At 42.5% G+C, this 144,179-nt stretch overlaps 7 protein-coding genes across 9 annotated transcripts; 2 read left to right on the top strand and 5 right to left on the bottom strand.

Annotated features, from left to right (window-relative positions):
- Window positions 1-35,971: 35,971 nt before the first annotated feature.
- On the bottom strand, window positions 35,972-39,888 carry LOC311117200 (proteasome subunit alpha type-4-like). 2 transcript variants are annotated; one of them, XM_084192179.1, is made up of 9 exons: window positions 39,828-39,888; window positions 39,366-39,394; window positions 38,338-38,380; window positions 38,046-38,208; window positions 37,657-37,734; window positions 37,392-37,480; window positions 37,067-37,197; window positions 36,551-36,674; window positions 35,972-36,220 (listed from the first exon to the last, which is right to left on the bottom strand). In XM_084192179.1, exons 2-9 carry the CDS (start codon window positions 39,366-39,368, stop codon window positions 36,066-36,068), a joined length of 786 nt encoding a protein of 261 aa, XP_084048305.1. In that variant the 5' UTR covers window positions 39,369-39,394; window positions 39,828-39,888; the 3' UTR covers window positions 35,972-36,065. The 2 variants fall into 2 exon arrangements, with proteins under 2 accessions (XP_084048305.1, XP_084048306.1); XM_084192180.1 differs by having other exon boundaries at window positions 39,366-39,408; window positions 39,828-39,878.
- Window positions 39,889-43,310: 3,422 nt separating this feature from the next.
- LOC311117220 (solute carrier family 25 member 44-like) lies at window positions 43,311-47,829 on the top strand. The gene is given in 5 exon segments (XM_084192196.1): window positions 43,311-43,461; window positions 44,492-44,740; window positions 44,743-45,162; window positions 45,449-45,576; window positions 45,911-47,829. Coding segments are annotated over 4 exon segments (948 nt in total). The 5' UTR covers window positions 43,311-43,461; window positions 44,492-44,532; the 3' UTR covers window positions 46,103-47,829.
- Window positions 47,830-51,504: 3,675 nt separating this feature from the next.
- Window positions 51,505-58,590, top strand: LOC311117206 (cellular retinoic acid-binding protein 1-like; the record flags this gene model as incomplete). The annotated part of the gene is made up of 4 exons (XM_084192184.1): window positions 51,505-51,574; window positions 53,148-53,326; window positions 54,208-54,321; window positions 58,527-58,590. 4 exons carry the CDS (start codon window positions 51,505-51,507, stop codon window positions 58,581-58,583), a joined length of 420 nt encoding a protein of 139 aa, XP_084048310.1. The 3' UTR covers window positions 58,584-58,590.
- Window positions 58,591-59,151: 561 nt separating this feature from the next.
- On the bottom strand, window positions 59,152-83,216 carry LOC311117211 (paired amphipathic helix protein Sin3a-like). Of its 2 annotated transcripts, none has more exons than XM_084192186.1 (21): window positions 83,042-83,216; window positions 81,468-81,675; window positions 81,083-81,262; window positions 80,332-80,438; window positions 79,757-80,081; window positions 79,228-79,479; window positions 78,616-78,768; window positions 78,073-78,249; window positions 77,311-77,397; window positions 76,327-76,445; window positions 75,880-76,090; window positions 75,471-75,587; window positions 75,129-75,367; window positions 74,805-74,988; window positions 74,078-74,669; window positions 72,661-72,830; window positions 72,234-72,407; window positions 71,918-72,004; window positions 71,693-71,787; window positions 68,840-69,044; window positions 59,152-63,623 (listed from the first exon to the last, which is right to left on the bottom strand). In XM_084192186.1, the coding sequence occupies exons 2-21, from the start codon at window positions 81,651-81,653 to the stop codon at window positions 63,390-63,392; spliced, it is 3,894 nt and encodes a 1,297-aa protein (XP_084048312.1). In that variant the 5' UTR covers window positions 81,654-81,675; window positions 83,042-83,216; the 3' UTR covers window positions 59,152-63,389. The 2 variants fall into 2 exon arrangements, with proteins under 2 accessions (XP_084048312.1, XP_084048313.1); XM_084192187.1 differs by having other exon boundaries at window positions 78,073-78,228.
- A 102-nt stretch (window positions 83,217-83,318) lies between these two features.
- Window positions 83,319-94,340, bottom strand: LOC311117215 (uncharacterized protein; the record flags this gene model as incomplete). Its single annotated transcript, XM_084192192.1, has 14 exons — window positions 83,319-85,674; window positions 85,858-86,107; window positions 86,537-86,636; window positions 86,898-87,328; window positions 88,929-89,095; window positions 89,428-89,457; window positions 89,690-89,727; window positions 89,844-89,996; window positions 91,337-91,469; window positions 91,873-92,014; window positions 92,336-92,474; window positions 93,025-93,129; window positions 93,527-93,717; window positions 94,209-94,340. The coding sequence occupies 14 exons, from the start codon at window positions 94,338-94,340 to the stop codon at window positions 85,592-85,594; spliced, it is 2,094 nt and encodes a 697-aa protein (XP_084048318.1). The 3' UTR covers window positions 83,319-85,591.
- Window positions 94,341-102,429: 8,089 nt separating this feature from the next.
- LOC311117202 (transaldolase-like) lies at window positions 102,430-117,597 on the bottom strand. The gene is made up of 8 exons (XM_084192181.1): window positions 117,370-117,597; window positions 112,460-112,583; window positions 109,689-109,796; window positions 105,930-106,061; window positions 104,997-105,172; window positions 104,597-104,794; window positions 103,195-103,340; window positions 102,430-102,923 (listed from the first exon to the last, which is right to left on the bottom strand). The coding sequence occupies exons 1-8, from the start codon at window positions 117,467-117,469 to the stop codon at window positions 102,891-102,893; spliced, it is 1,017 nt and encodes a 338-aa protein (XP_084048307.1). The 5' UTR covers window positions 117,470-117,597; the 3' UTR covers window positions 102,430-102,890.
- Window positions 117,598-118,779: 1,182 nt separating this feature from the next.
- On the bottom strand, window positions 118,780-120,448 carry LOC311117207 (uncharacterized protein). Its single transcript, XM_084192185.1, has 2 exons — window positions 120,180-120,448; window positions 118,780-119,861 (listed from the first exon to the last, which is right to left on the bottom strand). The coding sequence occupies exons 1-2, from the start codon at window positions 120,373-120,375 to the stop codon at window positions 119,035-119,037; spliced, it is 1,023 nt and encodes a 340-aa protein (XP_084048311.1). The 5' UTR covers window positions 120,376-120,448; the 3' UTR covers window positions 118,780-119,034.
- Between the last annotated feature and the right edge of the window lie 23,731 nt (window positions 120,449-144,179).

Here is a 144,179-nt window from a genome sequence, read left to right as displayed (position 1 = left end):
ACAGGAGGGTAGCTCTCCAGGAACAGGGTTGGAGTTAAAACCTACAGGAGGGTAGCTCTCCAGGAACAGGGTTGGAGTTAAAACCTACAGGAGGGTAGCTCTCCAGGAACAGGGTTGAGTTAAAACCTACAGGAGGGTAGCTCTCCAGGAACAGGGTTGGAGTTAAAACCAACAGGAGGGTAGCTCTCCAGGAACAGGGTTGGAGTTAAAACCTACAGGAGGGTAGCTCTCCAGAAACAGGGTTGGAGTTAAAACCTACAGGAGGGTAGTTCTCCAGGAACAGGGTTGGAGTATAACCTACAGGAGGGTAGCTCTCCAGGAACAGGGTTGGAGTTAAAACCTACAGGAGGGTAGCTCTCCAGGAACAGGGTTGGAGTTAAAACCTACAGGAGGGTAGTTCTCCAGGAACAGGGTTGGAGTTAAAACCTACAGGAGGGTAGTTCTCCAGGAACAGGGTTGGAGTATAACCTACAGGAGGGTAGCTCTCCAGGAACAGGGTTGGAGTTAAAACCTACAGGAGGGTAGCTCTCCAGGAACAGGGTTGGAGTTAAAACCTACAGGAGGGTAGCTCTCTAGGAACAGGGTTGGAGAGCCCTGCTCTAGTGTATTCAGTCATATGAATGTGAGAGGACACTGAGTGGGAGTACAGGCATGGTTGTGAATCTACTAAAGAGTCAAGGGGTCAAGTCTGGGATTATTTGCTTGCCAGTGAGTTGTGGAGTGGAGTGTTATTTTTGTGTTATCTAGCTGGCCTAAGCATAAATGAAATGTGCTACATCTAGCAGGCAGGTATATAATTACATGGCATAAGACATACTAACTTGATGTGGTAAAAAATGCAGTATGTCTAAACTCTGGCTGCATAAATTGCTAGAGCAGAAACAGACCGGTTACAAAGCAAAACCATTTTCATCATGCTAGATAGTTTGAAATTGCCCCCCACACTGAGTTCATTTCAAGATCGAAATAATCATTTTAAATATTGCCAAAACGTTCTCCCAAGACATGATGTCAAAATAAGAAAACAGCTGCTACAGATGTATTTAATATATTTTTTCGTTCTTTCATTCTTGTACATTTAAGAAGCAAAACGTTATTCAGCAATAAAATACATTTGTAGTTCAATTGTCTGCCCCAACAAGACAAGAACAAAGCAGGTCTTCTTCCAGCCCAGAGAGGGATACCATACAATCCAACCATGTGATCGTGTGCCAAGAGACACAGAAGGTAGAAGGTTAATATATCTCCATAGAAGGTAATGTTTGCCCGTTCCTAATTATTGTTGACATCCATGAAAATGAACCCTTAATCATCCTCCATGTAAGGTGAACCTACGCACCAGAAGGCCTGTCTGTTATTGTAGTGATATTGTCAGGGCATCACAAAACCCTACTCTCTAATTCTGCTCAAATTCTGGTAATTACTCAAAGTAAGGTTTTGGATCATGGCCGAGCCACTGCAAGGTCAAACGAGGACACCATCAATATCAACCAAGTTATAGAGGAGTCAGTTAATTGTTTAGGCCTCTGTTGATAATAGTGTTTCTCTGTTTAGTCTCATGCCCAAATAAATTAAAAGAGATACATTAGATGCTGTGGTGAATTTATCATGGCCATAATGTTTAAAGAATAACTTCCATTATGTTTACATGTCAGACACCACTGGGCACACCACATCATTTCAGCGTGGAGAATTACGTCATATTTAGTATGTAGATATTGATCAATAAGATTCCAACTTATTTTCACCCACTCAAAAAGACAGCCAAAAGTTTGTTGAGTTCCCAATGTGTTATCACTATGATTTCAACGATTTAAAAGCACAACCAAATTCCAATGGAAAATCAATGTCTGATTTTTGCTTTAGTTGTCACCTAAATGTGTTATAACTCTGCTTTTAACCATTTTAAAACACACCAAAGTTCAAATGGGAATACAATGTCAGATATTTTATTTATTTATACAACAACTTCATGTGTTATCACTGTGCTTCATCTAATAGCACAACCAAATTACCTGGATTGCAGTTAGTTGAGATTACATTAAAGTACATGGCGCAAGTTTATTTTAGCCATTGTGAAGATTTCCACAGACCTGCAATCCTGAACATGCACGCTTTCTACATAAGAAGACATTTATTGTTACAGTAACCTCCAAATGTGGCCATGAATGTGTTACTCATTTTAAGGTTGAATGAATACTGTTACATTAGTTTGTAAAATAGCCTTAACATTAGGCTATTTACCATATTGCAAAAGTGATATTGAATTGTGTTTGGTTATTAACGCAACCAAATATCAACATTTGAAGGAGATAGCTCAGATAGCTCCATCTGCGCCACTGAGTCTGACTTTAATTCCAGTTTGTCTACAAATTAATAATTGATATGTTGGATTCACGTCTCCATTTCAACAAAAAATCTAAGTTAAAGAATAGGACTTTGTTTTTGGTTGAGATAGAGACGTGAATCCAACATATTTATCCAACATATTTATAATTAATTTGTAGATTCCATTTGAAATCAACCAAAGCTTGAAACCCCTAGGCCTATATGTATTGTGTATTTTTAGTTCAATCCTGGGCTGAATTTAAGCAATAGCTGTTGATGATATAAATAGCATCATTGATGATATATCATTATTAAAGTATGGTTGGTTACATTTCATTTTCTCTATTGAACGTACCCTTTTGAATTACTTCGATAGCAACAGTGAATCAATTAAGTGGAGATCTCTCAACAATCATTCTCATGATAGCACATTGGTACTAGTCAGTGACATCATAGCTAAGCAGCGCTGGGCTTGGTTAAAACCCGGATGGGAGAGCAAAGGGAAGCTGTAGATAGATCGACTCTCCAGTAGGAGGCGCTGCCCAGCCTATTGTTTTTTTCTTATAGTGGATATTACGTTGAAGATCTGACCTTATTTCAAAGGTACAAATTCAACATATTTTATACAAGGTTTGTCTATGTTGAAAATTGGTTACCATGATGACATACATAATCATGTGGTTGAAATTTTACCCTCAAAACAACAGTTGATTACTTTTTTCAAATCCAATGTATTTTCCACGTAAATTTCACGTCACTATAAGTTGACAAATTATGTTGAAACAAAGTCGATTTAACCTGTTTGTGCCCAGTGGGACATTAATATTGGTCAGACTCTGTAAAAACAAAAGGAGAAACAGACATCAGCTGACATCCCACTGGGCAAAAACTAGTTGAATCAACGTTGTTTCCACGTCATTTCAACCCAAAAATTCAATGTGATGACGTTGAATCAACGCGAACAACTGATTGGATTTGCAAAAAGTCATCAAGGTAAGGGAATTTCGTATTTTTTTCACCCAGGTTTGAACCTAAATCCAATGACAGGGTGACATTTTTGGTTGATTTCACGTTGAATTCAAGTTAGTTGACAACTCAACCAAAAGTACATCAAAACTAGATGTTGAACTGACGGCTGTGCCCAGTGGGATGGCACGTTCTTCTCCCTCGGTCTGTGTATCTTCAGTGTTCTCCTGCAATGTAAACCAGCTCTGATCTGCCCCGCCAGTGATTTGTGGCGTGTTCTCAAGATCAGTGGAGGACTGGAGGCCTCTGGATCAAGGGCTTATGGAAATGGCAACAGTCCTGTCTCATGTTCAGCCTCATGCACTAACGCTTGTTTTTCCCCTCTGGGATAGAGGACAGACCAGAGCAAATCAGAGCTGAGCCAGGAAGAAAAAGGCCTCCCCCTGATACTGGCTGTTGTCTATCTACCCCCCCGCTCCTCCTCTTTCTGTTCCTCCTTCTCCTAGCATCGCTAGCGCCCGTCTCTTGTTTGGATAAGTTAGTGGGGAGACGTCTGCTTGTTGCTGATGTACACCACCTGCCTTGGCCTCTCCCTGAACCTTCCTCCAGCTCCCACCACAGAGACATTCCACTGCCTTTTCTGGGCCTGTGTTTACACTGCAACAGATTACCCAGCACTCCCCTCTCTCTCTCTCTACTGGTTAAGGACAGGAGGACAAGGGGCTACTCCACCACCACTGCCTCGCTGCCAAGATCCTCCCACTCATAAAGACAGGAGGACAAGGGGCTACTCCACCACCACTGCCTCGCTGCCAAGATCCTCCCACTCATAAAGACAGGAGGACAAGGGGCTACTCCACCACCACTGCCTCGCTGCCAAGATCCTCCCACTCATAAAGACAGGAGGACAAGGGGCTACTCCACCACCACTGCCTCGCTGCCAAGATCCTCCCACTCATAAAGACAGGAGGACAAGGGGCTACTCCACCACCACTGCCTCGCTGCCAAGATCCTCCCACTCATAAAAACACTCATGTTTATTCAACTGAAAATGGACTGAAACAAGGAGATACTACATGGACTCTTCCAATAAGGAACTTTAATTTTAGTTTTTTGTTGCAAAATGTTTTTCAACGTTTTCCATTGCGTGCCCTCATGAACACAACCCAGAGCCGAGGAGGGGTCAAAACAATTGGGGCTCACTAGCGAACATGACCTCGTCGTTACTGACCTTTCAGCAGTTTAATGACTGTTGATTTACACTTTATGTTCATTGTAAGCAATGGAAAATCTAGTACTTTGGATGTGTGCGCACCTAACCATGGACGCATGGCGAATGAAAGTGATCCGTGGATGAAAGAGAATTCGTTCACACTGTCTTGCAGACTCAGTACTCCATGCAATAGCTCCATTTCAGTTTATCCCAAGCTCATTGATGTCTGTCATCAGGATCTGACAGACTGTAACATTGGCTCTGTGTTCAGTCGAGTTTAGTGGAGAAATCACAGTTCAAAGTGGGTAGGAGTTCCTTTTTAGTAATACAAGTATATGTGCTTAGCTAAATTAGTTTAAGTTGAGTATGTTAGGCCTACCGTCCTCCTTTCAGGGTAGCCATGTTTGCTGTGACCACTGAGTGGTTAATATAACCTTGTTAATATAATCATCACAGGAAAACCCACAAAATAATAGGCACACAAAACACACCATCCCAATTCAATCCCTGGGTATACGGTATACAGACAGTGTTTCTGTGTGGCACAGCCACAGCAGCAGCTGTTATCAATCGTGACCACCATCAGACTTTAATGGTCATTCGGTCTCCATTACTGACCACACACACTGATACACCACACATCAAATGCTTGGTCTTTACCAGAGAAGCACCACCTGGTGTTCGACCTCTCACCTATAGCCGAGGTTCTACTGCTACATTCTGAGTTAGATCTGGATTGTCCAAATGGTGGAACTGTCCCCAAAATGGGCTGCTTTTCTATGATCATTCAGAGCCTTCTCCCACTTTAAGGTCTCCCACTAAATCACCTTCTTTCACAGTATATAATTTAATATCTTCATTAACAGTATGTAATTTAATATCTTCATTAACAGTATGTAATTTAATATCTTCATTAACAGTATATAATTTAATATCTTAATTAACAGTATATTATTTCATATCTTCATTAACAGTATATAATTTAATATCTTAATTAACAGTATATCATTGAATATCTTTATTAACAGTATTTCATTGAATGTCTTCATTAACAGTATAACATTTAATATCTTCATCCGGTAGAGATGTCATTGTGAATTCTAAATGAACCCATCCTGTTGTGAACTGTTTTTCAACACCTCATAAAATAGTTGTGAGAGCATGTGCACGGGCCTCAACACTTGTCTAAGCAATGGTAGGAACACACACACAGGTACAACTGACTCTGATGCAATAGGCCTCTCCTTCCATTAAGACACTGAAGATAAGAACTTGACATTTATTTAAGGATCTCTTCAGTGTGTGGTCCTCTGTAGCTCAGCTGGTAGAGCACGGCGCTTGTAACGCAAAGGTAGTGGGTTCAATCCCCGGGACCACCCATACACAAAAATGTATGCACGCATGACTGTAAGTCGCTTTGGATAAAAGCGTCTGCTAAATGGCATATTATTATTATAGTTGCATTATAGTTTTTTTTTACATTTCTCCACAAGGAGTGATCGATTGTCCCACGTGTTAACAGGCAACTCAGCTAAATGGCCATGAAGTGATAGTTGCTACACAGCGCCACCAAGTGGCAGAACATAAAAACATTACACAAATTAAAGAATAGAAAGAACTGCACCACTAACCTAACTGTGGTAGCCTTAGGCATGGTGGATATCATACCCTTTGTTGTAGTGGTAAATTGAAAGAGTAAAGTACTTCATCTCCATCATTAATGTGGGCCTTTGACTCATAAACAACAACAAAACACCACATCGGTATTTATCCCGGATCCCCATTAGTTCCTGCCAAGGCGGCAGCTACTCTTCCTGGGGTCCAAACACATTAAGGCACTTACTTCACACATAAAACAAAAGATGAAACAGTACATCATGTAACATTATTACGCCAGTCCATATCTACAACACAAAATGTATAATACCACCATACAACAATTTTACAATGTACGTGTGTGTAGAGCGCGGAATCTCCTAGATCTCAGATTATGTAACAGTCTAATGTTATGCATGTGTAATATACAAAATCAATTTTAACATGCAGAAATTCAACTGGTTATTGACAAGAGTTTAATAGGAAATGGCCATGGATATTAATCTTAATTAGCTACACATGAAGTGTGCTATATTTAAGCAATAAGGAATGAGGGGGTGTAGTATATGGCCAATATACCACGGCTAAGGGCTGTTCTTATGCACGACGCAACACGGAGTGCCTGGATACAGCCCTTAGCCGTGGTATATTGACCATATACCACAAACCCCCGAGGTGCCTTATTGCTATTATAAACTGGTTACCAACGTAATTAGAGCAGTAAAAATTAATGTTTTGTCATACCTGTGGTTTACGGTCTGATATACCACGGCTGTCAGCCAATCAGCATTCAGGGCTCGAACCATCCAGTTTATAATCAAGTACAAACCCCAAAGAAATGAAGGCCTATTCCCTCTAGAAAATGTCAGTACAAATATCAGTTACATACAATTGTTAGCATACTTTAATAACCCAATGGGTGGGGTAACGTTAGTTCCATCATCATTTTCACCAAAAAGTGTAGGCTACAAGGCAGAAAGGCTACATTTTTGCTACCACTTTGTGTTTTAAGCATCTGTCTCCTCAATTTGCTGTTTGCGATAATCCCTCACCATTTTTCTCATGTCTTGGTATGGCTTGAGATCAGTTAATGTCAGTAACTTGTTTGTTTTGGGATCAGTCCCAATACATGTCCTGTAAAAGTTAGGAAGACAGTAAACCACTCTCAAAAAATAGTGGTCAAATAATTAATTTAATTAGTTAATTCATTTTAAAATGTTTACAGTTGGCGAACACTTTCCTGTTTGAAGAATTGTCAATCAGTCGGCTTTCTAAGCCTATTGCAATGTGACACAAAAAATACTGACACCGAATTGTCACATAGTTGCTAGCAATGTGTTATTTCAGTTCTGCACGTAAGGGAATACGAAAAATGTATTTTGTAAATAAACTAACAGTCATTTAGTAATATTTGAGCCCACGATTAATACATGAATGTGGCCTGTGTTTAAACAAACTCAGAAGCAGCCAATGAAACAACCACACAACAACATTAGCTGAATATTTTTGGATTACTTTATAAAAGTAACACGTTAATTATGAATCATAAATAATGACTTATCAATATGAATAATCCAGTAACACGCTTACTTCTTCAGATGTTTCCCAATGGCCTTTCGCTCGTACACGGTTCCCTCCTGGTTCTTCACTGGGTCAACAAACATCTTGTTGGTGAGGGGACAAATCAGGTGTGAGGGTATGAACTTCTCAGTCAACTCTTCACCCAACAATTTCTGTAAGTTTAAAAGGAAAGGATTATCATACCCTGAATAAACTGTTACACAAAAAGGCTTGCTGTTAAAAGAAATGTATCTGAGAAACTGGTAACGTAGACTCTGATATGTCAGTTTTACATGGACATCTCTGAAAAGTGAATCCACCTGTTTTTTACACACAAGAGCCCTTAATAAAATATGTAGCAGAGCTTACAAAAATAAGAACAATTAAATAAGTGCATTCACCTTCTCTCTGTCATCCAATGAATGGCCTGCAACTTCCTCTGTGTTTTTCTTGGCCTCTTCTTCATACTTGTATCTGCTGGTCAGGTATTCCTCTGCCAAAATACTTTTACAAGACATTTTAATTCAGATAAAATTAATGTAGGTATATGAATTCACTATACACTAATATATATAATACACTACTTTCATACTTTTCATTTTTTATTTTAGAATCAGAGTTAACACCACCCTTGTATACAGTGTGGTCATCAAACAACTTGAAGCCAACCTGTCCAGTGGATCTTGGGGTTCAGGAACGATGAGCTGATGAACTCCATCCACAGCATCCAAGATCTCTCTCATGGTTATGGGAGTGTTGTAGCTGCGACCAAATATGTTGTGCCAGATACGACCCACACTGTTTATGTTACAGCGGTACACCTTTGTCCACATTGAGGATTTTACATAACTGAAAAAAGCATCAATCAACTGGATAGAATTATAAAATGTATGACATAGGCAATAAGAATAAACACTGTCTTCCATGTTTTCATTGTGTAGAAGGATACAGGTGTGACAAAGCGCACAAGTGGAGGTTTGACTGGGTAGTCAGCCCCAAACTGACAGTACAACTCAAAGACTCCATCCTCATAAGGTGTATCAGGAGGACCTTGCATGAGAATCTTCCAAAATGCTGAAAGGTATGGAATCAGAGGGGCTAAATGTTTTAGACAATATTGTGCAAAATGATTCAAATAATAACCAACTGGTCATCTGGATGGGGGGTTGATTTGACCACTTTACAGTCAAGCAAACAAACCAATAACTTGAGGCTGTTACTGTCACGGTCCATATAGAGTATATCAAGCATTAACAATGTTATTATAAATCATTATGAAAAGTATATTTATACTAAGCGTTACCAGATCAATAACACTTAAAACAATACCCCAATAATGTTTACTTACTAAAGTCTGACTCTGAAGGCAAAACAGTGCAGAATGGGTGTGGGTCACAGTGCAGGCTCTTCAGCTCTTCCAGAAGGCGTTTGTCCTTCTCTAAAAAGCGGCCGCTCTTGGATTCCTGGATCTTCTTTTTCAATGCACTATTTTGTGACATATTAGTTTTGTTAGAGCAATAAAGTAGTGTACCTCAATTTCAACATTATATAAATGCTTCTTGAATAGTAGTTAGTAGTGGAAGTAAATGACAGTTTGCGATGGAATTGGATCCCAGAATTAAATGCTGATAATGGAATTGCACTTACCTCTCTGTCCCAGCCACTTTATCATTTAGTCGACTTGGCAGAGCAACCTCTGGCTTCTCATCATAACCTCGGTTGGCGAAGAGAGCAACTAGAACTTTCTGTAGAGGCAAATGAGCATTGTTCAGTACAATTTAATATCAATGTTATTAACTTCCATATTTAAATAAAATAAAAATGTATTTGTCACATGCAACTTTACCGTAAAATGCTTGCTTACGAGCCCTTCCCAACAGTGCAAAGTTTTAAAAATCATACAAATAGTAACACAAGAGGAATAAAATACACAATAATTAAGCTATATACAGGGAGTACCAGTACCAGATCAATGTGCTGCTATATACAGGACGTACCAGTGCCAGATCAATGTGCAGGTGTAAGAGGTATTTGAGGTAGATATGTACATGAAGGCAGGGTAAAGTGACTAGGCATCAGGATAGATAATAATAAGGTATTTGAGGTAGATACAGTGGGGAGAACAAGTATTTGATACACTGCCGATTTTGCAGGTTTTCCTACTTACAAAGCATGTAGAGGTCTGTAATTTGTATCATAGGTACACTTCAACTGTGAGAGACGGAATCTAAAACAAGAATCTAAAAAATCACATTGTATGATTTTTAAGTAATTAATTTGCATTTTATTGCATGACATAAGTATTTAATACATCAGAAAAGCAGAACTTAATATTTGGTACAGAAACCTTTGTTTGCAATTACAGAGATCATACGTTTCCTGTAGGTCTTGACCAGGTTTGCACACACTGCAGCAGGGATTTTGGCCCACTCCTCCATACAGACCTTCTCCAGATCCTTCAGGTTTCGGGGCTGTCGCTGGGCAATACGGACTTTCAGCTCCCTCCAAAGATTTTCTATTGGGTTCAGGTCTGGAGACTGGCTAGGCCACTCCAGGACCTTGAGATGCTTCTTACGGAGCCACTCCTTAGTTGCCCTGGCTGTGTGTTTCGGGTCGTTGTCATGCTGGAAGACCCAGCCACGACTCATCTTCAATGCTCTTACTGGGGGAAGGAGGTTGTTGGCCAAGATCTCGCGATACATGGCCCCATCCATCCTCCCCTCAATACGGTGCAGTCGTCCTGTCCCCTTTGCAGAAAAGTATCCCCAAAGAATGATGTTTCCACCTCCATGCTTCACGGTTGGGATGGTGTTCTTGGGGTTGTACTCATCCTTCTTCCTCCAAACACGGCGAGTGGAGTTTAGACCAAAAAGCTCTATTTTTGTCTCATCAGACCACATTACCTTCTCCCATTCCTCCTCTGGATCATCCAGATGGTCATTGGCAAACTTCAGACGGGCCTGGACATGCGCTGGCTTGAGCAGGGGGACCTTGCGTGCGCTGCAGGATTTTAATCCATGACGGCGTAGTGTGTTACTAATATTTTATTTGAGACTGTGGTCCCAGCTCTCTTCAGGTCATTGACCAGGTCCTGCCGTGTAGTTCTGGGCTGATCCCTCACCTTCCTCATGATCATTGATGCCCCACGAGGTGAGATCTTGCATGGAGCCCCAGACCGAGGGTGATTGACCATTTTCTAATAATTGCGCCAACAGTTGTTGCCTTCTCACCAAGCTGCTTGCCTATTGTCCTGTAGCCCATCCCAGCCTTGTGCAGGTCTACAATTTTATCCCTGATGTCCTTACACAGCTCTCTGATCTTGGCCATTGTGGAGAGGTTGGAGTCTGTTTGATTGAGTGTGTGGACAGGTGTCTTTTATACAGGTAACGAGTTCAAACAGGTGCAGTTAATACAGGTAATGAGTGGAGAACAGGAGGGCTTCTTAAAGAAAAATTAACAGGTCTGTGAGAGCCGGAATTCTTACTGGTTGGTAGGTGATCAAATACTTATGTCATGCAATAAAATGCAAATTAATTACTTAAAAATCATACAATGTGATTTTCTGGATTTTTGTTTTAGATTCCGTCTCTCACAGTTGAAGTGTACCTATGATAAATATTACAGACCTCTACGTGCTTTGTAAGTAGGAAAACCTGCAAAATTGGCAGTGTATCAAATACTTGTTCTCCCCACTGTATGTACATGAAGGCAGGCTAAAGTGACTAGGCATCAGGATAGATAATAATAAGGAATTTGAGGTAGATATGTACATGAAGGCAGGGTAAAGTGACTAGGCATCAGGACAGATAATAATAAGAGTAAAATAAAGTAAAGAGTAAAATAAAGAACAAGAATCGTATTATTTTATATAAAATACATGGAAACATTTGTCCTATTTGAATAGGTTTCATTTAATAGATCATACCTCGCTCCGAATGTAGGATGGGTCCAATTTCTTCTTCAGCTTCCTCATCTCCAAAGACAGAACGGTTTCCATTTCAAAGAGCTTCAGACCAGCTTTACTCATCTCTGGTTTGAAACAACACCCTCCTACTAGACATGGATGGTTTGAAACAACACCCTCCTACCAGAATACATGATGGATGGATTCAGTTGCTTCATTGTTATTACTTGAAGCAAATATGAATACAAATAGGCCATCGTTATGTAGGGGCTCAAAAAAACACCCAATGGCTGCATCACATTTTATTACACTGTAGACTGCTGTGTCATCTTAATTGAACCAAATGCAATTCAAACTTTCAAGAAAACGCACACTGGCTGTAAATGGATGCAACAAAATAAAAACTACACCACTAACGTTAGTGATTAAGAAACTAAGTACATCAAGATTTTAAACCCTTTACAACCCTGTTATAAAGTATCATTTAATGTCAATTGTCACCTATATTACGATAAACTGTAATATTAAGATATGCTTAAAAACATTTTTGATCACAACCGCAGTAAATTTCATGTTGAAACATTTGGAATGCTGCCTCCATTTTGCTTGTGTTCTTGTGTGCACTTTTGAGTGTCACTAGAACCGATGTGGATGTGGTGGAGGAGTCAGGCGCAGGACACAGAGGTTAAGTTCAACAGACTTTAATAGTCTAATGTTTACGAGAAAAAACCCCGACCTCAAAATACACCAAGAGGCGAGGGTAAATTACGCACACGCGTAAACACTAAACACAAAACAAACAGGGTGCAAACACGTAGCTCCGACACAGTGGCAGTCATAACAACACACAATCATTCTAGTGCAAAACAAGGAACTTATAAGACACGTAATCAACACACAAATGGACACAGGTGTAACAGACAGACAAAAGCAATCAAATGACGAAACATAGAGCGGTGGCAGCTAGTACTCCGGGGACGGCGAACGCCGAAGCCTGCCCGAACTAGGAGGAGGAGCAGTCTCGGCCGAAACCGTGACATTGAGTGAGGCCAAAATAATATCACAATGAGAAATAATTAGACAAAATGCATTCATTCTGATTTTGCGTCCATATTTCAACCACAAGAAGACATCATTATGATGACGTACGTCCTCTGCTGGGATATAAACCAGAATCACCTTCGACATTATACAGTACCTGTTGCATTGCTGATTCCACGCAGCACATTGTTGTCCACCTTTCCAACAATGATGGCATCAACAACAATGTTAAGGATCATCAGTTTGGTTGTGACAGCATCTGGTTCGGTCATTGACCTACGGATATAATTATTAACCAAACAATCAAATCTAACAATACCGTTTCGTTAAAGCAATGAATGTAACATCAAAATAGGCATAGCTCGTGCGCAAACTGTTTTACGCACTGAAAAAGTATCATTCTATTTACCCATCATCATTCCCATCTGTGAGACATATGATGCGAAGTCTGCAGTCTGGAAATTGCTCTCCAACTTTTTTCAGTTGTGACATGCCACGTTTCAAGGCATCATACAGCACAGTGCATCCATTGGCCTCCAGATTGTGTATGTGTTCCTGTAAGTGCCAAAAATATCTACATGTAAGTAATATTATATGACGTTTGCAGATGCATGCTAAAGAATTATATCATAAATGCCACACAATCCCTGACTGACCGGTAGCGTCAGCAACGCACACGTAAGATACAACATCTGGACAATTTGAAGCTCACCCATGCACATGCAGATACTCTGTGAGTGCATTTTAGTGCATCACACTCATCTGTAACATGTACAGTGCTGCTCGTGGCAACGTCATATCGCTGAGACTCAGTTTCAGTCTTGAAACAGGTTTGAGGGGAGTACGTATGTGATCTCAGTACAGTAAGTACTTGTATGGATCTTATTAAAATCACCCCCGTCGCCATTTTGCATTCATAAAATAGAAATGATCAAATATATTTACCTTGAAGGTCTCCAGAGTCTCTGTAAATGTGTGGAGAGTTTTAACTGATGAGTCAAACTTCACCAAGCCAATGACATTATGAAAATCGTACGCCATGCTTCTAGTTGCGAAGTTATCAAAGAGCTGTTTAACAGCATCCAACCGTGTTATTTTGTCATCAGAATCATAGCATGTCTCGTTCATGGAGGAGCTCGAATCCACTAGCACCTAAAAGGTTGGATGGAGAAGTATTATTTAGCTATAACAAAACGGAGGAGCTAACTATCTGTTATATTGTATACCTTTATTACACCAACATTGATCGTTTTTGGCTAGCATCTTTATCATTCAAGGTATCTATCTGTAAGACCATTGGCTGCTCCTTGGTGTTTGCCAACATCTCATAATTTGAGCCATAGTAGGGGGTCAAACTTGCCAAGTGTCAAAACTGACCTTAGCTTAGATGCAGAAATATAAATAGATGCAAATATAAATATAATTAATTATATATTGTGGCGTACCGCGGACAAGCCACCAGGCTGAGTCTACATCACGCGGCGGTGGCTCCCTCATGCTGGACGTGCCAGGTCTCAACGGGTCCTCCCGCCAGGACTAATTGGGGCCGATTGAGGCTGGTGAGTAATCAAGGGGCTGATTGCTCACCAGCCGCACGGGGCTGCCAGGAGGGAAGCACACGGGAGGGTTGGAGGTAGTGAGAGGTTGCTACCGGATAGATGTCCTCATGGTCTGCTAGAACCGAGGGGCTCGGTGTTCTACCCCAGAGGAGACAGCATTCCCAGAAGGCGGTAACCCGGAAGAGGTCTCCTGGAGGGGACCTGTTTCTTTTCTTTTCTTTATTGGTTTAAATAAACACCCTTGAAACTGAGGTGTCACACTTGTGTCTGATCTGTGTAGATCAAACCCCCTGGTCTGCCACAATATATATCATTAATTATCATAAATATGTATCATATATATCAGAATATCTTGAATTACCAGTATGGCCTCTTTAGGAGTCCTGGTGGTCATGAAGGTCAGGTCACTTCTGATGTCTCTCATTCTGGAGAAAAATTTAAAACATACAATCAGGAATAAAAGTGCCATGGAACATCACGTCTGGCATTATTTGACATTTACATTTTAGTCATTTAGCAGACGCTCTTATCCAGAGCCACTTACAGTTAGTGAGTGAATACATATTTGTTTATTTTTCATACTGGCCCCCCGTGGGAATCAAACCCACAACCCTGGCGTTGCAAGCGCCATGCTCTACCAACTGAGCTACACAGGGCCCACGGTGTACATTCAATACAGTGCAGTGTCCACTTATAACCTACTGTGATGTTGTCGAAATTAAACTGGCTCTGCAGGTTCAGACCTGATTTCTCAGACAGGGGAAAGAGACGAGCCAGGAACAGCTGGATCCGTCCACAGAAGACTGTGTTCTGAGACTTGGACAACCTCCTCAAAAGATCATTACACATCCTTAACAAGTAGTTCTTCCCAGCAGTGTAAAAGGAGTTAGACTTCCAGGTGGAGACATTCTCTTCAACAAAGGAGATCTTATCACACTGGTCCAGAGTAAGACAGTCCAGAACATCTCCCAACAGTAGGAAAGGAGTGGTGGCGGAGCAGATACCTTCAGTGACTCCATCAATGCTGAGATAGATGAGAGACAGGAAGTCATCGACGAGTGCTTTCTTTTCCACAATCTGCTCCTCCAGGACCTGCCTCAGAGCTTGGTCAAGGGTGGTCTTCTTCTCTGTGTAATTTCCAGTGATCTGGTTGAATGCGTTTAACAAAGGTTTGCTGGTTTTGTTGTCCAACGCACTTCTGTATCTTTTGCATCGTTGAAATTGAATAAAGTCAGTACAGACATCTTTCCTCTTCAACAATAAACGTGATGTTGACATCATGAGCTGTAGCTGCAACAATAGTCTACCCATAGAAATATAATTCACTTCTAGGAGTTTCCATAGGTAGAACTATATTATGGACTGGCTTTCCATAGGTAGAACTATATTATAGACTGGCTTTCAATAGGTAGAACTACATTATGGACTGGCTTTCAATAGGTACTATATTATGGACTGGCTTTCAATAGGTACAACTATATTATGGACTGGCTTTCAATAGGTAGAACTATATTATGGACTGGCTTTCAATAGGTAGAACTATATTATGGACTGGCTTTCAATAGGTAGAACTATATTATGGACTGGCTTTCAATAGGTACTATATTATGGACTGGCTTTCAATAGGTACAACTATATTATGGACTGGCTTTCAATGGGTAGAACTATATTATGGGCTGGCTTTCAATAGGTACAACTACATTATGGACTGGCTTTCAATAGGTACTATATTATGGACTGGCTTTCAATAGGTACAACTATATTATGGACTGGCTTTCAATAGGTAGAACTATATTATGGACTGGCTTTCAATAGGTAGAACTATATTATGGACTGGCTTTCAATAGGTAGAACTATATTATGGACTGGCTTTCAATGGGTAGAACTATATTATGGGCTGGCTTTCAATAGGTACAACTACATTATGGACTGGCTTTCAATAGGTACTATATTATGGACTGGCTTTCAATAGGTACAACTATATTATGGACTGGCTTTCAATAGGTAGAACTATATTATGGACTGGCTTTCAATAGGTAGAACTATATTATGGACTGGCTTTCAATAGGTAGAACTATATTATGGACTGGCTTTCAATAGGTACTATATTATGGACTGGCTTTCAATAGGTACAACTATATTATGGACTGGCTTTCAATAGGTACAACTATATTATGGACTGGCTTTCAATGGGTAGAACTATATTATGGACTGGCTTTCAATAGGTACTATATTATGGACTGGCTTTCAATAGGTACAACTACATTATGGACTGGCTTTCAATGGGTAGAACTATATTATGGACTGGCTTTCAATAGGTAGAACTATATTATGGACTGGCTTTCAATAGGTACTATATTATGGACTGGCTTTCAATAGGTAGAACTATATTATGGACTGGCTTTCAATAGGTAGAACTATATTATGGACTGGCTTTCAATAGGTACTATATTATGGACTGGCTTTCAATAGGTAGAACTATATTATGGACTGGCTTTCAATGGGTAGAACTATATTATGGACTGGCTTTCAATAGGTACAACTACATTATGGACTGGCTTTCAATAGGTACAACTATATTATGGACTGGCTTTCAATAGGTACTATATTATGGACTGGCTTTCAATGGGTAGAACTATATTATGGACTAGCTTTCAATAGGTAGAACTATATTATGGACTGGCTTTCAATAGGTAGAACTATATTATGGACTGGCTTTCAATAGGTAGAACTATATTATGGACTGGCTTTCAATAGGTACTATATTATGGACTGGCTTTCAATGGGTAGAACTATATTATGGACTAGCTTTCAATAGGTAGAACTATATTATGGACTGGCTTTCAATAGGTAGAACTATATTATGGACTGGCTTTCAATAGGTAGAACTATATTATGGACTGGCTTTCAATAGGTAGAACTACATTATGGACTGGCTTTCAATAGGTAGAACTATATTATGGACTGGCTTTCAATAGGTAGAACTATATTATGGACTGGCTTTCAATGGGTAGAACTATATTATGGACTGGCTTTCAATAGGTACTATATTATGGACTGGCTTTCAATAGGTAGAACTATATTATGGACTGGCTTTCAATAGGTAGAACTATATTATGGACTGGCTTTCAATAGGTACAACTATATTATGGACTGGCTTTCAATAGGTACAACTATATTATGGACTGGCTTTCAATAGGTACAACTATATTATGGACTGGCTTTCAATAGGTACTATATTATGGACTGGCTTTCAATGGGTAGAACTATATTATGGACTGGCTTTCAATAGGTACTATATTATGGACTGGCTTTCAATAGGTAGAACTATATTATGGACTGGCTTTCAATAGGTAGAACTATATTATGGACTGGCTTTCAATAGGTACAACTATATTATGGACTGGCTTTCAATAGGTACAACTATATTATGGACTGGCTTTCAATAGGTACAACTATATTATGGACTGGCTTTCAATAGGTACTATATTATGGACTGGCTTTCAGAAATGTCTAAGTAGTGCATTTACATTTTTGATTATGAAAGCAATTCAGCCCTGTACCCTACCTTTTAAATAATGAATGTGGTTATGCTGCCAGGTAACCTACATTATACAGCATTTCACAAGTCTGAAGAATAGTTAAGCACATTTAACTTTTCATGTCCATTACAATTTAACAGGATGAGGTAGATCAGGTTTAAAGCTAGAATCCTTAGTTGCTACATCCATTTTTGGACTTATAAATTAATGATATATACCCATTTATTCGTGAAAAATATAACTTATAAATGCCTCATGAGCTTAGTTCAACTGTCGTCATCTCATCTGAACCCAACATATAAACTTGTTTTACTCCAATGTTTGTAAACAAAGTAAATGTAAACAAACACTGTATAGCCTCAAAACATGGTTACAACTATAATTTTCATGTCATGGATGGTCAGTCCTACCATACATAGCGCTCGCTTTGAATTTGAGAATGGTTACATTACTCCAGGCCCATCCCTCAGCTTTGTTATTGTTTCAATTAAGGATTCCAGCTTTAAGGCCAGAAGTTTGATGGAAAAGATAGTTCAGTTCGTTAGTTGATCAAATGTTTTTCTTCATGAACAGCCCAACAGTTATTGTGATGCTTCATGTCATCGCAAACAAAGTATTTTCAGATGAGGTACTTACGCATTTGCCAATTCGTCCACATTAAACGTTTTGAATTTCATAGCTAAGCAATCAAAAACGTAGATATCCTGAGGAGATCCTTTTTGTTTACAGATGTAAACACCAAGGTTATCTGTCAAGGAGAGGCATTTGTTAAAATACAACAAACAAGTATTTCTCAAAAAACAACCTGCAACCAATCATTAGATGACAATCAAATGACAATAATAGTCCAGCATTTACAATAACTAGACAGCCGCGGCAGAACGTTTCTATTCTCCTAAAATGGATCATAACTCATAAGCAGAGCCCACTCAAAAATGAACATCTAAACACTACTTAAAGTTTCAAAAGTTTTTTGTGTGTTTTTGTTCTACTTTACTTTATTTTATAGAACTACTGATATTGATTACTGCATTGTTGGGAAAGAGCTTGCAATTAAGGCATGTCACTGTACTTGTGCACGTGACAATAAAACTTGAAATGACACCAACACAGACTATGTAGCATCCTTCAAGAGGCCTGGGTACAGTCCAAAATATCAACACATTGGACAACTTTAGTTCATTATTTCCCAATCATTATTTTAGATTCTCAAATGTATGCTAACATCCTTCTCCCTAAGGACATTTCAATAGATTTCATTGCAGGAATATCTAAAACATTGGTCAGATTCACACGGAATGTGCTTAGGGAGAAGGATCATAACAAATATTTTGGGAAACAAGGCACAGTAGCCTACTTTCTTCCAAGAGAACGAGACGTGGCCCATTCACTCCAACATCCTTCAACTGTAATGCTGGAGTCACCGTGAGATTAACGTATTCTTTCACTTTTTCGTTCATATTGGCAAATGTGTCATCGAGATCAATCTGAAAGCTTTAATTTTTATTCAACATTTAGCATTATTATCAACACATATATTTATATTGAACTTATTGTGTGATAAAAGCAATGTAAAGAGGAATCATGCTTTTGGCCAGTCACAAGTCCAGATGAAGCCCACTTAGGGAATGTTTTGATGAATGGAGGCAGACTGAGCAAAATCCTTTCAACATCAGAGGCTCTAGACATTGAAGTCTCTGTCAGGATCTCCACAGAGCAGTTTAGGATTTTCTCTCCATCTTAACAATGGGAAAACAGTATATAATGCAATTAGAGATCATGCTACATACAACTATTAAAAAACACTGAAGTTTGCTGATGTTTCATTTTACCTTTGACTTTCTGCAGAACATACTCTCTTTCAAAGACATCTGGTAACCCAGGTACTCGAACTGGGTCGCAGAAGCGCTCTCCTGGTCGAGAGGTCAAGTCTATCGGTACATAGACCTCATGTTGTGAACTCTCTTTCTAGGGTAGATAGAAAGGTCAAAAGTATTTATCACACACAGTGGTTTGTTTGATACAGTGGGGGAAAAAAGTATTTAGTCAGCCACCAATTGTGCAAGTTCTCCCACTTAAAAAAATGAGAGAGGCCTGTAATTTTCATCATAGGTACACGTCAACTATGACAGACAAATTGAGGAGAAAAAATCCAGAAAATCACATTGTAGGATTTTTTATGAATTTATTTGCAAATTATGGTGGAAAATAAGTATTTGGTCACCTACAAACAAGCAAGATTTCTGGCTCTCACAGACCTGTAACTTCTTCTTTAAGAGGCTCCTCTGTCCTCCACTCGTTACCTGTATTAATGGCACCTGTTTGAACTTGTTATCAGTATAAAAGACACCTGTCCACAACCTCAAACAGTCACACTCCAAACTCCACTATGGCCAAGACCAAAGAGCTGTCAAAGGACACCAGAAACAAAATTGTAGACCTGCACCAGGCTGGGAAGACTGAATCTGCAATAGGTAAGCAGCTTGGTTTGAAGAAATCAACTGTGGGAGCAATTATTAGGAAATGGAAGACATACAAGACCACTGATAATCTCCCTCAATCTGGGGCTCCACAAAAGATCTCACCCCGTGGGGTCAAAATGATCACAAGAACGGTGAGCAAAAATCCCAGAACCACACGGGGGGACCTAGTGAATGACCTGCAGAGAGCTGGGACCAAAGTAACAAAGCCTACCATCAGTAACACACTACGCCGCCAGGGACTCAAATCCTGCAGTGCAAGACGTGTCCCCCTGCTTAAGCCAGTACATGTCCAGGCCCGTCTGAAGTTTGCTAGAGTGCATTTGGATGATCCAGAAGAGGATTGGGAGAATGTCATATGGTCAGATGAAACTTTTTGGTAAAAACTCAACTCGTCGTGTTTGGAGGACAAAGAATGCTGAGTTGCATCCAAAGAACACCATACCTACTGTGAAGTATGGGGGTGGAAACATCATGCTTTGGGGCTGTTTTTCTGCAAAGGGACCAGGACGACTGATCCGTGTAAAGGAAAGAATGAATGGGGCCATGTATCGTGAGATTTTGAGTGAAAACCTCCTTCCATCAGCAAGGGCATTGAAGATGAAACGTGGCTGGGTCTTTCAGCATGACAATGATCCCAAACACACCGCCCGGGCAACGAAGGAGTGGCTTCGTAAGAAGCATTTCAAGGTCCTGGAGTGGCCTAGCCAGTCTCCAGATCTCAACCCCATAGAAAATCTTTGGAGGGAGTTGAAAGTCTGTGTTGCCCAGCGACAGCCCCAAAAAATCACTTCTCTAGAGGAGATCTGCATGGAGGAATGGGCCAAAATACCAGCAACAGTGTGTGAAAACCTTGTGAAGACTTACAGAAAACGTTTGACCTGTGTCATTGCCAACAAAGGGTATATAACAAAGTATTGAGAAACTTTTGTTATTGACCAAATACTTATTTTCCACCATAATTTGCAAATAAATTCATTAAAAATCCTACAATGTGATTTTCAGGATTTTTTTTTTCTCATTTTGTCTGTCATAGTTGACGTGTACCTATGATGAAAATTACAGGCCTCTCTCATCTTTTTAAGTGGGAGAACTTGCACAATTGGTGGCTGACTAAATACTTTTTTTCCCCACTGTATATGTACACCGTGTTATGGCTGTAAAGTCAAGGTGCAGTATCTCAATTCCCCATTTAAGTTATTTATTAACGTGTTTCATTAGGCTACAGCAGGAAGAGCTTTAATCAACAGCATCTCAAAACACAATGGGTATACCTTTGCTTCAGATAACAGGTAGGCCCAGCACACTGGTGCATTCTCAAAAACCTCAGTCTTCAATGATCTTGTCACCTCTTCTTTTGTGGAGGCTTGGCAACAGCTCTCTGAAGAGATTGTACAATCCTTCAACGATAGCAACCTAAAACAAATGTAAACATTTTATGAATCCATTTGTGGACGTATTAAATTATATTATATGTGTATGCTTTTGTGACAAAATATATATCACCTTCTGGGTCCTTGTTCCAATCTCATTTCTGCACAACATCTGATGCAGACTTTGGGCCAAAGGATTGCACCCACTGAGCTTTCGAATGTATGCAGTCACTTTGTTTAATCCATCTCCAGAACGTTGTTCTCTACTGTTCTGTAAAGATTAGGGGGAAAGCATCGAATGTATTATAGCAGGGGACGAAGTCCATGTCAGAACCAATGAGACAAAGGAACCCCATTGCACGGTTTGCCTGAGCATGGTCAAACATGACAAGACAGTGTAAATATTGGAATATCTCACAATGGTATATAGTGAAGAAAAGAAAGCACTGAGTCCTTTCTGGGTTTGTTCCACTGAGGGTACGACATCATTCAAGTAGAATTCCGTAGTGTCTGGACGCTCATCAGGGAAGGAGGACAAAGAAAATCCCACAGTTGACTCCTCAGTGATTCCACAATCTAGCAAAGTTTGTCCAACTCCACCGAGTTCACTTCTGCAGAAACATCAATACTGACTTAATAATGACGGCTTATCGTGGCTAGTGATGCTGTGTGAGAGAAAAAGTTGTATTGACACTATAGGTAGTCAAAACATTAGATGTGCAGAGGTTTTTTAATGTATGTGTTTTTTATGCTATCAAATGTATTACAAATTCCTTAACGATTAAATTAATGAATGAACATAAGATTACTTGTAATGGAGGACATGTGCTGGGATTCCACTTTCACCAGAGAGCTTCTGTCTCAGATCTCGTAGTGTGTCACTTGCCAAGTCCACCTTGACCTCAAAGTGTCCCATAGCTAACGCCTTGGTCCCGTAGCTAACGCCTTGGTCCCGTAGCTAACGCCTTGGTCCCATAGCTAACGCCTTGGTCCCGTAGCTAACGCCTTGGTCCCGTAGCTAACGCCTTGGTCCCGTAGCTAACGCCTTGGTCCCATAGCTAACGCCTTGGTCCCATAGCTAACGCCTTGGTCCCGTAGCTAACGCCTTGGTCCCGTAGCTAACGCCTTGGTCCTATAGCTAAAGCCTTGGTCCTATAGCTAACGCCTTGGTCCCGTAGCTAACGCCTTGGTCCTATAGCTAAAGCCTTGGTCCTATAGCTAACACCTTGGTCCTATAGCTAAAGCCTTGGTCCTATAGCTAACGCCTTGGTCCTATAGCTAACGCCTTGGTCCCGTAGCTAACGCCTTGGTCCCGTAGCTAACGCCTTGGTCCCGTAGCTAACGCCTTGGTCCCATAGCTAACGCCTTGGTCCCATAGCTAACGCCTTGGTCCTGTAGCTAACGCCTTGGTCCCGTAGCTAACGCCTTGGTCCTATAGCTAAAGCCTTGGTCCTATAGCTAACGCCTTGGTCCCATAGCTAACGCCTTGGTCCTATAGCTAACGCCTTGGTCCCATAGCTAACGCCTTGGTCCCGTAGCTAACGCCTTGGTCCCGTAGCTAACGCCTTGGTCCCGTAGCTAACGCCTTGGTCCCGTAGCTAACGCCTTGGTCCTATAGCTAACGCCTTGGTCCCATAGCTAACGCCTTGGTCCCATAGCTAACGCCTTGGTCCCGTAGCTAACGCCTTGGTCCTATAGCTAACGCCTTGGTCCCGTAGCTAACGCCTTGGTCCCGTAGCTAACGCCTTGGTCCCATAGCTAACGCCTTGGTCCCATAGCTAACGCCTTGGTCCCGTAGCTAACGCCTTGGTCCTATAGCTAACGCCTTGGTCCTATAGCTAACGTCTTGGTCCCATAGCTTCACCTTGAGCATGATGTGGCATCCAACATTATCCTCTCCTGTCATGTCAGTCATTTCTTGCAGTGTCTCTAGCAGGGCTGGTCTCAAGTTCTCCTTGGGTGTAAACATGGCATAGAGCTCACGTCCATTTTCAATGTGCCTGTCTTTCAAAGACCCTAATGGGTGAAATGTAAGATGGTCCACGTCATTACACAAGTTTATTTTCACTCAAATTATACTGAAGTAGACAATAATTGCCAACCCTTTCAAATGGACGCATCAGATCTTCCACTGTGTTTTGGACAGGATCCATGTCTGCATTCTAAATTGTACAAAAGGGAGTAAGGAAAGTTAGTGATGTGACGCTTTTGATTTCTCCCCTCTTTCCTATAAGGACTACATAAAGATGGTGTATGTCTATAAGGACTACATAAAGATGGTGTATGTCTATAAGGACTACATAAAGATGGTGTATGTCTATAAGGACTACATAAAGATGGTGTATGTCTATAAGGACTACATAAAGATGGTGTATGTCTATAAGGACTACATAAAGATGGTGTATGTATATAAGGACTACATAAAGATGGTGTATGTCTATAAGGACTACATAAAGATGGTGTATATCTATAAGGACTACATAAAGATGGTGTATGTCTATAAGGACTACATAAAGATGGTGTATATCTATAAGGACTACATAAAGATGGTGTATGTCTATAAGGACTACATAAAGATGGTGTATATCTATAAGGACTACATAAAGATGGTGTATGTCTATAAGGACTACATAAAGATGGTGTATATCTATAAAGGACTACATAAAGATGGTGTATATCTATAAGGACTACATAAAGATGGTGTATATCTATAAAGGACTACATAAAGATGGTGTATATCTATAAAGGACTACATAAAGATGGTGTATATCTATAAGGACTACATAAAGATGGTGTATGTCTATAAGGACTACATAAAGATGGTGTATGTCTATAAGGACTACATAAAGATGGTGTATGTCTATAAGGACTACATAAAGATGGTGTATGTCTATAAGGACTACATAAAGATGGTGTATGTCTATAAGGACTACATAAAGATGGTGTATGTCTATGAGGACTACATAAAGATGGTGTATGTCTATAAGGACTACATAAAGATGGTGTATATCTATAAGGACTACATAAAGATGGTGTATGTCTATAAGGACTACATAAAGATGGTGTATGTCTATAAGGACTACATAAAGATGGTGTATGTCTATAAGGACTACATAAAGATGGTGTATGTCTATAAGGACTACATAAAGATGGTGTATATCTATAAGGACTACATAAAGATGGTGTATGTCTATAAGGACTACATAAAGATGGTGTATGTCTATAAGGACTACATAAAGATGGTGTATATCTATGACTACATAAAGATGGTGTATGTCTATGGACTACATAAAGATGGTGTATATCTATGACTACATAAAGATGGTGTATGTCTATAAGGACTACATAAAGATGGTGTATGTCTATAAGGACTACATAAAGATGGTGTATGTCTATAAGGACTACATAAAGATGGTGTATGTCTATAAGGACTACATAAAGATGGTGTATATCTATAAGGACTACATAAAGATGGTGTATGTCTATAAGGACTACATAAAGATGGTGTATGTCTATAAGGACTACATAAAGATGGTGTATATCTATAAGGACTACATAAAGATGGTGTATGTCTATAAGGACTACATAAAGATGGTGTATGTCTATAAGGACTACATAAAGATGGTGTATATCTGTAAGGACTACATAAAGATGGTGTATGTCTCACCTGTGATCTCTTTTGGCTCAGGACAGTGAGGGTATGTGTAACGCAGTTGGAAAGCCTCCATTGGTTTTTGTACAGGCATCGCTTGTTGTGGCGCTCTGAGTCTTTGGATCAAATCTTTCATTTTCTCAAAGCGATTCTTCTCTACTTGACTGAAACCTGTTAGCAAATGATGGGCATTGGACAAGTTGAATGCATGTCTATGGTGAGACAACCTATTTTAGTTTTTTTAAGTGAATGTACATATGACCAAGCAGAACAGTTTATATATGACCAACCAGAACAGTTTAAAGTGGAATAATGCAGTTGTTGGCATGATGGGATACTTTAAATCACAGAGTCAGTAACCGGTCTGTGACCTTACCCATTTTGTCTAAATCTTCACCATTTACGCCGTCAGTGAAATCGCTCTCATCTTGGATACCCAAAATGAGGAATTTGTGGTAGTAGGTGTCCAGTCTGTGCTGCTGGAGAAGGTTGTATATGGTATCCATCTAGATAGAACAATCAGGTCAGACATCAAATATTTTGGGAACTTGTTTTGGCACAGGACTTTTCCTCTCTGCCAAATAATCCACTGCACCAAGAAGAAGAGATTGCGTTTGTTTGTAATTCACTTGAGAAAAACTAAGAAATAACGGGGATTGTATCATGTCGACGTCTATTTATTCTCTAGAGAACTGCCGTTTCTGTCACGCTCTGGCTCCGGGACTTTGTGTGTTGAGCCAGGGTGTGTTCGTTTCGTGGTGTTTTGTTTGGTTGGGTGGTTCTATGTGTTGTATTTCTTTGTTTGGTTCAGTGACTCCCAATCGGAGGTAACGAGTGTCAGCTGTCGGCTCGTTATCTCTGATTGGGAGCCATATTTAATCGGTACGTTTTCCTGTGGGTGTTGTGGGTTTATGTTCATTTCGGTTCGTGTGTAACCGTAGACGTCACGTTGTCGTTTTGATCATTTCTATTAATAAAAGATGTTCACATTCAACGCTGCGCCTTGGTCCTCCTCCTCTATGTCTGACGAGCGTGACAGAAAAACCCACCAAGATGGGACCAAGCAGCGTGTCCAGGAGCCGTCGCCAGGGAGATCCCTCACAGATCTCCTTCGCCTCCTGGACTGGGTCAAGCCGAGGGAGGAAGACAAGGGCTTGACGCTATGGCAGAAGGGCGAGAGGCTGGCGAGGTCTATGGAGACCTGGTCCACGGGTAGGAGAGACGCCCCGAAAATTTTTAGGGGGGGGCTCGAGACGTCGGACCAGCAGGAGGCCGCGATAGAGCGGCCCAGTGGGTTGCTGGAGAAGGCCGCCGGGTTACGGGGGCCACTGGTCAAAGAGGGGATGGAAGGTGTGGAGGCACGGCGAGAGGTACTGGCGTGTGTTGCCAGTCCGGTCCGGCCCGTTCCAGAGCCCGGTGTAGAACCAGTGGTGTGTGTCCCCAGTACGGTCCGGTCTATTCCTGCTCCCCGCATCGAACCTGCGGTGCGCGTCGCCAGCCCAGTCCGGCCCGTTCCTGCTCTCCGCGCCAAGTCTGTGGTGCGTCTCGTCAGCCCGGCTCTGCCCGTTCCTGCTCCCCGCACCAGGTCGGGGGTGCGCGTCGCCAGCCCAGTCCGGCCCATCCAAGCTCCCCGCACCAGGTCAGTGGTGCGCGTCGTCAGCCCGGTCCGGCTCATTCCTGCTCTCCGCGCCAAGTCTGTGGTGCGTCTCGTCAGCCCGGCTCTGCCCGTTCCTGCTCCCCGCACCAGGTCGGGGGTGCGCGTCGCCAGCCCAGTCCGGCCCATCCAAGCTCCCCGCACCAGGTCAGTGGTGCGCGTCGTCAGCCCGGTCCGGCTCATTCCTGCTCCCCGCACCAGGTCAGTGGTGCGCGTCGTCAGCCTGGTCCAGCCCGTTCCTGCTACTCGCACCAAACCAGGGATGCGAGTCGTCAGCCTGGTCCAGCTCGTTCCTCCTACACGCACCAAGCCAGGGGCGCGTGTCGTCAGTCCGGCTCCGACCAGCGGGGCTAGACAGGACCAGGGGTACTTTGGGGGGTTGAAGAGGAGGTGGGGATCAGGGCCGGAGCCAGAACCACCGCCGAGGAGGTATGCCCACCCAGCCCTCCCTTGTTTAGCCTTATTGAGGCGCGGTCGCAGTCCGCGCCTTTAGGGGGGGGTACTGTCACGCTCTGGCTCCGGGACTTTGTGTGTTGAGCCAGGGTGTGTTCGTTTCGTGGTGTTTTGTTTGGTTGGGTGGTTCTATGTGTTGTATTTCTTTGTTTGGTTCAGTGACTCCCAATCGGAGGTAACGAGTGTCAGCTGTCGGCTCGTTATCTCTGATTGGGAGCCATATTTAATCGGTACGTTTTCCTGTGGGTGTTGTGGGTTTATGTTCATTTCGGTTCGTGTGTAACCGTAGACGTCACGTTGTCGTTTTGATCATTTCTATTAATAAAAGATGTTCACATTCAACGCTGCGCCTTGGTCCTCCTCCTCTATGTCTGACGAGCGTGACAGTTTCTTCACAAACTAAAATGTTTTTTTTATTAGTGTTATTTTAAATGTATGAGTATGAACATGCCTCCAACCTGCACTGCATACCTTAAATCACTGGATTTGTACTTAGTAATGGCTGTGACAATAGCTTTGACTGTTTGTTGGCCTTTTAAGTCCTCCGGCCTCATGTTCTGGAGTAGCCTTGGAAAACTGAGTTTTTTAAAGACATTACACATATAGGTCTGAAGCAGCTCACACACCTGGGGTGTATTCACTAGGAACCAAACAGAACCTAATAGAACCAAACAGAAGCAAACAGAAGTAAATGGAACAAAACGGGGAGGGACCTACCTGAATTGGTCCAATAGAAACTCTTATTTTTCGTTGCAAAACGTTTTGGACTAATGATTACACAACTGATTAAACATATTGCATTCTAAACTGAAGTCCATGATAAGGAGATTTTTGGAGTCAAGTGTGTTAGTAGTGTGTGGGACAAAAGTGTGTCAATCAGACCCCTGGGGACGGTTTTCCAAAAGTTACCAGATCGGATTACCCCTATCGGATAGGATTAGAATAGGTTTTTTTTAAACTGAAAAATAGGATTCTGATCCACCGGAGAGGGATAAGGATTTGGTCATCCAATCTGACCTTTAATCAGGGATTGTAGGTCGTTCTGTGTTTTTCAAAACTCAAAGGTAGTGATTAGGATAGTTTTGATCCCAAAAATCTGGATTATCTTGATTCCACTAGAAGGGTGGATTTAGAAAGGTGAAAGGTACCACAACCAAGAAATGTCAATGTAACTATGGAGAGGTTGAAAAAACATACATCTGAAAACCAAAGGTTCATGATGTTAAATTGCCCGCAGTATAGGTAGGCCAATGTGGTCAGTTGTTATATTGAGAAGTGTCAAATAAATGCATCTATTTACTTATAAGTGATATGCAGGCTCTATTATTTTTAATCAAGGTACCTTATTCATGTAGTTTACTCATTTCTGTTTCCTTGACAGTGAAGAAGTAGTACCACAACCTGTCCAGTAGATGGCAAGGTGTAGGCCTGTTCAAAGCACTGAAAATCTGGATTGTGATCTTGATATTGTGGTATCTGGATCAGAATGATCCTATCCAATTATTTTCTGGAAAAACGGCTCAAAAACGGACATATCGATCTTGTCCTGGATAGCAAAAATGAGGATTACAGAATCCGGATCATTCTGATCCCCTAAAATGTTTTGAAAAACCGGCCCGAGGACTGTAGTTGCTCATCCCTGGCCTGGAGTATGCCAGGCTATGCCTTAACCAGGCCTTACCTTGGTCTGGTGTGCATTAGTATTACAGGCCTATATTACATGTCATTATTTTTCATGTTGACATTATGAATCAATGATATTAAATGTGTGCATTTTTACAGTGAGTTTAGCTAGATAAATGTGACCACTTTGAGCGCGCGATAACGTTAGCTAGCTGCGCACCGTCAGGCCCAGCCAGGTAATAATGGACAACTTTTTCAGGAACTATGCAATAATACTCACCTTTACACACTGAAGGCCTGCCATTGGGTCTCTATCATAAGTGACAGGAGTTATATAGCTATGCCTACTCAGTCGGCTACGTTTACACTACGGAGACGAAACGTTTGATAGCTGGGTTCAGCAGGTGCTCGTCTTCAACACAGTATCAACGTTTTGGGGGATTTTATTTTGTAACTACGTTTTCATTTCCGGATTTCTACACTTGTTTTTACTGTTGGAAATCTGTCGGATTGATCACCAGGGAACTCCTGTCATGATTCCAGTGCGTCTTTGCACGGTGCACACAGGCGAGTCGGAGAGCAGTTCTGTCCTAACTGCGCTGCACTGCAACTGAAAAATCGGAGAGCAGTTCTGTCCTAACTGCGCTGCACTGCAACTGAAAAACAGGACGGTCCTTAGGACTAGTTTGCACTTCACGGATGGTGAATTATTCTGCCGAACGTCTATTGAATAGCTATTGTTTTGGTTTTAAGGAAATTCCTTTTTCATTCTATTTTATTTTCTCATAATGTCAGCCGCTGAAGAGAGGTAAGTATTCCTGATATTGTTGATGGTTTAATTTGTGGAGCAGATTGATTTCATGATTTGGACAACATTGAGTAAATATATTAATTAATATTGCAAACATAATTTATGGTAAAATATGCTGCTGTCTAAAAACACGAATATCTTACTTTCTAGAGAGCAACAACACTTTTACAGCTATTCTGTTGGTGTAGTTCCTACAATAATTCATGCAGTTTTTTGAAGGGTGCGATTGTGCGCTCCTTCAACAGATTCCTCTATTACAGATAGCGAGCTACTTAAAGTGATTGTTATTTGAAGTTTTTAAAAAATGGATCCTGTGACTGGTGTATCTGATAATATTGACTCATGTAGGTCACCAGGTATAATTTCCAATTTGTGAAAAGTGCATGCATTCAAAACAGAGATAATGCCAATGTAGACAGACTAGCTGTCTGAAACCCGTGTTGCCCATTGTTCCTCAAAAGAGTGCATCATGCATTCTTCAGTAATCACTTTTATTGACTAATGGCTCAACAGCTTAATTTTAATGATTAATGAACCACTATCCAATGACAAAATACCAATGGCAAATCCAGCTCCATTTTACATCACTGTAACATAATGTTGTCATTTGCATGGAGCAGTTTCTTTGCATCATTTTTTCTTCAACCTCCTTCCAAGCACATAGTAGGGCTATGAGAATCTCTGCCTCAGCACAATTCCTGCCACCTGATCTGTCCCTGTTACACAACCCCTGCTTTATGCAGACTCCCCCCAGAGGATTAGATAAGACACTCGGAAATAGTACCCCTACTTGAATGGATAGTAGACCCTCTTTCTCCCACAGTGCAGCAAACGGAGATGCAGATTATAATAAGTGGGTGGTCAGTAAGGTAGCTAGGTGGACCTGAGGCCTACTTTTCTAGAAACAGTTCTATATGTGTCTTGTTGTGATGTGTTCTCAGTATACAGCACAGGAGGTTGGTGGCACCTTAATTGGGGAGGACGGGCTCGTGGTAATGGCTGGAGTGGAGTTAGTGGGATGGTATCAAATACGTTTGTTTGATGCCATACCATTTGCGCCGTTCCAGACATTATCAAGAGCCGTCCTCCCCTCAGCAGCCTCCACTGGTATATAGGTCAGGTTAGAGGTGACGTCCACTAGCCCACACTAGGTCATGGTTTCCTACCAAGGCTCTTAATTCCTGACCTAATTCCCTCTCTGCCAGTGAGCTGTAAATAATGAGTTTTTTTAAAGGTTGGTTTAGTACAACAATAGAACCTTGGAACAGTTTTGAGTGTGCGTTCAAATGTGGGGTGTTTTGAGTGAACAAACTCTGCAGACATTTTTCATTAAATGTTTCATTGGAAGTACAATAGGCTACGTAGCTTTAATCCCAGCCTGCATATACAGTACAATGGCACTCTGAGGTGAAATGCTTTTTCTCAGGCTAGTTCCTCTTAACATGTCTCTACTGATGTTATTTGAACTGGTACCCTATGCTAACTGACCCTCCTATCCAAAGCCACTTATATTACAATAACTTTAGCTTGACTTACCCAACCTCACCTTGTTGCTCTGTGTACCTCCAGTCCCATGTTGGTGTCGTATATGGGCTGCTCCAAACACCAGCCTCCAGGGCCTCTGTGTACCTCCAGTCCCATGTTGGTGTCGTTTATGGGCTGCTCCAAACACCAGCCTCCAGGGCCTCTGTGTACCTCCAGTCCCATGTTGGTGTCGTATATGGGCTGCTCCAAACACCAGCCTCCAGGGCCTCTGTGTACCTCCAGTCCCATGTTGGTGTCGTATATGGGCTGCTCTAAGCACCAGGCCCCAGGGCCTCTGTGGTGCTCCTGATGCCCCTCACTCACCGCTGAAGATCCCAGGTGGGCGAGGGACTGGCAGGGATCCCTCTCTCCATGTGCTCCTTCACAAAGTGAGTCCCTATAGGGCCCCATCCCAATAGCCAAACAATGCATTCTTCCTTCATTGAAGTTATCAATCAAAGATCTGAGATAATTGGATTGGTTAAAGCAATGGGGTTGGAAACCTGAATTTCACTTATCCAAACACACAGGTCATAAGGGAAGAAATTAGGAAGGATGTCTGTTTTTATAACCATGAGGACTTTCCGAAGATTAATGGTAAAAATGTGCTAATGTTGTCAAAAGATACATTGCATCTTACTGTTTAGCTTTATAGTCATAAGCCTACAGGCCTTTCATTTGATCTATGCTCCATCTATCATTTGAGAGACTACAGTCTATTTACATGGTTTGTTTAGCTACTTGTTAACATGTTCAGGGATGTGGGTCACTGTGTCAGGCGCCAAAACCCACTCTCATTAACCCAGAAAGCTACTGAACCACAAAATGACACAAGCCCAAATACACTCAACATTCCTGCACATACCCAAAAGCATGCTCTTAAAGTTAGGTTAATCCTTGCTACTTTCATAGTGAAAAGTGACCCTTGTACACAAGGACAAGTTTCACCCAAGACTGCCTGTAATGACTCAACATTTGAGAAAAGGCAGAGAATGGCTTGAATATTGCTATGTGTATAGGTTAATGTCGGTCACTGTATTGATCAAACAGCAATGGTGAAGAGAGTAATTCTGCTGGAGGTCCATTGGTTTGAAAATATTATGCTCATAGGCAAATCATAACAACAGGAATCCCTTATTTAAGATAGATGCTAGATCAGGCTAAAGTGTAACCTACCTAGTTCCTAGATTAATAGCTGACAAAGACCTATGTTATGGGTCGAAACCTTGTCCATCTAATAACTGTGGAAGTTCTGTATCGAACAGTGTGCCAATACGTTTTGCTTTCCTCTCTCAGGATGGAAGGCTGACAGTGACCCAGGTGACCTCTGTTCGTGGAGCTCTCCCCATCCTGCACTTTCACTACCAGCTGAGCGAGCACCGCAATGCATGCTGGGAGACTGTGTTCACCTCAGACAGCCTCTTCCTGGAGATCCCAGAGGGGTCACTCCCTGAGGGCAGCAAAGAGGGGTGAGGAGGAACTGCCGTCTATCCTCGCTGGCTTTATAATCATGCATACATACACCTGTTATAACCATGCATTATGCCATCGGGAAGGCTGGAATTAAGTCTAAAAAATACATTTTAAAGATTGCCAGTGAAGGGAAATATATATATATATATATATATAAATCATTTCAAACAACAACAAATTCTTATTTACAATGACGGCCTACCAAGCGACAGAAGGCCTCCTGCAGGGACTGGGGCTGGGATTAAAAAATAAAAATGTAGGACAAAACACACATCATGACAAGAGAGACACCACAACACTACATAAAGAGAGACCTAAGACAACAACACAGCATGACAGCAACACATGACAACACAGCATGGTAGCAACACAACATGACAACACAGCACGGCAGCAACACATGACAACACAGCATGGTAGCAACACAACATGACAACAACATGGTAGCAACACAACGTGACAACAACACGGTAGCAACACAACATGACAACAACATGGTAGTAGCACAACATGGTACAAACATTGTTGGGCATAGACAACAGCACAAAGGGCAAAAAGGTAGAGACAACAATACATCACGTGAAGCAGCCACAAGTGCCTGTAAGAGTGTCCATGATTGAGTCTTTGAATGTAGCGATGGAGATAAAACTGTCCAGTTTGAGAGTTTTTTGCAGCTCGTTCCAGTCGCTAGCTGCAGCGAACTGAAAAGAGGAGCGACCCAGAGATGTGTGTGCTTTGGGGACCTTTAACAGAATGTGACTGGCAGAATGGGTGTTGTATGTGGAGGATGAGGGTTGCAGTAGGTATCTCAGATAGGGGGGAGTGAGGCCTAAGAGGGTTTTATAAATAAGCGTCGGGTATACAGAGATGACCAGTTTACAGAGGAGTGTAGAGTGCAGTGATGTGTCCTATAAGGAGCATTGGTGGCAAATCTGATGGCCGAATGGTAAAGAACATCTAGCCCAGGGTTCTTCAATTCCGGTCCTGGAGGGCCGAAACACCTCTGTTTTTCATCCTCTCCTTCTAATCAGGGGCTAATTCAGACCTGGGACACCAGGTGAGTGCAATTAACTACCAGGTAGAAATAAAAAACAGAAGTGTTTCGGCCCCCCAGGACCGGAATTGAAGAACCCTGATCTAGCCGCTCGAGAGCACCCTTACTGCTGATCTATAATTTACATCTCCGTAATCTAGCATGGGCAGGATGGTCATCTGAATCAGTTTTAGTTTGGCAGCTGGGGTGAAAGAGGAGCGATTACGATAGAGGAAAGCAAATCTAGATGTAACTTATCTTGGATATGCACTGTACTGGGTGGAGCTCCAGAGGACTACTTTGGGAGAATCCTGCATATTACAGTGTGCATGAATATGTAAGGGAATACAAAGGAGCAACACTTACATTATTTGAGATACACCCCTCTCTTCTTTCCTCTCTTCTCTTTTATCAGACTCACCAGTCTCCTCATGTTCTCCGAAGAAAAGTTAGGAGTCAGCCATGTGTTTCTGTGGTTCTCCAAAAGCAGAGGGGATCAAGGTATGTCTAAGTCTAGACGTGTTCTTTCATGCGCTTTATATTAGACAAATTATTAAATTAGTTGAATTATTTGTTTATTGATCAAATTAATGTCACTTTAGTAACCTCTAACCGTACTGGTGTTAAAAAAAACAATCAGGAATAATGCAAAGTGCACACTAAAATTGAAAAAGGGAAACATAATTTAGATACTGTCTGAACAGTCACGTTAACAATCCTACGGTTTCTACATCTTTCCAGCGCTCCTTACCAGGACTTTCCACTACATAGGCTTTGAGATTATGAAACCAGGCCACCCTCTGATACCGCCCCGAGCAGATCTTGTGTTTTTGGGCTACTCCATGAGTCCAACATGTCCGGAGTCAGAAGATTAATGCCCTCCTGATCAACCCAAACATCACTAATCTATTGCTCTGGCCCAATAGTCTCTTTTCCATGCCCACCTGACCTTTGTTGTTGTTTTTTTCTATGGTGGGGATAGGAAACAAGGAAAGGAAGCTATTTAAGCATATTGGGACAAGACCCATCTCTCTCTTCCCATATGTAGTGCTGTAGTCGTGACGGAGAGCAAGCCCTTCATTCTGTAGACCTCTTTGGTGATTGAACCTTCAAGGCTTGAACTAAAAAGATTGATCCTGTTAGGTGGCTGCGTTCTTGACCTCTTGCATGTTGTGTCGCCAGTTGCCACAGCTTCTACTGCAAGTGGGACACTCAGTGCTAAAAATACTAACTTATTATTTTAAACTCCACAGTGCAGCTAAAGGTGAGGGACTCTAATAAGACTCTAATAAAACTACAGTATACCGGAAGAGGGGGCTAAGGGCAATATGGCACATAACATTGGAATCCAGATGTCTGGATAATGAAATCATGGGTATGCGTTCAGGACTCAGTAACCCTGGTAGATCTTTTTGTTTTACTGAACCGCTGCAACAAATGTATTTTACAATGCAAATGTCTCCGTTGTCTTGGATTGAGTGAATGATCTTTGTAAACTCCCATTATTGACATGCAGACTTCAAAGACTCGTTAAGTCAGTGACAATACATCGCTTAACTGTAATGTTGCTCACACTTAAGAGGTTTATCTTAGGTCAGGGGAGCACTAAATACATACATACTGTGTACTAGACTCACTTGACATTCTTCTTGTGCATTCAGTTGAGAAGATTAGGCTGCATGTGTGAAAGCAAGCGCCTACATTCCCCTGTAGCTGATCCAACATACTATACACACATCCCCTTCCTACTTTCTAAACTATTGTGTTCTAGAATTTCTATATACACACACATTTCAGATTTCCATTTTCATGTAATGACACTACAGATGGAATAAAAGTCCTGTTATACCTCTGTTCTTGTCGGTATTGTGTTTTGGCACCAGTTAACAGCCCATGTGTAATGATGTGAATCAAATTATATTGCCTACAAGTATATTGGTTCTTCTTAAGAGAAACAAGGAGATACTACCTGAACTTAATAACAAGTGTTTTGCTACGGTGTACGCTACTGAACATGACCCAGTTCACAACACATTGAAATTCTGTAAACAATCAGGACATACCCTGTGGCCTTAATCTTTCCCTTGCCTTGGCGGGTTACTGAAGTCTTCAAAGTATTTCTGAGAAGTCTGCCTGGATACACAATAATGGTTATCACAACATAATGAAACTAGAGATTCTATCAGTACATTTGGTTTCAATGTTTTAATAAAGAAAAAGACTAACAAGAGCGTAACACGTTACGGGTGTTTTAGGAAAGTATGAATTTGAAACGAGTGTTTATTTGTCCTTCTCCTTCTGTTCTTTGTCTTTCTTGTCTTTCTCTGCCTTGGCCTCTTCGGCCTCGTGTCGTTTGATCAGCTCCTCCACCTCTTTCTGTTTCAGCACCTTGATCTTGGTCTTTCCGTCTTCTCGCGTCAGGGTGGCTATTTCCACTGGGGAGGTCAAGATATCCATGAGTCATAACGTCTATGTTCATATCTCAGGCTGCATTACAGACGTATAGCTTACTATATACATCTCTATACAACATATTCATTATATACAGTATTGTGTGTATAATGTACAACAGCTGATGATGTCTAATGTTTTAGACATCATCATCTTCATCATTTCTAGCCTACTCTCCATAGAACAGCTGTGGATTAGGATAACACCGTCCCACTCTACACAAGACCATCTACAGTCTGGGTTTACGCAGTGTGTTCCAAGGCAGGAGAGGCTCAGTAGTTGTTTAGAATGGTGATGTCCGGTGTGGATCTTACCTTTCTCCGCCGAGAGCTTGCTGACGTCCATGGTCTTGTTCAGGACTTTGACGGCCAACGCCAGGGCAGAGGACAGTGACATCTCGCCCTCTTTGAAATCCTGCTTCAACATGGACACTGCAGCCTGGGGAGGAGAAGATACAACATGATGATTTAGACAACAGGTGGGTCTAATCCTGAATGCTGATTGGTTAAAACCGCATTCCAGCCGGTGTCTATTCCACAGTTAACACCGGCTAAATCTATGACGTTAATGATATAACACCTCAGTACCACTCAATTAGATAATTGTGTCTATTTTCATTGAGATGTAGTATGCCAGTTAGGCAGCCATAAGTCTGATATCCAGCCAAGGGCTGAATTGTTGAAATATTATGCCACAAAAGTGTATATTTTCAAGTCCCAGTCAACACTGTAGCACCATCTACTGTGACGTTTCACGTCTTTACTTTGTGGCAATGCTACTGCCAAAACAATGAATGTGCATTGTGCCAACGTTGACGACAGCAGGCTTACCGCGCTGTTGTTGCCGATGCAAGTAGCCTTCCATCCTCCATAGTTTCCACTGGGGTCACTCTGGTAGAGCTGGAAGCCGTAGTGTTTGTCCCAGCCCATGTAGAGCAGAGACACTCCAAACGGCCTCTTCCCTGAAGACACACAACACATCAAACACAATCAAAACTTGTGCTGACCCTAACTGTACTCTGCTGCCTCTGGTCTGTTCTTTTCACACAGCCCTTTGGTCCAGTATGGTTCCAGCAACTATGGTGGAAGTGTAACCAGGGTGGCGTTTACGAGAGAACCCAACGGAGGTGTTTGTGGCCTCTGTCTATTAGCTAACCTCCAAACTGTGTGTAGGCCTGTTTGATGTCACACAACGCGGTCACCAACTGCTCACAGGGGATTGGCTCCTGGTACTGCAGTAGATATCTGTGTGAATTAAATAACACATACACATTATCTGTCAGATAGACACAGTGATAGATTACTAGGGGTGCCTTGTTGATCTTGCACTAACACAAACTAACACCATACATGGCTTTGTATATGAATTAATGAACAAATGTGTCACAGGTAGAGACCGTGGACTTTACTACCCTACATACCTCTGTGCTATTAGCCTCAGCTCATTGGTTAGCACGTTAGCATCGGAGGTGATACCGGCAACACTGCAAGCCATGTCTCTGAAACGATACGACACCAAATCAAATCACAGAGCAGTCCATGGGTATAATGTAGTAGCATGGCTGACATCTACTAACAACTGGATGGTGAGGGAGCAAAGCATCCCAGCTTCAGAGTAGGAGTGTTGATCTAGGATCAGTTTAGCCTTTTAGATAATAATGAATACGATTACAGGGACAGGGCAGACCTGATCTTAGATCAGCACTCCTAGTCTTGAGACGCTTTATGAGCAGGTCCTGATCTGTCTTGTTGGCATGCTTATAGTAGTGCTACATATAAGCCTGGCAAGGGAGACTATGGTCATACTCACTCATTGAGCTTGTAGATCTTCTCCGAGAAGAAAACCTCATCAAGCAGCTTGTGGATGTTCCGCCTCTCTGCAGCCAACAGTACACCGTCATTTGCTAAAATCCCAAGACATGAGCCGGCGTGGCCAATAGCCTCCATGGCATACTCCACCTGATATAAGCGTCCTGTAAAGCAGCAACTATAAATTGTTGTGTCTGACATGGTTGGTCAGAGAACACTTGACAGTAGAGTCTTGAATGTGATGATAACATTCATTATGGACAGTAACTCGTTATTGGAAAGATAACACTTGCCTTCAGGTGAGAAAATGGTAGTCCGGGAATCATATCTACGAGACTACAAAAATAAATAAGTGTTATCAATTTCCGAAGAAAGCACCCAAGTAAAGGCTGAAAGGTAGTCAACTGCATCATATTAAACATGTACAGGTAACTGCCAAAATAAAGGAAACACGTGAGTAAATGAGGGATATAAGATATATTGAAAGGAGGTGCTTCCACACATTTGTAGTTCCCGAGTTAATTAAGCAATTAACATTCCAGCATGCTTTGGGTCGTTTATAAAAAGTACCCAGTTGCCAATTTTTTTGGCTACCATGGCTTGAAGAATAGATCTCAGTGACTTTGAAAGAGGGGTCTCAAAGGAACATACGGGGTTTAAAGGGTGTGTGTCTCAGTCACCAGATCTCAACCCAATTGAACACTTACGGGAGATTCTGGAGAAGTGCCTGAGACAGCGTTTTCCACCACCATCAAACAAAACACCAAATGATAGAAGTTCTCGTGGAAGAATGGTGTCACATCCCTCCATTAGAGCTCCAGACACTTGTAGAATATATGCCATGGCGCATTGCAGCTGTTCTGGCGGCTCACCGCCCTATCAAAGTTGCACTTTACCGAAACCGTTCCGCCATTTCCTGTTTGGTAAAACTCTAATAGTTTGCCTAATTTCAGTTTGTGACAAAATAAGCTAGTATAGTGTAGAGAATCATTGTATCATCTAAACCGCTATGAAATATATTTTCCATAACCAAAAAAATTATATTTTCAGCTGTTTGAAGCTGGTGTACAAAACAGAAAGTAAAAGATGCAAAAACAAAACTTAACAGGGAGTATAGAAATAGCGCACATAGAACATATATACCGCTTCTTAGTCTTGCGTTCACGTAGAATTATAGATCTATATCTACATTTATGTGAATTTTGTCGGGTCGCCCAAAAAGTGACATATTGCCACTTTAAGACACTATGTTGGTGTTTCCTTTATTTTGGAAGTTACCTGTACATTACAGATAATAACATTAACGTAGCTAGCTACTTACCATGATTCAGCCTGCCTGTAAAATAAAACCTGCGAAACCAACACTTCCAATAATATTAATGAAGGTCCATAATACAAATCTCAAAACAATAAGAACTGCTGGTTAACTCGCTAACGTGAGCTATATTATTTGATTACAAAGAATATCTAGCTAGCCAATTAGAAAGTTAACATATAGCTACAGTAGTAGCTGAATTAGCTAGAGTAGTGAGAAAACGTTAGCGAAGTCACGTTAGTTCATTCATACAAGGCAAATGTGTTACAAACAGAAATATGCTAGCTAGCCAGCCAGCATGCTAACCTTAGCTAGCTAACTTTACAATGCCTGGAGAGGCTAGCTGACTTTTGGGGCCATTTTAACAACAGGTCACGTATATGCAATTTATAAGATATGCCCCCAATGTTTTACTTTTATAGTAAACGTGTGGCTAAACAGACAGTAATATAAAACATCGCTATTTACCTTAGCTAGCCTGATGTAGTAGTTTGTTGCTGACACACACTGCTGCGAAGTAGACAAGAATAACTAAGCACTTCCGGGTCCCGGATTTTTTGGAATCCTTCAGAATAAAAGTTCCGTCCTGTATACATTGTAAATTAATAATTAGGGTTTAAAATGTTGTAAATGTTCACAATTATCAATATATTTTATACTAGTTATCATACAAAGAATAATTAAAAGTATTTCTATACGAGATGCCCCGTGTAGCTCAGTTGGTAGAGCATGGCGCTTGCAACGCCAGGGTTGTGGGTTCGTTTCCCACTGGGGCCAGATTGAAAATGTATGCACTCACTAACTGTAAGTCGTTCTGGATAAGAGCGTCTGCTAAATGACTTAAATGTCATTTATTGGTTTATTTTTTCAAGCCTAAATGGTCAACAATATTTTGTGTGTGTGTACTATCATTTATTGCACCATTCAACATTATCTGTACTTTATGTTGCAGTAAAAGGGGGGTCCATTCTACTCAGGAGCCCTTTTAGTTTCCAAATCCACAAAGTTTACACCCAGAGGAGCGCCACTGCTCATTTGGCGGCCCTTATAGTGTGGCCCATCAACTTAAATCCAATTGTTTTTTCATATTGTACATATATATATTGCACCATACAACATTATCTGTAGGTTGTGTCGCAGTAAAAGGGGGGTCCATTCTAGTCAGGAACACTTCTAGTTTCCTCTGGGTGTAAACCAGTGGAGGCTCTTCAGAGGAGGAAGGGAAGGACCATCCTCCTCAGTGAATTTCATTAAAATAAAAATAGTGAAACATTAAAAAAGTTATCCTTTTTAGATAAAACTATACTAAATGTATTCACGTCACCAAATAATCTATTAAAACATAGCCTCAGCAGCACTCTGCAGGGTAGCACCATGGTGTAGCCGGAGGTCAGCTAGCTTCTGTCCTCCTCTGGGTACATTGACTTCAATACAAAACCTTTGAGGCTCATGGTTTTCACCCCCTTCCATAGACTTGCACAGTAATTATGACAACTTCTGAAGGACGTCCTCCAACCTATCAGAGTTCTTGCAGCATGAACTGACATGTCCACCCAATAAAAGGATCAGAGAATGAATCTATACTGAAAGCATAAGATACAGCTAGCTAGCACTGTAGTGCATAAAATGTGGCGAGTAGTTGACGCAAAGAGAGAAAAAGACAATAGTTTAAAAGTTTTGAACAAATTAATTTATTCCAAAATTAAGGAGAAGCAAGAGAGAGAGAGAGGGAGCTATATTTCATTATATATATACTCTTTATTTGTACTATTTTCTACATTGTAGAATAATAGTGAAGACATCAAAACTATGAAATAACACATATGGAATCATGTAATAACCAAAAAAGTGTTAAACAAATCAAAATATATTTTAAATTTTAGATTCTTCAAAGTAGCCACCCTTTGCCTTGATGACAGCTTTGCACTTTGATGCAGTGCCTTAGACCGCTGCACTTCATAGTTTTGATGTCTTCACTATTATTCTACAATATTCTACAACAACAAAAAATCACTTTTACTTACTTAACTAGTAATGCAGCTAGCTAGTTTAGCCTACTCAAACACCCGGTTCAAACAGAGAGGGATTCTATGTTAGCTAGCTGGCTTTGTCTATCCAACACTGGAACTCTTCCAAGTCACGGTAAGCTTTTGGTTTTAGTAATTTATTGCGACCGGGCCCGCCTGTGTAACTGCTAAACAGCTTGCTGTACACTGTGCTGCATGATTGGGTTAAAAATGCGTTGTAGTAGCTATGTTGACTATGACGTTAATATGGTGAAAAGGATGTAGCCTGTGTGTAGCCGTTAGCGGTTTTGATATGAAAGTTTAGCTTGGGAAAGGTTTTTTCGGCTGGTCACAGACAGCTGTTGTATTGTGCACTGAAGTCCACAAGCGAAGGGAAAAGGTGAGAGGAGGAGAGAGCGTAGATGCGAGAAGGAATTATATATACAATGAGAAAAGTGATCATGTGGTTTAGATGTGGCTGGTAGTTTGTGTGTGTGTGTGTGTGATCAGGGGTGTATTCATTCCGCCGATTCGGTTGAAGAACGTTTCTTAAACGGAAGCAAACGGAACAAACATACCTGAATTTGTCCAATAGAATCTCGTTTGCAACTGTTGGACTAATGATTACAACCTAGCTCAGCTAGATGCAGGCAAGAATGTGCAAGGCGGTATTGAATGTGTAACTGTCTGTCACCTAGATTACGCAAATTTCTCTCGACCTGTGCACTTACGTTGTAAAATTTCATTCGTAGGCCAGGTTGTAGCAACCTCATGATGGGTATAGGGAAACTTGTGAGTATCATGTAGTAACCTAAACCTATCGATGTTACATTGAGCTGGGTGAATGGAATATGAATGACAGTCATCCAATATGCTGTAATAGAAATAAAGCCATGCTCATAAAATAAAATTAAAAAACGTCCTCCCTCATCTTAAAGGACCGACCACACTGCACTGTAAAGTCTGTGGATGGGGAAACTAGAAGTGCCCCTGAGTAGAATGGACCTCCTTTTTACTGCAACACAACGTACAGATAGTTGTGTACGGTGCAATATGTATTTCCAGTATGAAAAAAACGATTGGATTTAAGATGATTGGCCACTTTAAGGGCCAAATTAGCAGTGACGCTCCTCTGGGTGTGATGCTGCGTTCAGAACAACTGGGAACTCTGAAAAAAACGTGGTCAAATCATGAAGTCAGTGATCTTCAGATTGGAAAGTCGGAGCTCTAGAAAGAGGCCCGAATTCCCGAGTTGGAATTCTGAGTTGGATGACTGTTTAAAACGATTTTTCCCAGTCTGAGCAAATTTTTCCCCGAGTTCCATTTATTTTGAACGTTCGGAAGTCGGAGATTTCCGAGTTTCCAGTTGTTTTGAACGCGGCACAAACGGTGGATTTGGAAACTAAAAGTGTTCCTGAGTAGAATGGACCCCCCTCCCTTTTACTGCGACACAATGTACATGAAGTTGTGTACTACGGTGCTGAATGTTCAATATGAAAAACATACTGAACATCATGCAATACAAATAGGCTAATTAACAATGGGATTTTAAAGTGTTTTCTAAAGTTGATTATTATTATACAAAAATTATTAACATTTCCTCATAAAATGTTACGAATTTCGACCATTTGTATTATTTTTCATTGCGGGACTTTCATTTTGAAGGAAAATCGTCGAGGTCACGGCCTTATTCTTGCTTAGTCTTGCTTATTCTTGGTCTGACACACGGGCCATAGAGTTTAGAAAATGCCTTCTCATTGGCAAAGAACTGGTCTAAGAAAATACTGTAGCGCTATCTATCGTCAAGGTGGTGTCTCTCTGTGGTAGCGCAGTACAGTGGAGGAGAAAAGTTGAATTATTACAAAACCCCCTCGCTTGGTGAGCTAAAAAAACGCCACCTGCTGGAGCAGACAAATGTTTTGCTCAGTTATCCCTCTCGCTTCGCCTCTTCCTCTCTGGTTTAGTTTGACAACATAAAATCGAATCATAACCCGGACAGATATCTCTAAATTCGATATCGCTTTACTCACTTGCGGATATGACATTACTATGTCTGACTATGGACATAATATTTTGATAGACATTTGTCCAACGAGGTAAGTTAACGTTTGCTTGTTTAAAATAGTTCACTGTTAGCCTGCTTGCTAGCAAGGACATCAACCAACGCATAGCTGGCTAGCTAGCGATAGCAAGTGACTGGCTGCATTATTATTAGCTAACTAGCTAATTTGTGACTACCTACAGTCTAACGTACTGTTTACACATGCACACGTATTCAACCTATGCATTGTTAGTTAGCATTGTTATTTCCGGATTGCGCGATTGACAATAGGCTTTGGCGTAGGGAACATTGTGTCCTGTGACCTGCAACTAGCAGTATCTTGTAATGTTAGCGCATAGCATAGCTACTTCAGCTGTATAGAGCACATTGAAGCTCCCCCCATCAATGTACGACCTGTTTTTACCTTGTCAGGCATTTGATAACATGGTCATGACTGCTACGAAGCAGTACAGTGTATGTTTGACCTTTGATCCTTCCTAACACAAACCCAGTCAGTTTAGACATCGCTCAGGCCTTGTTTTCTGATGTAGTAGTTTGTGAACCATTGTCATGATACTGGTACAGACTTCAGACATTTTACATTTTAGTCATTTAGCAGACGCTCTTATCCAGAGCGACTTGCAGTTAGTGAGTGCATACATTTTCATACTGGCCCCCCGTGGGAAACGAACCCACAACCATGGCGTTGCAAGCGCCATACTCTACCAACTGAGCTACAGGGGACTAGTGCCATCTAGAATTCATTACAAGTCGATGCACATTCAATATATAAAATGTATTGGGTATATGCTGTGAAATTATTGGGTATATGTATTGGGTATATGTTGTGAAATTGTTAGATATTACTTGTTAGATATTACTGCTCTGTCGGAGCTAGAAGCACAAGCATTTCGCTACACCCGCAATAACATCTACTAAACACGCATATGTGTCAAATAACATTTGATGTTGTACTACGTTGTGGAGAAACGGTTGACAAATTGGAGTACATTCAAGACTTCCAATGTTGTGCAACCTCGTGGAAGAAAACCTCTGACAGTGTTGTGTGGTCTGTATTTCCCCAGGTAGAGGCTAGTCTGATGAGGGGGCTCTCCAGAGAGGTAGAATGCAACAGAAGAGGAACATCCAGATCATTGAATGGGAGGACCTGGACAAGAGGAAGTTCTACTCCTTCGGGGTATTCATGACCATGACCATCCGGGCCACCGTCTATCCGGCCACCCTCATCCGCACCAGACTGCAAGTGCAGAAGGGCAAGTCGCTGTACAACGGGACCTTCGATGCCTTCTTCAAGATCCTGCGGACCGAGGGCGTGCGGGCCTCTACCGTGGCTTCATGGTCAACACCTTCACCCTCATATCGGGCCAGGCTTACATCACCACCTACGAGCTGGTGAGGAAATATGTCTCCAACTATTCCAAGGACAATACCGTCAAGTCTCTGGTGGCGGGTGGCACGGCGTCCCTGGTCGCCCAAACCATCACTGTCCCCATAGACGTGATTTCCCAACAGCTGATGATGCAGGGCCAAGGGAAGCACCTGACTCGCTTCCGGGTCAAGCTGAAAACGGAGGCCGACGGGAAGACCAAAATGGCGTTTGGCCAAACCAGGAACATGATTGCTCAGATCTTTGCGGCCGACGGCTTCCGAGGCTTCTACAGGGGATATGTGGCCTCCCTTCTAACATACATCCCAAATAGTGCGGTCTGGTGGCCTTTTTATCACTTTTACGCAGGTATAAAGGAGTGTTTGTTTACAAGGATATTTATCCCAGGACTGGTTTCCCGGACACAGATTAAGCCTAGTCCTGGACAAAAGCACTTCATTGAGCATGCTTTGAGTCCTGGAGGAGGCTTAATCCGGGAAACCTGTCCTTAATGTTATTATTACTATTTTCTTCAAGAAGGGTTGGAGATTAATCATCTCTTATAATAATTATAGTCCATATACAGTCCATATAGTCAACATACATTGTCTATAAGGAGCATTTCAAAGCACAAATCTTCCACAACGTTTCACAGAACAGCTATCCAAAATGGCGCCCAGTGACTGCCCTCATCTACTACTCCAAGCCATGGCCGGACCACTAGCTGCTGCGACTGCATCCACTGTCACCAACCCCATGGATGTGGTCAGAGCTAGAGTGCAGGTAGAGTGCAACTTCAGCTAAATGTACTGGTGGAATGTAAAGGGTCTGTTTGGATAGCCACATGTGGCCATCATTGGGTCCACTTTTTTCTCTAATAGATTTTAGTGGCACACTGGCACAGTGTATAATCAGGGATAGGCAACCCTGGTCTTGGAGTGCCACAGGCACATTATATATTTTTTTGATTCAATAAAATCCTTCAGTGTCTGTTGCACTCCACGACCAGAATTGCCTACCCAGGGTCTAAATCCTGGAATAGCAAATAGAATTTTACAAAAAAAAAATGTACATGGATAAATACCTTTGTAACAACAGCCTTGTATGTGTGTGACAGGTTGAAGGCAGGACCTCCGTCATCGAGACGTTCAAACACCTGCTGGCAGAGGAAGGATTCTGGGGGATGACCAAAGGGCTGTCTGCACGCATCATATCCTCCATTCCCACCGCCATCGTTATGGTCGTGGGCTACGAAACCCTCAAGAGAGTGAGCTTGCGACCGGAGCTGGTCGACTCTAGACACTGGTAGAGGACATTAGCACCCAATCCCAAACCCACCCCTAACCCATACCCTCTATGCCCTGGTGAGGGGATTAGGGGATAGGTGTTAACAATATGGTAATAGCTACACATTTCCCACTTGAATTTTCACCACATTATATATACAATCATAGGGGGTAAGGGACACGGATTGATTTGGGATTGGACATTGTTGCTGCGGCCCTGGTTCCAATTCGGCCTCTTGACCTCCCCTGACCTCACCACTGCATAGGTGATAGCAATAGAGCACAATATTGGCCCAGGGACTGAAATGGAACTGGGCCAATAAGATCTGCCTTCTCCTATTCCTTAATGGCTTCCTTGTCCTAATTATTTTGTTTGCCTTTTAAACTACTGTTGCCTTTTAGTGTGAATTGGTGGGGATTTTTATCTTACGTTGTGAGTGAATGAAGGAACAGTAGTTTGAGATTTGATGTCATTAGAATGTGTAATTTGTGACTGGTACACCCTCATGTTGGTTCTAGTGCCGAGCGATTAACCGAAATGTCGGTTATTTTTCGTTTTTTAAACAACTAATTGATCGATGTCTGTTCAATTATTTGAATTCCATTTTGTTCGTTTTTGTCTGAGCGCTATATGCAGTTTCTCTAGAGATAAATCAGATCAAGCCCAAACTGTGCGATTTTGCAGTATCCAACAGGCCAATATTCTACATAGTTTAGCGCAGAAAACATGGTAATTAACTACAGTGACCATAATCCACTGCGCGCCTACTTGTCCGGTGTGAGAGGGAGAGAAGAGACAGAAGAACGTGATTGGGAGGAATAGAGAGCAGTTGCGTAGTGAGGCATCTACCTGGAAATAAATGATCTAAGATTTATAGTTGGTATTCAGCAGTCATAAAAGTATGCCTTATTTACTTTGAAGAACTACTGAAATAGTGATTTAGTCAGACAGCATAGGCAGCAGCTCTATAGAGATGAGATGACTTGGAATGAAATAATAAAGTCATCAAATAAAACAAATGAAATATACACAACAACTGAAATATTTCATTAAAGTAATGTGAATAAATGATGGTTAATACGTGATAAGCAGTAATTGGCAGTCACTACCATCATGGGACTTTTAATTGTTTTATTCTGTGTTAAAGCATTCAACCCACATAATGCGTAGATTTTTTTATTATCGAACCGACCTCAAAAAGCACTAATCGCTCAGCACTAGTTGGTTCCTTCAGGGATTCGTTGTCATTTGTTTTTCAACAGGCATAAACACTGAACTGATCCATCACTCCTAATGTATTTCTACTGTCTTAGTAATAGGATAGATCAACTTAAATCTGTTTAAAGCTCCCTCTAGCCTTTATCAGGTTTAGTCCTAGGAGGTAGCAACAGCAAATTGCATACATAATTTCAGCTCAAACACACATGACAAAACAACCAATTAGGGCACATGTTCCTCTTCTTTGACTTTGCACTTGCGAAGACCCTCCCCTTTAGTCCTCCCAACCTAATCTCGTCCACCCAGCCAGCTCTCTAGCAATTGAGCCTGGGGTCGGACAAGGTTACTCCGAGTACAAAATAAAGAAGTTGGTAGAGTCACACTATTTAACAGAAATCCAGGCTATGGAGGGTAGATTTAAATGATAAAATGATTATATTAGTAGTACATGTAACTGTGCTGTGTTTAGGGCAGCCATCTTATTGTGAATAAAAAAAGACGTGATGCTGTAAATTATACTGTTAAAGCACATTGTTTCCAATTAATGTCTTCACCTCAACTCCAGTATTCAATAGTTTGAACCCTGGTATTTAGCATTGCTGCTGTGACAATATTAGCAATATTCAACTAATATTGCACTGAACAATCAAGGTTGTTGGCCAATTGTGAAATGCTAACTGTTGTAGTTTTAAAATATTCAGTAAATTAATTTTTTGATGGTTTCAGGGCTGGTACTTTGGGAGGGATTTGTTTTTAGTGTGCTGGACCAGCAGTAAACTGCTCTTTAAAGGAAGTGATGTGAGATGAGGACTCCAGGCAGAGAACAAGACAAGGCATGTCACTTTGTGTATTGTGGTAGTAAACCTCTGAGTGTAATCTGTGTATTAACTTAATCACTTCCAGCTCAAACGTGTAGTTGCACAATGTACATTTCTTTGAATTTCTCAATATTATTGTCTTAAAAGAAAATGTTCTGATGTTATTTATTGAAAAAAGATTTTCACATTCATATTTCTCTGGACAATAGCAAAGCAAAGGTTCAAACTATACTGAAGAAAAATATAAACTCAACAATTTCAAAGATTTTACTGAGTTACAGTTCATATAAGGAAATCAATCAATTGAAATAAATTCATAAGGCCCTAATCTATGGAGGCCAATTGGAGATACTGCCAAATTCTCTAAAACGATGTTGGAGGCTTATGGTAGAGAAATTAACATTAAATTATCTGGCAACAGCTCTGGTGGACATTCCTGCAGTCAGCATGCCAATTGCGCGCTCCCTCAAAACTAGAGACATCTGTGGCATTGTGTTGTGTGACAAAACGGCACATTTTAGAGTGGCCTTTTATTGTAATGATCATGCTGTTTAATCAGCTTCTTGATATGACACACCTGTCAGGTGGATTGATTATCTTGGCAAAGGAGAAATGCTCCGTAACAGGGATGTAAAGAAATTTGTGCACAACATTTTAAAGAAATACACTTTTTGTGTGTATGAAACATTTCTGGGATATTTTATTTCAGCTCATGAAACATTGGACCAACACTTTACATGTTGCGTTTATATTTTTGTTCAGTGTAGTTTAGATCTTGCCTTCTAGGTTAATTTATGTACATTGTAGGCCTCCTGTAGCTCAGTTGGTAGAGCATGGCGCTTGCAACGCCAGGGTTGTGGGTTCGATTCCCACGGGGGCCAGTATGAAAAAATGTATGCACTCACTAACTGTAAGTCGCTCTGGATAAGAGCGTCTGCTAAATGACTAAAATGTAAAATGTACATTAGTATTTCTGTCTCAAATACTCTGTCATGTATTGGGCGGCAGGTGGTTAAGAGCGTTGTGCCAGTAATCGAAAGGTCACTGGTTCTAATCCCCGAGCCGACTAGGTGAAAAATCTGTCGATGTGCCCTTGAGCAAGGCACTTAACCCTAATTGCTCATGTAAGTCGCTCTGGATAAGAGCGTCTGCTAAATGACAAAAAAAATAAAAAATGTATTGGAAAGGGCACTTCATATGGGAAATAAGGCTACCCTCTTTAGAGGCTTGTTTTGTAAATCCATACCCCCCTAGGGTGAGTAGGGACTGTCATCGGACTTCAAAGAAGGCAATAAGCAAGCACATTCAAAATATATAGGCTACTGCCTGGAATGTTAATATCCAACTTTATCAGAAAAACTATAAAAAAGGAATCCAGGCAGCACACAGGCTTGCTGTTTAACAAAGTGTGTTCTGTTGTCTACACAGTGACAGCCGAGTGGCTCGTTTAAAACATCAGCTATGGTCACATCACATGGCTCCAACATAATGGACATTCACTTGAAACCAAATGGAAGGAAAAAGGACAGAAATATGGAGAGACTACTTGCATTAATGAATACGAGCCAAGTTTCTCTGATGGTTTTATGTGGCAGTGTTTCACTAACTTGGGTAATTACAACATCCCGATTGGATGCCACTCACCTTGCGTTGTTCTGCCATGACTAAGGTTACGCATGAGAAATTACCATTAAGAGAATGATGGAGGGGGTCTTTAAGATAGTCCTTTAGGAGTCCGTAGAAAAAGCCCCAGGGTTTTAAAAGGGTCCACGTTGGGCTAGCAGACATTTTGGGAGAGGACAATGCGATTCACTGCTCTGAATGGCTAATGTCTCCTAGATGTTCTTATGACTGGGGGGCCTTAGCATGTCTATTTGGAGGTGACGTTCTGACACACAAGGTCATGTATCTTTGTTGCTAGTTGGTCGGTGAGATGGATAGGGTCCATTTCGTTTAAATCCAATATACAGTCTTAGGAAAAAAAGGTTCTATATAGAACCAAAAAGGGTTCTATTGCGCCCCTAAAGGTGAAGCAAGTGATATAACCCTTTTGGGTTCTTAACCTTTTTTCTTTTTTTAAGAGTGTGGTTAACTACTTCATAGTCCAAAGTGTGCAACATGGCTAGCGTATCTGTAACAGTGAGGCAGATATGAAAGTGATACAGATTTCAGAGGGGATGAACATCTTGACTAAACTGTCACCCATACATTTAAAAAATATATTTTGTCATTCAAATGTCTATGGATTGTCTCGTCACGACCAGCAGAGTACTTTCAAAGTTAGAAAATGTTTATCAAAGAATGGAAAATCAGTTAACTATCCCTTTAATGTGTATTTTTCCCCTCACAGCATGATAGTAATAATGAAATAAGTTCACTCACTAAAAAAACTAAAACAAAGCTGCATCACGAACCTCGTGAAAGGATCATTCATTCAACGCTTAACACAAAATCAAACCATCTCTGTTTTTCTTTCCCCTACCGCTCTCTGTGTGTTCAAAGAAAAACACCACCCAAAGACTAAAGACAAATCTATTGATTGATGAGACAAACTGTGGTGGACGAGCATGCATAGGGAACTAGATGGGAGCCTTTTTAACGCGACACTTCCTGGAGGGATGACAGAGTGCTCCCTGCTCTGCTCTATACATTAATTATCCACCGCTGTCTGGAAGCCACTTTGTCAAAGAGATTGATGAAGAGCCATCAGAAAGAGAACAAATCAGACGTGATGGGAGGGGGTGTGAGTGAAGCTATCGGGGCCTCTCATTCTGTGTTGGGGGGCTGTTTCAGTGAGTTTCTTGCTTGGGATGAATTGAATGCATGTTTAGTCTGATCCTTAGCTGTAGCCAGGGAGAGAGAGGGCTTGTCAATGGGATGAACGTCTATATCCACCCTCAAAGAGACGGTTCCCTAGGAATCCCATCTTTAGATGGACATTGACTCCCATCGTTTATCGAAGAAAGATCTTAGATCTTATCCCAACTACAATATTGGTTTATATTGGAAACCATAATTGCATTCAACACATTATTGTATTGCTGTGATGGTGACATCCATGGTTCTCTTCTATGGAGTTGTTCCATTTAAATGCCCTATTTGTCCTATTTATTTTGCAGGCTTGAAACTGGACCACCTGAACCCCTGTCCATCTGTCATTTACAATGGTCATTAAGAGGAGGACATTTCACTGACTCTCTTTCAGGACTTGAGAGAGAGAGAGGAGCATGCTGTGATGGGTTATTACAGAGAGAGAGAGAAAAGGAGGGAGGGTGAAAGGGAGAGTGTAGGGGAGGGATAGTGGGACAGGGAACTGAGGAGAAACAGAGGAGACAGAGCATATCAAGAGGCAGAGAGAGACCGGTATACGCCGAGCCTTCCCAAGAAAATGACCAATTTCGCAGGCACTTGGAAAATGAGAAGCAGTGAGAATTTTGACGAACTACTCAAAGCCCTTGGTAAGACATCTATAGTTCTTACCTGCTATCATTAAGAGCTATTTGATAGAATTAATACTTCAAAATCCTAACTGTTGTTTCCCTATTGTGTCTCACCACCAAACCCATCATTATTTTGATCTGTGATCTATTATTTGGGGAAATATTTGAGAAAACAATTATTGGGAAAGGCCACAGGGTGTGACACATCTTGATCATCTTTGAGTTTTGCCTATATCCTCAGTTTTAGGATCATTCCATCATGTATTTTTGCCATGTACCTTGTTCATTTGAGCTGCATTTTATGTTGTCATGGGTTGATATTCCGAAAGTCATTTTCACATCAGTTTTCAAAAACATATATATACAAAAAAATGGAGTTGGGCATGTATAAAACATAATAGAAAATGTACACCAGGTGCACATGTAATACATATTACAAATCACTTATTGCATGTAAGCTTGATCTTGCGTGTAGCTTCCTGCCTTAGAATAGTCCTATTTCCAGTGAAAGCAGTGTGGGTGGATCAGCCCAATGCAGCACAGTTGAGCCCAGCTGGTGTGGAACAGATGAGACAATTCACTGTGTTTGTTTTCTCAAATACGTCTCCTGTGACTGCACTGAGATCTCACTTAATCTGAGGTCTAGATATTGGCTTGGACAGAACTTTGGCTTTTGTTGCCATTGTTTTGTTTTTTCATCGTGGAACAAAGAGATGAGAGGAGGAAAAAGGAGGAAAGATTGACCTCTCTTCTGGGAAACGCAAGTACACAGATTGTAATTTAAATGAGAGCAATCAGACTCATAGTACTGAAGGATACAGTATTTGAGAAAGAGAGAGAGAGCAGCTCGGAAAACATATGCATGTTGGGAATTAATGGAAACAGCCAGACATTTTCTCATCCAACTGTTTGTACTGTAACACTGGGACAGAAGAGCCAACTAGCTCCACAATTTTTTTTCTCGGAGGAATCCATCAGTCTGCAGGAGAGCTAAACAAAGCTAATGACTCCAGCATTCCTTGTTTTCATCACCTTGTCATAGCGTCCCCCCCATATTTGCAACATCTGCTGATAACCATCTCATTTGCGGTTGCTTGCCTTGAGAACTCTGTATATAAAAACCTGAATACCTACAGCGCACTATTGATATCTTCTCTCACTCCAATAACTTCCAGTCTACCATGACTTTGCCACAAATAGGTAACACTGCCACTATTCATTCCTCTTGTAAATAAGCACCACATACACCTTTGCAAGTGGAATTCATGATTGTTTTCCTTCTCCTATTAATGGCGCCAGGAGGAGACAGAAATTTAACTGTACTCATCCTTGAATTAAACAAATGGGAGATGAGGATCTTATGAAATCTGCTAACATGACATACCAGATGTCAGTAAAAGTCAAACGGTAGCCCTGTGAAGCCGTATTGTCACCATGGGTTCAACCCAGTGGCATGTCATGGTTGTGTCCAGTCAGTTGCCATAACCTGACAAAGTTAAAACTGATCAATGACACATTCTGACATGCAATTGGTTATGCAGCGCTTATGACCGTTAAAGTAAGCGTAATGACAGGTGTTATTTGCCCACAGGCGTCAATGCTATGTTGAGGAAGGTCGCTGGCGCCGCGGCGTCCAAACCTCACGTGGAGATCAGGCAGAATGATGAGCAGTTCTACATCAAGACCTCCACCACCGTGCGCACCACCGAGATCAACTTCCTCATTGGCCAGGAGTTCAACGAGGAGACAGTAGATGGCAGGAAGTGCAAGGTAAAGTCTCTGAGTCTGCCCCAATACAATGTAAAGGGAGTGTCTCTGCCCCAATACAATGTAAAGGTAGTGTCTCTGCCCCAATACAATGTAAAGGTAGTGTCTCTGCCCTTATAGAATGTAAAGGTAATGTCTCTGCCCTTATAGAATGTAAAGGTAATGTCTCTACCCTTATACAATGTAAAGGTAGTTTGCCCCCATACAATGTAAAGGTAGTCTCTGCCCCTATACAATGTAAAGGTAGTCTCTGCCCCCATACAATATAAAGGTAGTCTTTGCCCCTATACAATGTAAAGGTAGTATCTGCCCCTATACAATGTAAAGGTAGTCTGCCCCCATACAATATAAAGGTAGTCTTTGCCCCTATACAATGTAAAGGTAGTCTGCCCCCATACAATGTAAAGGTAGTCTTTGCCCCTATACAATGTAAAGGTAGTCTGCCCCCATACAATGTAAAGGTAGTCTTTGCCCCTATACAATGTAAAGGTAGTCTACCCTCATACAATGTAAAGGTAGTCTCTGCCCCTATACAATGTAAAGGTAGTCTGCCCCCATACAATGTAAAGGTAGTCTCTGCCCCCATACCATGTAAAGGTAATCTGCCCCTATACAATGTAAAGGTAGTCTCTGCCCCCATACCATGTAAAGGTAGTCTGCCCCTATACAATGTAAAGGTAGTCTCTGCCCCCATACAATGTAAAGGTAGTCTTTGCCCCTATACAATGTAAAGGTAGTCTGCCCCCATACAATGTAAAGGTGTTCTGCCCACATACAATGTAAAGGTAGTCTGCCCCTATACAATGTAAAGGTAAAGATGGCCAGGACAGGAAAGTACATGGCTGTATTGACATGGACCCTCTTCATTTGCATCCTATCAACAGAGCCTGGTCACATGGGAGACTGAGAGCAAAATGTACTGCAGGCAGACTCTACTGGATGGCAACGGCCCAAGAACCTTCTGGACCAGAGAGCTGAGGGGAGATGAACTCATACTGGTGAGGATCAATACCAACAAGTTTGGGACTAGAGAAAGGTAGTAGGCAAGGCTGTCATGTCAGGCCCCCCTCAGTTTGATCTATTTGTATACTGAAAATATAGATTGTTCCTTTCACAAAGAATTCATTCAAAGATCTCAAATTTGTCTATCAAATTAGTTTTATGACGTTCATGTTAGAATGTATACAGATCAAATATTATTTGTCACATGCTTCGTAAACAGGTGTAGATTTTAATGGTAGGTTTATTTGAACAGTGAGAGACAGAATAACAACAACAAAATCCAGAAAAATGCATGTCAAAAATGTTATAAATTGATTTGCATTTTAATGAGGGAAATAAGTATTTGACCCCCTCTCAATCAGAAAGATTTCTGGCTCCCAGGTGTCTTTTATACAGGTAACGAGCTGAGATTAGGAGCACACTCTTAAAGGGAGTGCTCCTAATCTCAGTTTGTTACCTGTATAAAAGACACCTGTCCACAGAAGCAATCAATCAATCAGATTCCAAACTCTCCACCATGGCGAAGACCAAAGAGCTCTCCAAGGATGTCAGGGACAAGATTGTAGACCTACACAAGGCTGGAATGGACTACAAGACCATCGCCAAGCAGCTTGGTGAGAAGGTGACAACAGTTGGTGCGATTATTCGCAAATGGAAGAAACACAAAAGAACTGTCAATCTCCCTCGGCCTGGGGCTCCATGCAAGATCTCACCTCGTGGAGTTGCAATGATCATGAGAACGGTGAGGAATCAGCCCAGAACTACACGGGAGGATCTTGTCAATGATCTCAAGGCAGCTGGGACCATAGTCACCAAGAAAACAATTGGTAACACACTACGCCGTGAAGGACTGAAATCCTGCAGCGCCCACAAGATCCCCCTGCTCAAGAAAGCACATATACAGGCCCGTCTGAAGTTTGCCAATGAACATCTGAATGATTCAGAGGAGAACTGGGTGAAAGTGTTGTGGTCAGATGAGACTAAAATCGAGCTCTTTGGCATCAACTCAACTCGCCGTGTTTGGAGGAGGAGGAATGCTGCCTATGACCCCAAGAACACCATCCCCACTGTCAAACATGGAGGTGGAAACATTATGCTTTGGGGGTGTTTTTCTGCTAAGGGGACAGGACAACTTCACCGCATCAAAGGGACGATAGACAGGGCCATGTACCGTCAAATCTTGGGTGAGAACCTCCTTCCCTCAGGGCATTGAAAATGGGTCGTGGATGGGTATTCCAGCATGACAATGACCCAAAACACACGGCCAAGGCAACAAAGGAGGTGGCTCAAGAAGAAGCACATTAAGGTCCTGAAGTGGCCTAGCCAGTCTCCAGACCTTAATCCCATAGAAAATCTGTGGAGGGAGCTGAAGGTTCGAGTTGCCAAACGTCAGCCTCGAAACCTTAATGACTTGGAGAAGATCTGCGAAGAGGAGTGGGACAAAATCCTTCCTGAGATGTGTGCAAACCTGGTGGCCAACTACAAGAAATGTCTGACCTCTGTGATTGCCAACAAGGGTTTTGCCACCAAGTACTAAGTCATGATTTGCAGAGGGGTCAAATACTTATTTCCATCATTAAAATGCAAATCAATTCATAAAATCTTTGACATGCGTTTTTCTGGATTTTTTTGTTGTTATTCTGTCTCTCACTGTTCAAATAAACCTACCATTAAAATTATAGACTAATCATGTCTTTGTCAGTGGGCAAACGTACAAAATCAGCAGGGGATCAAATACTTTTTCCCCCTCACTGTATGTGGTGAGTGTGAAAGTGTGTGTGTGTATGTGTGTGTTGGGGTGTCAGTGTAAGTATGTGTGAATGTGTGATAGAGTCCAGTGTGTGTGCATAGAGTCAGTGCAAGAGAGTTGGTGCAAAACATAAAAAATGGGTCAATGCAGGTAGTCTGGGTAGCCATTCGATTAGCTATTTAGCAGTCGATTGGCTTGGGGGTAGAAGCGGCGTCCTGTTGGTTCCAGACTTGGTGCACTGGTACCCCACACTGTTAGTGATAACACTTCATTCTGAACCCAAAAGAGAGTAGGCCTGCAACTCATACTATGCCCCAAGAGATTATACTGTAAATTCAAACAGACGCTTGATGTCAAAGCTAAGATAAGCTTTTCCACCAGAGCACTCCATATGATGAATTTAGCTCTGCACAGCCCAACTCAGAAACTATTGTCACTGTTATGAACACCTCTGAAAGGGTTCCTAAGGGATTTCAAATCTTTCTCTTTGATGTATTGCTACTGGCTGATATTATACTGCACAAACATACGTTTGTTGTTAAGCTCCTCACATACCAGGTCCTTACATCCGTCCAAAACACTTCTTGATGACTTCACGACACTGACTTTCATATTAAAAAGAAAATGTGCTTTCTGTAAACTTCTGGCCTGTTTTAATTTTATAGACCAGATTGACAACAATAAATGGTGCCAATAACCTTAGATTCCAGTTTATAAGTGATGAGGATAACCTCTTTATTGACTCTTACAAAGCCCAGAGGGAAATCAAGGGGAAAACCTCTAAGTAAGGGACTCCTTTCTGGATAGCATGCTTGGACTTTGCAACAGGAGATGCTTTGAGCAAACATGAAATGTGTGTGTTTCAACTCAAGGGTGTGTAGTTCTGTGCATATTGAACCGATAAGCCATATGATAGGTCAGTGAGACACGTGTGTTTTTTAAAAAGTCAAACATATTTCCCGCTAGGCACACATCATCTTGTGTTTTACTGTGGAGGAAAATACTTTTCGCTATGGCGTGGTGTTGTCAACAAATGCTCAACTTGGTAGGGTCTCAAAGGTGGGAACCATGACTTTTTCTTATTGAATTACCGCAATATGGAGAAAGCCACCAATGCACTGCATCTGCCCATCCATATGCGGCAAAACCTATTGATGACAAACAAGGTGCCACGATACACTTCTTCCCAGGTCCCACAAATCGAAACACAAACCTCTTGAAAGGTTGATCCCCCACATACCTCCAGAATGTTGTACTCACAGGCTAAGTTAGAGTTTTTTTCCATCATCAACGGATCTACATTTCAGAATACGTCACCCGTGAACAATTTGTTTATTAACTCCAGGGAGCTAATGGGCAGCACCTCATCCTCCACTAAAACAAGCCTGCTCTCCTTCCGGTGACAAAGGAATCTGGACCTGGCCAGTAAAACGGAAATGCAGGTGGCTCACGTCAAAGCATCTATGAGCAGATGAAGAAATGAAGCTTTCAAGGAGGGGGGAAGGAAGGAGGGATGGAGGGGAGGAGAGGGTTGTTGGGGGAAAGAAAGTAATGAAGACCGTATGTTCTGGCTTTACTGTCTCCAGTGATGGAAGACGGATGGAGTCCAGGATGGGTTCATTAGCTTGGCGAAATCTCGGGGGGCTAGTTTAGTTTAATAGGACGGGCAGCAGGGAATGTGCCTTCAGTTATTCTGATACTGCATGTGTTCGTGACTGACACACTGAACTCTTATCTACCCTGCTGTTGTACTGAAGAGTATCCCCTAGGTAAGAGGGGGGCTTTTCCTTCTCCAGTGCAGGCCTTTACCGCCAGAGAGGTGTGTGTGGAGGGGGGTTAAATGCTACTGGCTGTCTGCCTGCTCCTGCTCGCAATAATGTGCCTCATTGATCATGTTGTGTTGGAAAACGCCAATGGTCCCTGACGCATCACACGTTAATGTCTCCCTGGACACTCGCTGCACACGGCAGATGGCCCAATCTTAACGCCATTCTTTAAACCCGAATGATACTTACTTTCCTCCCTCCCTCCCTGGCTGCTGGGGTAATGATGATCTGTGGTGCTGACACAAGTTCGGTTGCAGTCTTGCTGCACCTCTGAAAGTACCATAAATCTTTGGGGCTCGATGCGCCTCCGCCACCCACACAGCTCTATCATTTCCCCCCATTCATTCACTGATACTGTAGCAGCTGCCACATGCCAAAATGACTAAAGTCTTTGGACAGGAAATCTCAGCCAGTTGTGTGCTAAAGCAGTCTTCCATTCTGTCACAATGAGAGTTTGAACAATAAATATTTTTTTTATCCCACTTCTGGACACCAGTTGTCGTATTTGAGATTAACATAAAATCGTCCTGTGTTCTTATCTGAAGGTTCAAACACTGATCTACAACAGCAAGAAACACTTGTGTTGAGATAATTGGAGTGTTTTTCCCTCTCCCTTCTTTTTCAGACCTTTGGGGCAGACGACGTGGTTTGCACACGGATTTACGTACGAGAAATTAAATAGAACGTAGCATGAGGACCGACCAGGACCATCATAATGGGCTGCACCCTCCTTGGTACAGCTGCAGTTTCAGATCAATATTTCCTAACATAGCATCATATATCGGATTAAACAGACATTAGAGATTTACCATGCTTCATGTAACTAGACCAAACACGCAATTGTATCTAGACATTGTTTCTCACGCCAACTGCCTCTTTAATAAAACAAATGTTTTTGATCATCCATCGTCCTTTTTGTATTTACAGTGTTTTGTCAGTATTGTCAATAAAAGAGCAAGACAATATACGTATAATTTATTTCAACATTTGTATAATTTGTCTGGTGACAAAGAAATGTCTAAAAGAAACACATCTGCTTGTATCAAGACAAACATCAGGTAGGAAAATTATTAAAACTTAATTGTAAGTTTAGGTGACCTATCGCTTTAATATGCAGAAATGCCACAGCCAGGATGCAGAAACGGGCATCAGATTTGACCAATCAAAACAGATGCAGACCATATTTCTCGTGTTCAAGCAACTTGAACGCCACCTAGAGGATTAAAAGGAAACTACGGACAAGGCTTCAGTCTATTCAAATGAGAGTTTAATGCCAAACACCATTACTACACAACATCATAGAAGTCAAAGAAGAGGTGACAAAGGGACACAGAAAATGGACTACAAATGTAGTCTTTGTAGTTTGTATGTACAATTCAGCTGCCCGGTAGTCCTCCTGTACTCCATGTTCAACACAGTAAATAGAAAAATGAAAATCAGTCCAAAGATAGAAACAGTCCAAAGATTGTCTTTAGCTGGTTACAGCACTGACAGAGTAGCCTTGTTGGGACAAATGTTGATGGGGAAACGTTTCCTGTTTGGGTTGTTAAAATGTCCTCCTTCCAGATAAATTGGTGGCAGTTCAACTTCACACACACTCCCACGACTTACAACTCCCCTCAAAGTATTGCCTGCTGTAGCTGCGTCAATATATTCCAGGAGATGGTTCCATTGGTAGTGTAGGAGCGATACGTCAGTCAGGTGGATCTGAGTATCATTCATGCTCTGGTTGATGTCCATATCCAAAGTGTCTTTGTTGTTTAAATCTTTTCATGTAAATCGGAATGCCCAGTTTCTCATGTAAGATCAGAAGTAACATCCAGAATCTACAGGCTTTGCTGGACAGAAACAGAACCGGATGAGAAGGTTCTGGTCAGGGGTGAAGAGGTACCGAGTGGTGCAACATGTGGTTAGACAAAATGAAACTCAAATTCATACAGTGGGGAAAACAAGTATTTAGGTCAGCCACCAATTGTGCAAGTTCTCCCACTTAAAAAGATGAGAGGCCTGTAATTTCATCATAGGTACACGTCAACTATGACAGACAAATTGAGAGAGAATCCAGACAAAAAATCCAGAAAATCACATTGTAGGATTTTTTATGAATTTATTTGCAAATTATGGTGGAAAATAAGTATTTGGTCACCTACAAACAAGCAAGATTTCTGGCTCTCACAGACCTGTAACTTCTTCTTTAAGAGGCTCCTCTGTCCTCCACTCTTTACCTGTATTAATGGCACCTGTTTGAACTTGTTATCAGTATAGAAGACACCTGTCCACAACCTCAAACAGTCACACTCCAAACTCCACTATGGCCAAGACCAAAGAGCTGTCAAAGGACACCAGAAACAAAATTGTAGACCTGCACCAGGCTGGGAAGACTGAATCTGCAATAGGTAAGCAGCTTGGTTCGAAGAAATCAACTGGGGGAGCAATTATTAGGAAATGGAAGACATACAAGACCACTGATAATCTCCCTCGATCTGGGGCTCCACGCAAGATCTCACCCCGTGGGGTCAAAATGATCACAAGAACGGTGAGCAAAAATCCCAGAACCACACGGGGGGACCTAGTGAATGACCTGCAGAGAGCTGGGACCAAAGTAACAAAGCCTACCATTAGTAACACACTACGCCGCCAGGGACTCAAATCCTGCAGTGCCAGACATGTCCCCCTGCTTAAGCCAGTACATGTCCAGGCCCGTCTGAAGTTTGCTAGAGTGCATTTGGATGATCCAGAAGAGGATTGGGAGAATGTCATATGGTCAGATGAAACCAAAATAGAACTTTTTGGTAAAAACTCAACTCGTTGTGTTTGGAGGACAAAGAATGCTGAGTTGCATTCAAATAACACCATACCTACTGTGAAGCATGGGGGTGGAAACATCATCCTTTGGGGCAGTTTTTCTGCAAAGGGACCAGGACGACTGATCCGTGTAAAGGAAAGAATGAATGGGGCCATGTATCGTGAGATTTTGAGTGAAAACCTCCTTCCATCAGCAAGGGCATTGAAGATGAAACGTGGCTGGGTCTTTCAGCATGACAATGATCCCAAACACACCGCCCGGGCAACGAAGGAGTGGCTTCGTAAGAAGCATTTCAAGGTCCTGGAGTGGCCTAGCCAGTCTCCAGATCTCAACCCCATAGAAAATCTTTGGAGGGAGTTGAAAGTCTGTGTTGCCCAGCGACAGCCCCAAAACATCACTGCTCTAGAGGAGATCTGCATGGAGGAATGGGCCAAAATACCAGCAACAGTGTGTGAAAACCTTGTGAAGACTTACAGAAAACATTTGACCTGTGTCATTGCCAACAAAGGGTATATAACAAAGCATTGAGAAACATTTGTTATTGACCAAATACTTATTTTCCACCATAATTAGCAAATAAATTCATTTTAAAAAAATCTCATTTTGTCTGTCATAGTTGACGTGTACCTATGATGAAAATTACAGGCCTCTCTCATCTTTTTAAGTGGGAGAACTTGCACAATTGGTGGCTGACTAAATACTTTTTTCCCCCACTGTATACAATGATGATGGAACACTATGGGAAAAGTGAAGTATTACCACCAACCCTAAAAAACTAGAGGCTCAACTTTTCTGGGGACAGTATTTCTCAACAACAAAAAAAAAAAACATTTATCTTCTGTATTTGAAAAAAATATAAACTAATAGCTTGTCAAATGCAGTGTGCTTGTTGCTTGGTTGTTGATGATAAAACTGTAGCGGTTGAATGATATACATTCACATATACTCATATGGTTGTCAATGTTTATCTTATTATGGACATGGACCAGATTTGGGGATCATAATACAATTTCACAAATCATTGTATTTGTGTCTACACCTGCACCTTCTGAAAGTGTACAACATGCCACTATAAAACAGTACTGTTTATGTTTGGGGGCCAATACCGTTTTCTTTTATATTGAGACATTATCAATACCTTGTAAAGGAGGCAGAACTACATCTCATCTGGACTGGTTTTAATGGAGCATGATTGTGCATCAGAAACGGACTCAGGAGTCTTAGTCTGAGTCATCTTTAAAGTGACATTTGGCAGAAAGTTGAGATGGGGATGATGCATGTGGCTGATTGGTCCTGTGGAGGTGCCATGACTGATCCCTCGACTTTAGCCCTGGAGAGGAAACTGTGATCAAGTGGGAATCTTAACGCGCAACAACATGGCCGCTACAAAATGGCAACTATCATCATGACCACAATAAGATTACATGGGATTTATGGGATTAGCTGTTCCATATTTCATGACTGATCCAGAAATTCTGATGGATATATTAAATGGAGAATTGGTCTCGGGGAAACAAACCGTTTACATTATGTACAGGGAAAGCGTAAATAGTTTCTAGGCTACATTCATTGTTCAGAAATTCCGAATGGGAACTGGTGCCAATGACTTGAGTGAAAAACCAGATAGACAATACTGTCTTGAAACATTTTGTATAAAATTGTCACATTTTAAGACAATGAAAAAGTTATATTTTGCTAAATGAAGGCTTACATGACATAACACGAAAAAAACAGAACACAAAGGAAAAAGGCTCTAATAAAGTTCCTTTGGTAAAAACAGTTGTTAAAATTTTTAGCATTTTCAATATAGGCTATTTCTCTTCAGCAACGTTTGACCGAGGTCTATACTAAGTTTGTTAGGGTACACATCAATGCACATCTCTGACAAAAAGGACGACTATCAACAAGCTATTTACAAATCAGCAGTATGTGGGTAGTCTGATGTTACTATACTTGACTGACTGGGAAAAACCTGCTATATTAGCATTTATCTGCCCAATATCTACACCATGGTTGCCAGAGATGTTTGTGGACACACGGCATACATTCCTGTACCACTGAAAAAAGAAACATTCACAGGCTATACAATTATACAAAATCCAAAACCCATCTTGTGGCCTGGATGAAATACATGTTCATAGTCCATACCTGTATGCTAATCTTCCTACTCACAGTGGTTGTGAGAGACTTCTGTGGTTCCCCTTAGCAGTTCTGTACACCGGGATGTGTGGTGCACCTCAACCACTTCAATGGGTGTATATTGCTTCATTCTGTATGGCGTGCTCTTTCTGCGTGGCTCTCAACAGTATCCTTCAGTCTGAGGATCGGTCCAGCCAAGGATCAATAGCTGTTTAACTACAATGACACGTCTTGCTTCCTTTCTTGCAGTCATAGCATATTCGGTCGCAGCATATCTTTTCTGCTGTATTCAAAGGTGACATAAGACAGGCTGGTAGGGGTGGGTGGGGGTTTAGGGGACTGATGGACAACTGGCCGGTGGCCACCTAAGAAATTTGGCTTTTTTTGTGCTGCAAAAATAGGGAGGGTCCATTTTAAAAGTCCTTATAAAAACAAATCTAAAGTAATCTCCGGAAGTTTCCGGAATCCAGCAATTTGCTGCCACGCTGATTTAGTAAAATGACGATAAGTAATACCCTCCCATCATCTCTTCACCCGGTTGAGCTAAGGTGCCCCTGACGAGGTGCCATGATACTTCACGTGGTATCTGTTGATGTTCAGGTAATGGAGGACCTGGGGATCCCGGGTGGTGGTGCACGGCAACAGACCCTCGCGACGCTCTCCCATCAGCCACTTGCGCGTATCAGTGGCCATGTCGCTGGTCACGTGTTCCTTGGCCCAGGTGTCCACCAAGCCTTGGAAGCGGCGGTGCAGGCGAGTGTGGACTCTCTGGTGGGACTGGGGAAAAGAGGGACAACGGGGTTAGCTGTAGTGAAAGCTTTTTGCACAGAACACCCCACATCACGATCATATCAGCACTCTAACCAAGACTATGTTGGTTGAAACGTCAGTAAGCGGCCATTATGTTTCTTTTTTTTTCGCAGAAGGAGCTCTATTTAGGTGGCCTATGGTACATTCTAATGCCTTGATTCCATCTGAAATACACAGCTAAATTATTGAATACTTTATCGAGTTTACCCCCCAAATTGGAAAAAAAGTGTTGTAGAAAGACATTACTGAACATGTATGAATTCAGTGTATTGTCAGTTGTTTTGGATATTGTCTACGTCTAGGCCTATATGATCAGGATCATTTTCTAAGAGAACATTAAACCCTTTAACATATACCCTGTCTTCTTTTGAGATTAAAGTCTTATTTACAGTTGTACTGCAAGATATGAATTGCCACGGTTTGTGTTCTTCAAATTATGTATTTTATTAAAACAGAAAAATGAAGTAAATAGCCTACATTATCTAGAAAAATAAAATGTTTCGTTTTTTCAGGTTTTCGCTCTCAAAACCACACTTTTTTAAAAATAGAAAAACAACATTGGATGCTATAAGTCCTCAACAATGCTTAAAACCACATCAGGGGACCACTCAAGGTCTGGGAAAAATCTGAGAAATGTAGATTTGTGGGTGTAGTTACCCTTTAATTCATGTGTGCACCTAGCAAGAGCCAGTTGTTTAGCAGCGTTTTTGTAGCGCACATGTGATGGTAGAGTTTGCAAAACAAATACCCACTGGAAAGATGAAAAATAATCATGATATCATTCTGCCAGGTAAGCATAGGCTACTTTGTAGTTAACGTTTAATTGAGAGCAGGGGTGCAACTTTAGTTTTAGAAGTGAGGGGGGACATAACTTTTTTGTTGTTGTCAGATAAACACTCCAAAACAGCCTACCCGACCGCTCAGAGGCGTCCGCATGGTCCTAAAGCACACTGTTGCCTCGTTTTGTATCACATTCCAATGATAAAACTGGGCGGGACAAAAATGCAATTTCAGAATGTGGGGGGAGGGGGGAGTTGTGCCCCTGATTGAGAGGGTTTTTGAGTATGCCTTTCCATATACCAGAAGACTGTTTTTATTAGCATAATCGCTAATGGCTACACAAAGTGGTAGACTGCACACACACAGACAGGGGCATTCTCCTTGCCTCTTCAGAAAGTTACAGGAAATGCGAATCAATGATGCATTATGTTCATGTCTTATGATAAACTTGGGGTAATTAATTAATTTGATACATGTAGTTGATTCCCTACTAAGGTTAATACATTTTAGAATATTGTTGAATTCCGTTTTAATGCCTGGATTCCGTGAGGGCCCTAATGATCATATTTAGACCCGAATGAGGAGCTCCACTAATAATAATAATAATAATATGCCATTTAGCAGACGCTTTTATCCAAAGCGACTTACAGTCATGCGTGCATACATTTTTGTGTATGGGTGGTCCCGGGGATCGAACCCACTACCTTGGCGTTACAAGCGCCGTGCTCTACCAGCTGAGCTACAGAGGACCACACCCCCACTACTTACTGTTCCTGCAGTGATGATTCACCATCCTCATCGAATGTTTTCATCATTTTTCTACAGATAATAGCCAAAAAGCCTACCAAAATTAGGGCGCCAAATGAAAGGCTCTCTCACCGATGCTACACTGACTGACGAGACCCACTCACTTTAGCGTCACTGTCTGGCAAGCCCCGACATCCTAGGAAAGGAAACCCTTTGGTTTTCTTGTCCCGATGCGATGCCATGAACATATAACCACGTTGCATGATTTATTAATGGCAAAGGGATATAGCAGTCAGTTTGACCAACCACAGCGCACACAAATTGTACCAGACAGACAGCAGACTGCGATTCCTTGTCAACGCTCGCTTTGAGACTGACATCCTATAAATTTATATTTTTTACCTTTATTTAACTAGGCAAGTCAGTTAAGAACAAATTCTTATGTACAATGACGGCCTACACCGGCCAAACCCGGACGACGCTGGGCCAATTGTGCGCCGCCTTATGTGACTCCCAATCACGGCCGGTTGTGATACAGCCTGGAATCGAACCAGGGGGTCTGTAGTGACGCCTCAAGCACAGATGCAGTGCCTTAGACCGCTGCGCCACTCGGGAGCCCCAATAGATCGCTAGAAGATGCATATCGTTCATTTAAATGAAAAAGTAGCCTAGTGGAAAAAGTTGCTGGCTGAAAATGAGTCTGTAACCTAATGGAAAACACTATCTTTACATATTTGGATATCTTTACATATTCCTATATCTTTACAGATTTTTCAACAATGTCCTACATATCATCAAGTGGTAAAGTCAGTGAGGTAATACAATATCATTGAATGTCATTTAAACAATGTCTGAGCAGTTGGTGGCAATGTTCCCCTCTAAACTCCCCCAGGACTGCTGGGCAGAAGAAATATCAGCCCACAGAGAGAAGCACGAGATTGAACTTCACTCAACTTTCTAGAGCAGTGGTCACCAACCGGTCGATGGCGATCGACTGTTGGATCTCCAAGGCATTCCTAGTCGATCGCCAAATATTTCTGTAAAAAAACAACGATAAAGCCTTGTGCTCCTCATTTATTTTATTGGTCTCGGGCTGTTCACGGTAGGTGCACCCGATTCATCTGCCCTGCGCGCCAACTGTTGCCATTTTGAACCGCTTCATGTGTCTGAAGGTACAAACTCTGCCTTACCGGTAGGCCCGGAGTGCAAATCAAGTGCACTATATTCCTACCGCTGGCCAATCGGATGGCTCAGATGACCGTGTCTGCAGTAACGTAGCAGGCATAAAATAAAGCTACAGCAAAGTTGATACTGTGAGATTTCAAAACGTTTAGAACCATGACTAGAGAGAGGCTGTCAACGAATACAGCAAAGAGATGCTGCTTTTATGAGTGAGTTCAAGTTCTTACACTTTGTATTCAACACTTTTATCAGCCATAAAATGCGGGTTCTTCCTATTTCCACTCAGCGCTGCAACAAGCACTGCAGCAGTAATAAATGAGTAGGAAAGTGTATCTATAGGCTTGTGTTATTATTATTACCAGTTTGGGTCTTTCTTAATGTCGAGGAATATTTCCCTTTCTCTGTTCATAGGAGTAACAACATGAATTTGTGCATGAGAACAGAAATAATGCGGTGCGCTTTGAGTTTCCCCATCAGCTGGAAGACGATGTCTCTTTTTGGTCAGTGTCAGTGGAGGAAAGGGAGAGCAGAGGGATGTTGAGAGGCAGTGGAGGAAAGGGAGAGCAGAGGGATGTTGAGAGGCAGTGGAGGAAAGGGAGAGCAGAGGGATGTTGAGAGGCAGTGGAGGAAAGGGAGAGCAGAGGGATGTTGAGAGGCAGTGGAGGAAAGGGAGAGCAGAGGGATGTTGAGAGGCAGTGGAGGAAAGGGAGAGCAGAGGGATGTTGAGAGGCAGTGGAGGAAAGGGAGAGCAGAGGGATGTTGAGAGGCAGTGGAGGAAAGGGAGAGCAGAGGGATGTTGAGAGGCAGTGGAGGAAAGGGAGAGCAGAGGGATGTTGAGAGGCAGTGGAGGAAAGGGAGAGCAGAGGGATGCTGAGAGGCAGTGGAGGAAAGGGAGAGCGGAGGGATGTTGAGAGGCAGTGGAGGAAAGGGAGAGCGGAGGGATGTTGAGAGGCAGTGGAGGAAAGGGAGAGCAGAGGGATGTTGAGAGGCAGTGGAGGAAAGGGAGAGCAGAGGGATGTTGAGAGGCAGTGGAGGAAAGGGAGAGCAGAGGGATGTTGAGAGGCAGTGGAGGAAAGGGAGAGCAGAGGGATGTTGAGAGGCAGTGGAGGAAAGGGAGAGCGGAGGGATGTTGAGAGGCAGTGGAGGAAAGGGAGAGCAGAGGGACGTTGAGAGGCAGTGGAGGAAAGGGAGAGCAGAGGGATGTTGAGAGGCAGTGGAGGAAAGGGAGAGCAGAGGGATGTTGAGAGGCAGTGGAGGAAAGGGAGAGCAGAGGGATGTTGAGAGGCAGTGGAGGAAAGGGAGAGCAGAGGGATGTTGAGAGGCAGTGGAGGAAAGGGAGAGCAGAGGGATGTTGAGGCGGACCCTCTGTCTGCTGCTCTCTCCCTTGCTGAGACTGACCATCAGATCCAGGCATCATCAGCCCAGTACAATAAAAAGCAAATGATTTAAATGTATGTTCACTCAGCTGTGCGTCACAAGTAATACAACAACGGATCTATTAGCGGTGTGGTCATATAGCCTACCTCAAATTTTGAAATGTATATATTTTTTAAATGGCCCGAACAACAATGCATTGGCAGGGCAATTCAAGCAAAGCCAATATGCGGTGATATAGCTTACTGAACAAACCTCATTACTACAGTACTGTTTTTCATTGGTTAATGTTGCATAGGCTTACGTTTTTTAAGTCCTGCTAAAAATAAATCTGAGCGGTAGATCTCAGCTTGCATTTAGACTCAGAAAGTGATCTTGGCTCAGAAAAGGTTGGTGACCACCGTTCTAGAGTATTCCCTGCATGTAGCCAGGTGTGCACATTTTGTTCATACCCTTTGCTAGTTAGTGAGTTATTAGTCCAGTTACACATCATTTGTAGTCTTCAATAGGGGAGTGATTGCTTCCTACAAGAGCACAAAACGTGTACATTTCTAGACATCTTTGAAAAGCCAGTCAGGTAAATACTTTTTATTTGGTCTTAAAGAGGCAGTGTTGTATTTTGAGACAGGCTTGAATAAGCTAAGTAGCCAATAGGCAGAGGGTAGCATCATTTGTCTGATTCTCTGTAATAATGGTATGGGAATAATAACGCATTTTATTTTGTAAAGTGGTTTCTTGCATCAAACAACAACGTTTTCAGTCACCTACTTGTCTGAAGGACAATTGTATAAACAGGTTAATGTCAAGCCCTGCATGTTTTTTTCAAAAGTCTCATGGAATGTAGGCCTACATTGAACACACATTGGCTGCTACTGAAGGCTGAATGATAGAACAGCTATTTCCATGTTAAAATGTTATGGGATCCATTCTATCCATTGTTTTTGATGAAAAAGCCACAGTCACCTACTCAGTGTTCACAGTAAACGTGCACTGGAAGTTGCACAGAATTTTCACAACGTTCAAGTTTGCACTCAGCAGACCTGAAATTTGCTCAGTGACAAAAAATATTTGAGGGAACGTTGGTTGGTGGTGTTGCCTACCTGGTGAGCCCGGGTCAACGCAGTGCGTCTGTACATGTAGTCCTCCGACTTGAAGACGTACACCATCTTGTACGAGTTGAGCTTGAACATGCACTCCATCTTCAGGTCCTCAGCGCTGTGGGACTTCTCCGATATCCCCGTAGCCGCCTTCGCCTGCTGCAGCTGCTCCCACCCTCTCTGGCACTTACGTATCCGCCGGAGGTTCCTGATTGGAAGAGGAGAAAGATTGGCATTAGACCAGAGCCAGTAACGACGCCTTGCTTACTTGTGCCCTCTACCCACATAGCAATTCAGTTTACAAGGACAGTTCACGCAAATTTCGGTCAAATCGAGAGTAGTTTGACTGCAATGCACTACATCCATACCATTTGTAACATTGGTTGAGCACAGGATGTCTAACATATGGCTAAATGACAGGACACATGGTTCCCAAAAATAACAGACGAATGCTAATGCTATTTAGAGGTCAAAATACTCAGTCATTTAGGCCAGTGTTTTCCATTTCTGACTCCAAGTTGTAACAAGTCTAATAAATCAGAAAATGTGTGAAATTTGAGCGGGCCGTCCCTGTAAAGCCTTGTCTTGATAAACCCACGCGTAGCAACTCACCCAATAATAAGAGTTGAACTGGGACACAAATGATTAGGGGAAGGGTAGCTCTATTGCAGTAGCAGCAGTCTTCCTGTACAGTGCACTTCCGTTTGACATTCATATGATGATTCTCTTGTTAGTCTTTAATATCCTTGGCAAACAATATTTTGGTCAATCAAATTGAATCCAGATTTAAATTTAATTTTGCAAGCATTAAAAATGCAATTATTCACCCCGCTTTAATGAAAGGTTTAAATGTGTACTTACCACACAGGGTAGAGGTGAGCGAGGACTGAAACCGTGAAGCATATTTTGTCAATGCCACTTAAAAGACATTGCCGTTAGAGTAGCCAATTTCCAATAGAATGGGAGAAAGGGCACTTTTTTTTTTTTTTTTTTTCTCTCACATTGCCGCCAAAAGGGTTAACAAGCCAGGATATGGGTTGAAAGATACTTTGATGTGCACATACAGTACTTCCACTGACAATGTACAGAGCAGTTATGACCATGCAATGAGGATAACATTTAACTGAAAAGAAAACCTGCTGGTTGCCACTGCTGTTGAAGGTACTTGTTTGGGTGGAAAATAAGAGAATCATGCCTATTGACTTTTGTACGAACCTCTCATATTCTTAATATGAGAAACAGACTAAATGTGGGTGAGAGCACTGATAAATCATATCCAGTCAAGACAAGTACCAAATATATGCAATGGGTAAAAAAAAGTGAGGGGGGGAACTGAGGCCAATTTTTTGTCCTGTTTTGCATAGGTCCTTCCAGCCCATTGAAATGTATATGATACATTATGGACAGCCATTTAGAGAAATGGCAACAAGCACTGAAAACCAAAGACAGACAGGCTTGATGTGCAACACTCATCTCAGGGCTTAATAGAGGACCCAACCACCCTTCCATGCAATGCTCAGAGACGTCTGGAAAGAAATACACCAACATTTGAGCATACAATTCAGACCATTTTATTCACAAGCCCCTCTCTTTTGTACAAGTGTTGCAGATGCTGTGCTTGACCAGGTTTTCATGAGTTATTAGCACTAGTCTTGGTCAACTCGTATAAAAACCTCACCCACAACAAAAAGATTGCAACGGGAGTGCACTGTATCCTTAAATAGTTTTACACATTATAATAGAGTATGCTGAACACCCCAAATCTCAATTCGTACAACATTTACATGTATCTAAACAGGGATTAGAAGAAGTCACATACAGAATGTTTTTACAGGAAACACAGGGTAGCTGATAAGGTTGATAAAAAATAAATCATTTTCTCTAGACCGACAAAAGGGGCCTTTAGCCTCTCACCAATGCCACAACAAAAAAAATGGCCATCGTGACAATGCAATTAAAGACACTGTACATATAGAATGTCTGCTCAACCAAATGGTTATCCTCCAACAGAGAAAATTATTGTACAACAGAACACTAATATATGCGCGATGGTATAGAAATACTTCCTTCCCTTAGATACATTAGCACTGTGAAAAGTAAACTCATGGTCTTGGCTTTTTTTTCCTCCTTTCAGTTTATATCAAACTGCTATTGTAGCCTTATTCTCATAATAAAAAAAGCAAACTAAATGCTTTTTTTTTTTACCCAATGATTTGATGACTAGTCTGTTGAGTGGGAAAGTTGAAATAAATACTAGCCTACTAATATCATCTAAAAATTGCAATATTCATAAATAAAAAGGGCCCCGTTTTAAAAAAAGAGACTGAATAAATGCATAAATAATTAGTCCCCTCTATTTAAAAAGACAGCAGGGTAAAGTGCAATCTTTGTGAGATAAAGGCAGGGGGGCAGAAAGGGAGAGAAACAAGTTGCTTTTCGAGTGGACAGCCAATTACATTTTCTCCAACAAAAACAAGACAGGCACTGTCAGCATTTCTACTAAACATCTGATTTTGTTGCACTTAGGCCTACCTTTCTGAGGAAAGCAAACACAAAAATGACCTAGCGCACTTACAGTTCAACTGGTGTGTGTATTCATCACTATTGGCAGAGCTTTTTGAAACAAGTGCTTCATGGATAAGACTCGGGACCCATTTAGTTTGAGACTACGGGGAGAAAGCCCTGAAAGTTTGGTTTGTGCAAAAAACACTGACCTGGAACTTTTCTCAAAATGAGCCGTTTTTGTCAGCTGGTTTTGGCTTGTGAAACAGTGCCATGGCCTGTCTTAGAGCGAGCCTTTAGGGGGTAGATGCTTTTAGCTGTGCAGACAGGGGGGGACACAGCCAGAGGCCTCACCTGGGGAGGAACACAGGCTTTTGGGCCAGGTGCTCACGCAGCTCTGGAGACGCAGAGTCTGAGTTCAGGTAGCGTCCCACGTAGTCGGACCACCGCTGTTTAAAGAACCAGGAGGGAACAACCGTCACCACACAAGAATCTGACTAATCTGAATCTGTTCTAATGTAATGTGGCGATGCATTAGACTGGTGTCACCACCGGCCCGCCATATACACTAACACACACCTCTGCGGGTTCGTCTGAGTTCTCCTCCTCCGTGTCAAGCAGCTCCAGGGTCAGGGTCACGCTGCCTTGGCTCTTCACAAACATCAGCTGGACCACAAACAAACCAGTCAAACCAGGAGACAACCAACAAGACAGACAGCAAAGGTCAGAGAGAACGTACCATAATGAGAGAAAGGGGACATAAGAAGATAAAAATGAAAGCCAGAGAGCTAGACAGAGAGAGAGAGTACACATGAAAGTTCAAATGCTGTATTTTGCTGAGACACCATAACATCCCAGGTGGGACAGTCATCCACCCCACCCACACACGCTATACCTTGAAGCAGTTCTCGTCGGACATGAGCTGCTCCGCCTTGCGCTGGTATGCCCCCTCGGCGGTGGCTCTGGAGGCCTGGGTGGACAGAGCGCCGCCGGTGGCCTTGTTGGTGCTCTGGCTCAGGTAGAGGTCTGTCACGCGCACGCAGAGCTCATCACTCACAATGTGCTGGAGCTGGTGACACAGACAACGCCAGGTGTGAACACAGTCATTAAGTCAGCCATCAAAGTTACCATTGTTTAAGCAGGGTGGGCCCGCATCTAGCTCTGTTGCTGCCCCCCCCCCCCCCCCCCCCCGCCCCGCCTGAAAGAGATTGGCCTCAACGGATTTCAATCGACAATTTTGGTGCTAAGGTGCCTAGATGTTCCTCAAGGTTTGCTTTTTTCTCGCCGTCTGGAACCCAACGGAGGGAAAAGACTGTACTGACCTGTCTGACAATGCTCTGGATGAGCTTGTCCATGGTGAAGGCAGTGTAGGCATGGATGGTGAACATCTCCCTGAGGGAGTCCTCGTACTGGGTCGGCTCCATGTTGCCGTCCAGGAGGTTCCGCACCATCTCCAGGAAGGCAGAGTAGTAGTCCTCCACTTCAATGTCCACTGTAAAAGGTAAATGCAAGGATTTAAAGTGATATTACAGAGGTTTTGTATAATTTCAGCAAGTCGTTTTTGAAAGCAGTGTTCACGAGCCAAAACGGATCCTGGAAAATTGTGTACGTTACGTGTGTATCAGTTAATTGTTCTGGTGCCCTGATCCCGCCTCCCACTTTTACCTTGCAACCTCATTGGACATCATTCCACCTGCCAATCAATATTGTCCATCAGGGGCACATTCAGCAAGATGCAACGTTTTGAAACGTTCAGATACATATAATCTATGTGGAACAAACATGCCTTTTCTGACACGTAGCCTAGATTAGAATAAGGATGCAACGGACTATTCGTGGCATTTTTTCGGCAACATTTGGCTACTGAACGTGGCCCAGGTAAGATTTTTGTAGGCTACTAAATGTATATCCCTTGTAGCACAGTGTGATCAGATCATTATGGCAAAATATAACCTACTGAAATGAGGAAGAGGGTGTGTGCAACAACCTCATAGTATGACACTATGGGCTATAAGGAATTTCTATTTTTAGTTTTAAAATGTTTTTTATTGTTACTTATGTAACGAATGTCTCACCCCCATTTGTCATTAGATTGTAACTTCTGATCTGATGCATCGATTTGACCGATGTATTAGATTTATTCTCACAGTTATCAAAATAACTAAGCATTTACAGGTAATCCGTGTTGCTTCACAAGTGCCCGTTCACTATGAAAGAGACGATCAAAGCTCACATGCATGAAATATTTGAAGCATTAAAATGTAAGGATTGTGTGGCTTTGATTACAGATGGTATCCTGTGCATGAATGAGCCATACATTGGCAAAACATTGTCGAAATCGATCCCGGTTAGCCTATTTAAGTGATTAGGAAAACATTTGGAGGGAAAATCTCCCCCTGGTTGTGGTATAGGAAGAGAATATATGTGCAATTGGAGCACCCCAAGGGTCTGTGTTGGAACCATTGACATTATCAAAAAACACATGCTCCTGGAGATGTTTGCATGTGCATGTCATATTTTTGAGCAGCTATGAAAGTTAAAAACAATGTGACCGACCAGACTTTTTCAGAGGAAGAGCTTTGCCGATATAAATTCCATGATGAAGGTAAAGTACATTTACTCCATAGAAAATGGATGCAACAGGGTGCAAAACAAATGGTGATCCTTTGATCTAAACCTTAAAATGGCAGTGGGTACACAGTTTAATGGAGTTTGGTTTCAAAGGATGTCTGGACTTACTGGGCTCCTTCAGTCTCAGCTGGACGGCAGGATTCTCATTCTTTTCCCGTTTGACGCCCAGAACCTCCCTCTCCCACTCCCGTTCCCTGCAGTCCTCCTCGATCTGCCTCTCCGCCTGCCCGTAAATGCGCAACAACCGCAAACAGAGGATCTGGTGCAGGCGCTGGAAGATGTACCAGTTGTTGTTGACGTAGTAGAGGTTGTAGGCGTCGTCTAGGCCACGCAGTTTCTGCGCCCCCGTGTTGCCGTAGAGCAGCTTGGACTTAGCGGAGCCGCCACTGCCGGCCAATCCGTTGTGCTTCTTTGACCCGTCTTCATCTGGCCCGGTTTCGTCTTCCTCCTCCTCCTCATCGTCTTCCTCTTCCTCCACATCTGACAGCTCCCCGCGCCGAGCGAACAGCATGTCCGGGATGAAGTGGTGGATGACCTGTTTGATCTTGTACTTGTCCTCCTTCTGGATGCCGGCCTGCCTCTTGACGTGGTGGATGATGAGCGCGGCGGCGTCCTCCAGAATCTGGCTGTCCTGGTAGGTCAGGGTCATGTGGGGCCCGCCAGGCACGATGGCCGCGTCCTCGGAAGCCTGCTCCTGTCGCTAAAGGGAGGCAAAAAAACCACAGGCTAGAGTTTCTTTTTTTATGCCTTTAAATCAATACAGGGAGACGTTAACACATAGATCAGATCAAGTAAGTGGTGTGTATATATACACACACACACCACTGCCTCTTACCTCATCGTATATGGTCTCAATCTCATTGAGCAAGTTCTTTGAGCGGAACACCTTGGTGTCATTCTGCTTGAAGTTGATGCCTTGGTGGTCCAGGGACTTCAGGTAGTACTTCTCATTTTGCTCCCTCCAGATCTTGTTGAATCCTCTCTGGGCTTCCCTCCACTCTTCCTCTTTCATCTTTAACCTGGAACGAGGCCATTCAGAACACACACTGTGGTTAACATGGGAAAAGCAACATGTTTTCTGGAAGCTGTTTGCTTAGACCGCTTTACATTTCTCAAATTTACATTTATTTCCCCATCATATAACCTCTTCATATCACACCTCTTGAGTACTATGGGGACGGACACAGACGGGTTCCTCTTGAGCCCGTCGATGATGTCAGCGGCCTTGTCGCCGTATATCCTCTGGATGGCCTTGCGGTGGATGACCTCGGAGCAGCCGCCCATGGTGTTGTCCAGCCGGAACTTGACCTGCTCCTCGGCCGTCATGCGCGACAGCCTCCTCTGTACCGCCTCCAGGGCTCTTATGGTGGCCAGGTTGGTCTCCAGCACCACATCCAGCTGCAAGGGGAAGGAGAGTATGGAACATGGCAGTACATCACTTCAGGCATATTTTGGTTTGTACTATTAGAATACAACTACCATGAGAGGGGGACAGTCTCACCTCAAAGCGCTCGTCCTCGCATCTGTAAATATGCTCTTCATACTGGGTCTTCTTGGAGCTGACAAAGGTAGAATCCTCCGACCACGAAGGGAACGATACCCACGTGTCATTCAGTACCTGAAACGGACCATACTGTTAGCTCTGCTCGACTTGATTCACTTGCCAAGATGAGCACTTGAACAACAACCACGCTTCAATATCTCAGTACTAACTAATTAAACCCCGGTGATCGACTTTACTGGCTGGATGATGCATGCAAAAGTGACTTAAAATTGTATTTTCATTGCTCTTTACTTTTCCTGTACACAAACATGTATTTCAGTAATTCCTCAGATTTGTATTGATCCTCTATGTCAATTTGGTTGACTTTGAAGGGTAACATTTTACTGTCAATAACTGCTGCTCTCACCTCTTTACACAGTGGGGTCCTCCCTGTACACTTGGGCTGTGTGTAGCTCTTGGGTAGCGCCCTGTAGCTGGATCCCAACCTCTTACAGGAAGCGTAGTCAATCTCCATGGCCATGCCCTCGGTGGTCCTCTCCTTGGGAAAGCTCTCAATGTGGCTGGACTCTCTGTAGCCCAGGAAGTTTTTGAACCAGGAGAACAGTTCTGGGAATTTTCTGCGGATCACATTCCAGAATGGGTGTTAGATGGGCGGCAAAATATCAGGATGAATTACAAAGAAAAAAGCTTTTATTTTCACATGCCGTTAACAAACAACCTGTAGCAAGGCCATCTATGCATAGGAGGCCAATATTACGAATAGAGAAGAATGCTTGACCGGTAGTCTGGCTGATAAATTGTGCAAAGTTTTTAACTGGTTGTTTGTCGCAGGTGATAGCTGCTTAAAGCTTACCCCAGGAACGGTAGCACTAGCTGCACAAGCTCTGCACGAGAAATCACTTCCTGGTTAAAGATGAGCAGACATCGCAGGAAGTTGTCATAGGCCTCGGAGCTCCGGAGGGCTTTCCTCACCTGTGATTAGAAAGCAGCTCTGTAAATACACACTACTTGGTGTCCACATCACCAACAAACTAACATGGTCCAAGCACACCAAGAAAGTCGTGAAGAGGGCACGACAAAACCTATTCCCCCTAAGGAGACTGAAAAGATTTGGCATGGGTCCTCAGATCCTCAAAAGGTTCTACAGCTGCACCAGAGACTCCAGCCACCCTAGTCATAGACTGTTCTCTCTGCTACCGCACGGCAAGCGGTACCGGAGTGCCAAGTCTAGGTCCAAGAGGCTTCTAAACAGCTTCTACCCCCAAGCCATAAGACTCCTGAACATCTAATCAAATGGCTACCCAGACTATTTGCATTGCCCCCCCCACCCCTCTTTTACGCTGCTGCTACTCTCTGTTTATTATCTATGCATAGTCACTTTAATAACTCTACCCACATGTACATATTACCCCAATTACCTCGACTAACCTGTACCCCCGCACATTGACTCGGTACCGGTACCCCCTGTATGTAACCTCGCTATTGTCATTTTTACTGCTGCTCTTTAATTACTTGTTACTTTTATTTTTCGTATTATTTTATATTGTGTTTTTTGTGTTTTTTGTTGGTATTCATTCTTAAAACTGCATTGTTGGTTAAGGGCTTGTAAGTAAGAATTTCACTGTAAGGTCTACACCTGTTGTATTCGGAGCATGTAAGAAATAAAATTTGATTTGATTTGAATGACTTTACAATTGGGTTAGAGGGACAGCGTCTCATCACAACCAGGCAATTATTTAATTCAAATCATGTTCAGTTGGAACGGAATAAATTATTTCTATAGATCACATTAGGTTTAACATTCACATTAGGTTTTTTTTTTTTTATGTAGACTGACCTTTTCAAAGAAAAGAGATTCTGTGCCGATGCTATGTTTGCTGGCCTCAGCCATGGCATGGTCTTTCCCCAACATCTTGGGTTTCTTCTGCAAGGGTGGGAAAGAGAGAGGAATTGAGCGTAAATAAGTACTCCATTACCATTGACATGGTAGACCAATGAACTGATCCAGGGACAGAGGTTTCAGCAGTATATTACAGTTCTACATTACCACTGACATGGTAGACCAATGAACTGATCCAGGGACAGAGGTTTCAGCAGTACATTACAGTTCTAGGGTTAGTAAATAAGGTACAAATCCCACATTTAAAGAGTTTACAGATCTATGGGATGCTCTAGTCAAACATATACCATTCTAAGCTGTATGAACAGTACTACAACTGTTACTGTTACTACTGATAAATAGTTTCTTAATAGCCGCATGTCTGACAAATATGGTTGCAAAACTACCGGTAATTTACCAAAGTTACCGGAATCTTCTGTAATTTTGGTAATTAACAGGTAATCTATGATAATTTTGGTAATTTATACTTGAATAACTTCTTTTTTTTTTTAAAGCATTAATATATAGTATTAATTTCTTATATCGGTATCCATATTGTCCATGAGTCTCTAGTGGATAGATCATATGGTTCAAGAGAAAATATAATTATTTTCAATCAACTCTTCCAACTAGACTTTTTCACAACTGCCATCAGTTTGGCGGCAAAACATTTACATACAAAGACTTATTGACACTGTCAACGACAGGGCGCTAGTTTACCTTGACGGGAGGCGTGGCGCCCGCTCCGGAATGCCTCCGGATTGGACAGCCATTCTGGTTGAGCCGCTGCTTGTTGTTCATCAGGGGCCTCTTGACCGTGGTGCCGTGGTCGTTGCGTACCGACTCCGCCCGGTCGGCTGTGGTCTTGCTCAGCAGCTGGAGAAAAGGGGGACAACTCTGGATCAGAGATAAACGTGAGTGTTTAAGATAGGCAAGGTCTGAGTAGATCTGCACAGAATATACAGTTATTACATCAAACTGAAAGGCATTATCAGTGCATCTTGACCATGAACCCTGTTGTCTGAGTCATATGATGTAGTAAATAAAAAAACAGGTGGTATTAGTCATATCAAAACAATAATATGATATGACAGCGGTCAAGTTTGTATTTCAATGTCCTCACATAGTTTAAACTCAACTTCTATCATTCTGAAATAACATCTCAGGTGAAGGAAGCATTACTTGAATCTAGTTTGGCAACCAATGGAGCCAAATGCATCTCTTGCAATAGAGGACGTTTTAGCGTCAATGTGAAACACTCACCACTGAACTGTTGGCGTCTGGTAAGAACTGTCCGAACTCCGAGAGCAGGTCCTCCTGGTTCTTGAAGAGCCGGGCCACCTGAGCGTACACCTCCTGCTCTGTCAATGCTGGGGTGTAGTTACCCCCCGCCTCCTTCGCGTTTCGCTGCTCCTTCTGCAAAAGCAGCAATCAGACCACTGGTTAAAGACTATACCAAAAACTTCAAAATCAGACCACTGGTTATAGACTATACCAAAAACTTTTACCAAGGATGACATTATAGGGTAAATGTAAACAAAATTATATAATTAATTATCAGAATTTCCTTCCTCTAAAGTTTCTTTCTGCAATTATTATCCAGTGCACCTCTGGTTCTTGTAGCCATGTTCCCAGAAAGTGACAAGGGAGACCACACAAAGGGCACCACTGCCCTGTCTGCAGTTTCATTGTAGAGCTGGCATGGAACCTTAAGTTCATATTGAATGGTGAACCAGGTTACGAACAGAAATCTGTGTGGACACTGTCATTTTATAGCTTGTTGTTTATACTGAAAATAAAATCACCCTTCAGAAAGAAGCCAGATTTATTGAATGCAATGCTTTGTGTGGGGCAGCCCTCTCGCTGTGTTTTTACCTGGTACGTGTGCAGGATCTCCAAGAAGGCTTTGTAGATGTCGGGCTGGCCCTGGAAGCGGTTCTTGATCTTGTTGACGTAGTTGATGGCGTGGTTGAACTCCACGGGCTGGTTGTTCTGCAGGGGAGGCCCGCTGGAGGGGGTGCTGCTCACCGGGGTGTGGGACTGGACCGAGGGGGAGCGTGGGGAGGCGTAGGAGGGGATCGACGGGTTGGGCTGGCTAGTCGGGGTCAGGGCTGGAGACTGCATCGGCTATGGGGGGAAACAGAGAAGGGCAATGAGTTTTGCCTCCAACTTCCAAGTACACATCAGCATGTCACAAGGATAAAACAGTAGAATTATATCTTTACATACGTAACTATACAGTAATAAGTAAATCAATACATGTTTACATAACAAATGAATAAATAAGCCAATGACTTGGGGTTCAAATCTCCAATAGGAAACTCAACATGCAGAAACAGAACTCGAGAAGAGGTTCTCGCACAGAATGACACGACAAAGGAAAAGGGTCTTAGTGAGCTGGGACCTTGCTGGTCTTGGCTGGTGTGGGCTGGGTGGGTAGAGCGGGGTTGGCTGTGGCGGTGCTGGTGGGGGGTCCGCTGGGCAGCTGCAGGGCCTGGTGATGATGCGGCACCGGCTGGCTGGGAGGGCCCGTGACGGGGAGGTTCTGGACCGAGATGCCGTGCGGGGTGATGTAGTGGATCTGACCCGGCGTGGTCACGTTGACCTGCTCGTTGGTCTGGACCTCAATCTTGTAGCCCGGCGGCAGGAAGGTGTTGAAGCCCATGATGAGGTCTGGGTGGCCCTTGAAGAGCTGGGAGACGCGGCTGATCACGCCCGGAGTGTCGATGCTATGAAAGTCAATGTGCGTGTTTAAGATTGACTACATCGCAGTCAGACTGTGCAGAATCACTGATCTACAAATCACCTTGCTTCTCAAATAACTACTAATTATATGATCAAGATTAGCGACTCCACGCCTCGCCTTGCTCAAACTGATCCCCTCAAACATATTGAATATATTCCTATAGCACAAGAGTTAATTGCTTATGTGGATGTTTACAGTGTCTGCTTAGAAAAACTAACTAAATTGAAACTGACCTCTGTGACTTGAACTCCTTCATGATGTCGAGGAAGTCGTTGTAGACTTGAGGCTGATTCCCAAACTGCAGTTTCACTTGGTCCAGGTAGGACAGAGCATCTTCAACCTACAAACACAGTTATGCCAGTTAAACCACATTTTTTCAAAGGTAAAAAGAAGTTGATGAAGTGATGAAGATAATGAAAACATCACAACAAGCTCCATACTTTAATTGTTGACTAATCTCATTGCTGCATTATCTACTAGTGATGGGGGGGGGGGGATCAATACAGTTACATATAGGGATATTATTTTGGACGATATATCCTATCATTTTGACAATATCTCAATATTATTTTTGCACTATTTGGCTGTACCAACTAAACTCCAGTATTTTTCTTTCATAGCTTGTTTTCCTTTTTGGGAGCCAATTTGTTTTCAGCAATTTTATTTCCATAACTGATCAAAACTCATTTTCTCATGGCTCTCGTCCCTCTGCAGCAGACATATGGTGAGCAATGTTTGTAACATGGAATAAATAAAATGACAGAGTACATATAGAATCGTGAGAATCACAATAATATCGGTACCTAAGTATGGAGATAATATCGTATCCCTGGCAACTCCCAGCCCTACTATCTTCCATGCTTTGAAATCAACAGGTCCTAATTGAGTCCATTATACCTCCACTATATTCTGCATTTAGTACATGTGCTTGTTTTTAAATCTCTTTTGTACGTTCAATAAAATGTAAACAAATGAAAAACGCACCTTGAGTCGCTGGAACTGTGCACCCTGTGAGGGGGCCATAGGGGTCAAAGGATGGACATGGCTCTGGACCACCGCAGCCCCTTGTGATTGGACAGCTGGACTGTGGGGGTGGGGCCCGACAAGTGCAGCGGGACTAGAGGCGTGTCCATGACCACTGGAGTTCTGGGGCATTGTGGGAACCTGGAGGTCAAGATTCAGTCAAATATCAGCATTCTGCCTGTGATAAAATAGTAAACAAGGCCTCGGAAAAGGCCAATGCAGAAACTACAGTTTGCTGGTTAGTTGGTACTTATAAATTAATGCATTGTAGAATCTAGTAAAAGTATTATTTTCTGTGCAACATGCTCTCATCTAGATTCAAGAGAGATGGCAACAGTTCCCATACCTGGTAACCCTGGGGGATGGAGTATTGGATGCCGGGGGATGGCTGCATGTTGTCGGTGACAGCCTCGTACACGGCTGGGGCTAGGACGCGGTGCTGGAAGCCCTCCGCAGTACCCGGGACTGGGGGGCGACGCTGCTGCTGCTGGGACGCAAATACTGGTTCCTGATCCTCCGCACGCCTCTTCATTGTATATTCATACTCAAAAGCGCTAGGATGCACAGGTACAACACAGTTAACATTTAGGCATACTTGAGTGGTTGATAATTGATAGTCACCCTGACACAACTGCTCATTTGAAGTTGGATACTTGGTATTCCATTCATTTAGCACATTTCAGACTCTGTGGCACACATTTATGGGATTCTCCAGTATCTCCCACAACTAGTGGCTATATTTCCAAAAAGTTGATGATATGAACGTTACTGTGATCACTTTGGAGGGATAAGGAAGGATGTTTGGCCAGAATATGAGCTAGAATTTATATTGACTGCTTTAGTGGACGATATATAGATAACTATGTAGCTAGCTACAGTGTGATGGGACGCATTGGCTAACTACCGACTGGACGAACGTTACTCAACCATTTATCTTAGCAACCACGCTAGCTAAATAACTAGGAAGTCACGTTACTCTCATCGCTCAACGTGGTAAACCGCCATAAGGAATATGGCTAGGGAACACATCCACAAGTCTAATCCAATTAATGTATGTTTCTTATTTAGCGGGGACGACACGTCCCAAAGACAATCCACAAGCTAACAGTGAGATGTTAACTGGCTAGCTGACTGTTAGCTTCTAAACCAGCAATAAGACCTGCCCATTCCCCTCCCCCTCTGCCAAGAGAGGGCCTGACGCCATCCACTGCTAGCGGAGTCGTGCGCGCCCGAACTTGTGTGGCTAAATGTACGAGCGTGTCAGGTCAAATATGTATAGAGCACTGTTAACTAGTTCTCCAGTTAGCCTTTTCAAATAACAAGTTAGCCTTAACTGTCGTAGTAAGAAAAATGTAGATGAAAAACAGATTTCGTTCAGTTAACGTTAGCTAATAAGGATGGTTGACTTCCCGGTGGTCTTTTTAGTAAGCTACTGCTAGCAACACATTGTGGCTAACGCTAGCTAGCCATGTTCGAACGTCATCATCGTGAAACCCAGTGATATGACTAACGTTAGCTAGCACAACAACTGTTCTTGCTATCATTATTTCAATACTGTAGCAAATACTGTGTATTTTTATGAGATCGTTAATTTGTTCGAACCCTATCCAAATGTTTAGCTAGCCTAACTACTGTTGTACGATGCTGTTCACATGCTCATGTAACTACTGTAGTTAGCTAATCGTGAAAAACACATTAGCCAGCGAATATTAGCGATATTTTCTACATGCTAAAGGCATCGTGAATGTTTAAGGACTCAGTCTGCCAGCAGAAATATAACCTTTTCTGAGATGTATTGATGCATCTGTCTGACAAGGTTATGTAGCAACTTGATGTAACACCACGTAGCTAACGCCATTTAGTTTTGCTTCAAATGGGCTTAGTTAGCTAACCAGCGTTAGCTAGGTAGATAAAACTCACCTCAACCGACTGCGACCAACAACAACTTGTCGAACCAAATTTTGATTTACTCAGTCAAATGACATAAATAATGCAACAAAGATTCGCCAGTTGAACAGTATCAAGATTGAGGGTGCATATTCCAATTGAAATGTCAAACAAGAACTGCCCCTGCTAGCAAACCCGCTAACAACAATCCCTGTGGCTAGTACGTTCCTTGAACAGAGGCGTGGTTCCAATGAGGTCGGGCTAGTCTCCTCCCATTCTAAATGACAATTGGCAACTCATCAACAGAGGAAACAATAGCAACATCACTTTATTGGTTAGATTTCCAATCACTCAGATCAGACAAAAAATAGTTACTTAGGCATTTTCAGACCTCGGCAAACTTTTTACCATTGAATACAAAATATAATCTATAGAACCATAAACTCGATGATAATGTAATAAATATAGCTACTGTACCTGTATGAGCATATTAAACCACCTTGTGCCCTGTCGTATCTAGACACAGAGGGATACAGCACACCCACATAAATACACCAATACAGGCATAGGTATTATTATAGTGTTCAACGACTTCATAAGCACTACAAATAATATTTATGAACCAGAATATAGGTGCTTCACAAATCATTTATAACCAAAGTCATACTATAAAAGGTGCTTACTTCTGGTGCTTTTCCAAATGGTAAATTACATGTTCTTATGAATGACTTCTGAAGAATCTAGTAGTCAGTCAGAGGGTTTATGTTTCATGGGTATAAAATGTTTGAATTAAGTGAAATCCATGAAGAGTATCACTATTTTAGAGGTAGTAGAAGACCAATATGCCTTTTTTTGTGACCAATTGCGTACCAAACCTGGTTTGTCCTTGCACCTTAAGACTGTGATAGACAGATGAACTAAAGCCCCAGCAGGAGTCGTCTTAGTGCTTACATAAGCACGATCTATGTTTGTAGTAAAAGTGGAGCGGGAGTAGTATCAATAATACTGATTAGTTAAGGCTGGGTTACTGTAAAGATGTGACAACTGTTGATGTAAAAAGGGCTTTATAAATACATTTGATTGATCGAATTTGATTGGTTCAATGTTGAAGATTTCACTGTGAGTTATTAGAGAGGTTGCTATAACAAGAAAAACAATGTTGAAAACCTTTCAATTTCACTTATCAGTGGAGGAACCTCTTGTAAATATGTGTCAACAGCAGTTAAAAAATATATAAAATCGAGTATAATTTGCTAATTGCATGATCATTTTTGGAGCTAAGTTTGGGGCAACTTTATATATTTTTTGTTCAGGTAACACTTGGACCGAAATATTGAGTAAACAAAAAAGATTGTCTGGTAAGATTGTCAAACATTTACCTGCCGACAGTATTTAGCAACTCTAAACAGTGTCGGCAGTCACTGTTTTGTGATCACACAGCAAAGACCTTGGAAGTCGTCACCCACTCAGCCTTTTAAAATACTCCAAACCAGAAGGTGGCAGTAGCGTTGTTTGACAATGCATATCCGTGCGTCTTGTTTATGGTCTAGATTACAAGATATCTGTGTTTATGTTGCTACTAGCCAGATGGCCACAGCTAGAGAACTACCTAGCAAGGTGACGAAGAAACAATTTTATTCACTCTCCATAATCCCACAGTGCCAGCCCATAGCCAAATGTTTAGCTAGCTAGCTAATGTTAGCATATTCACTAGCTAGCTAAGGAAACTGCACAACTCGGCAACTAACACAGGCAGCTATTTCATGGAAACTAGCAAATCCATTGTGATTTACATACAATGTCAATACTAGCTACAGTGGTTAGCTAGCTTGGAGGAATAATTTAGTATTGTGTCTGTGCACTTAGCTAGTTACTATCACATAGCCTACATTGCATATGAAGTGTGACTGGCTCATCGGTGGATGTGCGGAGACATGCCCTCTTATTTCCTTTTTTTGTTGTTGGCTCCCAGGGGGTTCGTGCTCTCTGATTGAGTTACCGCAAAGTCCAAAATTGTCTATATCATGAAAACAAACATTTGCTTTATGGTCTTAATTTAAGGTTATGGTTAGGAACAAGGTTAGCAGTGTGGTTAAGGTTAGGTTTAAAATCACATTATAAGAAGATCAATTGTGGTTTATGACTTTGTGGCTGTGGTAACTAGTGACGACCCCTCAGATTGGCTCAAAATCAAGTTGTTGGCCACTGACGACTAGAACCGGTAGGCTCGTCGCTACAAGGTTGGCATGCAGCAGGTACCGCTTTTGTTCAAGCAAGAGAAGGAACGGCCTCCCACTGTGATAAGTACCTATCAGCAGTGAGATTCTCAGTGTTTCATGCTTTACATGCACAAATTTCATACTAATGTCCTCTGGGGAAATGTAGAAACCATCATGGGGAGTATACTGTACAAAAATAAGTATCTTGAAAAATATTCAAAAGGCCCATTCAAAGTAAGAAGTGTGTCATATCACTAATTCCATTGGCTTCTTGTTATGTGTGCTTTAAATGATGTCAATTAGTATGCAGAAATCCACATGAGAGCTACAATTTAACATCATAGGTATTCTAAGCCTTGTTTCTTCAGTGATGAAGTAGGCCTTGAAGAAAGACATGAACGACAGCCAAGACCACGCCCACTGCCATGGTTGAGTCCTCAGCTGGAGCTAGAGTAGGGGAAAGTGGAGGAGAGAATCCAATTGAGGGTAAATATCACTGGATAGTTATACTTTATTGGTGAGCGCTGGTCGTCTTTTCCATATCGGTTGGGTTAATGCTGGGCTACAGCCCCTAAAGATGAATTTAAGCTACGGGACTGAGTAAGAGCTGAGCATGTCTACAAGTCCTACCATTTGAGGCTGTGGTAGTTGGTGCTGCTGTGGTACTAGTGGCGGTGGGGATGGTAGTTGTGAACACAGTGGTGGTTGCCAGTGCAGCGGTGGTGGGTACGAGTCTAACGGGGCCGGAGCGGACGCTATAGCTCCTGGTCAGCATGTTGTCAACCGTTACCTGGTTGCTGCTGTCCCTGTCACACAGATCAGGACACTTCTGAGAGGGCCTCGTGGTGACACAGAGATACACTGTACACTCCACGTACATCTGCAGAGGACAAGAGACACAATCAACTACACATACAACACTTGTACTACTGATTGTTACAATATTGTGATCATATAGGCTAATGTCATTAGAGAGAGTCAGACCCAAGACCAAAAAATCTCGGAGAAACATATTGTGAGAATTTGAAATAAGCATTATACAGATGGACATATACTGTTATTCAAACAGAGCTGAAAGGGACAAACACATAGTGACAGACTGACACATTGATTGAAGTGGATAAATCAGTAATAACAATAATAAAACATGTTGTAAATAAACAGTATGGGATATAGGCGCTAGTTAGTCTATTTTAGTCGCTGGGCTTTTGCTCAACTGGATAATCATGTGGCCGTTCCGGATGTCTGAGAGATCAACGGGAGCACCCTCCATATCCCTGAAGAGAGGTACATGGACAGAAATACACACCGTGGTTCCTTTAGTGTTGATAGTGCTCAGGTCGATTCGGTAAACCCTGGCAGTGGAGGTTGAGGTCAGAATCTCCAGGGTTCCATTTCCAGCCGTACACCTGAGAAAGAAGGAAGACATTTAATGTTTTTAATGTACGTGAGAGATTGGGTTCCAAAACAGCGGAAATCTCAGTAAACAATCAATTTCATAACAACGTGACAAATTGCTGCCACCTCAACTGAGTTAAAAGGACAGCTTTCCGTAGAGCTTGTAATAAAAACCCAAGTACCCCATTTGGGGTAAGAAAACAATCCAGATTGGGTAAACATTTCAGAAAACTATCCCTTTAAGCAGGCTTGGTTCCCTGGCCTGCACTGACCCCTGTTCCAGGATATAGAAGCTGTCAGCCATGTCTTCTGTCTCGGACTCCATGCACTTGCCCACCATCAGCTCTGCCCTGTCCAGAGAGGTGTTGGAGAACACATGCAGGTCCAGTGTGTCCAGCCTGCTCGCGGTGCGGACCGACGTCTCTCGGCGGACACGCTGGGAGGGAGGGAGGAGGTGTCGGAACATGGGGAATTTGGTGCTTTTAGCCATGGGCCCCTCCCCAGGCCGGTAGAACTCCAACCAGAACTTGACGATGCCGAAGGTCTCCTGCTCCGACGGCATGTTGATGGCGTACCGCGGGCCCTTGGCCTCGACCCCGGGGAAACGGCAGGCGAGCGGCATAATCAAGGTGGGCAGCCGACTGATGACGGTGGTGCGCACGCTTCGCAGGGTGTTGGTGTACACCATCTCTGAACCAGAGTGCTGTGGAGAAAAGGGACGGGATCATGTGTGAATATTCTGGTTCATTCACACATCACAGCAGACAGTCTGTTCAACCTGCTTTATGGACGGAGCAGTGGCGTGCATTCATGTATGCCAAGGGAAGCCAGGCTTCCTAATAAAATTAACCAAGAAAAAAAAAGAAAACAACATATAAAAGAATGTATCTTTCATCTCTCTGTGTTTCATCATTTTCCTTCAATTGGCAAGAGGCTGAATGTACTGTATCTCACCAGTGAAAGCAGCCGCGCGAGTGAAACAGCACCTATCTGACTCTGTATGTGCAGCCAATCTACCTGATGCTGTCTGGTCAAAAAGAGTGTGACATTGTTGCCGCCCGTAGCATTAAACACAAGGGAAGCCAGCGAGCATTTGGCCTCCCTTGATTAAAAAAAGTATAAAATAATAGCCAATCAGTGTTGGGCTAAACTGAGTGAGCTCAAAACTGTGAATGGTCCTGGCATACCAAAACAAAGTGTCAAGAGAAGCCAGTTTGGATTCACACCAATCACATCACATCGAGAGCAAAACGTTATTGGCAGAAAAAACTTGATTTGTTGCATCTCGTTGTGTTGTTGTCTGCCGGTGGCTAGCTAGCAGGCTAAAATTGGCCCTTTCTTAGCCATGGATGGAGATAGGGATTTCATTAATTAGTTAATTCTCCTTACTGGCCAATGATTATAACGGCGATTTTGATCCAACCATAAATTCATACATTGTGCCCCTGGCCTGAGAGGATGGATGTTCAATATGTAGCTAGATGTAGTAGGCTAATATTAACTAGCTTGCTCATTATTACCCATGAAAGTTAGGCTAGCGAGCAAGCATTTTAGCCAGGTAGCCTAGGACAACAAAACTAAAAGTATGTACTGTATGACAGAGTCATAGACCGTTTCGTCAACATGAGAGGAGGATGGCATTGGCATTTCTCAACATGTAAACATGTTTTTCCTACTTGCAAGAATACACACACACACACACACACACACGCAGAGAAAGCAGAACCATGGACAGCCACATCATATTTAGCTTACGTTGATTGGACTAAATTGTTTTTGGTATCTTTTAGTTGTCACTGTATTAGACTAAGCAGAGGTAATGTTGAAATGTTGAAGTTGAAATGGTGCTGGAATAGTGGAGCCAGCTACTATTTTGTTTGTGACTTGCGGTAACTCTCAGTGGTTCTAAATCAATAGTTGTTTAGTAGTCAGAAAATGTCGGAAACATTAACTTGCTTGACCATGCTGTAGGTCATTGTACCTGTTTGTTACATGCAATATGCTTTGTGGACTTCACCGGACAGAGGTTGCTCTCCGGTTTTGTGATGAAACAAAAGTGTGGTTGAATTTATTCTGCCACTGTGTCTTCTTATTGTCTCGGCCTTGGGCCTATACAGCATATCATGGCCTCAAGGCATATGAACTAACAGGTTATAGAGCGAACAACGCAATTATCACAACACATAGGTTGTAATATGGCTTTATTTCTGGCTTGGCGTCCCCAGTTTTTTTTACTCAGGCACCACTACTGGGAAGGAGCCAATGTAAGTTTTGCATTTGATACAGTGGGCAGAGTCTCGTACCACTCTCTTAGTGCCGCAGCCAGTCAGAGAGATGCGGGCCATCACATGGGTGGAGTTGGAGGTGACACTACAGGAAGGGTGGTTGAGCTGGAGCTCTGACACAATCAGGTTCTTCAGGGTGGAAATGGGGAGAACCAGATTCATCTCAGTCTTCCCACATGTCAGCTCTGGGAGGAGAGAAATAATAGAAATAATCGGTGGGACTTCTAGCGCTTTTCAAGGACCCAAAGTCGCTTTACAAATTGTATAAATGAAAAGAAAAACCAAACTACAGGAGTCCAAACTAAATATCAGACTAAACCAAAACATGAATAAAGAAGGGAAGAGTGTGATGTATCAGTGTATGGGGAGGGGAGGGATCTGGATACGAACCCAGTTTAGGGAGGGAGGGAGGGAGGGAGGGAGGGAGGGAGGGAGGGACGGACGGACGGACGGACGGACAGACAGACAGACAGACAGACAGACAGAATATCAACTACATACACAGTGTGTTATATACCTGTTCCAGTGGGAATGGTCTCCATCTGTCCTGGAAAAGACAAATAGAGACTTCCAACATTTTATGAACATGTTTTGAAAATATTGCACCTATGCTGTACCTCACCCCGCTTTCACCACTGTAAACAACTAAGAAACGACCCTTTCATCATGCTTACTCTTGGACACACACACACACACACACACACACACACACACACACACACACACACACACACACACACACACACAAAACAGAGTGGAAGAACTGTGATTGTTCTTACTTTGGTAAAGCCACACACATCTTGGTTCAGACTGCAAACTGTGAGGACAAGAGGTTGTATACATCAGACAGGTTGGTTCTAACAGATGCTAAAACATTGGTTGTTGACGAAATGTCAACCTAACATTTATTGTTCTCCTTCACCGAAAAGTTACCTGTTGGTGTTGGCCATGAAACAAAGTGGCAAAAGAGGAGGCAGGTTATTGGGGCCCCGGATCCATGTGAGATTCATGGTGGCCAGGGAACCCTTGGTTTCCAGCGCTGTCCTGAAGAGGCCAGGGGGACCAACCACCACTATCTCTGACACGCTGAAGAAGAGAGATACCGCAAACCCAGTCAAAACAGTAGAATGATGCACAGAAACGGACTAACTTCTCCAATAGAAATCCATGATGAAAGTTTGGAAAACAACCCGTTTGTAACTTTTACACACAACTGAGAGCGAGAGAGAGAGATAGTTGAGAGAAACATGACACAAAAGGAGGGAAACTCAGTATAACACACCTCTAGGTTGAGTAGTATAACACACCTCTAGGTTGAGTAGTATAACACACCTCTAGGTTGAGTAGTATAACACACCTCTAGGTTGAGTAGTATAACACACCTCTAGGTTGAGTAGTATAACACACCTCTAGGTTGAGTAGTATAACACACCTCTAGGTGGAGTAGTATAACACACCTCTAGGTTGAGTAGTATAACACACCTCTAGGTTGAGTAGTATAACACACCTCTAGGTGGAGTAGTATAACACACCTCTAGGTTGAGTAGTATAACACACCTCTAGGTTGAGTAGTATAACACACCTCTAGGTTGAGTAGTATAACACCTCTCTAGGTTGAGTAGTATAACACACCTCTAGGTTGAGTAGTATAACACACCTCTAGGTTGAGTAGTATAACACACCTCTAGGTTGAGTAGTATAACACACCTCTAGGTTGAGTAGTATAACACACCTCTAGGTTGAGTAGTATAACACACCTCTAGGTTGAGTAGTATAACACACCTCTAGGTTGAGTAGTATAACACACCTCTAGGTTGAGTAGTATAACACACCTCTAGGTTGAGTAGTATAACACACCTCTAGGTTGAGTAGTATAACACACCTCTAGGTTGAGTAGTATAACACACCTCTAGGTTGAGTAGTATAACACACCTCTAGGTTGAGTAGTATAACACACCTCTAGGTTGAGTAGTATAACACACCTCTAGGTTGAGTAGTATAACACACCTCTAGGTTGAGTAGTATAACACACCTCTAGGTTGAGTAGTATAACACACCTCTAGGTTGAGTAGTATAACACACCTCTAGGTTGAGTAGTATAACACACCTCTAGGTGGAGTAGTATAACACACCTCTAGGTTGAGTAGTATAACACACCTCTAGGTTGAGTAGTATAACACACCTCTAGGTTGAGTAGTATAACACACCTCTAGGTTGAGTAGTATAACACACCTCTAGGTTGAGTAGTATAACACACCTCTAGGTTGAGTAGTATAACACACCTCTAGGTGGAGTAGTATAACACACCTCTAGGTTGAGTAGTATAACACCTCTCTAGGTTGAGTAGTATAACACACCTCTAGGTTGAGTAGTATAACACACCTCTAGGTTGAGGACCAAGTTTGGAAAACCCTGCTATAACACACCTCTCTAGGTCAGAACGAAAGGTGACAGACACGTTGATCTGCTCGTAGGGCAGAACGGAGATGGTGGCTCCACCTGTTGGTGTTAGTCCTGTAGTGACCAGCTCGGAAATGCAGCTTGAGGACGCCTCCTCCACTGAAACCAAGAACAAGACAAAAGTTAAGGATCTTTAGTTTTAAACCACTTTCTTTTTAACCTGGCTTCAGGTATCATATATAACCAATATAATTCAAGTCTTTCTGTTGCTCCTTTTCAAGAACTTTGGATGTATCTCAATGTAAAATGTTGTTACTGGTACATAAATATGGGAAACTCATCCATTACTACTGTGTTGAAATGTTAATTTTCAAGAGCGCTTGATAAATCAATCCCAAGGTGCCTCATATCAAGACTGAATAACACAGCTACATCATACTTAGTATAGTATGTATAGTTATTGAGAACAGACCAGCAGAATATACCTGATTCACTTTTCCCTAAAACAGGCCCATCAATAAAGAGGAGACAGCGTGAAATGGTTTGTGTGTGTCAGTCTCACCTGTAAGGGACAGGTGCAGTGGGATGGAACTGAGTGCTTTGGGTTTGGCGGTTTGGGTTTGACTTGGAAAGTCCTCCACCATCAGCTGCACAGAGTATTGGCCAGCGGACGATTTACCATTGTACAACAGCGTACACGACTCCTATGAAATAGCAATTAAAACAAATGTATTACAATTTATTTGAAAACACATTTTCTTTGTTTCCCACAGAGCGCATGCCTGAAGACGAAAGCCTAACTCTCAAACCAAACAAGTCCAACAAATAACTCTCAATTCATTTAACCTTCCCGCACAATTAGATGGTGCATGATGCATCCATAATGGCCAATTAATAATATTTGTTATTTCTCTGTATAAGAAACAAAAATGTCTCTTTCTTGCACCTTTTCTTGGAGGTTTGGGGGCATCTTACAGTCACTGCTGTGTGGACTAAAATATAGACACAAATAAGTTAAGACCCACCTCCTCCATCTTCAGAAAATTGTGCTGGGGGCAGTCAAGGCATTCTCCAAGGTCAGCCCGGGCAAAGCGACAGCGCACCGTGTCCCCATCCAGGTCCTTCACCGTCAGTGGGAAGTGATGTGGGCAGTTCACGCGAGCCCTGACACAAGAATACACATTCAGTTAACAATCATATGCAACTTAAAGAGTTTTTTCTCCCCACTTTATTATATATATATTTTCTCCTGCACCTTTTTTTGAGCCTATTGGTCAGGTGTGCGGCAGATCACCTCATTATCACAAGACTACACATATCTCACAAACAGTAAGTCAGACGGACAGGCAGTTTGAGGACTGGGACCCTGTTCTGAGAGACTTGAAGAGGCTATAGCGAAACTGAAGAGCTCGACAATGGGAAGAGATACGGAGGAGAAAGGAAAAGTATGGAAAGGGAGAACGGGGCTGAGGAAGGAAGGAAGGAAGGAAGGAAGGAAGGAAGGAAGGAAGGAGAAAACGAAAGAGGAGGAAAAGGGAGAGAAGGAGGAAGAGGAGAGAAAAGGGTGAAAACGTATCAGTCGTCATGACCAAATAAAGAAACACTACATATCAGCAGTCAAAACTGTAAGAATGTGTAGACTAGAGTAAACAGAGGTGTAATGTTTGTATGCTCAGTACAAGACTCATGTCCAGGTTAGAGTGTGTTGAGTTACCTGAGAGGAGGAGGCAGGCTGCAGTAAGGTGGCTGGTTTAGTCTCAATGGGTTAGACTGGTTGGAGGGTCCAGCCCACAAGGACAGAAACACATTCACGTTGGACCTAATTCACAGTTACAGGGGAGTGAAATAAACATGTTTGTTTTTCACTTTTCCTGAGTTGGTATGGCATAACCTGCATAATGGTTGCTTTATAACATGTAGACAACATAATGCATTTGATATAAAGTAAGAATGATCAGTCATGGAACTGCATTATACAGTAATGTTCTGAATTGTGAGGACTGAGGAGGTCTAATGTTCAACTGCTTTAAAGCAAGTTTGTATGACATTTTCACCATTATGAAACCAACTCATTCAACTTTACAGTCTTAAATGTTGCGGAAGCTAGCGCTGAACATGACCAGTCAGTGTGTATTGATTCTGTAGATGTTCTACAAAAGCACATCAAATGGGCATGGTGTGATAATAAATGACAGGTCTCTCAGCAAATCACATACCCCACATTCACGTTGGCCTTGTAGTTGCTGGGAATGGTCCTCTGCCATTGGCGGACGCACCAGCCTGAGGCGGGCTTCTGTCCTGTGTAGGGTAACGGGGTGGTATGCACGACACAGTCTTCCCCTGTCTGACACACTCCGGAGAACGTAGGACAGGGAAGGGCCGAGATCACGGTGTAGTGGGCTCTCACCTGCCAAAGGTCAAAGGTGGCGTGAGGTCAGGAGGTCATGTAATTAATTACATGGTAACAATGAGAAACTTGCTTTTAGGAATTCAGCACAATCATTGTAAGTCGCTTTGGATAAAAGCGTCTGCTAAATGGCACATTATATTATATTATACCTGTTGTTGGTGCCTAAACCACAATGTAACTATTGGCTATTTACCATTTTATCAAGTAAATTGAAACAAACAAAAACAATGAAAACAACAACAGATAAATAGCAGAGACTGTAAAATACCAGCGTAGTAAGTAACCTTGAGGGGCTGTGTATTGACAGCTGAGAGGTACAGCAAGAACCAATAAACATGGATTGTAATTCATTTGAATGCTGCTCACATGTGCATCGTAACATAGAAAGCCTATCATTATCGCATCGCATATTTTAGGTCAATCCTGAAATTCCTAACGTACGTTGTTAAAAGCTGACACCATTGGTCATTGACAATGTGTAACCTCACCATATTTCCTCCACTCTTCTCTAGAGGGACAACATTGACCACTGCACCCAGGGAGGTGGCCTCACAGACAGGGTAGGACAGGAGCAGGCCTAGGGCCACAACCAGGAGCCCCAGAAAAACTTGGATCCACATCAGAGCTTTTCACACAGGGACGTGTGTCGAAGGAAGCTTGGACCTCTGGAGACAGAAATGGAGGCCATCAGAGGGACATCACAAACATGAAACACAGACAAACACACTCACTCTTATTTTACAGAGCAGGATCAATATTGAGACAATGACCAAACATTCGTAAATGTGCTAGTAGTAACACAACTTAAATTATTGCATTCTTAGTAAAAGTCAACAGGACATCAACACATCAAGGTTAGAATGTTATGAATGTGGACATCCCTGTTGTTCTTGCACAATGTCCCTTTCTCTTCCAAAGTTCCAACACACATGGTTCTGGAGACTTCTCTGTCAATAACAGCTAGTTTTCAGATTTCCCCTCCCCACTCAGACCACTCCCAGACAGTCCTAGAAAAGTTCTTGCTTGAGAAATATTATTCTGGTAAAAGCAGTTTTTGCCCATTTTAATGGATCATCTATTACAGTAAGGTACATAAATGTTACCCAGAAATGTGGTATTGATGTAAAAACGACTGCATTGGGCCTTTAAGAAATAATTCCAAGCCTGAGGAATTTCAAGACTAATCTAACTTACCCTCATTGCGTTTCAGTGTAACAGGGTGAAAACAATGACCTGTTCATTTGTATGGGGGGATGGTGTGCAAAGAAAATCTATTATACGAATTCAGCTCTAAAAGTTACTAACACTGTACTGTATAACTTCTAAATGTGCTGATCTTATTGACTGTCTCTCATTTAATCCATAGCTCCATCAATGAATGAGATCTTACATTTCTCCAGCCCTATCCCTCTGCTTTATAGAAAACCAAGTGGTGGGGCTGCCATTGACTGACAAACTAATTAGGCCTTGCTCAAGGGCACATCAGATTCCTGAAAGTCTATGGGAGATTGCATAGACCTTGTGTCCTCTCTTCTCGGTTCCTTCTCAAAAGCTATTGGATGAGAAAGCCAGTGGTCCTGCCCCTCTGACCTTCTCCTCCAATGGGTTTTGAGAAGGAAACGAGGAGAGAGGACAATTGAGATCTTCCCCAAGGCTGCGTTTTCACAGACAGCCATATTCTGATCTTTTGCCCAATTATTGGTCTTTTGGACAATTATTGGTCTTTTGACCAATCAGATCAGATCTTTTGCCAATAATTGGGCAAAATGATTAGAATTGGGCTGCCTGTGCAAACTAAGCTACAGAACTGTTTCACCAGCACAGACTGGAATATGTTCCGGGATTCATCTGATGGCATTGAGGAGTTTATCACATCAGTTACCAGCTTCATTAATAAGTGCATCGACGACGTCGTTGCTGCCACAGTGACCTACATACATATCCCAACCAGAAGCCATGGATTACAGGCAACATCCTCACTGAGCTAAAGGCTAGAGCTGCAGCTTTCAAGGAGCGGGACACTAATCCGGACGCTTATAAGAAATCCCTCTATGTTTTCCGACAAGCCATCAAACAGTCAAAACGTCAAGACAGGACTAAGATCGAATCCTACTACACCGGCTCTGACGCTCGTCAGATGTGGCAGGGCTTGCAAACTATCACAGCATACAAAGGGAAACCCAGGGATGCTGCCCAGGGACGCAAGCCTACCAGACAAGCTAAATGCCTTCTATGCTTGCTTCGAGGCAAGCAACACTGAACCATGCATGAGAGCACCAGCTGTTCCGGACGACTGTGTGATCTCACTCTCTGTAGCCAATGTTATTAAGACCTTTCAACAGGTTAACATTCTGATTACCAGGATGTGTACTCCGAGCATGCGCTGACCAGCTGGCAAGTGTCTTCAATTACATTTTCAAACGTTCCCTGACCCAGTCTGTAATACCTACATGTTTCAAGCAGAACACTTTAGTCCCTGTGCCCAAGAACGCCAAGGTAACCTGTCTAAATGATCATCGCTCCGTAGCACTCACATCTGTAGCCATGAAATGCTTTGAAAGGCTGGTCATGGCTCACATCAACACCATCATCCCAGACACCCTGGACCCACTCCAATTTGCACACCGCCCCAACAGATCCACAGATGACACAATCTCTATTGCACTCAACAATGCTCTCTCCCACCTGGACAAGAGGAATACTTATGTGAGAATGCTGTTCATTGACTATTGCTCAGTGTTCAACACCATAGTTCCCTCCAAGCTCATCACTAAGCACAGGACCCTGGGACTGAACACCTCCCTCTGCAACTGGATCCTGGACTTCCTGATTGGCCACCACCAGGTGGTGAGGGTAGGCAACAACCCATCTGCCACGCTGACCTTCAACACGGGGGCCCCTCAGGATTGCGTGCTTAGTCCCCTCCTGTACTCCCTGTTCCCCCACGACTCCACGACTGTGTGGTTGCGCATGACTACAACATCAGCATTAAGTTTGCTGACGACACAACGGTGGTTGGCTTGATCACCAAAGATGATGAGACAGCCTATAGGGAGGAGGTCAGTGACATGGCAGTGTGGTGCCAGGACAACATCCTCTCCATCAATGTCAGCAAGACAAAGGAGCTGATCCTGGACTACAGGAAAAAAAGTGCCGAGCATGCCCCAATCCACATCGACAGGGCAGTTCCATCACTAAGGAATTACCATGGTCCACACACACCAACACAGTCATGAAGAAGGTACGACAACGCCTCTTCCCCCTCTGGAGGCTGAAAAGATTCGGCATGGGCCCTCAGATCCTCAAACAGTTATACAGCTGCACCATTGGGAGCATCTTGACTGGCTGCATCACCGCTTGGTATGGCAACTGCTTGGCATCCGAACGCAATGTGCTACAGAGGGTAGGGCGTACGGCCCAGTACATCACTGGAGCTGAGCGCCCTGCCATCCAGGACCTCTATACCAGGCGGTGCCAGAGAAAGGCCCTAAAAATGGTCAAAGACCCCAGCCACAGTCATAGACTGTTCTCTCTGCTACCACATGGCAAGCGGTATCAATGCACCAAGTCTGGAACCAGCAAGACCCTGAACAGTTTCTACCCCCAAGCCATAAGACTGCTAAATTGTTAGTTAAATAGACCCCTGCATTTACCCTCTTTTTGAATGAACTCTTGACTCATAACATACGCTGCTGCTGTTTATTATCTATCCTGTTGCCTAGTTACTTTATCCCTACCAATATGTACATATTTGTATTTGTATTTTGTATTTATTAGGGATCTCCATTAGCTGCTGCCAAGGCAGCAGCTACTCTTCCTGGGGTCCAAACACATTAAGGCATTTACATTACACATAAAACAAAAGATAAAACAGTAAATCATATACAGTGGGGAAAAAAAGTATTTAGTCAGCCACCAATTGTGCAAGTTCTTCCACTTAAAAAGAGGAGACAGACAAAATGAGAAAAAAAAATCCAGAAAATCACATTGTAGGATTTGTAATGAATTTATTTGCAAATTATGGTGGAAAATAAGTATTTGGTCAATAACTAAAGTTTCTCAATACTTTGTTATATACCCTTTGTTGGCAATGACACAGGTCAAAAGTTTTCTGTAAGTCTTCACAAGGTTTTCACACACTGTTGCTGGTATTTTGGCCCATTCCTCCATGCAGATCTCCTCTAGAGCAGTGATGTTTTGGGGCTGTCGCTGGGCAACACAGACTTTCAACTCCCTTCAAAGATTTTCTATGGGGTTGAGATCTGGAGACTGGCTAGGCCACTCCAGGACCTTGAAATGCTTCTTACGAAGCCACTCCTTCGTTGCCCGGGCGGTGTGTTTGGGATCATTGTCATGCTGAAAGACCCAGCCACGTATCATCTTCAATGCCCTCGCTGATGGAAGGAGGTTTTCACTCATAATCTCACGATACATGGCCCCATTCATTCTTTCCTTTACACGGATCAGTCGTCCTGGTCCCTTTGCAGAAAAACAGCCCCAAAGCATGATGTTTCCACCCCCATGCTTCACAGTAGGTATGGTGTTCTTTGGATGCAACTCAGCATTCTTTGTCCTCCAAACACTTTTTGGTTTCATCTGACCATATGACATTCTCCCAATCCTCTTCTGGATCATCCAAATGCTGCTAGAGTGCATTTGGATGGCCTGGACATGTACTGGCTTAAGCAGGGGGACACATCTGGCACTGCAGGATTTGAGTCCCTGGCGGCGTAGTGTGTTACTGATGGTAGGCTTTGTTACTTTGGTCCCAGCTCTCTGCAGATCATTCACTAGGTCCCCCCGTGTGGTTCTGGGATTTTTGCTCACCGTTCTTGTGATCATTTTGACCCCACAGGGTGAGATCTTGCGTGGAGCCCCAGATCGAGGGAGATTATCAGTGGTCTTGTATGTCTTCCATTTCCTAATAATTGCTCCCACAGTTGATTTCTTCAAACCAAGCTGCTTACCTATTGCAGATTCAGTCTTCCCAGCCTGGTGCAGGTCTACAATTTTGTTTCTGGTGTCCTTTGACAGCTCTTTGGTCTTGGCCATAGTGGAGTTTGGAGTGTGACTGTTTGAGGTTGTGGACAGGTGTCTTTTATACTGATAACAAGTTCAAACAGGTGCCATTAATACAGGTAACGAGTGGAGGACAGAGGAGCCTCTTAAAGAAGAAGTTACAGGTCTGTGAGAGCCAGAAATCTTGCTTGTTTGTAGGTGACCAAATGCTTATTTTCCACCATAATTTGCAAATAAATTCATAAAAAATCCTACAATGTGATTTTCAGGATTTTTTTCTTCTCAATTTGTCTGTCATAGTTGACGTGTACCTATGATGAAAATTACAGGCCTCTCTCATCTTTTTAAGTCGGAGAACTTGCACAATTGGTGGCTGACTAAATACTTTTTTCCCCCCACTGTACAGTGAGGGAAAAAAGTATTTGATCCCCTGCTGATTTTGTACATTTGCCCAGTGACAAAGACATGATCAGCCTATAATTTTAATGGTAGGTTTATTTGAACAGTGAGAGACAGAATAACAACAACAAAATCCAGAAAAAGGCATGTCAAAAATGTTATCAATTGATTTGCATTTTAATGAGGGAAATAAGTATTTGACCCCTCTGCAAAACATGACTTAGTACTTGGTGGCAAAACCCTTGTTGGCAATCACAGAGGTCAGACGTTTCTTGTAGTTGGCCACCAGGTTTGCACACATCTCAGGAGGGATTTTGTTCCACTCCTCTTTGCAGATCTTCTCCAAGTCATTAAGGTTTCGAGGCTGACGTTTGGCAACTCGAACCTTCAGCTCCCTCCACAGATTTTCTATGGGATTAAGGTCTGGAGACTGGCTAGCCATTCTGAAACTAACTGCAGCTCTTTGTTAAGTGTTGTAGTCATTTCAGTCGCTGTAGTAGCTGACATGTATAGTGTTGAGTCATCCGCATACATAGACACACTGTCTTTACTCAAAGCCAGTGGCATGTCGTTAGTAAAGATTGAAAAATTAAGGGGCCTAGATAGCGGCCCTGGGGAATTCCTGATTCTACCTGGATTATGTTGGAGGGGCTTTCATTAAAGAACACCCTCTGTGTTCTGTTAGACAGGTAACTCTTTATCCACAATATAGTAGGGGGTATAAAGCCATAACACATACGTTTTTCCAGCAGCAGACTATGATCGATAATGTCAAAAGCCGCACTGAAGTCTAACAAAACAGCCCCCACAATATTTTTTGGGCCAGTAAAGGGGGCTTTACTATTCTTAGGTAGCAGAATGACTATTGCTTCCCTCCAGGCCTGAGGGTACACACTTTCTAGTAGTCATATCTACCTCAATTACCTTGTACCCCTGCACATCAACTCAATACTTACCCCGTGTATTTAGGCAAGTTATCATTACTCATTGTGTATTTATTCCTTGTGTTATTATTTTTCTCTCTGCATTGTTAGGAAGGTCCCATAAGCATTTCACTTTTAGTCTACACCTGTTTATGAAGCATGTGACAAATACAATTTGATTTGATTGAAACGCAGTCTCAGGAGCATAAGGAAATAAATGACCTGTTAGACGGCAGTTCAATGGGCTTGATGGTAAGTTGGTAAAGATACATTGAATTAGGGCGTCTCAGCAGGATCAATAGGTTAGCCAGCTAAATTGCTCACATATTCTGAAGTAACTTTAAATTTTTTTGTAAGATAAGCTTCAAATGGGCTTGGTCTAAAGGACTCAACAACCAAAAACACATATCTAAGTTCAGCATCATGAACCAGAAAATCAATAGTTATGTCTAGTGGTTTATCAAATTCAGCTGGTTAACTCATTGAGCCTGCTTTGTAGTATACCCCCCAGCTCTCCTACTCCAAGAGGCTTTGTGAATACAGGCCCAGGTGTGAAGATCTCTAGGACCAGGATTGACACTGGTTTAATGAAACTCTACTGCAGGGCTGGGGAACCCCGGTACTAGAGGGCTGCAGTGTGTGCAGGCTTTTGTTCCAGCACAACTCTAGCATACCTGACCAGTGGCCATGTACCTGACACAACCACCAGGGCCTGAACTATGTAAGCTGACCAGGGAAAACTCAGCGCCCCAACAATGACTGGAGAGAACATTGTGTAGTGCATGTTTACATCATGGTACTGTGGAAAACAAACTTTACTTCCTTTAATGGGGCAATCTGCGGTTGCTACATCCATTTTTTGACTTAAGTTCATTATAGACAATACACATTGATTCTTTAAGAGTATCACGTAACTTATGCCTCATGAGCTTAGTTCAACTGTCTTACCCCATCAAAATATAAGCTTGTTTTACCCGTTTGTGTAAACAATTGTAATTAAACTGTATAGCTTTAAAACATGGTTAAAATTCTAGATGGTCAGTCCTAGCATTCATAGCTCTGTCTATGAATTTGAGAGTGGTTACATTTTTCCAGCCCCATGCCTCAGCTATTTACCAAATCAGTGGTGGCCATTTTGTTGTTTGAAATGCAGATTGCCCCTTTAAAACAACTAATGCACTACTTATACCATTGACACACCATCCCTTCTCTTTCCTAAACACCAGGACGTGTTTGAACATTTATGGAATCCAGAAGATGTTTTGACCATTGGTCTAATGCTGGTCTGTGCCAAGTACGAAGAGACTGACTGTCACAGGTTGCATTTACACCTGCAGCCCAATTCAGATCTTCTGCCATTTATTTTATACCTACTGCCCCATATCTGATGTGACATGGGTCACATAAAACTGAGTGTGGACAGTCAGAAAAACCATCAGATATGGAAAACAAATCACAATTGGGTTCTCAGGGTAGCGGTGTAAACAGCCATAGAAGCTCAAATCCCATAACACCTTGTCACAGCCGAGAAGTATAGTAATGTTTATCAGGGAGAAGAAGCCCAACCTCATGAAGAAATTAATTTTACCTGTAATAAAACTATAGTCCTTTAGGAATCTTTGTAGCTTCCCGCCAATAACCAACTTAGTCACTCAACCAAGGGTCTCTCGGTGTAGTCGGACAGCTGTCTGCAACAAGTTGAGTTGTCCTGTGTGGTTCGGTTGGAAAGCCTTTGAACCTCCTACATCTCCACTTTCATTTTCCCTAGTACACTGCTGGGAAAGCAATTAAAATTGTAGAATGATGCTAAACTGGCTGGACCAGTGCAACTGGCTAAGAGGAGAATAGTATGACTAATTACAATGAGTGACGTATTTTCAGCACAAACTGAAATTAAGCCAAGCATTTTGTAGTTTTTTTTATTATTACGGCTTAAGCTATTGGGAACAGCATATCTCACTAGGATGACATCCAGCAGGACTAGAAACCAAATGTTGAGGTGTAACATTGACCGGTTTCTTGTCACATTAAAGGAATAGTTGAGATTACATATTTACAAAGATTTGTTCCCTTGCCTCAAAAAGGTAGTCTAGGGACAGTGACTGCAATCCACCCTTGCTTTTAATAAACTAGCCACTACCAACAAATACTAATATTAGCATATTTTCACCAAATCACATGCAAGTCAATCGCTCACATTTAGCATGTGTTAAATGTCATGCCCAAATCATCTCTTAAATGGGGAGATTCATACAACGTTGCAAGTCAACAAGTGAGCCAGAGGAAGAGCTAGAAAATAGAGAAGCTTCATGTAACGTTACAGACAACCCACTTCTGGCTTAATGAAACATTCAGGACAGAACACCGGTTCACTGAGGAAAGACTTTAATTGGTGAAACCGTTAAATCATTATTTTTTAATAATTTCCTGAGGAATGTTCATAATTGTTACAGTTTGAAGTTGTTTTTCTAGAGCATCGCTAAAAGGACTGATGAGTAAAAAAGGCTGGACTGAACCTGACCGTTGTGCATTCGCTCCTCTGACCAAATCTGCAGTGGGGCAAGTAGCAGTAATTTACAAAAAGAGCATTGCATCAGTGCTGGAGTAACAATTGAAATCAATCTCTGCATTGACTACGCTCAAAGTCAAGACAAAAACACAGTAAATCATAGTCAATCCAAGCCTACAGTGGCGAGGTGTTCCGTTGTTGAGGGGGTCCCACTTTGGGGTCAGGGGAGGTGGGCGAGTTTGGTCCCTTGGGCCCCCAGTGGTGGTTGTCGTACAACCATCACCATTTCCTGCGGGGAGGGCTGAACGTCTGGTCCCGCTTTACTGGCCGTTCTTCACGTTCAGCATCTTCTCCTGTGGAGGGGGAAAGCAACCGTATGAAAAAGGGAACAGACAAACAAAAGGCAAGGGGATGTAAACTTAAAACTGTCAAAGTATCACCAGCAGGACACCATGACAGAATTTCCAGCATTCCTTTGTTCCAAACAAGTCTTAAATGTTCAAGATTGGGCAGTACGGTTGCTGTTCATAAATGCACTTTCTTCACATGTGCACCATACTCCAACTCCTGATACTTTACAGGGAATTCAGAAATACATTTACAACCGCAGTGCTCCAGTCTCACCTTGATCATAGTCTCCAGCTTGATGGCGTCGGCGGCGAACTTGCGGATGCCGTCAGAGAGCTTCTCCACGGCCATGCGGTCCTCGTTGTGTTGCCAGCGGAATTCCTTCTCATCCAGGTGAACCTTCTCCAAATCACAGGCCTTGGCTAAACAGGGGACAGAGTTTGAGCTGTTAAGAGTTGCATTTAGTTTATTCATCCTTGGTCCAAGGTGATTACGTAGTCCCAGTCCTCATCCCCAGGCTTTTGAAGGACTGGTAATATGGCTGCAATCCACCAGAATGCTTTTCCCTATCGAGGACCTCTCATATTTTCCCCATCAATGGTTTCAGGTGTTTAATGAGGAAGGAAACAATTTGTATGCATTGGGATACAGGCTAAATATACCCCTTTTTAATGCAGACCTGGCCCAGGGGAAGACACAAGCATCAATTTAAAGACATTTGAGAAGCCTCAGATTAACCAGGCATTGAAATACACAGGAGCTCCTAAATACATGGCAATCAATTGGTTTTGCTCTGTAGGTTTGTGAAGTACAGCCATTTTGTTGGGCTCGAGGTTCAAATTCTTGGGACTAGACAGATGGTTAAGAGACATTCCTACTCATAAGTGATTGCATAACCAATGTTCAAGTGGCCTCAGCAAGTTCTCCTTAGGTGTCTAACCAACATCTTTACAAAAAATAAAATATATATTTTTAAACTTGTCTTTGACCTGCTTTGAGGTTAAACTATGGGGCTCAGATTCTACTCAAGGGGTCTTTGAAGTACACCGATTTTACCAGCTTTCCTTGAACTGCATGACGATTCTCACCAATTCAAATTATATATATATTTGTCTTGAAATAGTGCTGATTCATACAGTACATTTTTAACCTCTGCTTTCTGTGTATGGTCAATTACTGAGAAAACATTACGTTTGGTACATGACACACATCATCAGCCCTATTTCTGTCACTGGTTGGTGCCAGAAGGTCTGCGTGCCAAGATAGCTTGGGGGCCAATTGTGCTAATCTTAGAAGGAGTACATGATGGAATATCCTGGCTAGGGTGCCACACGATACCATGTAGGGGGATCCTATTGTAAGAGATGAGTGAAACTCAATAATGGTTGGCAACTGTTGGATGGAATTAGCTCAGAAAGCATTATATAAACAGAGCTTTTCTATGCAAGTCATTCGGATGACAATAGGCTACGCCCGTACCGCTTGTCATGTGAATCCAGTACTGTAATATTAAATAACTATGAATCAACTCTCCATCTAAGGGTTTAACTATTCTCTTACATCCTGAAGTACTCGATACCAGAGAAACTCATCATAACACTTCCTAACGGTTATAGGGAGGGGCAGTGTGAGCTCATTATACTAGTGTCCGGTAAGGGGTAGCAATGAGTCCCATTACCTTTCTGAACCGTGAGCATTGGCGTGATGGCGCTGTGGTCCTTGCTCAGCTCTCCCAGCAGGCTGGGGGAAATGGTAAGCAGGTCACAGCCGGCCAGGGCCTTGACCTCCCCAGTGTTCCTGAAGGAAGCTCCCATCACCACCGTGGTGTAGTCATACTTCTTGTAGTGGTTGTAGATCTTGGTCACACTGATCACACCTGAGTGAAGAGAATAATAAAATAAATAGGTTTATGGTTAATAAAGCCACTCCAGAGCAGTAATGAAGTCAATAAATACCTCTAACTCGTCAGGCATCTTATTTAATTATATTCGTACGGTCTGGGACTGTTGAGTCCAACTTAAAGTTGCTAGCATGAGTGTTCGGTTGTCCTATCAAACGATGGATCAGTCAGCCCATACCTGGGTCCTCATGGGGTTCGTAGCTCTTCTGGGCCGTGTTCTCCTTGTACCAGTCCATGATGCGCCCCACAAAGGGTGAGATGAGGGTGACCTTGGCCTCGGCGCAGGCCACTGCCTGGGCGAAGGAGAACAGCAGGGTCATGTTGCAGTGAACCCCGTGCTTCTCCTCCAGCTCCCTGCAGGTACACACATTCAGTCGGGCACATTAAAGCACAGTCTTAACAGCAGAGCTTCACTAAGCTACCATGGCTGTCAAAACCAACATTTCCTATAGACTGACACCAAAATAAGTTATAGGTTAGATGTAAACTGACAGAACATAGCAGGTAAATTTAACCATTTGCTGTTTACCATTTGTATTATCAAATTACACCAGTTTTGGCAAAACAACAAACCAAGTCAAAAGAACAGGATGTTTGGAAAACATTCCACTTTTTACTGTGTACCAACAGAAGACCTAACATTATCATGTTTGTTTGTCTACATTCTGCCAAGATTTGCATATTTTACATTTTAGTCATTTAGCAGACGCTCTTATCCAGAGCGACTTACAGGAGCAATTAGGGTTAAGTGCCTTGCTTAAGGGCACATCGACAGATTTTTCACCTAGTCGGCTCGGGGATTAGAACCAGCGACCTTTCGGTTACTGGCACAACGCTCTTAACCACTAAGCTACCTGCCGCCCCCGGCATATTACACACAGCTACAGTAGTCATCATTTCATCATCTCGGCCCAGTTTTTCAAAAGTTATCTAACTGGATTTCGCCTATCGGTTAGGATTAAATGCATATAAATACTTTTTTCTACTATCCGATAGGCGAAATGCAGTTAGATAACTTTTGAAAAACTGGGCCCAGATGACAGGTGAAGAAATGCCCCTATAAAAAGGTAGATGACGGATTTCCTTCCCTCCCTCTCCATCTCACACACACCTGCCAGCCTGGATGCCTTCCCATGTGGAGGAGAGCTTGATGAGAACACGGTCCTTCTTGATACCGGCCTCTTCGTACAAGGCAATGATCCGCAGGGCCCGAGCCACCATCTCATCCTTATCGTACGAAAGCCTAATGTCAAGTGGGAGGGGGGGGGGGTGAGTTAGTCCATCTAAATATTAACACTATGAATGATTCCTATTCAGTAGAGCCATTTTATGTGGACTTGAAATACTTTGTTCAGTCAGATATTGGAGTCAACAAGTTAAAGGATCAATTTGCTACCCTGATCTATAAAGGCTCCAGGATGCATTTGAGGCATGCAGAAAAAACACATCTTTGTTAAAGTGTACATATTTTTGTCACAACTGCAATTTCACAAGAACCATTAACCTCCCCATAGCCATGATCAATTATTCTATTTTTTGAGGGGTTGGGTCTTGTCTCACTCCAAAAGTAAGAATCCCTGAAACTCCTATGTTCAGACGTTCATATTGGTAGCTGGTATCGGCAGGTACAAAGCCATGAGCCACTTACAGTGAGGGAAAAAAGTATTTGATCCCCTGCTGATTTTGTATGTTTGCCCACTGACAAAGAAATGATCAGTCTATAATTTTAAAATGGTAGGTTTATTTGAACAGTGAGAGACAGAATAACAACAAAATCCAGAAAAAAAGTTATAAATTGATTTGCATTTTAATGAGGGAAATAAGTATTTGACCCCATCTCAATCAGAAAGATTTCTGGCTCCCAGGTGTCTTTTATACAGGTAACGAGCTGAGATTAGGAGCACACTCTTAAAGGGAGTGCTCCTAATCTCAGTTTGTTACCTGTTTAAAAAGACACCTGTCCACAGAAGCAATCAATCAGATTCCAAACTCTCCATCATGGCCAAGACCAAAGAGCTCTCCAAGGATGTCAGGGACAAGGTTGTAGACCTATACAAGGCTGGAATGGGCTACAAGACGTCGCCAAGCAGCTTGGTGAGAAGGTGACAACAGTTGGTGCGATTATTCGCAAATGGAAGAAACACAAGACTGTCAATCTCCCTCGGCCTGGGGCTCCATGCAAGATCTCACCTCGTGGAGTTGCATTGATCATGAGAATGGTGAGGAATCAGCCCAGAACTACACGGGAGGATCTTTTTAATGATCTCAAGGCAGCTGTGACCTTAGTCACCAAGAAAACAATTGGTAACGCTACGCCGTGAAGGACTGAAATCCTGCAGCGCCTGCAAGGTCCCCCTGCTCAAGAAAGCACATACAGTGGGGGAAAAAAAGTATTTAGTCAGCCACCAATTGTGCAAGTTCTCCCACTTAAAAAGATGAGAGAGGCCTGTAATTTTCATCATAGGTACACATCAACTATGACAGACAAATTGAGAAAAAAATAAAATCCAGAAAATCACATTGTAGGATTTTTAATGAATTTGCAAATTATGGTGGAAAATATGTATTTGGTCACCTACAAGCAAGATTTCTGGCTCTCACAGACCTGTAACTTCTTCTTTAAGAGGCTCCTCTGTCCTCCACTCGTTACCTGTATTAATGGCACCTGTTTGAACTTGTTATCAGTATAAAAGACACCTGTCCACAACCTCAAACAGTCACACTCCAAACTCCACTATGGCCAAGACCAAAGAGCTGTCAAAGGACACCAGAAACAAAATTGTAGACCTGCACCAGGCTGGGAAGACTGAATCTGCAATAGGTAAGCAGCTTGGTTTGAAGAAATCAACTGTGGGAGCAATTATTAGGAAATGGAAGACATACAAGACCACTGATAATCTCCCTCGATCTGGGGCTCCACGCAAGATCTCACCCTGTGGGGTCAAAATGATCACAAGAACGGTGAGCAAAAATCCCAGAACCACACGGGGGGACCTAGTGAATGACCTGCAGAGAGCTGGGACCAAAGTAACAAAGCCTACCATCAGTAACACACTACACCACCAGGGACTCAAATCCTGCAGTGCCAGATGTGTCCCCCTGCTTAAGCCAGTACATGTCCAGGCCATCCAAATGCACTCCAGCAGCATTTGGATGATCCAGAAGAGGATTGGGAGAATGTCATATGGTCAGATGAAACCAAAAAGTGTTTGGAGGACAAAGAATGCTGAGTTGCATCCAAAGAACACCATACCTACTGTGAAGCATGGGGGTGGAAACATCATGCTTTGGGGCTGTTTTTCTGCAAAGGGACCAGGACGACTGATCCGTGTAAAGGAAAGAATGGGGCCATGTATCGTGAGATTATGAGTGAAAACCTCCTTCCATCAGCAAGGGCATTGAAAATGGGTCGTGGATGGGTATTACAGCATGACAATGACCCAAAACACACCGCCCGGGCAACGAAGGAGTGGCTTCGTAAGAAGCATTTCAAGGTCCTGGAGTGGCCTAGCCAGTCTCCAGATCTCAACCCCATAGAAAATCTTTGGAGGGAGTTGAAAGTCCGCGTTGCCCAGCGACAGCCCCAAAACATCACTGCTCTAGAGGAGATCTGCATGGAGGAATGGGCCAAAATACCAGCAACAGTGTGTGAAAACCTTGTGAAGACTTACAGAAAACGTTTGACCTGTGTCATTGCCAACAAAGGGTATATAACAAAGTATTGAGAAACTTTTGTTATTGACCAAATACTTATTTTCCACCATAATTTGCAAATAAATTCATAACAAATCCTACAATGTGATTTTCTGGATTTTTTTTTCTCATTTTGTCTGTCATAGTTGACGTGTACCTATGATGAAAATTACAGGCCTCTCATCTTTTTAAGTGGGAGAACTTGCACAATTGGTGGCTGACTAAATACTTTTTTTCCCCCCACTGTATATAGGGCCGTCTGAAGTTTGCCAATGAACATCTGCATGATTCAGAGGAGAACTGGGTGAAAGTGTTGTGGTCAGAGACCAAAATCGAGCTCTTTGGCATCAACTCAACTCGCCGTGTTTGGAGGAGGAATGCTGCCTATGACCCCAAGAACACCCAATCCCCACAGTCAAACATGGAGGTGGAAACATTATGCTTTGGGGGTGTTTTTCTGCTAAGGGGACAGGACAACTTCACCGCATCAAAGGGACGATGGATGGGGCCAGGTACTGTCAAATCTTGGGTGAGAACCTCCTTCCCTCAGCCAGGGCATTGAAAATGGGTCGTGGATGGGTATTCCAGCATGACAATGACCCAAAACACAGCCAAGGCAACAAAGGAGTGGCTCAAGAAGAAGCACATTAAGGTCCTGAAGTGGCCTAGCCAGTCTCCAGACCTTTAATCCCATAGAAAATCTGTGGAGGGAGCTGAAGGTTCGAGTTGCCAAATGTCAGCCTCGAAACCTTAATGACTTGGAGAAGATCTGCAAAGAGGAGTGGAACAAAATCCCTCCTGAGATGTGTGCAAACCTGGTGGCCAACTACAAGAAACATCTGTCTCTGTGATTGCCAACAAGGGTTTTGCCACCAAGTACTAAGTCATGTTTTGCAGAGGGGTCAAATACTTATTTCCCTCATTAAAATGCAAATCAATTCATAATATTTTTGACATGCATTATTCTGGATTTTTTTGTTGTTATTCTGTCTCACTGTTCAAATAAACCTACCATTAAAATTATAGACTGATCATGTCTTTGTCAGTGGGCAAACATACAAAATCAGCAGGGGATCAAATACTTTTCCCCCCCCCTCACTGTAGGTAGAAAAGACAAGAGTAGCCACATCACTCCGGCTCCCGTGGGCCCGAGCGGAGCAGGGGGCTTTCCTCGTACCTGGCGTCCACCTCCGTGGAAACCCTGCCTGGTATCTTCTTGAGGATCTCCAGGCCGAAGCTCACAAACAGCTTGTCCATGGTGTTGGTCACCTGCTCCTCCTCAGGTCTGGTGGACAGAGAAACAGGATACTAGTGAGGTGCAATAGCTCAAGCACAGCACAAGTGTGATCATAGCTTTCAGCAGTAGACCAAGGCTTTATTTATTAAGCAAGTAAATCACTTACAGAGTATACCAAACATTAGGAACACCTTCATAATATTGAGTTGCACCCCCCCTTTGCCCTCAGAACAGCCTAAATTCATTGAGCCATGGACTTGACAAGGTGTCAAAAGCTTTCCACAGGGATGCTGGCCCGTGTTGACTCCAATGCGTCCCACAGTTGTGTCAGGTTGGCTGGATGTCCTTTGGGTGGTGGACCATTCTTGATACACATGGGAAACTTGAGCGTGAAAAACCCAGAACCATTGCAGTTCTTGACACAAACCAGTCCGCCTGGCACCTACCCCAGTATGACTAAGTAAAAACAGGTTTTGAAATTGTTGCAAAAAACTGAAATATCACATTTACATAAGTATTCAGACCCTTTATTCAGTACTTTGTTGAAGCACCTTTGGCTGCGATTACAGCCATGAGTCTTCTTGGGTATGACCCTACAAGCTTGGCACACCTGTATTTTGGGAGTTTCTCCCATTCTCTGCAGATCCTCTCAAGCTCTGTCAGGTTGGATGGGGAGCATTGCTGCACAGCTATTTTCAGGTCTCTCCAGAGATGTTCGATCGGGTTCATGTCCGGCCTCTGGCTGGGCCACTCTGACTTGTCCCGAAGCCACTCTAGCGTTGTCTTGGCTGTGTGCTTAGGGTTGTTGTACTGTTGGAAGGTGAACATCCCCACTGCATGATGCTGCCACCACCATGCTTCACCGTAGGGAAGGTGTCAGGTTTCCTCCAGACGTGACGCTTGGCATTCAGGCCAAAGAGTTCAATCTTGGTTTCATCAGACCAGAGAATCTTGTTTCTCGTGGTCTGAGTCTTTAAGGTGCCTTTTGGCAAACTCCAAGCGGGCTGTCATGTGCCATTTACTGAGGAGTGGCTTCTGTCTGGCCAATACCATAAAAAGGCCTGATTAGTGGAGTGCTGCAGAGATGGTTGTCATTCTGGAAGGTTCTCCCATCTCCACAGAGGAACTCTAGAGCTCTGTCAGTGACCATCGGGTTCTTGGTCACCACCCTGACCAAGGCCCTTCTCCCCCGATTGCTCAGTTTGGCCGGGCGGCCAGCTCTAGGAAGAGTCTTGGTGGTTCCAAACTTCTTCCATTTAAGAATGATGGAGGCCACGGTGTTCTTGGGGACCTTCAATGCTGCAGAAAAGTTCTGGTACCCTTCCCTAGATCTGTGCCTCGACAGACAATTCCTTCAACCTTGTGGCTTGGTTTTTGCGCTGACATGCACTGTCAACTGTGGGACCTTATATAGACAGGTGTGTGCCTTTCCAAATCATGTCCAATCAATTTAATTTACCACAGGTGGACTCCAATCAAGTTGTAGAACCATAAAGGATGAACAATGGAACTATGATGCACCTGAGCTCAATTTCGAGTCTCATAGCAAATGGTCTGAATACTTACGTAAATAAGGTATCGGTTTTATTTGTAATACATTTGCCAAAAAATATAAAAACCTGTTTTTGCTTTGTCATTATGTGATATTGTGTGTAGATCGATTTAGATTTTTTTTTTTTTACTTAACCCATTTTAGAATAAGGCTGTAACGTAACAACATTTGGAAAAAGGAGTCTGAATACTTTTCAAATGCACTGCATATCGGCCATATACCACAAACCCGAGGTGCCTTATTGCTATTATAACCTGGTTACAAACAGAATTAGAGCAGTAAAAATTAAAATGTTTTGTTATACCCGTGGTATACGGTCTGATATACCACAGCTGTCAGCCAATCAGCATTCAGGGCTCGAACCACCCAGTTTATTATGTACTGTAATAAACTTGAAATGTTCATTCACTTCCCAGTATTAATGGATTTCACATCAGTTCTACTGAATGCGTTCTCAATTGGCACTGATTAAGATTCTCTAAAGTGCATTATAGGGGCTTGGAAATACGATTACATTACATTACTAAACAGGGATGGAGCTCAGTTGGTAGAGCATGGCGTTTACAACGCCAGGGTTGTGGGTTCGATTCCCACGGGGGGCCAGTATGAAAAATAAAAATAATAAAACATGTATGCACTAACTGTAAGTCGCTCTGGATAAGAGCATCTGCTAAATGACTAAAATGTAAACAAGGCAAATAATTAATAGGAAACCCCAAAACTGTGATGTCGTCAGATTTACTTGAGTGGCTTGGAAATTACATTATTTACTATAGTGTAGTTTAGACTAAATCATTAGCGCCCGTGTCGAATGAATGGATGCCTCAAAGTTGATTGTCAGTCACCAAGACAACGTTCATAACAACGGGGTGAAGCGACCGTGAAATACATGTATAATTTGCAGGCATGTGTGAGGCAAGGCAGACGGATCAGCACCCTCAGGGCACCTACGTCGACAACACTTATCTTGAGCAAACAATGGCAAACGCCTGCTTTGTTCACTCAAAATCCCATTGTTTAAAAGGAGAGGTCAGTTGAGTCACTGAACTACTGTATAAGTGTAGAAGCAGTGCAGAGTTGCAATATGATTACATTTGAGCGTATTTTACCAGCCATTGAAATGATAGGGGTTGTATACATTTGCGAGTGCCCATCTTACCCGCCCTTGGCGATGCCGTATTTGATGGCCTGGTCGACCAGATGCTGGTAGGCGGCCATCTTGGCAGCGGCCAGGATGAGGGAGGGATTGGTGGTGGCATCCTGGGGCTTGTACTCTTCAATGGCTGCGCAGAGAAGTGGGAGAGAGAGACAACACAAGTTAAGAGCAGCTCACAACTAGTCACATGGTATATTAGTCAACACACTAGGCGTTCATATCCTCACTAGACAATATGCAACATTCTCAAGTCTCTTGTTGGGACATCACACCTGGTGGTCATGGTAACGTTAGAACTACTTCAGAGCTATTGAAAGTTGAAACCGCATTGCAGGTGCAGTCGAAGGATGGTTACCAGTCCGCATTCCATCACAAAATGCACTGACTTTACAAGAAAAGGTGGCATTCAGGGTGATTGACACCAACCCGAACCTATAAAAGGTGCCATTCAACACCCAGCCAAGCCAATGAAGAGCTGCCCTGTGCCAGTTGTGATTGGAAGGTCAAGGCTTCTCTACTCTCTAGGAGTAAACGTAGCTCAGTGTCAACTTGACATTCCAGTTTCTCACACGTCAGTGTGACATTCATACGTTTGCGCTTAAGACAGTAACATGAGGTGAACTGCTAGAAGCATCCCAGAAACAAACCATGCAGTGATAAGGCGTCAGCATGCTTCAGGTCAGCTGGCGCTTAGCTGAACAAGTGCTTAAATACTCCCTTAAAAAGACCTTCGCTTTTTTTCCAAGCAGCCATAGTACTGTTTGTCCATTGAGACACCGTAGCCAGTATACACTTCCTCAAAATAAAATCTGAATTAATCTAAGATAAAAAATTAATGACAGATTTCGCAAGGTGACGTTTTTGCAAAGGAGATCTTAGTCATGCAATTTTACATCTGTTTGGTGCAGTATTTCTCAAAGAAAAAATGTGCATGAAATAGAGTTTAATGACAAATACTTTATTGAAGAATCCCTACTGTTGACCAATCACCTACTAAGGGGCGTAGACTTAGTCTCGCCAATAGAGAAAAATAAAAAAAGTGCCCGACCAGCCGAAAAAGAAATCCTCACCGAAGTCCAAAACAAAAAAACGTCATAATATAGGCATGAACTCAACCAAACTGTTTCGGCAGAGAAGCATGCGGGCGCCTTTAGTCCCAAGGTACACACAAGCCTTCAAATGACATCTTTATTCACCAATGGACAATACTATCTTGAGCTGTTTAGCTGTGAAATAACTGGCATCGGCCCAGATAATTCAGTAGAAAAGGTCCATTCAGATATTGCTTATATTAAATAAATTCACTTCTACAGGAGACAGAACGAGATTGCGCTGGACTGGTCCAGAAGCACCGGTCTCAACCAACAGTGACCTCTACTGTACATACAAGCCAACTGCACTCAACCAAAGCAGAACATTGGGAGGGAAGAGGTGGGTGGAGAAAACAGCCTATCGTCTACCTGCAACACACTGCAGTAGAAGAATGACACCAGATGTTCAAAAGACACATTCAAGGTTAAATACTTTTAGCCTGTGAGGTAGTCTAGCAGTCATGCATCCTATCCAGGTGTATAGCTAATGCAGAGTGCCTCACGGATTGTGACATTGGAGAAAGAGTGACATTTTGTATTTGAATGAAACCCATTTTCCTGTTCCTCAGACATTGCAATGCTAAAAATTGTTTCTTTTCAAGTTACAACAACAAAAAAAATTGTTTGCTTTTCCTACTTTGCACTGGCAAGGGCCTTTACTATAGCCTTGTTAGCCTACTTTGGAGATCAGGGTACTCTCCTGTTATACTAATCAAAACTGTAGTGTCCTCCCATCGTTGTGATGTGCGGTGTCAGCTAGTGAGGGAGGCCTGTGTCGATGGGCTTTAGACCAGCTGGCCAAGCTTCTGCCACTGACAGGGAGTAGGCTACACAATGAAGCACAGAGGCACCCTGTGTTTCTCTGGGGGGGAAAACATTCTAGGCTCTAACTATCTCACTCCGTTCAAATAGCCTACTCTTTTAGCCAGCCCCTTCTTATGGATGCTTCTATCTGGATCATCATAGGCAGCAATTTGCAATCCATTCCCACCTATGTTAACGCCATTATGACAGTGATTTTAACTATTCAAAACAGCATATCCAAAAACAAGCGGTTTGTGAATGAACAGTATGAACTTCTGGTAGCTGAATTATCTGTTGCAGGTCTTTTGAGAAAGATTGAATATCCAGGCCGTCAGAAAAGACATTGGTGGAAAACATGCAGACACTGTTCTCCATATCAAGAGCTTTAGATTCACTTTTTGCGCTATTGTCAAGCCAGTAACTCTGTTGTTTTTATTGCACTACTTTGCTTTATCTTGGCCAGGTCGCAGTTGTAAATGAGAACCTGTTCTCAACTGGCTTACCTGGTTAAATAAAGGTGAAATAAAAAAATAGATTGTGTAAATGCTCAATGAGAACTCGAGGCGTACCCCAGGGGGTCAGCTATTTGGATTAAGCCTACACGTCGCACAAATATCAAGTAGTTATTAATACATCAGAATTCTATATAACATGTACCCAATTTGAAACTGAAATTGCAGCATCCTTTCACTACAGTTCAATGATCATGTGCCATATCTGCAATTACCACATGTAGTTCAGTAATTACAGAAGTTACAAAAGCAGTTCCAAAGTAACATGGCATATTAAAAGGGCAACTTCAGGCTAAAGTGTTTCTGCAATTTGCATACTACCCTCCAAATTGTTTTTCCACACCAGATGACTGCCATGCATAAACACTTGAGTAACCATGCGTTTCCCACATGGCTAAGCAAGAGTATGGGGCTGCACTTTTATCCATGCACTGACCAATTTCACATGGGCAAGAAAAAGGTGTTGCTTGATTTGAACAAGCTTGTGCTTGCAACCAGTGAATATTTGACAGAAGATTGACAGGTGTGGGTTTTACAGCATTCAAGGGAAGGTAAAGACAGCAAAAGTGTGTTCCTTGGAGAAATTATGGACGCACAAGTGTTCAAACATCAAAATGTTTCAATGTTATCGTTTCTTTCTGTGATCCTCACAGCAGAAAACAGGACTCCCCTAATGTCTGTTGGGGAGGTATTTTCTTGAAGGAATAAGGCTTAGCTAATCAACAGTCTAGCCATGTAAGCCTACACTGAGACAGACACCAACCCTAAGATAAGATACACGAACCACCCCCATTTGAACAAAGACAGCAACTGGCAAGAAATAATGTTCTGTGACAATGTAATCTGCCGCATTTATTACATTGAAAGAGACAGGAAATATACACCCTCACATTTGGGGATAACGGAAGAATTGTACAACTTACTGAGCTGTTCACCATTCTGCATGCCAACAAAAGATAGTCAATGAGGCCACACTTACTGTAAAAAAAGCCATCACGAGTCAGCTTTATAATAACTTAACATAGCTAAGGTGGACAACAGTATTAGGCTTTGCAATATGGAGAAGAAAAAAAATTATACACAATATGCCGGACGCGAGCTTCTAATTGAACTTGATCAAGTTTTTAAATGTTTGCTCCCGTTTAAATCCTACTGAACATGACCCACTGGTAAAATGACTGTGGCACCATGAGAAGAGCAACATAGAATACTAAATGGTGGGGTTCAACTCTGTCCTTTAGTATTGCAGTAAAAAGGTTTCACAGTCTTTAAACCACTGTCCAAACCAGTTGGCCAATGACTGCACCGCATCTCACAAGAGTTGGCCAGTGAGGTCCTTTCACAATGGGATTTGGCCAAGTGCACCCTTTCACAACATTAATTGGGCCTATGGCTACATCGAGGTTCCTCTCACCACAGTCCAAAAACTGAACTGCTGAGGCATGAAGCAAGGTCACTGATACATTGGTCAATCTTCAGATTCATAGTAGCCTATTTGACTGAGTGACTGGTCCTATAGATATCACACTGTGTTGCAGGAAAACCTGTAAGAATGTATTTTCTTTAGAGTGAGCAGACATTTGAAAATAACCCCGTTCTAAAGACCCCTGCATTCAGAGATCAAATTCTGTGAAGCTCCATCGCACCTTCACTTATCCTGAGAAGAAAATTAAACATTCTGTGTTGACTGAAGCAGCATGTCATCAAAGCCTATCCACTTACAGTTTGCCCCATTTCAGCCTTGTTAACATTACCCTGTGGTAGGCAGACCGTTTCTGTCTTGTCATCGTGACTTGCAGAGCAAGCATGAGGAAATGTTTGGTTTTGCACCAATGGAATTAACTATTGGATTACATCATTACTACTTCCTTATTCAAACAATGGAGGAACCAGTTGTGAATATCTGGGTGACAAATGGCAGTCAACATGGCATTTGTATAAATCATATGTAGTTAACCAACTATGCTGAATGTGGTATTTTAGGTTATCTTCTTCACATAAAAGGTGTTATTTAACTAAACCTATTAGTGTCACGTGGGAGAACCAATGTTGACTAGTTGGGCGTGACAGCGTCAACGTGCATGCACTGTTTTAATTGCAATACCTATTTGATAGCTCACAACACCTGAAAATAGAAACCCTTAGCCCGAGCTATATAGCTCTTCCCATAGTTAGCTAGCTAACAAGTTGTAATGCATGAAACGTGCAAAAGCCGTGGTCATAACTAGCTAGCCAAGAAGGCAGTAAGTTAATCATTAGCCAAACCAGCAGACATGATAAGACAGCTAGCTAGCAACATTAGTGTCAAAGCTAAAAACAGGTCATTAGAAGTTTATCGGAATTAATAGTCGAGGAGACCCTAAGCAGGTTTATGAAAAATTACGTTAAGTAACGTTAGCTAGCGCAGCTATAACCCTTGCAACATGTTATATCAATGTGTTGCGCTAGTATAGGTAATGCCTGCCTGGCCTTGGATAGTGCCATAGGGGTCAATCCAATCTGTTACCATTGAAGTCTCCGGTGTCCGCCACGACCACCGTGTATTTCTTCAGCTGCTCTAACGCCGACTCCATCTTTCGCCGTTTGTCTGGTGACACACTACACATGATGAAGGGAAACAGAGAGCTTTTATATTCACAAAGCACGTGAGACAGACTGAATTTTGGATCCACGGAAGCGCAGTGGTGTGGACGCGGACGGCGGCGCTCGGAAGCTGGAGAGACAGACGCGCGCACGTTGGCTGTTTGAAATCGGTTTGAAGCAAGAAGTTGCTCTCGTCCAATAGAGAACGATACTTGCTCTCACGCCTCGTACTGCTACTTGAATTGACCAATAGAATGACTTATCGGGGAAGTAGTTCATAGCCCTCGTGTGCATATTTAAGGACATGCATCAGGAGGTGTTGTACACAGTATGTCCTTTTTCATTTATCTGATTATGAAACCATACTACAAGCAAAGCACCTCAAAGGAAAATACCAAGATTGTTGGTTGTGTCAAGAGGTTATAGGCTCATGCACTTAATATTTGAATAAATTAATATAATGTAGTACAAAGTCCATCTGTAATAGATGATAATGTAGAATATAATCTGTAATGAACAAGAAAAATCGTACCTACATAACTTGATTAACTACATAGTAGTTTACAATATTTACCTGAGCTGAAGAACACATGACACTATTGAACAAGTCAGCCACTCACAGAAGTCATAGGGAGCATTCAGTAAGACTATAAAATTCAAGTATGGAAGGCAATTATCTACGTAAATCATACATGATAAAGTGGGTTACAGAAACAAATGAAAAAGTGAATATTTATCATAAAGATAATAATAATAGTAAACAATTTAACTATTTTACCTTGATAGATGTCTTTGTGTATATTCAGGGTACATACAGGATATGACAAACAGTCTTTTGGACAGTATGTCCTTTTAGTTCATTGCTCTGATTAACAACCCATTTATATGCCCAACATTAGGCTTGGCAAAACATCTCAAACAAAAATACCAAAGGCCGGTTTCCCGAATACAGGTTAAAACTAGTCCTGGATTCAAAATCATTATTTTTGGAGAAACTGTTGAAAGTTTGTTTGGTCATATCAATGAGTTGCAGGCTTATGCATTTGCTTTGGACTGTTCCGAAATTGGGCGGCAGGTAGCCTCGGGGATAGAGTATTGGGCCAGCCGAAATCTGTCGCTGTGCCCTTGAGCAAGGCACTTAACCCCAATTGCTCCAGGGGCGCTGGACAATGGCGACCCTGGCCGTGACCCCACTCACTGCGGGTGTCTAAGGGCAGTTGGGATATGCAAGAAACATTTCCATTACACACTTGTGTGTAACAGGACAAATATGAGCACCCTTCCAATTTTTATTTATTTAATTCTATCAATGTTCGCACAAAGTTTGAAAGCCCCCAGTATATCCACTTTAATGTCAAGTAAGAACAATATATTATGATTGTTATCTGGAAGATCTTGGTGTTAGAGCAGTGTCCTGACAGAAAGCAGCAGATCTGTAGAAGAGATTTCCAACACACAAAATTGCATGAATGATTGACAGCGATAGTCAGAGAAATTGTCTAAAGCACACGCAGATGGTACCAAGTTAACATAAGATATGTCCTGTGCTGTTTGTCATTATCACATAAATGAACAGGAGTCCCTAATGCTAGCAGAGATCTGGGCTTTCCTCACTGCTCTGCAATTTAACCTTCTTATGAACAGTCCTCATATGTTTTTTCAAGGTTGTCATCTGACTGAAGCATTTGCCGCAACTGTTGCACCGAAACGGCTTCTCTCCCGTGTGAATACGCTGGTGGCGTTTTAGGTCACTTACTGAAATAAAGCCCTTCTCACAGTCGGCACACTGATAGGGTCTTTCCCCTGTGTGTACCCTCATATGCTCATTCAGTCGGTTTCGCCGGAAGCTTTTGCCACAAACGCTGCACTGGTACGGTTTCTCTCCTGTGTGAGTCCTCATGTGCGTGCCCAGGTCCCCCTTGCGGTTGAAGCACTTGCCACATTCTTTGCACCAATGTGGCCTCTCCACTGTGTGAATTCTCTGATGCGTTTTTAAATGGTTGTTATTGGTAAACCCTTTCCTGCACACAGGACACTTGTATGGTCTATCACCTGTCTGAGCCCTCATTGGTGCTTTCAGCTCACTGGTTGTGTCAGTGCCTGGAGGACTTTGTCCTTTATCTGTCCATGTACGTTTTGACTTTGACATGGTCTGAGAGTTACTGGTTGATTCTGATGCCCCGTAGTCCTCTCCATCATGTTTGATTTTGATCGGTTCTGTTGCATTGGTGGGAAGGGAGTCCTTCTTGCTGTTCTTCCCAGTTTGGTAAAGGTGTGAGCTCTGGGGTGAGTCCTGATCACTGGCACTTTCCACACAGGGTGGTATGAATATGGGCTCAGTGTCCTCTTGATCACTCCACTCCTGCTCAGAGGGAACCTCCTCTCCAGAGACAGGTAGCGTGAGCTGCTGGAGGTCTGAAAGGAAAGATGGGGAAGTTACTTACCGTTGAGACATATCAACACACTTCAGTTTTACTTCTTCCCTTTAGCTCACGACACATGTACACACTAGACTCTCACTAACATTACATAGAGCATTGAGAAGTGTTGAGAAACTGGCTAGCTAGTTAACTATCTAATTCCGATGCCTGATTAGCTAGCTAATAACAATTGAGGTTCAGCACAGTTCAGCAGTCATTAACTTGTCCTATGGTTGTCACGGTTGTCTAACTAGCTAGCTAATAATCGTAATAATATTTACAGAACCATAGGTTGCTGATTAATCTTACACACCTGCTCTTTGTGATTCTCTATCAGGTTTGAAACCGAAATCTAGCAACAGCTTCCGTAGATGGTCGTTCTCCTCTTTTGATCTGGAGACTTCTTCCTGGTACGCTGTTATAGTTTTCTCCACTGCCCCAAATATGTCCACAGCAGCCGCAGTTAATCGGGCAGTAAGAAACACATTCAACGAATGTAGTTTAGACATTTTAGGTTGAATAAAGTAATAACAACATTGAGCCACGGCAAAGATTAGGGATACATCTGATTGAACAGGACAAGGACGTAAACAGAGAAAATGAAGAACATTTTGTCGTAAAGAAGTCGTAAACACTGCCTCTGTTCTTTCATGGTTCATTCATTGGCTGAAACGTCGTAACCGACATTGCACTGCCACCTACTGTACTGGAGTAATAGCCGTTCTTATTATAGCTCAGTGCACATAGAAAGGACAGGGCAGAATGGGGATGGATGGATGGATGACATTTTAGCACAGTGGTTCTCCATATACGCATCAGCAACCACAGCTACTGACGTCACTGAAACCCTTAACAAAGAGTTGCTGTCTGTTTTGGAATGGGTGGCCAGTAATAAACTGGTCCTGAACATCTCTAAAACTAAGAGCATTTTATTTGGTACAAATAATTCCCTAAGTTCTAGACCTCAGATGAATATGGTAATGAATGGTGTGGCTGTTGAACAAGTTGAGGAGACTAAATTACTTGGTCTAAGGCACTGCATCTTAGTGCTTGAGGCGTCACTACAGACCACCTGGTTCGATTCCAGGCTGTATCACAACCGGCCATGATTGGGAGTCCCATAGGGCGGTGCACAATTGGCCCAGCGTTGTCCGGGTTTGGCCAGTGTAGGCCGTCATTGTAAATAAGAATTTGTTCTTAACTGATTTGCCTAGTTAAATAAAGGTTAAATAAATAAATAAATAAAATAAAAATACCTTAGATTGAAAACTGTCATGGTCAAAACATATAGATTAAATGGTTGTAAACATGGGGAGAGGTTGTCCGTAATAAAGAGATGCTCTGCTTTTATGACACTGCACTCCAAAAATCAAGTCCTGCAGGCTCTAGTTTTGTCTTATCTTGATTATTGTCCAGTCGTGTGGTCGAGTGCTGCAAGGAAAGACCTAGTTAAGCTGCAGCTGGCCCAGAACAGAGCGGCACGTCTTGCTCTTCATTGTAATCAGAGGGCTAATGTAAATACTATGCATGCCAGTCTCGCTTGGCTAAGAGTTGAGGAGAGACTGACTGCATCACTTCTTCTTTTTATAAGAAACATGAACATGTTGAAAATTCAAAATTGTTTGCATAGTCAACTTAGACACAGCTCTGACACACACACTTACCCCACCAGACATGCCACCAGGGGTCTTTTCACAGTCCCCAAATCCAGAACAAATTCAAGAAAGCGTACAGTATTATATAGAGCCATTATTGCTTCCATTTCATATTGCTCAAATGAACAGCAAACATGGTTTTAAAAAAACAGATAAAGCAACACCTCACGACACAACGCCTCTCCCCTATTTGACCTAGATAGTTTGTATATGTATTGATATGTAGGCTACGTGTGCCATATTTAAATGTATGTAGTTCTGTCCTTGAGTTGTTCTTGTCTATTACTGTTCTGTATTATGTAATGTTTCATGTTTTGTGTGGACCCCAGGAAGAATAGCTGCTGCTTTCGCAACAGCTAATGGGGATCCTAATAAAATACCAAACCTCTCCATCGGGGACCCATAGACTTTTCACAATTTTGTTGTAGCTCTGAACTAGCTCACTTGATTCACCTATTCAAGGTCTTGATAATGAATAATTATTATTTGGGGGGTGCTTATACTTGTCCTGTTACACACAAGTGTGTAATACATTTTTTGTGTTTGTTGCATATACCAAATCCCCCGAGACACCCGCAGGGAGTGGGGTCACGGCCAGGGTAACCATTGTACAGCGCCCTTGGAGCAATTAGGGTTAAGTGCCTTGCTCAAGGGCACAGCAACAGATTTTAGTTGACAAGTTGAATCAGGTGTGCTAGCTCTGGAATAGATCAAATACATGGAATGACTGGGGGTTGCCGAGGAGAGGTTTGGAATGACTGGGGGTTGCCGAGGAGAGGTTTGGAATGACTGGGGGTTGCCGAGGAGAGGTTTGGAATGACTGGGGGTTGCCGAGGAGAGGTTTGGAATGACTGGGGGTTGCCGAGGAGAGGTTTGGAATGACTGGGGGTTGCCGAGGAGAGGTTTGGAATGACTGGGGGTTGCCGAGGAGAGGTTTGGAATGACTGGGGGTTGCCGAGGAGAGGTTTGGAATGACTGGGGGTTGCCGAGGAGAGGTTTGGAATGACTGGGGGTTGCCGAGGAGAGGTTTGGAATGACTGGGGGTTGCCGAGGAGAGGTTTGGAATGACTGGGGGTTGCCGAGGAGAGGTTTGGAATGACTGGGGGTTGCCGAGGAGAGGTTTGGAATGACTGGGGGTTGCCGAGGAGAGGTTTGGAATGACTGGGGGTTGCCGAGGAGAGGTTTGGAATGACTGGGGGTTGCCGAGGAGAGGTTTGAGAACCACTGCTTTAGCAGACACTCTTATCCACAGCGACTTACAGCAGCAATTAGGGTTAACAGATTTTTCACCTAGTTGGCTCGGGGATTCGAATCAGCGACCTTTTGGGTCACTGGCCCAACGCTCTTAACCGCTAGGCTACCTTACGCCCTGCATCATGAATGGTCACTTTTCCATCTACTACATTTATCAACCTGAGCAGAGTTTTGCTGAAAAAAGGCTGTCATAATAACATTCTCGTTTTAATCAAAACATATTTACTGAACAATGCGCCCTGCAACAAATACCCTTGAAGTGCTGATAGTTCACAAAAGTAGAGTAACTCCCTCTCTGCTCCCAAGTCAACAGTCATTCATAAAACTAAACATTTCCTCTGAGTGTTGATGGAAGACAGTGTTTCTGATGTCCTGAGTAAGATTCTATCACAGGGATTCAGGGTGCTCGAAATTCTTGCTTTGTGCTATATAGAAACAACAGCAATGCGAGTTTTCATGTTCATCATTTTTTTATTGATACCAACATAAAGCACCAACAATGACCGGAAGGTACAGACAGGTAAATGTGCATTTTGAGATTAAAGTTACAAATGGGCAACATAGATATACAAAATAAGTGAAATACACATTTTTGTGGACCATATGAACCCACTTCCCTCCCTCCTCCCAAACCCTCAACTAGTTGTCACAATGTGGGGGTGCTACATGTTCAGTCACTAATTCAATAGTTATTACCTGGGGCACAGGTTCTCTTACATGTGTCAGTTACAAAAAGCCTCTCATTGTTTGACTGACACATTTTACACAATGGATTCTTATGTGCTGTCCAGAGATGTAGTAGAGGGTACAAGCATGTCGACACTTTACACACTGTTTTATTTTACAAATAGCTTTTATGTACCTATTATGGGAGAGACTATAAGGACACAGCTGACGCTTAAACCGACTAGCAAAAAACTAAAATTGACCCTTACCTTAAACAAACCCTTAACCCTGACCCTGAATAAATTCTGAAATTAAATATCAGTTGAAACATGAATTGAAACTTTATGAACATTGAATGTGAACATTAAAACATTGAATTTGAACAATCTAAACAATATCGCTGAAACATGCATCGCACTAAGCAGATTTCTCCCTGTGTGTGTCCTCTTCACTTCTCATAGCTTCTCTCATGGAAAAGCACTTGCCGCAGCTGTGTGTGTCATCATGTGTTTCTTCAGGGTTACATTGAGCCTAAAGCATTCGCCACAATCATGACAGCGGTACGGTTTCTCTCCCGTGTGAGTCCTCATGTGCTCTGTCAGTTTTTCCTTTCGGTTGAAGCACTTCCTACAATCTTGGCACTGATGCTGTTTGCCTCCTGTGTGAACTTCTTGCATGTGGCGACTTAGATTTAGAACACCCAATCCACACACAGCGCACCTGCACAATGACTTATTCCCTGTGTGACTCGCCATATGCGCTCTCAGGTTTCCCTGCAATGCGTAGCATTTGCCACATTGCTTACAGCTGTATGGTTTTGCTCCAGTATGGGATGTCATATGGTCTGTCAGGTGCTCCTTCCGTGTGTAGCATTTCCCACAGACATTACATTGATGTGGTCGCTCTCCTGTGTGGAGCTTCTTGTGACGACTTAAGTGACTTGGAAATGTAAAGCATCTGGCACAGAAAGGGCACTTGTGTGGCTTCTCCCCTGTGTGTGTCCTCATGTGAAGTATCAGTCTTGTGTTTAGACCAAAGCATTTGCCACATTCATGGCAGCAGAACGATTTCTCCCCTGTGTGAGTTAGCATATGCATCGTTAGGCTATTCTTGCGGTTGAAGCATTTACCACAGTCTTTGCACTCGTATGGTTTCTCACCCGTGTGAATTCTCTTGTGGATTTCCAAATGACAAGGTCTGTCATAGGTTGCTGTGCACTCAGTACAACTGTAGAGTCTCTTCCTTGTGTGAACCCTCGATGGCGCTTTCAACTCACTGGTTGTCTTGCTCTCAGTGCAGATGTAAGAGCTTAGTCCTTTCTTTAACCGTGTTCTCTTTATTTTGAGAGGCTTTAATTGTGTGAGGGGAGTGTCACCGGTTGATTCTGATATTTCATCGTCCTCTTCATCGGGATTTGTTTGGATCGGTTCTGCTGCAATGGTGGGAAGGGTGTTCCCAGTTTGGTAAAGTTGTGAGCGCTCGGGTGAGTCCTGAGCACTGTCGCTTTCCACACAGGGGGAAATGAATATGGACTCGATGATCTCTTGATCACTCCACTCCTCCTCACAGTGCTGCTGCTCAGGGGGAACCTCATCTCCAGAGACAGTGAGAGTGAGCTGCGGGGGGTCTGGAAGGAAAGATATTAAATAACTTTCAAGAAAAATCTAGACATTTCAATAAATAATCTCCCTCTGAGACTGACATGATTATTAGCATCAGTTACATACACAGCATTTTATAGGTGCTTTTATTAACGCTGGTGTATTTGAGCTAGGTGCCCCATTCAAATCCCACGGTGAAGTCGGCTCGAAACAAAAGTGACTAATTAGCACGTGGAGTAGGATTCTGTGTTTTCACATGCAAAAGTGATTGCTTTTGATAAAAACGCTTCATCTGCCTTCCAAACTAGTTTGAAAATTATAACATATATTTAAGGGAAAATAGATGTTGTATGTTTCCGGACGATGCACCATGCTGGCTTGTCGACAACATGACCGAGCGGCACAGATTACTGTTCAATTTGAGAAGGGCGCTCCTCCTGCACCGCTTTTGCCTATTCACGTCACGGGCCAAAGACCGGTGCCCAGTGGCTCAGCATAATCCAATCTGCCCAATGAGTGACGTATTTAAAGGGCAGTGACCATGCTGACAGCGTCCCCAAACCCATAACCTAACGTAGCAGGCGTAAAATAAACTAGATCCCATACATACTGGTATTGATGACAAATATGGATTTAAACGTGAGCATGTCCGAGGTGTCGGACTCAACGACAGTTGCATTGGAGCGCTGCGATTGGTTGCCCAACATTCCGTGGCGGGGCTTAGCGAAGGGTCAAATCTGTATATAGCCTCCCTACTGTTATTTTACTGCTGCTCTTTAGTTATTTGCTTTTATTCAAAAAAATAAAAAAATGCATTGTTGGTTAAGGGCTTGTAAGTAAGCATTTCACTGTAATGTCTACACCTGTTGTATTCGGTGCATGTGGCAAAAAAATTGGCAACGCTCTCCGTAGCCGATGTGAGTAAGACTTTTAAGCAGGTCAACATTCACAAGGCCGCAGGGCCAGACGGATTACCAGGGCGTGTACTCTGAGCATGTGCTGACCAACTGGCAAGTGTCTTCACTGACATTTTCAACATGTCCCTGACTGAGTCTGTAATACCAACATGATTCAAGCAGACCACCATAGTCCCCGTGCCCAAGGACACTAAGATAACCTGCCTAAATGACTACCGATCCGTAGCACTGACGTCTGTAGCCATGAAGTGCTTTGAAAGGCTGGTCATGGCTCACATCAACACCATTATCCCAGAAACCCTACACCCACTCCAATTTGCATACCGCCCAAACAGATCCACAGATGATGCAATCTCTATTGCACTCCACACTGCCCTTTCCCACCTGGACAAGAGGAACACCTACGTGAGAATGCTATTCATTGACTACAGCTCAGCATTCAACACCATAGTGCCCTCAAAGATCATCACTAAGCTAAGGATCCTGGGACTAAACACCTCGCTCTGCAACTGGATCCTGGACTTCCTGACAGGCCGCCCCCAGGTGGCAAGGGTAGGTAACAACACATCTGCCACACTGATCGTCAACACGGGGGCCCCTCAGGGGTGCGTGCTCAGTCCCCTCCTGTACTCCCTCTTCACCCATGACTGCATGGCCAGGGACGACTCCAACACCATCGTTAAGTTTGCCGAAGACACAACAGTGGTAGGCCTGATCACCGACAACGATGAGAGCCTATAGGGAGGAGGTCAGAGACCTGGCCGTGTGGTGCCAGGATAACAACCTCTCCCTCAACGTGACCAAGACAAAGGAGATGATTGTGGACTACAGGGGGAAAAAAGAGGACTGAGCACGCCCCCATTCTCATCGACGGGGCTGTAGTGGAACAGGTTGAGAGCTTCAAGTTCCTTGGTGTCCACATCACCAACAAACTATCATGGTCCAAACACACCAAGACAGTCGTGAAAAGGTCACGACAAAGCCTATTCCCCCTCAGGAGACTGAAAAGATTTGGCATGGGTCCTCAGATCCTCAAAAAATTATACAGCTGCAACATCGAGAGCATCCTGACTGGTTGCATCACCGCCTGGTATGGCAACTGTTCGGCCTCCGACCGCAAGGCACTACAGAGGGTAGTGCGTACGGCCCAGTACATCACTGGGGCCAAGCTTCCTGCCATCCAGGACCTCTATACCAGGCGGTGTCAGAGGAAGGCCCTCAAAATTGTCAAAGACTCCAGCCACCCTAGTCATAGACTGTTCTCTCTGCTACCGCACGGCAAGCGGTACCGGAGTGCCAAGTCTAGGTCCAAAAGACTTCTCAACAGCTTCTACCCCCAAGCCATAAGACTCCTGAACAGCTAATCATGGCTACCCGGACTATTTGCACTGCCCCCCCACCCCCACCCCATATTTTTATGCTGCTGCTACTCTGTTAATTATTTATGCAAAGTCACTTTAACTCTACCCACATGTACATATTACTTCAACTACCTTAACTAGCCGGTGCCCCCGCACATTGACTCTGCACCGGTACCCCCCTGTATATATAGCCTCCCTACTGTTATTTTATTTTACTTCTGCTCTTTTTTTCTCAACACTTTTTTGTTGTTGTTTTATTTTACTTTTTTATTTAAAATAAATGCACTGTTGGTTAAGGGCTGTAAGTAAGCATTTCACTGTAATGTCTGCACCTGTTGTATTCGGCGCATGTGGCCAATAAAATGTGATTTGATTTGATTTAATGGCTAGCTTGCTGATAGTTTACCCACAGATAGAACAATGAGACAGATATTTCACTGGATGTATAAATGTGAAGCTGGAAGATGGAACGAGATTGTTTTAGCCGAGATTCTGCAAATGTTCTCATAGATGAAACATTTTATCTCAATATAGTTCTGTTCCCAACACTATAATCTGTTATGAAAAGAGTGGACTAAGTTTTGTAGACTTTACACTTTGCAAATGTTTTTTTAAATGGCGTTGTTTAGAAGGTGCGCAAAGGCGAATTTAGTTATTGCACACGCGTAGGCGTTCCCTAACGGACATATGCAGATATATGCTAAAACACGCCAATAGGATCTCGCTAGCTCGTGCTTGGCTCTGACCACCTCCTTGTTTGTTCTGCCCACTAAAACGAATTTATTCCCACTGGAAACGACATGCTGTGGTTTATCTTGGTTTACTTAAACAATCTTTGGTTTACCTGCTTTGTGTAATTTTACATCGGGATTAAAAACCGAATCCAGCAGCCTCTGCAGGCGTTGATTCTCCTCCTTTGAACGAGAGATCTCATCCTGGTACTCGGCAAACGCTTTTCCCGCTGCCAGGGATATCTCTACGGCCACTGTTGTTAAACGGTCAGAGAAAAACGATTGCAACAACTGTAACTTTGACATTTTTGGTGGAATGACCGTCGAGGGAGATTCATTCATGCAACACTTCCCGGAAGGAACTGCGTCTAGAACCACAGAGTAAGAGCTGACTGTGTTCATTGGCTGAAAAGAGCTAAACATAAAGTGTGCTACCGCCACCTGGTGCTGTACTGGAGGAGCGCATTGGAACCAACCCAACTCTGTGCTTAAACAACATTTAAATACAGCCAGGGTTGCCATGTCCGGTGTTTTGCCAGAAATTGGGCTACATTTTGGTTATTTTAGGAGATTTGAATCTGGATTGGCTATCCCCGACCTGAGATCAATTTAAGAGTATATGCATTCATTTTAATCTGACTCAATTGATCTCAAAACCCACACAGCTATATGTGAAAAACCATGTTAACTCTTCATTGATTGATTTAATTCTTACAAATAACCCCCATAAATATTTGTCTAGTGGAGTATTTGCATATGATCTCAGTGATCATTGTCCCATAGCTCTGTCGTAGCCGGCCGCGACCGGGAGACCCATGGGGCGGCGCATAATTGGCCCAGAGTCGTCCAGGGTAGGGGAGGGAATGGCCGGCAGGGATGTAGCTCAGTTGGTAGAGCATGGCGTTTGCAATGCCTGGGTTGTGGGTTCAATTCCCACGGGGGGCCAGTATGAAAAATAAAATAATGTATGCACTCACTAACTGTAAGTCGCTCTGGATAAGAGCGTCTGCTAAATGACTAAAATGTAAATGTAATTAGATATATACGAAACAGAAAATACCAATCCTCGTTTAATTAAGAAGATACATTTTTAAAAGTTTTCTGCTCAAGGGTTTTTTCTGATTTAGCCAAGGGTCTCCTGTTTTCCTGACCGAGTTGGCTCTAGAAAATGTGTCCTCCATATCTATTCCTCTGGCAGATAAACACACCTCTTTTAAACAATTCAGAGTCAAAGATAGATCGAACCCTTGGTTTTCATCGGAATTATCTGAGCTCATTCAGAGGAGAAATCAGACCTGGGCCAAAGCAAGGAAAACTGACTCTCTAGTGGACTGGCAATCTTTCAGACAATAGAGAAACAGATGTACTATCTCGATTAAGAAAGCTTAATCAACCTACTTTTTAATCTCTCTCTCTCTGACGCTGCTGGTGATCCTTCTAAATTTTGGAAAACAGTAAAGCGTTCAAATTCCTCTTCTTTCCTGCCTAAGCAAGTTCTGTCTGACTGGCATCATAACTGAGGAGAGTGATGCTTTTAATCATAATTTTATCTTGGCAGGCTTTTTATTTGAGAGAAACGGTGGTGTAGTTGACCCTGGTCAGTCAATCGACTGCTCTCCCTCTGCCAGCCTCTAGCTGACTCAACGGTTAACCCGTCAACTTCTAGTCAATCTTTGTTTTCATTTCAACAATTTACTATCTGTGATGTGTTAGATGCATTGCTTAAGATTGATGTAAAAAAAAAATCCACTGGGGCTGATATCGTCACACCCTGATCTGTTTCACCTGTCTTTGTGATTGTCTCCACCCCCCTCCAGGTGTCGCCCATCTTCCCCATTATCCCCAGTGTATTTATACCTGTGTTCTCTGTTTGTCTGTTGCCGGTTTGTTTTGGCAAGCCTACCAACGTTTTCCCCCCTTGCTCCTGTCGTTCTCAAGTTCCTGGTTTTTACCACCATTCTGCCTGCCTGCCATTCTGTACCTTGTCACACCACCCTGGATTATTGACCTCTGCCTGCCCTGACCCTGAGACTGCCTGCCGTTCTGTACCTTTTGGACTCTGATCTGGATTACTGACCTCTGCCTGTCCTTGACCTGTCGTTTTCCAGCCCCCTGTTTTTGTAATAAACTTTTGTTACTTCAACACAGTCTGCATCTGGGTCTTCTCCTGAAACGTGATAACCCATATTTTTTACCTGACAACTACATATCTTATACTATCCCCAAGGTTTGGAAGGCGGCCCATGCACTCCCCCTTCACAAAGGTGGTGACCCTTGTGACCTAAATAATTATCGGCCTATTTCTAAACTTTCTTGCCTAGCTAAAATATTAGAATCTTTGAATCATTCTCAGCTAAGATCTTTCTTATCTTTAAAATGTATTCTAAATGTACACTAGGTTATAGCACTATCTCTGCTGCATCCGTATTTATAAATTGTGGTTAATTGTATGGATAAAGGCAACATTGTGCTGCTCTCTTAATTTACCTGTCAAAGGCTTTCCATACAGTTGATCACTCACTGCTAATTCAGAGGCTTTCCTCAATTGGCCTAGACCAGGCTGTATGTAGCTGTTTTAAAAATTACTTGACAGATAGAACTCAATGTATATCTACTGATCGTGTTAAATCAGGTTTCCTGAATATTACAAAAGGTGTCCTGCAGGGGTCGATTCTGGGTCCTGTCCCTTTCACTGTTTACATTAACAATATTGATTTGTCTGTAAAAAATTGATTGTAACCTTCACTTGTATGCCGATAATACTGTTGTGTATGCTATTGCCCCCACGGTTGACCAGGATCTATCTGAACTACAGTCTGTCTTCATTGTATTACAGAAAGACCTGATTGACCTGAAATTAGTACTGATTGCAGGTAAAAATGATTGAAGCATATGTACTTTGGATGGTGTCCATATTGATAGTGTCCGTGCTTACACATATCTGGGCATCTGGATAGATTAAAAGATGTCTTTTAAAAAGCATATTGATGAGTTGAGAAACTGAGAATAAAAATGTATTTATTCTATATAAATAGGTATTGCCTCTCGCTAAATAGTAGAAAGCAGATTATTCAGTTAACGTTCCTATCGGTCCTAGATTATGGCAACATCATCTATATGAAAGCAGCTGCCACTTCATTAAAGCCGTTAGATGCAGTTTATCATAGCACACTGCGCTTTATTACGGGTGACAATTTTAGTACTAATCACTTGGTTGGACCTCTTTGATGTCACATAGGTTGATACATTGCTATGTTTTCATTTATAAAGCCATTTTATAAAAAGTCCCAGTGTACCTAACATCATTACTAAACTTTAGACGTACAAGTTACCACACCCGGTCTCAGGGATGGCTAACTCTGGAAATTCCTTTGGTCTCTACTGAGTTAGCTAAATCAGCTTTTAGTTTGTTCCACAAATAAGGTGCAAGAAATATTCAAAATGTTCTTAAATGTGATGTTTTGGCGCCTCTAGGGCAATTCAGAAAGCTGATTGAGGATCTTATTACTGATGAATGTGTTTGTTTTTTAGGACCGTGTTTTTCTTTCTGCTTGCATTTTGTATTTATGTGTTGATGTGTGTATGTTCTGTAATGTTTGTAATTCAGGGCTCATCTGTAAAAATACCTTGGTCTCAGTATGACTACCTTAGAAAATAAAGGTTAAATAAAATAAATACTAATAAATACTTTGAAAACGATGTGACCTGCTGCTACTGACTCTCAGGCAGTGAGGCAGGCTTTTGCTGAGTGAGTGGTGGGTTGTGGAGGGCAGGAGGGCTGTGTGTGTGTGTGCGTGTGTGTGTGCGTGTATGTGTGTGTGTGTGTGCGTGTATGTGTGTGTGTGTGTGCGTGTATGTGTGTGTGTGTGTGTTTGTGTTGAGAGAGCACTTGCAGCCGGCAGCTGAGTCACGTGAGTGAGGGGAGCCAGAGAAGCACGCGTGCACGTCGTGACAATTTTTTACAATGTGTAGGTAGGCTATTTAGATTGTCATTATGGAGACACCTATTTTTTTCCAACCCTTTTTTCGATAAAACATATTAACACGCTAGAACTGATGAACATCAAGACATAATGGAGACAAAGCACTGGAAAACGACTTTGGGCGCACTAGAGCACACTAGATAAATTCGCACGGGTGGTTTAAACTCCATTCTAATGTCGACTTTTCTTATGGAAACGGTATCAAGTTACGTGTTTTACTCATGCTCAGTTATTGGGTCTCGGGGGCTGCGCGAGTAGAAATCTGTAATGGAGAAGTCCTCAAATGAAACTGACATTAAATGTGGATAATGATACATTTGCACCTGTTGGCCATCAAGTAGCCTATTAATTTATATGCCATTGTAGGTAACCATTTTATACAATAAATATGTTACAAATGACGACATCACTGGAGTCATTGCAAATCAATTTGTGTCACTTGTGTAGCCTACCTGGGCCTGGCAAACGGATTTATTACGTTTATTGTTGTTGTAGCCTTGTGTTATTATGCAATTATTAATGGCCATGTTTAGTTAATTCAATGGGAAGTTATCAAAGTTCTATCGCAATTGCGGATCAGTTGTTAGAACGCATTAGATTAAGGTAACAGTCAATCAGATTAGGCTACAGGTAAATAAATAAAATAAAAAACTAGCAGTTGTTGACAAGCATATTCTGTTCACATACATATTATTAATATTTAATTCAGTGGTTGAAATTACGACCCCTTCCTCAGTAACCTATTCCAGCAGGCTATTGGGAAACAAGCTCTTCTTACCTCGAAATCATGGTGAATAAATTAGTCTGTCAATTTGAACTAAGCAAGCTGCTAAATCGTTCAGTTTACGTTTTGCCTACATCTTGCTATGGCTACTGTAGGCTATCTGAAATGAGTTTTAGTCCTGTTAGGGGTTACCTGCATCTAGCTAAGCAAACCATGGCAAAGTTGAATTACAATCATAAACACAGATTTTAGTCTGTAACCTATGCATATTGAAATGACAACTCAAGCTCGTAAATGCCCCATTTATAACTGTGTGTAGTCTTAACATCTGGCACACAATAACCACACAATTGCCAGAAAATAGCCTAACAGTCGTTTTTTAAAGTTCGTCCAAGTGTTTCTTGCTCAGAGCATGAGATCCTCTGTCCAACTTTCATCACTCAAACTCTCCTGTTGGATTTATCTATAGTTATGCACATGAGCAAAAGGGATTTATTTACAATTATAAACTGGGTGGTTCGAGCCCTGAATGCTGATTGGCTGAAAGCCATGGTATATTAGACCGTATACCACGGTTATGACAAAACATGTATTTTTACTGCTCTAATTATGTTGGTAACCAGTTTATAATAGCAATAAGGCACCTTGGGTGCTTGTGGTATATTGCCAATATACCACAGCTAAGGGCTATTTACAGGCACTCTGCGTTGCGTCGTGCTGAAGAACAGCCCTTAGCCGTGGTATATTGCCCATATACCACACCCCCTCGGGCCTTATTGCTTAATTATAAATGGGGTTTGAGCCTTGATCTCTGATTGGCTGAAAGCCGTATACCACGGGTATGACAAAAAAAGTATTGTTACTGTTCTAATTATGTTGGTAACCAGTTTATAATAGCAATATGGCACCCTGGGGGTTTATGGTGTATGGCCAATATACCATGGCTAACAGCTGTATCCAGGTAATGTGCTTTGGGTCATGCTTAAGAGCAGCCCTTAGCTGTGGTATATTGGCCATATACCATACTCTCTCGTGCCTTATTGCTTAATCATAGCAGTCAAACAAGTTCAAACGACATCCATTGATGGAAAATGATCGAGTTTAATAAGGGCAAATTATCTTTTATCTTGAGACCAGTCATTTTACCCCGAATATCAACAACGGATTAAGCATTAACAAAGACTGAGCATATACTGTCTGAGGCTGAGCTCTTTCTCCTCGTCCTCTCGCAATTGACTCATAAATTGTTTGTTTCATCTCTATTTGAACGAAATGGAGGCCAAGGTATTTGCATTACTAACCCAGGTAATAAAGCAAACGTTAGCGAACTAGGTAGCTAACGTTTGCTAGGTTTTCAGGAAATCGGGTTAGCTAGTAGAATCTCTATTCTATGGCACTGTCTGCCTCTACCTCGAGAGAGCGAAGTGAAATAGAACACACTATAATTTCCGCCTGAGAACTACCAGGACGACAAGTGGCGGTAATGGAATTTAAAAGTGAGACACTGTACTTCTGTAAAACTCGAATGAAGAAGAATATGGACCAATCAAAACAAGCTGCAATGGTGCACGAAAAGCACGTCATTGAATCCGGTCCACGGTCCGATTCTTGAAAACGACACAATTTCTACAAGTTTCTGTAATAAATATGCCGCAGCCCCTCGACATTCATGGATTGATTCCAAATATGCACGGAAAGCGTTTGGAGAACAGATCAATTTGTGGACAACGGAGCAGATTCACCAAGTTTGAGTGTTTTCTAAAACGAGGTGGAAGTCAAGGCTACTTCTTTGCACAAAGGTACGCTAGCTAGTTAGCTAGATAACTAAACTCAGCTAAAAAAGAAACGTCCCTTTTTCAGGACCCTGTCTTTCGAAGATAATTCGTAAAAATCCAAATAACTTCACATATTTTCATTATAAAGGGTTTAAACACTGTTTCCCATGCTTGTTCAATGAACCATAAACAATTAATGAACATGCACCCGTGGAACAGTCGTTAAGACACTAACAGCTTACAGACGGTAGGTAATTAAGGTCACAGTTATGAAAACTTAGGACACTAAAGAGGCCTTTCTACTGACTCTGAAAAACGCCAAAAGAAAGATGCCCAGGGTCCCTGCTCATCTGCGTGAACGTGCCTTAGGCATGCTGCAAGGAGGCATGAGGACTGCAGATGTGGCCAGGGCATTAAATTGCAGTGTCCGTACTGTGAGACGCCTAAGACAGCGCTACAAGGAGACAGGACAGACAGCTGATCGTCCTCGCAGTGGCAGACCACGTGTAACAACACCTGCACAGGATCGGTACATCCGAACATCACACCTGCGGGACAAGTACAGGATGGCAACAACAACTGCCCGAGTTACACCAGGAATGCACAATCCCTCCATCAGTGCTCAGACTGTCCGCAATAGGCTGAGAGAGGCTGGACTGAGGGCTTGTAGGCCTGTTGTAAGGCAGGTCCTCACCAGACATCACCGGCAACAACGTCGCCTATGGGCACAAACCCACCGTCGCTGGACCAGACAGGACTGGCAAAAAGTGCTCTTCACTGACAAGTCGCAGTTTTGTCTCACCAGGGGTGATGGAGGTGGAGGGTCCGTCATGGTTTGGGGCGGTGTGTCACAGCATCATCGGACTGAGCTTGTTGTCATCGTAGGCAATCTCAACGCTGTGCGTTACAGGGAAGACATCCTCCTCCCTCATGTGGTACCCTTCCTGCAGGATCATCCTGACACGACCCTCCAGCATGACAATGCCACCAGCCATACTGCTCGTTCTGTGCGTGATTTCCTGCAAGACAGGAATGTCAGTGTTCTGCCATGGCCAGAGAAGAGCCCGGATCTCAATCCTATTGAGCACGTCTGGGACCTGTTGGATCGGAGGGTGAGGGTTAGGGCCATTCCCCCCAGAAATGTCCAGGAACTTGTAGGTGCCTTGGTGGAAGAGTGGGGTAACATCTCACAGCAAGAACTGGCAAATCTGGTGCAGTCCATGAGGAGGAAATGCACTGCAGTACTTAATGCAGCTGGTGGCCACACCAGATACTGACTGTTACTTTTGATTTTGACCCCCCCCCCGCCCCTTTGTTCAGGGACACATTATTCAATTTCTGTTCGTTTTTGCTAACGTTAGAAGGAACTAGCCAGCGAGCTAACTTTATTTAGTGAAGTCAAGCACGTTTTATAAAATTGGTTTGTGTTGTTTGTTAACTAACCTGGTTGGCTTTCATGTTTATAGATAGAAGTGAGTATATGAGCGCTTCTTTGGTTGTAGACCTAACTTGGCTAACGTTAGCTATAGCCTACAGTACACAATCGGATGACTTTAAAACTCATTAGCTAATACATTTATCTACCATTCACCTGTGCTGCTTACAACTGGGTTTTAGGAGTTTGCTTAGCTGGTAATTAGATCTAGAATCTAAGTGGTCTTTAAATATGATCCATTGAGGCATATTATTCACCATTTCCCTCTAGCTACCCACTGGACTTAAGCTCAGTGTGTCTTAAAAGTTTAGTTTAGTGGAAATGTTTAGGGCTACTTACTGTACTTTTCCTTTCCTTTAACCTTATCAACACTAGTCAGCGATTGGCTTTGTTCTGAGAAGGATGTAATAGATGTACTGCTAGATGAGATGTTTGGTCTTTTCCCAGGGTCTTTATCCCAGGTAGGCCAACATCTAGATCACCCATATGCAACAGATCTTCATGAACCTCGAGGGCAGACGCCAGGTTGGTTAGGAACAGCAGTAGCAAGTGAATGGGAGATTACCACAGAATCAACAAATGAACCAAATTTCACAGTGACACAATATGTAAACGACCCACACTGCCCTGTTTCCTCACCTACATTGGAAAAAGAAAGTAATTATATCAAGGTGAAATGTTCCATCTACTGGTGTTCAGGGTAGAGAAAGTGTAGATGTTGTTCATCTGCCAAACATAAACCCTGGATTACAGAATGTACATCAAACAACGCCTGTTAACCTTGATGAAATTGCAGCCATTCTACAATCACATGGAGAGGGTGGAAACATTAGTGGTTCAAAAACACAAAATACTCCCTCATGCTCTCAGCCAAATAAACTACTTAGTGGTATACCTCTACTACAAACATTGAACATAGGAGGAAAACAGTTCTTTATCCTATCAAAATCATTAAGTAGTGGCTCTGTAGAAGGGAAAACCAACCCATCCACACAGGGTTGTAGCCAATCTCAAACACTGTCGCCAACTGATCGCCAATTGTCAGACGGAAGTTTTCTTCCAAGCCAAAGTACTGTCATCCTCCCTGGGCTAACCACCCCTACTACAGCGACCACCTCTGCTTCTGTGCAGCAGCAATATGTCTTCCTGCCACCCAATTGTAAAACATTGAACAATCCTCCTGCTCAAAGTAAAAAGCGTGTGCCTCCCGTCAAGTAACCATGTCCTGTGAGTCACATAAAGTTTAGGGATCTATACCCAAACTGCATGAAAATAGGTCTAGACCTCAACGGGAGATCAAAATAAAAACTTCACTTGAAGTTTCTGACTAATGGCGTTATGTTTGAGATTCATAACTTTGCCAGCAAGATAACAACTGATTTCCAGTATGTTGTGTTTGATATTCTAGAACACTGATATCGGTTTGCAAAGTGAGCAACGCTAGGTCTAGACCTTGATGTGAAATCAAAACTGGCAGTAAAAAATAAACTTGATTTGCATTCACTGACTACGGGTGTAATGCTTGAAATTCATGATTTTGCCAATGAAGTATGTGTGTCATCTAAGGAGATTGTTGTTAGTGTCATAAAACACTATTTCCATCTTGACTTGGAAAACGAAAAATTGCTACGCTCTGAAAATATTGGGAACAGACTAAAGCGCTTACCAAAACGGAAAGATATGAAAGAGAAACTCCTAAAGGAACCCTTCACGTTCACCAGTCCAGTACAAAAACCCTGCCAAAAAACAGCTGCTAAGGGAACTACTCGGCCTAATGCATCACTTGTGTCAAAGTATCAAAGTTTGAAAGAAATTTCAGAAAGAAGGCTATTGGATGTAAAGAAAAGGAAAGAGGAAAAAACTGCCAAGATGGCAGCCAATGAGAAAGAGGAACCAGCCAAAAAGTTTCCAAAGCCTCAGACGACTTGTCAGGTCAAAGAACCCTGGTCAATGAAGTCAGTCCCAGAAATACCCACAAGGGCAGGCCTATATCGTCAGCATGCCATCTCTACAAAGTCACACAGTGCACTGATGAAAAAGCTAAGAAAATGTAATGTCACACAGTGCACTGATGAAAAATCAAAGTTTAGACAGATAAAGGTACCTGCTGACATATACCCACAGGAGGAATCTGATCATCACTCTGAGCTCACAGAGCAAGCCTCTGACCCAGAAGACAGCCAAGTAGACATGTTTAGGAAAATGATCCTGGATGTAGTCATGAGTGATGAAGTGGACCAGAGGAAGATCTTTACTAAACTGATTATATGTGTTGGTGACCCGGCTGACCCAGAGAGGAAATTCAAGCAAATCTTAACTGAATACAGATCAGAGATTTTGCCACACATGGTTGAGCAATATCATGCCTATAGTGATGCTGAAAAGGTAATGCTGTCCCTTGTGAATGAGCTGTTCTGTGGCCTACATTTGATTGACGGCTTAGCTCACCAGGCAAAAACAACTCTTCTACTGTGGGAAAAGCAGATTTTTGGAGATAAGGAAGTTAGATGCTCCTCAAGCTTTGGGACAACAGAATTGGAGTCTGGAACAGTGCGCTTGGTGAGATCTGTGTGTGATGCTGTCCAAGCCAAAGGGCGTGCAAATGATGACAGGGTTGTGAAATTCAAAACCTTTTTGACCGGCAAAGGAGAATTTGACGAGGTTCCTTTGGTTCCATTCAGAGGAAATAGACTTGACACACTCTGTCATAATGCTGCAGGGGTGTACAGCATCCATGATGATTTGGTGGAGTTTACCAGTGATTACATAGTGGACAGTAGTTTGATCAAAGGAGTTGCTGCTGATTTGGAGGTTCCACAGTTCAAGGCTGGATTCAGAGCTCTGGGTCTAATTTCTAAGATAATCATTGATCCTCTCTGGAGAGCCTTGACTTTGAAGGGAAACATATTGAAGATGGAAGCACGATACCAAACCCTTGTTACCAAGCTCAAGGAGTGGCAGGAAGATGGAAGAGACGTTGTTGAAGGAAATGTACGCTTGTTTGATGACATTGAGGTACCCAAGGACCTTGTGTTTGACAGGCTTACCATGTGGACAGACACAGACTTTTATGAGTTGACAGTTCAGATCGTTGAATTACTACTTGCTAGTTGTCTGAGAGTATGTGGCAAGATGCTGTCTAGTAATCCTGACCATTGCAGGTATGTTCTGCCAACAGATGAGCTGAGAGTGAAGCTGAGGTCAATGCCAAAGAAAGATGCCAGCCTGCAAAGAGATGTTGGCCTCTTGGAGCATCTACAAAGGGCTAAATCAGGAGCCATTGGCATCGCCCTAGAGGCCATGGTCATGTTCAAGGGGAGTGTCGCACCTGGGATTGGCTTCAGTCTTTGGACAGAGAAAAAAGAATGTCAGTGCTGAAAGCATTTCAGCATGCAGTTAAGCAACAAAACGTTTTGGCAATGGAGTGCTCAAGTGTCCAGAATGTGAAAGGCAACCGCACTAAAGCAGTTGTGAAGCCTGGACATGCTGCCACTGAGGAGCAACCGAAACGTACTGATCAGAACATTGAGGGAATGACGGTGAAGTCAGAGATGGATTCCGGGCTTGAGAATGAAGTAGCCAGACCTCAACAATCAGCCCTACAGGTCAGACCTCAACAATCAGCCCTACAGGTCAGACCTCAACAATCAGCCCAACTGGGAAAAGTGAGAGTCCTGCTGAAAAGACTTGTTGTAGATAAACAGAAAGCTATGGTGCATGAACAACACCATCCAGGTGGACACTATGCCATGATGAAACATGATTTGATCAGAGAGTTAGAGAAGTGTGGCGGTTTGTGGGAGAAAGAGAATGATATGGATGAACAGTTGGCCTTATTAGATGAAGATGATAGGAATTCTGCAGTTATCTGCCAACTTCAGTTCCGGAAATATGTCCTTTGTATGAGAAATGAGAAAGGGCTTCTCAACAATTCAGTTGCTGGCATAAAACTTAGCTTTGAAGAACTTGTGACAAATTTGAGATCATTTATCCCAGTCTGAAACGAAAAGCAGACACAACTGAGACATTGCCCGACAAACCTTCCAAAATGATGGTGAAAGTGGCTGAGAATGTTGTGGGCAGGGTTTCAAAGTGCGCCACAGGTGTGGTTAGGGATGCAGAGCCAATGACGAGCTATGCACCCAGAAAACAAAAATGTTGCCTACCTGCTGAAGTTACTGTTGAGATGGTTTAACATGAAAAGGGCGGCAGATAATATAGAAAAGTAGCCCTCGCAAAGCCAGTACACATCCAGTAATGAATAGAACAGAGAAAAACATGAGATTTTAGTGAAATTAAGACATTTACTTTACATTTACGTAATTTAGCAGACGCTCTTATCCAGACCACAGATCTATTTGTATTATGACTAAATGGAAAAAAAAGGTTGTTTAGTCTGATAAATAACATTTCAGTTTGACATACTAGGCTTAAGATTTCATCCGTGTTCAAAACAGATGTATCTTTTGAATCTTCTAGACAAATGTATCAGCAATGACTGAGATGTATAAATTGTACAATGTGTAGATGGGAATGTGAAGCAACTCATGCTTTTACTTTGTTTAAACTTCATGCCGGCAACCCTTTTTAAGAATTTGGACTATGAGCTGCCTCCAGTATTGACTTAGGCCATATTCAGCACAATTCACAATGGTCAAACCCATCCGTGATGCTAACCAGATTACAGGATAGAGGAGAAACAACCGTGTCTTGAGAGAGTCTATGTACTTGACCCATTTAGGCCTTTTTTTGTTGATTTTTTTGTTGTATTTGTCTATCAAAATCATTTTAGTTGGGAAAGGAAGTGGTTAAGGTGAACTGGGCAAGACTACCCTTGGCTTCCTTCAAAGCCCTTATCACTCCTATGGAAATCAGGTTTTCTGTTAAGAAGCAGGACCTTGTGAAGTCATTACAGGAATTGGACAGAAAAACCTATGAGACATTTTCAAGTGATGAACGGCCCAATTTTTATTTTGATGGACTTGAATTGTGAATTTTCCCCATGGCAGTGGATCCTTGGGAGAGAGCCAAAGCTCACACATCTACACTATAGGAAACCAAATCAGTGAGAAATGACAGTCATCAGAAGGAAAAATAAAGAAACAAAATACCTTGTTTTTTCTTTTTCCTTTTTTGGTGTGTTTCTTCCTGAAGACGATACTTCTAAATTGTTCAAGTTTACCACTGATGTTTTGGAAATAACCATAAAGGAGAACTGTCCTTGGTGAATGGGCACTCCCACTGTGGTACAAGTGCAACTCTCTGTTTACATTGGATGCTGTAATCGCTCACCTGCTGTGGAACAAAAAAGGTAAGTCACTTCTGATCACTTTTTAACGAGACATTTTATTTCACACATAACAGTGAGTTTAGAACACACAGGGGTGCAGTAGCTGTTGTTTTGTAATGTGTTGGCTCCCTTTTTAGAGCTGGACAAAAAAAACATATCACGATAAATTGCCTGAATTTGTGCGAGAACAATACGTCTATAAGAATAATGTGCACCACAGTTTTATTTATTTATTATCCTTTAAATTACTTCTAATAGTTTGATAGTTGTAGCCATCAATTCTCCCATTAACAATCACTTATATTAGCAAACTTATTTCATTTATAACATCACATTTCTCTAGTAATGTCTGCGATAAGTAATCGGTATGGTTGGTGTCGATAATTTTCAGGTTTATGGTCCCGGCTCTACTCCCTCTACAGGTAAAGAATCTGTATTCAGTTTCCTCTGAGGTCGGTCATCTGAGGAGTGCTGGGGTTCTGCTCAGTGGTGGAAAAAGTACTCAAATGTCATACTTGAGTAAAAGCAAAGATACCTTAATAGAAAATGACTCAAGTAAAAGTGAAAGTCACCCATTAAAATACTAATTGAGTAAAAGTCTAAAAGTATTTGGTTTTAAATATACTTAAGTATCAAAAGTAAATGGAATTGCTAAAATATACTTAAGTGGCAAAAGTAAAAGGATAAATCATTTCTAATTCCTTGTATTATGCAAACCAGACGTCACCATTTTCTTGTGTTTTTTAAATGTACTTATAGCCAGGATCACACTCCAACACTCAGACATTAATTTACAAATGAAGCATTTGTGTTTAGTGAGTCCGCCAGATCAGAGGCAGTAGGGATGACCAGGGATGTTCTCTTGATAAGTGTGTGAATTGGACCATTTTCCTGTCAAAATGTAACAGGAGTACTTTTGGGTGTAAGGGAAAATGTATGGAGTAAAAAGTACATTATTGTCTTTAGGAATGTAGTGAAGTAAAAGTTGTCAAAAATATAAATAGTAAAGTACAGATACCCCAAAAAACTACTTAAGTAGTACTTCAAAGTATTTTTAGTGAAGTACTTTACACCACTGGTTCTGCTCCTACTGCTCACAATAAAATACCTCAATACCTGTCAGGTTTGAGAGACATTATATATAAACGCACTACACCCTTAAACAGAGTCTGAAAGTGCAGTCTTATTCTAAGATTGTGTTGTCTTCCACTACAGGTAAACAATCCCAGTGACATGAAGAATGTATGCAGCATCTCCTGAGCAGCAATACGATCATCTGAGTGGTCATCTCAGTCTTGTGTCCACTGCTCACAATAGAAGACCTCAACCTAAAAAAAAAAAAAATATTCTCGCTCTCGCTCTCTCTCTCTCTCTCTCTCTCGTCGTAACCTCTATAACTGTCCCCTCTCAATGTAGCAATCTCTGACTGTGCTCTTTTTAGTTTGCACATGTTTCAGATGGAGTTTGGGGAATGGGCCCACCTGACCATTCAAACTCAGGCGCTGACATATCAGAAGGCTAGTCCCAGTTATTATGTTACGTATAATACAATAAGCTACTTTATCAAAACATATTTATATATAAATGATAGAGGCTTGGTTTTACTTACAGGGTTCCACAAATATTAGACAACAGACAGCAGAAGACCATTCAGACATGATGATGCAGGCATACTGCAACATTACTGCAGGTTAACGGTTAGGGTCTCTCTCTCTCTCTCTCTCTCTCCGTCTCTCTCTCTCTAATTGTCTGTCTGTTCATATGTCTTTGATCTAAATTATTTTACTAACAAAATAAATGTTCTCCCAGGTAGAGTTGGATGAATGCACCATCTCTACAACCCATGGGTCCAGGCCAGGAGCAGTAGATGTCACCGCCTTTCAAACACCGGGGATGAGATATCTGCAGGTTAGTCGCTGTCATTGTCTTAGCTTGTACTGTAGTCTACCAACAGCTTATTTCTACCAAAACAAAATAACCACTGAGATTCCAACACACAGGGTTTCAATGCTGTTGGACAACAGAAAAGCGTAGACCATTGAGACATGGTGATTGATGGTGATGGTGTCTAAGATGTACTGCATGCTCTTTCTAACGTTGAACCAGAAGTGCACCATCTGTTTCTCATTCTGGCTAGTGTTGTATGATTAAGCTATTCACACACGGAAATACAATTGTGTGACGGTCTCCTCTGAATGTAGCGATCTCTGTCTGTCCTGAACTTTGTGTTGATTATTATCAAGCATGATTATGGAGCTAGCTGCTGTCTTAACCCCACAAAAAGCACTCTATTCCAACTGGCTGTTCATTTTTATTCTCAGGTTTCTCTCCTCAGTCTGTATCCAGTGTGTCTCCCCCATCATATTTGAGCCAGGATGATGATCTTAGACCTTGGTGTGGTTTTGGACCATCTCTGTTTCTGTAAAGAAGACACCTTGTCTTCATCATCACATGGCCAACTGACAGCCAACTGACTGCCTCTGGCCTCCATGCCTGGGTGTCTATGTGCTCAGAGGACTGACTGACTGTTCTGAGACCTGTTGTCCCACATTCCACTGTCTCATTCCACAGCAGAACCACAACTGATTAGGATGTTACAGGACAAAGAGAGACTGATCTGTGAGTAGAGACTACAGCACCCACAAAGTAGAGACTACAGCATCCACAAAGCATTGCAGCCTCCCTTACTGACTTTTAATTAAATTTTTTATGTGAGTTAATGTTCTGTAAATACTCCCAGGTTTGGTGTTTCAGATGTTCATGGTCTATGTTACCAATTTTGCACTTTGTGCACTTGGTGTTTTTTTTTCCAGGAAATTGTGGCTTGTGGAAAATATCACACAATTTACTCCTAACAAATTTTACATTTCTATTTTCATTTATGTTGGAACGTCTTCTGTTTTTGGATAATAAAGTATACT

This window comes from Coregonus lavaretus (assembly GCF_964263955.1).
Source record: "Coregonus lavaretus genome assembly, contig: HAP1_SCAFFOLD_156, whole genome shotgun sequence".
NCBI lineage: Eukaryota > Metazoa > Chordata > Actinopteri > Salmoniformes > Salmonidae > Coregonus > Coregonus lavaretus.
The sequence above is the reverse complement of the archived record's forward strand: the minus strand, read 5'-3'. Positions and strand labels throughout refer to the sequence as shown.

What these genes read in the sequence shown, in the direction of transcription:
- LOC311117202 (XM_084192181.1), bottom strand. Translation starts at nt 117,469, where the DNA reads ATGTGTAGTGTGTCACCAGACAAACGGCGAAAGATGGAGTCGGCGTTA. An exon ending in TCCACGGAGGTGGACGCCAG is followed by an intron (nt 106,062 to 109,688) that starts GTACGAGGAAAG and finishes ACTTGACATTAG; the next exon opens with GCTTTCGTACGATAAGGATG. An exon ending in AATGCTCACGGTTCAGAAAG is followed by an intron (nt 103,341 to 104,596) that starts GTAATGGGACTC and finishes TCCCCTGTTTAG; the next exon opens with CCAAGGCCTGTGATTTGGAG.
- LOC311117200 (XM_084192179.1), bottom strand. An exon ending in AAGATCTACAAGCTCAATGA is followed by an intron (nt 37,735 to 38,045) that starts GTGAGTATGACC and finishes GTATCGTTTCAG; the next exon opens with AGACATGGCTTGCAGTGTTG. An exon ending in CAAGCTCTCGGCGGAGAAAG is followed by an intron (nt 36,221 to 36,550) that starts GTAAGATCCACA and finishes TGACCTCCCCAG; the next exon opens with TGGAAATAGCCACCCTGACG.
- LOC311117207 (XM_084192185.1), bottom strand. Translation starts at nt 120,375, where the DNA reads ATGTCTAAACTACATTCGTTGAATGTGTTTCTTACTGCCCGATTAACT. An exon ending in TAGAGAATCACAAAGAGCAG is followed by an intron (nt 119,862 to 120,179) that starts GTGTGTAAGATT and finishes CTTTCCTTTCAG; the next exon opens with ACCTCCAGCAGCTCACGCTA.
- LOC311117211 (XM_084192186.1), bottom strand. Translation starts at nt 81,653, where the DNA reads ATGAAGAGGCGTGCGGAGGATCAGGAACCAGTATTTGCGTCCCAGCAG. An exon ending in CTAGTGCTACCGTTCCTGGG is followed by an intron (nt 76,091 to 76,326) that starts GTAAGCTTTAAG and finishes TGTGATCCGCAG; the next exon opens with AAAATTCCCAGAACTGTTCT. An exon ending in GCGAGGACGAGCGCTTTGAG is followed by an intron (nt 75,368 to 75,470) that starts GTGAGACTGTCC and finishes TTCCCCTTGCAG; the next exon opens with CTGGATGTGGTGCTGGAGAC.